The sequence below is a fragment of the Vanessa tameamea genome, chromosome 5, assembly GCF_037043105.1.
Source record: "Vanessa tameamea isolate UH-Manoa-2023 chromosome 5, ilVanTame1 primary haplotype, whole genome shotgun sequence".
NCBI lineage: Eukaryota > Metazoa > Arthropoda > Insecta > Lepidoptera > Nymphalidae > Vanessa > Vanessa tameamea.
The window spans coordinates 11,514-138,436 of NC_087313.1; the positions used below are offsets into that span (position 1 = coordinate 11,514).

General features: G+C 44.9%; 5 protein-coding genes across 12 annotated transcripts; 2 read left to right on the top strand and 3 right to left on the bottom strand.

The window, feature by feature from the left end:
- Positions 1–30,601: 30,601 nt before the first annotated feature.
- On the bottom strand, positions 30,602–32,416 carry LOC135194805 (uncharacterized). The gene has a single exon (XM_064220775.1). It carries the CDS (start codon positions 32,414–32,416, stop codon positions 30,602–30,604), a length of 1,815 nt encoding a protein of 604 aa, XP_064076845.1.
- Positions 32,417–44,906: 12,490 nt separating this feature from the next.
- Positions 44,907–53,431, bottom strand: LOC113392582 (uncharacterized protein). Of its 3 annotated transcripts, none has more exons than XM_064220980.1 (15): positions 53,084–53,431; positions 52,323–52,660; positions 51,885–52,244; positions 49,453–50,648; positions 49,251–49,368; positions 48,799–49,092; positions 48,399–48,554; positions 48,114–48,285; positions 47,791–47,931; positions 47,520–47,712; positions 47,118–47,382; positions 46,771–46,948; positions 46,409–46,545; positions 46,199–46,328; positions 44,907–45,364 (listed from the first exon to the last, which is right to left on the bottom strand). In XM_064220980.1, exons 2-15 carry the CDS (start codon positions 52,558–52,560, stop codon positions 45,160–45,162), a joined length of 3,783 nt encoding a protein of 1,260 aa, XP_064077050.1. In that variant the 5' UTR covers positions 52,561–52,660; positions 53,084–53,431; the 3' UTR covers positions 44,907–45,159. The 3 variants fall into 3 exon arrangements, with proteins under 3 accessions (XP_064077050.1, XP_064077049.1, XP_064077051.1); XM_064220979.1 differs by having other exon boundaries at positions 53,074–53,431; XM_064220981.1 differs by lacking the exons at positions 44,907–45,364; positions 46,199–46,328; positions 46,409–46,545 and having other exon boundaries at positions 46,848–46,965; positions 53,074–53,431.
- Positions 53,432–55,715: 2,284 nt separating this feature from the next.
- On the bottom strand, positions 55,716–58,265 carry LOC113392402 (thialysine N-epsilon-acetyltransferase-like). Its single transcript, XM_026628820.2, has 4 exons — positions 58,037–58,265; positions 57,388–57,439; positions 56,290–56,495; positions 55,716–56,094 (listed from the first exon to the last, which is right to left on the bottom strand). Exons 1-4 carry the CDS (start codon positions 58,154–58,156, stop codon positions 55,876–55,878), a joined length of 597 nt encoding a protein of 198 aa, XP_026484605.1. The 5' UTR covers positions 58,157–58,265; the 3' UTR covers positions 55,716–55,875.
- A 3,610-nt stretch (positions 58,266–61,875) lies between these two features.
- On the top strand, positions 61,876–99,029 carry LOC113392813 (transcription factor BCFI-like). Of its 5 annotated transcripts, none has more exons than XM_026629415.2 (9): positions 61,876–62,110; positions 77,527–77,899; positions 90,166–90,278; positions 90,449–90,666; positions 91,997–92,060; positions 95,488–95,699; positions 96,658–96,822; positions 96,940–97,093; positions 97,176–99,029. In XM_026629415.2, exons 1-9 carry the CDS (start codon positions 62,080–62,082, stop codon positions 97,436–97,438), a joined length of 1,593 nt encoding a protein of 530 aa, XP_026485200.1. In that variant the 5' UTR covers positions 61,876–62,079; the 3' UTR covers positions 97,439–99,029. The 5 variants fall into 5 exon arrangements, with proteins under 5 accessions (XP_026485200.1, XP_026485201.1, XP_026485197.1 ...); XM_026629416.2 differs by lacking the exon at positions 61,876–62,110 and adding an exon at positions 62,854–63,121; XM_026629412.2 differs by lacking the exon at positions 61,876–62,110 and adding an exon at positions 76,779–77,097.
- An 11,859-nt stretch (positions 99,030–110,888) lies between these two features.
- LOC113392812 (transcription factor GATA-6-like) lies at positions 110,889–117,721 on the top strand. 2 transcript variants are annotated; one of them, XM_026629410.2, is made up of 9 exons: positions 110,889–111,012; positions 113,146–113,971; positions 114,043–114,393; positions 114,503–114,698; positions 114,801–114,979; positions 115,073–115,204; positions 115,768–115,882; positions 116,102–116,213; positions 116,664–117,721. In XM_026629410.2, exons 2-9 carry the CDS (start codon positions 113,153–113,155, stop codon positions 116,722–116,724), a joined length of 1,965 nt encoding a protein of 654 aa, XP_026485195.1. In that variant the 5' UTR covers positions 110,889–111,012; positions 113,146–113,152; the 3' UTR covers positions 116,725–117,721. The 2 variants fall into 2 exon arrangements, with proteins under 2 accessions (XP_026485195.1, XP_026485196.1); XM_026629411.2 differs by lacking the exon at positions 116,102–116,213 and having other exon boundaries at positions 110,890–111,012.
- Positions 117,722–126,923: the final 9,202 nt, after the last annotated feature.

Genomic DNA, 126,923 nt, shown 5'->3' on the forward strand with positions numbered 1-126,923 from the left:
GGCTCCGCCCAAGCTGGGCACTCTGCGCGCGTGTGCTCTGCCGTGTCCACGGCTCCGTCGTCGCAATGTAAACATACCACCGACGGCTCTCTCCCGACCACTTCGCACAGGTATTTGGCGAAGCAGCCGTGACCGGATATGAGCTGCGTCAGGTGGTACGTCAGTGGGCCGTGCTTACGCTCGACCCACTCTCTCAAAACCGGGCGGATCGCCGCGACGAGTTCCCCACCGGCGTCCGGAACTCGTAGCCGGTCCTCCCACTTCTCCATGAGGCGGCGTCTACCCTCCTCCCTCCACTGCTGGACTACTCGCGGGACGAGTCGAGTCCCTCCCGCCCTTGCAGCCTTGGCCCGCCAGTAGACACTCGAGTTGATCTCGGCCTCGAGGTCCCATGGCGGGCTTCCGGACAGCAAGCCGGCCGCGGTGTATGACACCGTCCGGTACGCCCGAGCCGCCCTGAGCGCCATCGCCCGCTGTGGACGTCGCAGCGAGGCGACGTTGCGAGCGCTCAGAGCGTCCGCCCATATCGGCGCACCGTAGAGTGCCATCGAACGCACCACGCCGGAGTACAACCGCCTGCAGGAACTACCCGGTCCCCCGACGTTGGGCAATATGCGGCCCAACGCTCCGGCTGCAGCCACCAGTCTTGGGGCCAAGCGCCGGAAGTGCTCCTCGAACTTCCACCTGCCATCGAGGACGAGTCCCAGGTACTTCATCGTCGACCCGATGGTGATGGAAGTTCCGCCGACAGTGATCGTCAGCCCTTGAGGTGGCGCGTTCCGAGGTCCGTGGAAGATCAGGGCCTCGGACTTGTGCAAGGCCACCTCAAGGCCCAGAGCACGAATGCGGTGGACCGCATGCGCCACTCCCGCCGTGGCGAGATACGCCGCCTCACGATGGGTGCTGCCGCGGGCCGACACGAGGGTGTCGTCAGCGTAGCAGGTCACGCTGACCCCCCGCAACGTGGCCCCGCGAAGCACCCAATCGTAGCCGATGTTCCACAGTAACGGCCCCAAAACCGAGCCCTGTGGAACACCGCACGTCATGTCCCTCCTGCTAAATCCCTCCGTCGTCGGGAACGCAACCGCCCTGCCGGAGAAGTAGTCGGCGATGGTTCGCTGCAGATATCCTGGAACGTTGTGGTACTTCAGGCTCTCGAGTACCACTTCCCAGGGCAGAGTGTTGAAGGCGTTGGAAATATCCAACGACACTGCCAGCAACACCCCACCCCGAGAGACCTCCTCCTCTGCTAGCTCCCTCAGCCTGGCGACTGCGTCGAGAGTAGAGCGGCCCCGGCGAAAGCCGAACTGCGACTCGCTCAGGCCCGGCTCCATGCTGTCGACTAGACGGGCTGCGATGATACGCTCAAAGAGCTTGCCCGCTTCGTCGAGCAGCACGATGGGTCGGTAGGCCGACGGCTGATCGGGGGCTCGTCCCTCCTTGCGGATGAGTACGAGCCTTCCCGTTTTCCACCGATTCGGAAACCTACCCTGAGCCAGGCAGGCGGAAAACAGCCGGCACGTGCCATCGCCCAACTCCTCCAGCGCGATCGCCAGCGCGCGTCCCGGTATCCCGTCAGGCCCGGGGGCTGTCCTTTTCGAACGGAGCTTCAGGACAGCCGCACCCAACTCCGCCTCGGTAACCGGGGACGCATGACCCGCCACCTCCCCGACGTATTCGGGCTCCATCGCCGGTGGGACGAACGCTTCTCTCTCCGGGAAAAGCTCCTCCGCGATTCGTCCCAGAAGCTGCGGCTGGATGGTCGTGGTGAGCGGGGGTGTCCAGGGTCGGAGCTTCTGTCTCACGACCCGATACGGTCTCCCCCACGGATCTGCCTCGAGTGAGGCGAGCCACTCCACCCACGCCGCTTCCTTCGCCTGTGCGATCGCCGTCCGGAGTGATACGCAAGCCTCCCTGTAGGAGGTGTAAAGAGCCTCCTCCAGGTTGTGGTCGCGTATCCGTCTCCTCCTCGACCTGGCGTATCGGCGGCGGGCCGCAACGCACGCTCTCCGCAGCGTCCGCAGTTCCGGGCGCCACCAGTATACACGACGACGTGGAGTCTGAGACTGCACCCTCGGCATCGCCACATCGCAAATGCGGAACAGGGCGGCACCGAGTCGGTCAGCCTCTCGGTCGACCTGGACGACCGGGTCGGAACCGGCGCACCAGGCCTCCACGATGGCCGCCTCTTTCGCCAACTGGCTGTCGAGGCGGCCCAGACTCCACCGCGGACCTTCTGACCGCTCAACAGCGGGCTGGATGACGGGAACCGCGGAGACATCGAATCGGATATATCTATGATCCGAAAGAGTCTCCACCCCCGTCTCCACCCTCCAATCCCGAACACGGCGGGCTAGGGCGATGGACGCGAACGTTAAGTCCACGATCGACTCGCCCCGCTGCCGCACGCACGTGCTCTCCGATCCGCTGTTGATCGTCGCGAGCCCCAGTGACACGGCCCACTCCTCTAGCACCTCTCCTCGGGCATCGGTCGCAGGGGAACCCCAAGCCGTGGATTTGGCATTGAAGTCCCCCGCGACTATCACCGGTCTCGGTGAAACCTGCCCGACCAGAGCCCCGACCTCAACCAGAAGTTGCTCGAACTCGGCGAGACTCCGGTTGGGAGAGGCGTAGACTCCCACGAACGCGCTGTTCTGTACGATGGCGGCCACGCACCCTCTGCCTTTGGCGACCCAATCGATCGCAGGGGCGCCGGCGATAGCGGGAGCGACGATGGAAATCACTCCCTCGTGGTCGGATACCCAGTCGTCCCGTAAATGAACGACGTAGGGCTCCGCCACCACTGCCACTCCGATTTGCCACTCCGCCATGCTCTGGACTAGGAGGTCCTGGGCTCTGGCGGAGTGGTTCAAGTTGGCCTGGAGACAACGCAGGGCCATTAGTGTGCGGTCTCCATAGGCTCCTCAGTCCTTAGGGACACGGTGACGGGCCCTTTCGTCACCGCACCTCCCGTTCTTTTGACAGGGCGAGCTTTGCTGCCCTGGCACGCCTTACTGCCCAAGGCGTGCGTCGCCGGCTTACCGGCCGCTGAGCACAGGATGCAGTTCGCATCAGCGGCGGTGCATTCGCGGGCCTTGTGGTCGGGTTTGCCGCAGCGGAAGCACAAACGGCTGCGGTCCACGCCCCTATCACAAACGGCCCCCATGTGGCCTCCCTCTAGGCATCTGTAACAACGGAGCGGCCTCGGCTCGAGCAAAAGCACCCGCGCCGAGATCCACCCCACTCTGACTCTGCCGGTTACGAGGATTTTCTTGGCCGCCGCAACTGGACAGCTGAGCCACAGCGACCTGCAGCCGTTGGCGCTCCGGACAACCACGCCCGGCCTAATAGCGCCCTCGGAGCATCCTCCTTCTGTGGCCACCGCTGCCACCACCTCCTCCGCCGTCACAGAGTCGTCCAGATCCACGACCCTGACCTCGACGCATTTCGTCGGTCGATGGATCTGGACCTCGTCCGGACTCAGGACGTCGCGGAGCTTCGCCGCAAGGGCATCCGCCGACTTCTCCGCGTCGACGGTACCCGGCGGGATTTCGAGCATCCGCGCTCCAGTGGCCGCTGTCCTGAAGCGCACCGCAGTCAAGCCGACCTCGCTCAGCTTGATGCGGCTCTTCGCTTGTTGCAGGACAGTTTCGTACTTCAAGCCTTTCTCCTCGGCACCGGGCTTCAGGGTGATGGTGATCACCGCGGTGCGAGGAGAGCGGAGTTTCCTTTCAGGACGCCTTTCCTTCTTCTCTTTTCTGGCCGCCTTTGCCAATCCCGTTGCCGCCTTAGGCTTCTTGGGCGGCTTGTTCGGCTGTTGGCGAACAACAGCCGCCCAAGATGTTCCGGAGTTACCCGGCCTCGACGCTGGCGGAGGAGCGGTCTTCTTGGCCGCAGCCGCTGCCGCCTCCTGGGCAGCCATGCTGGGCCGTTTTCCCTTCTTTTGGCGTCGGGCCGTGGCAGAGCTCGCGACCGTGTCCGCGGCTTTGGCAGTGGGCGGCTCGACCGGTGCCGTCACCCGTGCTGTCGTAGTCGCAGCTTTTGCCGCCTTGCGGTCTGCAGCCAGCGGAGGCCGCAGCCGAGGCTCCGGAAGGAGGCGACGCTCGATGCCCTCCATCCGGGCGTTCAGCATGTTGCTGAACTGCTCCCGGCTGCACCGCAGCGCCTCCTCCATTATGCGCTTAAGGCCTTCCTCGTTCGTGTCCTGTGGCTTCCTGCGCATCTCGGTCACCTCCCTGCGTAGCTCGGCCAACTGCCCCGAAAGCTGCGCGTTGGCAGCTTCCAGGCGGGCCACCTCCTCGGACATGGTCAGAGCCCTGAGTTCCGCCACCGCACCTTTGATGGTGTCGGCGGCAGTCTTCAGAGCCTTGACGAACGTACCCTTCAGGTTGCCCGATTTGTCGGCAACCTGGAGCACCACGTCGAGCGCCTGCTGGACGGTCGCGTCCAAAGCGGCGGACGTCTTCGGTGCATCTTCGGTATGTACTTCTGCCTGTCGGTTCCTAGAGCGGGCCGCTCTCTCTTCCAACGCCAATTTGGCCGCTTCATTGTAAGCGGCCAACGCGTCCTCCGTTTGGAAGCGATCCGTTTTCGACTTCGATTTCGCTTCTCGGAGCTCCGCCTGCGACTTCCCTATGCCCACGTATCTTCCGTGGGTGGGCGGTCGGCCACGCCCCCTCTTAGTGGCGGGTTTCAGCCACGTCGCTGAGGATTCTGAGTTTTCACTCAGCTGCCCGCTCGCGTCACTCTCGGAGCCAGAGCAGCTTTCCCCAGCGTGGGTCCGCTTCTCACCCTTCCTCTTCTTCTGTGTCGCCTCCTTAGGTGGTATGTCTCCCGACTCCACCGTTATCATGCTGCAGGCCGACGAGTCCGACTCGGAGAGTCGCACAGGCCGGGCAGCCAGTCCTTCGTTCAAGCCAGGGTCATCGGTTTCAGCGCGCGCCATCGGGGCGCCCACCTCCACCGCCATATCGTCAGTTTCCAATCGTTTAGCACTTCGTTGTCCGTTGTGAGTTTTTGATTTTTGAACTTCCATATAAAATCCCACGAGTATGGGGGAAGTGAAGGTCCGTCCAGGTGGTGCCCCCTGCACCTGGATAAGCCTAGCGTAACTCGTCAAGGGTGTCGGCCGGTACCCTGACGAGGATCGCAGTCACGACTGAACCTCCCATCAGCCATGCATCCCCTCGCGCTGCGTCGCCACTTGGGATTCGGGGTAATTTTTATAGAGGTTTTCTTCCTCGCAGTCCGGCCGGTTAAGGCAAGACCCGCGGTCCTGCACGAAGCCGCGAGACATGTCCACGACACCTCACTGTGCAGGATTACGCGCTACTCCTTCGGTCTCCGAAGGCCAAAAGACCTCGAAGACTCAGCACAAACAATGCTATGTACACGATATTTACAAATTTTAAAATAAAATTACCCTACACCACAACAAACTTACTCCCTAATATATACAAATTAAAAAGTATTTACACCAAAACACGTAACGAAAAGTATCAAAATCAAAACAAAACGAAACAAGACGTTACAACACTAACCCCCCCTTTGCCACGAAGCCGCTCGCACAGTCCACTCTGCCAAACAGAGAAGCACCAGGAGCGGTCCGTGGCATCCCTCCGCGTCAGTCTTAGCCGTTGCCGACGAAAAAGTCGTCGACACCGTTGCCCAGGGTACGCCACGAGGAGGTGACTGACATGTACCCCAACCTAACCTAACCTTTTTTTTTTTTTTTTTGTTTTACTAGGAGGAAATGCATTTACGCATTCCGCCCGGCCGAAGGGGGACCGGGACGGATATGTGGGACTCCCGGGGCAGAAGGCCCCGTCCTACCCACTAAAACCTCCTAGAATTTCCGCCTCACCGCAGGCGACAGGGCTACGGGAACGCGCGTGGCTCACCACCGCGGCCCTGCCAGCGGCCGTCGCTGTAAAGGGGCGACTCGCCGCGAAAGGCGCGCCAGGTGTTACGGCGCACCTTCCGTCTCCGCCTCCGTCAGAACCGCGACGGACTCCCCCCGAGTCCGCCGCTGGAGGCCGGGCGGCAGCGGATGTAAAGTTCCGCCGCCGTCCACTCTGTGTCACGTCCGGGTTAATGCATCCGGCCCAGATGGTCACGGCGCCGCCGACCAGGTCTCCGTCGGCGCAGCGGAAGCGAATCGGGATCGTCCTCCCGCCGTCGCTCCGCCTCCTCCTTCGCGGACATTACGGCTTCGCTGAAGACCCGTAATGCCGCCCACGCCTCTTCGCTCGTGACCACCTTTCGAATAAGGGCCGGAAGCGAGATGTCAGGTCCAATAGCAGTGGACAGGGCTGCGCGAGGCTCCGCCCAAGCTGGGCACTCTGCGCGCGTGTGCTCGGCCGTGTCCACGGCTCCGTCGTCGCAGTGAAGACATACCACCGACGGCTCTCTCCCGACCACTTCGCACAGGTATTTTGCGAAGCAGCCGTGACCGGATATGAGCTGCGTCAGGTGGTACGTCAGTGGGCCGTGCTTACGCTCGACCCACTCTCTCAAAACCGGGCGGATCGCCGCCACGAGTTCCCCACCGGCGTCCGGAACTCGTAGCCGATCCTCCCACTTCTCCATGAGGCGGCGTCTTCCCTCCTCCCTCCACTGCTGGACTACTCGCGGGACGAGTCGAGTCCCTCCCGCCCTTGCAGCCTTGGCCCGCCAGTAGACACTCGAGTTGATCTCGGCCTCGAGGTCCCATGGCGGGCTTCCGGACAGCAAGGCGGCCGCGGTGTATGACACCGTCCGGTACGCCCGAGCCGCCCTGAGCGCCATCGCCCGCTGCGGACGTCGCAGCGAGGCGACGTTGCGAGCGCTCAGAGCGTCCGCCCATATCGGCGCACCGTAGAGTGCCATCGAACGCACCACGCCGGAGTACAACCGCCTGCAGGAACTACCCGGTCCCCCGACGTTGGGCAATATGCGGCCCAACGCTCCGGCTGCAGCCACCAGTCTTGGGGCCAAGCGCCGGAAGTGCTCCTCGAACTTCCACCTGCCATCGAGGACGAGTCCCAGGTACTTCATCGTCGACCCGATGGTGATGGAAGTTCCGCCGACAGTGATCGTCAGCCCTTGAGGTGGCGCGTTCCGAGGTCCGTGGAAGATCAGGGCCTCGGACTTGTGCAAGGCCACCTCAAGGCCCAGAGCACGAATGCGGTGGACCGCATGCGCCACTCCCGCCGTGGCGAGATACGCCGCCTCACGATGGGTGCTGCCGCGGGCCGACACGAGGGTGTCGTCAGCGTAGCAGGTCACGCTGACCCCCCGCAACGTGGCCCCGCGAAGCACCCAATCGTAGCCGATGTTCCACAGTAACGGCCCCAAAACCGAGCCCTGTGGAACACCGCACGTCATGTCCCTCCTGCTAAATCCCTCCGTCGTCGGGAACGCAACCGCCCTGCCGGAGAAGTAGTCGGCGATGGTTCGCTGCAGATATCTTGGAACGTTGTGGTACTTCAGGCTCTCAAGTACCACTTCCCAGGGCAGAGTGTTGAAGGCGTTGGAAATATCCAACGACACTGCCAGCAACACCCCACCCCGAGAGACCTCCTCCTCTGCTAGCCCCCTCAGCCTGGCGACTGCGTCGAGAGTAGAGCGGCCCCGGCGAAAGCCGAACTGCGACTCGCTCAGGCCCGGCTCCATGCTGTCGACTAGACGGGCTGCGATGATACGCTCAAAGAGCTTGCCCGCTTCGTCGAGCAGCACGATGGGTCGGTAGGCCGACGGCTGATCGGGGGCTCGTCCCTCCTTGCGGATGAGTACGAGCCTTCCCGTTTTCCACCGATTCGGAAACCTACCCTGAGCCAGGCAGGCGGAAAACAGCCGGCACGTGCCATCGCCCAACTCCTCCAGCGCGATCGCCAGCGCGCGTCCCGGTATCCCGTCAGGCCCGGGGGCTGTCCTTTTCGAACGGAGCTTCAGGACAGCCGCACCCAACTCCGCCTCGGTAACCGGGGACGCATGACCCGCCACCTCCCCGACGTATTCGGGCTCCATCGCCGGTGGGACGAACGCTTCTCTCTCCGGGAAAAGCTCCTCCGCGATTCGTCCCAGAAGCTGCGGCTGGATGGTCGTGGTGAGCGGGGGTGTCCAGGGTCGGAGCTTCTGTCTCACGACCCGATACGGTCTCCCCCACGGATCTGCCTCGAGTGAGGCGAGCCACTCCACCCACGCCGCTTCCTTCGCCTGTGCGATCGCCGTTCGGAGTGATACGCAAGCCTCCCTGTAGGAGGTGTAAAGAGCCTCCTCCAGGTTGTGGTCGCGTATCCGTCTCCTCCTCGACCTGGCGTATCGGCGGCGGGCCGCAACGCACGCTCTCCGCAGCGTCCGCAGTTCCGGGCGCCACCAGTATACGCGACGACGTGGAGTCTGAGACTGCACCCTCGGCATCGCCACATCGCAAATGCGGAACAGGGCGGCACCGAGTCGGTCAGCCTCTCGGTCGACCTGGACGACCGGGTCGGAACCGGCGCACCAGGCCTCCACGATGGCCGCCTCTTTCGCCAACTGGCTGTCGAGGCGGCCCAGACTCCACCGCGGACCTTCTGACCGCTCAACAGCGGGCTGGATGACGGGAACCGCGGAGACATCGAATCGGATATATCTATGATCCGACAGAGTCTCCACCCCCGTCTCCACCCTCCAATCCCGAACACGGCGGGCTAGGGCGATGGACGCGAACGTTAAGTCCACGATCGACTCGCCCCGCTGCCGCACGCACGTGCTCTCCGATCCGCTGTTGATCGTCGCGAGCCCCAGTGACACGGCCCACTCCTCTAGCACCTCTCCTCGGGCATCGGTCGCAGGGGAACCCCAAGCCGTGGATTTGGCATTGAAGTCCCCCGCGACTATCACCGGTCTCGGTGAAACCTGCCCGACCAGAGCCCCGACCTCAACCAGAAGTTGTTCGAACTCGGCGAGACTCCGGTTGGGAGAGGCGTAGACTCCCACGAACGCACTGCCATGGACGATGGCGGCCACGCACCCTCTGCCTTTGGCGACCCAATCGATCGCAGGGGCGCCGGCGATAGCGGGAGCGACGATGGAGATCACTCCCTCGTGGTCGGATACCCAGTCGTCCCGTAAATGAACGACGTAGGGCTCCGCCACCACTGCCACTCCGATTTGCCACTCCGCCATGCTCTGGACTAGGAGGTCCTGGGCTCTGGCGGAGTGGTTCAAGTTGGCCTGGAGACAACGCAGGGCCATTAGTGTGCGGTCTCCATAGGCTCCTCAGTCCTTAGGGACACGGTGACGGGCCCTTTCGTCACCGCACCTCCCGTTCTTTTGACAGGGCGAGCTTTGCTGCCCTGGCACGCCTTACTGCCCAAGGCGTGCGTCGCTGGCTTACCGGCCGCTGAGCACAGGATGCAGTTCGCATCAGCGGCGGTGCATTCGCGGGCCTTGTGGTCGGGTTTGCCGCAGCGGAAGCACAAACGGCTGCGGTCCACGCCCCTATCACAAACGGCCCCCATGTGGCCTCCCTCCAAACATTTATAACAGCGGAGCGGCCTCGGCTCGAGCAAAAGCACCCGCGCCGAGATCCACCCCACTCTGACTCTGCCGGTTACGAGGATTTTCTTGGCCGCCGCGACTGGACAGCTGAGCCACAGCGACCTGCAGCCGTTGGCGCTCCGGACAACCACGCCCGGCCTAATAGCGCCCTCGGAGCATCCTCCTTCTGTGGCCACCGCTGCCACCACCTCCTCCGGCGTCACTGAGTCGTCCAGATCCACGACCCTGACCTCGACGCATTTCGTCGGTCGATGGATCTGGACCTCGTCCGGACTCAGGACGTCGCGGAGCTTCGCCGCAAGGGCATCCGCCGACTTCTCCGCGTCGACGGTGCCCGGCGGGATTTCGAGCATCCGCGCTCCAGTGGCCGCCGTCCTGAACCGCACCGCAGTCAAGCCGACCTCGCTCAGCTTGATGCGGCTCTTCGCTTGTTGCAGGACGGTTTCGTACTTCAAGCCTTTCTCCTCGGCACCGGGCTTCAGGGTGATGGTGATCACCGCGGTGCGAGGAGAGCGGAGTTTCCTTCCTGGACGCTTCTCCTTCTTCCCTTTTTTGGTCGCCGTTGTCAATCCCGCTGCCGCCTTAGGCTTCTTGGGCGGTTTGCTCGGCTGTTGGCGAACAACAGCCGCCCAAGATGTTCCGGAGGTACCCGGCCGCGACGCTGGCGGAGGTGCGGGTTTCTTAGCCGCAGCCGCTGCCGCCTCCTGGGCAGCCATACTGGGGCGTTTCGTCTTTTTGGTTTTTGGTTGGGCCACTTTGGTGCTCCCAACTTTTTCGACGGTTTTGACGGCGGGCGACTCGGATTGAATCGTCACCCTATCAGTTGCGACAGTCCGCGCCGCCTTGCGGTCTGCGGCCAGCGGAGGCCGCAGCCGAGGCTCCGGAAGGAGGCGACGCTCGATGCCCTCCATCCGGGCGTTCAGCATGTTGCTGAACTGCTCCCGGCTGCACCGCAGCGCCTCCTCCATTATGCGCTTAAGGCCTTCCTCGTTCGTGTCCTGTGGCTTCCTGCGCATCTCGGTCACCTCCCTGCGGAGTTCGGCCAACTGGCCCGAAAGCTGTGCGTTGGCAGCTTCCAGGCGGGCCACCTCCTCAGACATGGTCAGAGCCCTGAGTTCCGCCACCGCACCTTTGATGGTGTCGGCGGCAGTCTTCAGAGCCTTGACGAACGTACCCTTCAGGTTGCCCGATTTGTCGGCAACCTGGAGCACCACGTCGAGCGCCTGCTGGACGGTCGCGTCCAAAGCGGCGGACGTCTTCGGTGCATCTTCGGCATGTGTTTCTGCCTGTCGGTTTCTAGAGCGGGCCGCTCTCTCTTCCAACGCCAGTTTGGCCGCTTCGTTGTAAGCGGCCAACGCATCCTCCGTTTGGAAGCGATCCGTTTTTGTCTTTGATTTCGCTTCGCGGAGCTCCGCCTGCGACTTCCCTATGCCCACGTATCTTCCGTGGGTGGGCGGTCGGCCACGCCCCCTCTTAGTGGCGGGTTTCAGCCACCTCGCTGAGGATTCTGAGTTTTCACTCAGCTGCCCGCTCGCGTCACTCTCGGAGCCAGAGCAGCTTTCCCCAGCGTGGGTCCGCTTCTCACCCTTCCTCTTCTTCTGTGTCGCCTCCTTAGGTGGTATGTCTCCCGACTCCACCGTTATCATGCTGCAGGCCGACGAGTCCGACTCGGAGAGTCGCACAGGCCGGGCAGCCAGTCCATCGTTCACGCCAAGGTCATCGGTTTCAGCGCGCGCCATCGGGGCGCCCACCTCCACCGCCATATCGTCAGTTTCCAATCGTTTAGCACTTCGTTGTCCGTTGTGAGTTTTTGTTTTTTGAGCTTCCATATAAAATCCCACGAGCATGGGGGAAGTGAAGGTCCGTCCAGGTGGTGCCCCCTGCACCTGGATAAGCCTAGCGTAACTCGTCGAGGGTGTCGGCCGGTACCCTGACGAGGATCGCAGTCACGACTGAACCTCCCATCAGCCATGCATCCCCTCGCGCTGCGTCGCCACTTGGGATTCGGGGTAATTTTTATAGAGGTTTTCTTCCTCGCAGTCCGGCCGGTTAAGGCAAGACCCGCGGTCCTGCACGAAGCCGCGAGACATGTCCACGACACCTCACTGTGCAGGATTACGCGCTACTCCTTCGGTCTCCGAAGGCCAAAAGACCTCGAAGACTCAGCACAAACAATGCTATGTACACGATATTTACAAATTTTAAAATAAAATTACCCTACACCACAACAAACTTACTCCCTAATATATACAAATTAAAATGTATTTACACCAAAACACGTAACGAAAAGTATCAAAACCAAAATAAAACGAAACAAGACGTTACAACATTAACCCCCCCTTTGCCACGAAGCCGCTCGCACAGTCCACTCTGCCAAACAGAGAAGCACCAGGAGCGGTCCGTGGTATCCCTCCGCGTCAGTCTTAGCCGTTGCCGACGAAATAGTCGTCGACACCGTTGCCCAGGGTACGCCACGAGGAGGCGACTGACATGTACCCCAACCTAACCTAACCTAACCTAACCTAACCTAACCTTTTTTACTTACCGTCCATACCGCGTGAAATTAACATCAAGCTCCGCGATAAAAATTCATTTTAATTGGTTTTTTGAGTGTTGTGCATTTAAAAGTGAGTGTACAGTGTTACTAAGTGCCTGATAAACCCGGGAAAGTGTTGGCAAGAAAAAATTCCCATAGGAATTCAAGGGAGGAGTCATCAAAGTTCCAGAAGGAATATCCCTCGAAGGACAAGCGTCTGGTTTGATCTAAGTACACCATCCAAAAGCTGCCATCCTGCTCGATAAAATACTTTTTAGAGCAGGAAAATCAGACGCCAAATCAGGGAGTTACAACCAAATCAATTCCACTATATTTTCATACTAATAGTGGACAGCCGACCGGTGTGACGTCAAAGCAGACTCGCGTCGAAGCTGAGACCGACGTCACTCGGAATTCGCAGCCCGCCAGCGGACACTTCGAGACATAGCTGAAGCCTTCGGAGACTGCCCCGAGACTTCGCCCAACGAGAACAAGCTCCTCATCAGACCGGTGAGACATAACCGAGGGATCTCCTAACTTAAAGGTCACAGAACACCCGAGATTGGGCTATTCCTGATCGGGAGAAAAAGACCTTGCCACTTAACCCCTACCCCCAAGCCCAACCCCTACCCCCACCCTTAGCAATTATCCCTACCCCCTGAAAACTTTTTGGGAATTCCCGACCCGTGGGAAGCAGTAGACTCTGCTTAAGCTCATTACCCACCCCCTAGGGTATAGAGGATCCCCCCCCCAAACCACTCTCCCAGTTACCCCCCCTCACTGTATCTCCGTAACGATTGGAGTCAGAAGACCGTGCGAGCATTTAATCAAAAGGGCAACACAAGAAGTACATTTTGGCCCCAGCAGTATCCCGATTTACTGAAGCAGGAACACCGGGATAAACAGGAACAAACACCCACACTCACATATAACATCTTCGTGAGTCTGGAATCACTGCAGTCACTATCCTCAGCTGCAACCAGACCGCAAACACCCCCTCGGTTATCCCGCCCCACCCCCCCGGGAGCCAGCTCGTCCATCTTAAGGAACATAGAACGGTGATACGACTTAATTGAACCGTCTTCAAAATTTCTGTAAATTGGCCCCGGTAAAACCGGCGAGAAAAAAAAAAAAAAAAAAAAAAAAAAAAAAAAAAAAAAAAAAAAAAAAAAAAAAAAAAAAAAAAATCAACACCAGGAAAACCAGGGAAGATCAAGCCACTCAGACGACCACGACAGCAGCTAAACACCACGCACCGTCACCTTCGCGCCGCTGCAAAAACGGTACAGTCCATCAATTATTATATATATCTTAATCTCAGTTTAATTAACCATAGCTGGACACATATTAATAGCCAGGGTTATCTTACCTCTAATATTATTTTATTTTTATGTAACCCAATTGCTAATAAGTAAATAAATAAATAAACATAACAAAAAAAAAAAAAAAAACAAAAAAACTTCACAACAAACAAACACAACAAACAAATAAAAAAAAAAAAAAAAACAAAATGGAAAATAAAAATGACATTACCCCAATGACCTCGGCCCCGGTTGGAAAACCAACATCACAAGAGACCGAGGATCGATGCGTATCTACCGGCGAAGTCAAACTAACATCAAGTACATCGCCAACCACGCACCTAACTGCAGAGGAGGGATTAAGACAATGCTCTTCACAGAAAACAGATAAAGAAACATCCGAAGACAAAACCATGAAAAAACACACGCGGACAGGACCTGGACTCAGCAAAGTCTCAGTCCTCATTAAGAAGAGGAAAGCGGCCACAAAATCGAGCCCTCCCAAGGGCCCGCTGGAACTGGGGCGAACTTGGGCCCAGGCGATGTCTGCACAAAAGAAAACAAAGACAGGAGGCCTAAGGAGGCTGGCATTGACCAGAACGGCCCAAACAACGGCCAGACAAATCAACATGGATGACGCAAGGCGACTGGCCGAAGTCTCCGTGTTGGACAAAACGCTGGAGGAGACCCAATGTAAACTATCAGAACAAACCGTGGATCTGGACACGCGAAAATCTACATCACCACCCACCCGCACCTTCCCAAAAGTAGATCACTACTCGATAGTGATCTCAAATACCCCAACAACAAGGGAAACATCCCCGGGATCCGGGAGGGAAGAGGAATCCGACGCTAACTGGACAGATGTGGAGAGCCAGACATCGGAGAGGCGACTGAGCATACTCCCACCAATGGGGTCGCACACGGGAGTATGCAAAGACCTTGCGACAGAGAAAGCCCGGGAACTTCTCCAGACGGGGAAAGACGCCTTGGAGAGCTCGACAAACCTTAAAAAGGAGCTGAGGGCAACGGCTGTAGAATCCCTCAGTAATCTCTACGAACTGGTGCTCTCATTAGCCGACTCTAGGAACAGACACCGTTTAAACCTAGAGTTGGAAAGAACAAGAGCAGCCAGAGAGATGGTTCGGATAGAGAGGGCACACTCCAAAACACTGGAGGAGCTTAAAATCGGTCATGACGAACGGATGAGAGAGATTATCGACTCACTTGGGGGATCTCACAGCTCGATTATGGAGGTGCAGAGCTGGCTTAACTATGAACTGGACGGCGTAGTTAAAAAATCAGTGAAAACCGTCCAGATGGAAGTAGAACAAATCAAGGAAAAGACCAAAAAGACCGCCAGCAAACCCAGGCGTCCCCCCACGAGAAGGACTCGGGCTAACAGAAAATCCGCAGCCACTGACCTAGAGACGGCTATAAAAGATCTCACTCGCACAGTCGCATCACTGGCGACTGACATCCACTACATCAAACAAGACCTGTCAGGGATGGGAGCCAGAAACAAACTATCAGAATATAGTCAAATCCCCGACGAAGAACCAAAGAGACGGGAAGAGCCTAGCTACGAAGATATCAAGAAAGAGCTCAAGGCGATGAGGGCGGAAACGGAAAGAATGCTGTCAGACGTCCTCAGAGCTAAACCCGTCTCAAAGGAAGAAATCGGGGAGGAAATCAAAGGAGCAACGGCAGCCATCATCAACAAAACAAACAGGATACTTGAAGAGGTGGTAGAGGTAAAAGAAACGACCTTCACAAATATGGCCACAAACTCGGCCAACACAACAGGACTCGGAACGGAATTAGCCATGGCAGATACGGCTGCTCAGATTCAAGGTTTTCTGAATCCGATAAGAGCTGACGTGGCGGAAATGGCCTCTGCGTCCAAAGAGTTAAACAGAACAATGGAATGGTACAACTCCTCTTTGAAAAGGGGGAACAAACATAACAATACAGTACCAACCTTGGAGCCTGGCAGATCCTACGCCTCGGTGGTAAAGGCAACACCACAAAATCAACCCAACCACACAATAATAATCTCCAGCACTGACCCCAATAACACAGGGAACAAGGTGCTGGAAGATGTCACAAAGGCACTAGATTTTAAAAACACCGGCCTAAAAGTGGATAGGGTCAGGAAGGCTAGGAACAGCAAGGTTTTGCTGAGCTGCCATGATAAGGAGGACATCATCAAAATAAAACATCAAATAAACAAGAATAAGAACCTAAAAGCCCACGAGCCAAAGCCCCAAAATCCCCTAATAAAAATAAGAAACGTCATGTCCTACCTAAAGGATGATGAAATAATAGAACACATCAGGGCGCAGAACAAGAAACTGTTCCAAGATCTGCCTGGTGAAGAAGCACTGCTAAAAATTCGCTACAGGAAAAGGACAAGGAATGCCTTACAGTGCCATATCATCCTTGAGGTAAGCCCGCCGCTCCACAAGAGAATGCTGGACATGGGTTCTGTGCACATTGCCATCCAGAAAAGAGACGTGGAAGACCAGTCCCCACTCGTGCAGTGTGCCAAATGTCTAGGTTTCGGACACACAAAGACCATGTGCAAGGAGTCAAGCCAGTACTGCAACTACTGCGGTGGAGCACACTCATGGCAGGAGTGCCGAACCAGACAGGAAGACAGGCCACCGACATGCAAAAACTGCAAAGAAATAAAAACACAAGACATATTTCCACATGTGGCATTCAGCGAAGATTGCCCTCAAAAACAAATGTGGGATAGATTGGCGCGTTCCAAGATAAGCTATTGCTAAGGTCAGCCACGACGACATGAGGGCCCCAACAAAAGTCGACAGAAGAAGTGGAACGAGACTGGAGATTATACAATGTAATCTCCAGCGCTCGAAACAAGCAACGGCTGAGCTTCTGAAGCTTAATGAGGTAAGGGGTATAGCCATGGCACTGGTACAGGAACCATATACGGGTTCCTGCGGTAGTGTCAAACAATACCCCGGCACAAGAGTCATCCAGTGCACTCAAAACATCCACAGCCGTAACCCAGTGAAAGCTGCTATAATCGTTTTCGACGACCGGTTGAGAGTTATCCAAGACCCTCAGCTGGTTTCCGAAACCGAGGCAGCAGCGATACTGGAGATCGGAAGCTTCAGACTCGGAGCAATCTCGGTCTACTTCGACGGGAATGTCGACATCGGGCCCTACATAGAAAGAACAAAAGCAATAGCGAACACCCTGAACGCGCCAAATACCCTTGTAGCGGGAGATATCAACGCTTGGAGCTACTGGTGGGGTAGCGCCTCAGAGGACCAGAGAGGGACGGAATACTGCGCCTTCCTTAACGAGATGGACTACCACATCCTCAATACCGGACGAACTCCGACCTTCGAGGTTTGGAGAGACAATAGGCACTGCACCAGCATTGTGGACGTAACCGCCTGTAGTTCGTCTCTGCTGGGGAAGATAAAGGACTGGAAGGTGGATGCAACGCTGATCACATCAGACCATAACGCCATAACATACACACTGGTTCTAGGCGGGGGGCTGCAACCGGCACCCATTCCAACGACCAGGGTGTACAACACCAAGAAGGCGGACTGGTCAGCGTTCAGAGAGACATTCCTTTCTTCACTCACAGAGACGAACGTTACGTCAGAGAGGATAGATGCCATTGAGTCCGGAGAGGAAATGGAGATCCTGATCGAAGCCTACACAACATCCATTCGGACAGCATGCGAAATCGCTATACCGAAGTTAGGCAGAAGGCGCAAGGGCACCGTCCTTCCCTGGTGGTCCGAAGAGATTGATCTCCTCAGAAAGAACGTCTTGACCAAAAAGAGGAGAATCAAAAACGCTGCACCCCACCGGAGGGAATCAGTACTGCAAGAATACCTTGAGGCCAAGGACAACTACATACAAAAATCCTTGGAGGCACAAACTCAGAGTTGGAAGGAGTTCTGTACCAGGCAGGACAGAGAGAGTGTGTGGGATGGAATTTACCGTGTACTCAGAAAAACAGCAGGTAGAAGAGAAGACCTTCTGCTAAGAGGTAACGACGGCAGGACACTAAGCCCCAAAGAGTCAGCCGACCTCTTAGCCAATACATTCTACCCTGAAGACACGATGGAAAACGACACCCTGCACCACACTCAACTGCGCCGTCTGGTAGAGAACCTACCTGAAGAGCAAATGGGAGAAGATGACCCACCGTTCACTGGAGCCGAAGTGGAAGCTGTTTTAGCAGAGCAGAATCCAAAGAAAGCTCCGGGACCGGACGGATTCACATCGGACATCTGTGCCACGGCTATCCGCTGCGCGCGGGAAGTATTCCTAAAGATAGCCAACAAATGCTTGGCTATCTCTTACTTCCCGAAACAGTGGAAAGTAGCCCATGTAGTCATTCTGAACAAACCTGGCAAAGACGATTACACCAGCCCAAAGTCCTACCGCCCTATAGGCCTACTCTCAGTGCTAGGGAAAACGGTAGAGAAACTTTTTGTGAGAAGACTACAGTGGCACCTACTCCCAACTCTCAACTCGAGGCAGTACGGTTTCCTGCCACAGCGCGGTACAGAGGACGCCCTCTATGACCTAATGAAACACATCGAGGAGGAGAGGGACAGAGGTAACTCTGTCATCCTAATATCATTGGACATAGAGGGGGCCTTCGATAACGCGTGGTGGCCAGCTCTAAAGCAGCAGCTCAGGCTCAGACGCTGTCCTAAGAACCTATGCCTGATGGTTAATTCTTACCTCCAACACCGAAAAATAATAGTCAATTACGCAGGAGAGAAGTGCGAAAGGGATACCACGAAGGGATGTGTACAAGGCTCCATAGGGGGCCCCACATTCTGGAACATCATTCTGGATCCCCTTCTGCAGAGACTATCGGTAGAGGAGGTATACTGTCAGGCATTCGCGGACGACTGCGTTCTGGTGTTCTCCGGAAAGTCCATAGAAGAGATGGAAGATCGCATCAACAGAGTGCTGGAGGTAACAGTAAACTGGGGGGAAGACAATAAACTTAAATTCGCAGCAGCCAAAACACACGCCATGCTGCTAACTAAAAAATTAAAATATACCCCCCCGCACCTCACCATGTCTGGTACCCCATTGGCCCTCGTTGATGAGATCAAACTTCTCGGATTAACCATCGACAGGAGACTAAATTTCAATAAACACGTACGCAACATCTGTACTAAGGCAGCCAGCATCTATAAACAGCTGGCTTGCGCAGCAAAAGTCTCCTGGGGACTGAACGGAGAAATCACCAGAACAATCTACATCGCAGCCGTAGAACCTATCATCACCTACGGAGCGTCCGCGTGGGCAAAAGCGTCTGAGTTGCAAACCAACAGGAGGGCATTAGACTCACTCCAGAGGGGCTTCGCACAAAGGATCAGTAAAGCATACAGAACAACATCACTGAATGCGGCGCTGGTCCTAGCCGGTATCCTACCATTAGATCTGAGGATAAGGGAGGTGTCGTCTCTCTACGAGGCGAAGAGGGGTTTCTCCACCGTCTACCTACCACCAAATCGCAGACTCGAGGAGATAGTTAAAGCTGGGGAACTACCACACCCAGCAACTCGCCTCCAACTAGAGTATAGTCTCCTCGAGGACACGTCGGAAGCTACTCAGGCAGCCCTTAACATCTCGGGCCCACAAATATACACCGACGGTAGTAAAATGCAAGGCAAGGTAGGAGCCGCGCTCACGTGGTGGGAAGACGGCAAGGAGAAACTCAATGAGGTCTTCAGCCTTGACCCCTCGTGCACAGTTTTCCAGTCAGAGCTATATGCACTCCATAGAGCGGTGACCAGAGCAATGCACAATACTAATACGAATGTCAACATCCTCAGCGATTCAAGATCATCGCTAGAACTGTTGTGCAGCGCTAGGCTCAGTCACCCGCTCATTAAATCCATCAAAGAGTGCATAGCGGAAATGCTGTCGAGAGGGAGGGGAGTGCGCCTCTTCTGGCTTAGAGCCCATATAGGGACGTGCGGGAACGAAAGGGCAGACGAACTGGCAAAGGAAGGTGCTTCAAAAACCACCACAACTCCAGACTACGCGGAGGTACCGTTGTCATACGTGAGGAACAAGATCCGAGAGGAATCTATCGCCAGATGGCAAGATAGATACGACACAGCCTCTCAGGGTGCGGTTACAAGAACGTTTCTTCCTGACGTCAGGAAGGCCTACAGCCTAGTACGGGGAACGAAACTTAACCAGCACCACATACAAATCCTCACGGGACACGGAGGTTTCGGAGAGTACTTGCACCGGTTTAGGCTGAACGACAGCCCCCGATGCGAATGCGATCCGAACATCAGTGAAACAGTGTGGCACCTTTTGCTAGAATGCCCCAGATTCCAAACCCTTAGACACGACCTGGAGAGTGTCTGTGCCCTAAAACTCAGACTTGAAAACTTATCCAACATCCTCGAAAACAAGAACACCAAAGGATACTTCCTAAGCTACATTGAAAAGATAGCAGAAATAGCCACAAGGAGGAACAAAAAACCAACAACCATTCCACACCGCAACACCGAACCTATCCAGCTACCAACACAAACCGTCACCAACTACAACTTACAAATCACCAAAACAAAACCTTATCTATACAACATATTACAAGACGCAGTACCTGGCAATGCTGGGATTCGCATTCGAGGGGTCGCCCTTTTTATGGACGACAACTCAGAAAGAGTGGGGATGGCTTTCTGCAATGTCAGGGCAAAGACGAATGTCTATGTCTCCCCGGGGCTCGGCCTCCTGCTCAACGGCAGCACCAATAAAACATCGATGCGTCGGAAGATCTACGACGCACTACCCACTGTGGCAGTGGAGGGTCAGCTGTGTAGAATAGTGCGGAGGAAAAACAAAACCATCGAAAACCAAAAAAAAAAAAAAAACAAAAAAAAAAAAAAAAAACAATAAAAAAAAAAAAAAAAACCAAAAAAAAAAAAAAAACAATAAAATAAAAATACATATACATATAAGCAACTACGTACATAATAGAATATAATGGAATAATAGGATAATAATAGAAAATAGATAATAGAATAAAATAAAAATAGAATAATAAATAGAAACAATGTACAACCTAGTTTTAAGATTAGAGCTATAATCAACTGTACATAGTTAGTTCATTGCCTGGAAGCCTCACCCACCTGCATTTACATGCACATTTTATGTATTGAGATTAAGATATATATTCAAAAACGTATATTCAAAAACGTATAAAGGACTGTACCGTTCCGTATCAGTAAAGTGTTTTTTTCGCGGAACTAAGGTGTAAATTAGTAATAAGTATACTGTCAACAAAATGTATTAAACAACCAAAGGTACGGGCCACGCGCCTGTAGATGAAAAATTTATTTTAAAAAAAAAAAAAAAAAAAAAAAAAAAAAAAAAAAAAAAAAAAAAAAAAAAAAAAAAAAAAAAAAAAACCTAACCTTTTTTTTTTTTTTTTTGTTTTACTAGGAGGAAATGCATTTACGCATTCCGCCCGGCCGAAGGGGGACCGGGACGGATATGTGGGACTCCCGGGGCAGAAGGCCCCGTCCTACCCACTAAAACCTCCTAGAATTTCCGCCTCACCGCAGGCGACAGGGCTACGGGAACGCGCGTGGCTCACCACCGCGGCCCTGCCAGCGGCCGTCGCTGTAAAGGGGCGACTCGCCGCGAAAGGCGCGCCAGGTGTTACGGCGCACCTTCCGTCTCCGCCTCCGTCAGAACCGCGACGGACTCCCCCCGAGTCCGCCGCTGGAGGCCAGGCGGCAGCGGATGTAAAGTTCCGCCGCCGTCCACTCTGTGTCACGTCCGGGTTAATGCATCCGGCCCAGATGGTCACGGCGCCGCCGACCAGGTCTCCGTCGGCGCAGCGGAAGCGAATCGGGATCGTCCTCCCGCCGTCGCTCCGCCTCCTCCTTCGCGGACATTACGGCTTCGCTGAAGACCCGTAATGCCGCCCACGCCTCTTCGCTCGTGACCACCTTTCGAATGAGGGCCGGAAGCGAGATGTCAAATCCGATTATCGTGGACAGGGCTGCGCGAGGCTCCGCCCAAGCTGGGCACTCTGCGCGCGTGTGCTCGGCCGTGTCCACGGCTCCGTCGTCGCAATGTAAACATACCACCGACGGCTCTCTCCCGACCACTTCGCACAGGTATTTTGCGAAGCAGCCGTGCCCGGATATGAGCTGCGTCAGGTGGTACGTCAGTGGGCCGTGCTTACGCTCGACCCACTCTCTCAAAACCGGGCGGATCGCCGCCACGAGTTCCCCACCGGCATCCGGAACTCGTAGCCGATCCTCCCACTTCTCCATGAGGCGGCGTCTCCCCTCCTCCCTCCACTGCTGGACTACTCGCGGGACGAGTCGAGTCCCTCCCGCCCTTGCAGCCTTGGCCCGCCAGTAGACACTCGAGTTGATCTCGGCCTCGAGGTCCCATGGCGGGCTTCCGGACAGCAAGCCGGCCGCGGTGTATGACACCGTCCGGTACGCCCGAGCCGCCCTGAGCGCCATCGCCCGCTGCGGACGTCGCAGCGAGGCGACGTTGCGAGCGCTCAGAGCGTCCGCCCATATCGGCGCACCGTAGAGTGCCATCGAACGCACCACGCCGGAGTACAACCGCCTGCAGGAACTACCCGGTCCCCCGACGTTGGGCAGTATGCGGCCCAACGCTCCGGCTGCAGCCACCAGTCTTGGGGCCAAGCGCCGGAAGTGCTCCTCGAACTTCCACCTGCCATCGAGGACGAGTCCCAGGTACTTCATCGTCGACCCGATGGTGATGGAAGTTCCGCCGACAGTGATCGTCAGCCCTTGAGGTGGCGCGTTCCGAGGTCCGTGGAAGATCAGGGCCTCGGACTTGTGCAAGGCCACCTCAAGGCCCAGAGCACGAATGCGGTGGACCGCATGCGCCACTCCCGCCGTGGCGAGATACGCCGCCTCACGATGGGTGCTGCCGCGGGCCGACACGAGGGTGTCGTCAGCGTAGCAGGTCACGCTGACCCCCCGCAACGTGGCCCCGCGAAGCACCCAATCGTAGCCGATGTTCCACAGTAACGGCCCCAAAACCGAGCCCTGTGGAACACCGCACGTCATGTCCCTCCTGCTAAATCCCTCCATCGTCGGGAACGCAACCGCCCTGCCGGAGAAGTAGTCGGCGACGGTTCGCTGCAGATATCCTGGGACGTTGTGGTACTTCAGGCTCTCGAGTACCACTTCCCAGGGCAGAGTGTTGAAGGCGTTGGAAATATCCAACGACACTGCCAGCAACACCCCACCCCGAGAGACCTCCTCCTCTGCTAGCTCCCTCAGCCTGGCGACTGCGTCGAGAGTAGAGCGGCCCCGGCGAAAGCCGAACTGCGACTCGCTCAGGCCCGGCTCCATGCTGTCGACTAGACGGGCTGCGATGATACGCTCAAAGAGCTTGCCCGCTTCGTCGAGCAGCACGATGGGTCGGTAGGCCGACGGCTGATCGGGGGCTCGTCCCTCCTTGCGGATGAGTACGAGCCTTCCCGTTTTCCACCGATTCGGAAACCTACCCTGAGCCAGGCAGGCGGAAAACAGCCGGCACGTGCCATCGCCCAACTCCTCCAGCGCTATCGCCAGCGCGCGTCCCGGTATCCCGTCAGGCCCGGGGGCTGTCCTTTTCGAACGGAGCTTCAGGACAGCCGCACCCAACTCCGCCTCGGTAACCGGGGACGCATGACCCGCCACCTCCCCGACGTATTCGGGCTCCATCGCCGGTGGGACGAACGCTTCTCTCTCCGGGAAAAGCTCCTCCGCGATTCGTCCCAGAAGCTGCGGCTGGATGGTCGTGGTGAGCGGGGGTGTCCAGGGTCGGAGCTTCTGTCTCACGACCCGATACGGTCTCCCCCACGGATCTGCCTCGAGTGAGGCGAGCCACTCCACCCACGCCGCTTCCTTCGCCTGTGCGATCGCCGTTCGGAGTGATACGCAAGCCTCCCTGTAGGAGGTGTAAAGAGCCTCCTCCAGGTTGTGGTCGCGTATCCGTCTCCTCCTCGACCTGGCGTATCGGCGGCGGGCCGCAACGCACGCTCTCCGCAGCGTCCGCAGTTCCGGGCGCCACCAGTATACACGACGACGTGGAGTCTGAGACTGCACCCTCGGCATCGCCACATCGCAAATGCGGAACAGGGCGGCACCGAGTCGGTCAGCCTCTCGGTCGACCTGGACGACCGGGTCGGAACCGGCGCACCAGGCCTCCACGATGGCCGCCTCTTTCGCCAACTGGCTGTCGAGGCGGCCCAGACTCCACCGCGGACCTTCTGACCGCTCAACAGCGGGCTGGATGACGGGAACCGCGGAGACATCGAATCGGATATATCTATGATCCGACAGAGTCTCCACCCCCGTCTCCACCCTCCAATCCCGAACACGGCGGGCTAGGGCGATGGACGCGAACGTTAAGTCCACGATCGACTCGCCCCGCTGCCGCACGCACGTGCTCTCCGATCCGCTGTTGATCGTCGCGAGCCCCAGTGACACGGCCCACTCCTCTAGCACCTCTCCTCGGGCATCGGTCGCAGGGGAACCCCAAGCCGTGGATTTGGCATTGAAGTCCCCCGCGACTATCACCGGTCTCGGTGAAACCTGCCCGACCAGAGCCCCGACCTCAACCAGCAGTTGTTCGAACTCGGCGAGGCTCCGGTTGGGAGAGGCGTAGACTCCCACGAACGCGCTGCCATGTACGATGGCGGCCACGCACCCTCTGCCTTTGGCGACCCAATCGATCGCAGGGGCGCCGGCGATAGCGGGAGCGACGATGGAAATCACTCCCTCGTGGTCGGATACCCAGTCGTCCCGTAAATGAACGACGTAGGGCTCCGCTACCACTGCCACTCCGATTTGCCACTCCGCCATGCTCTGGACTAGGAGGTCCTGGGCTCTGGCGGAGTGGTTCAAGTTGGCCTGGAGACAACGCAGGGCCATTAGTGTGCGGTCTCCATAGGCTCCTCAGTCCTTAGGGACACGGTGACGGGCCCTTTCGTCACCGCACCTCCCGTTCTTTTGACAGGGCGAGCTTTGCTGCCCTGGCACGCCTTACTGCCCAAGGCGTGCGTCGCCGGTTTACCGGCCGCTGAGCACAGGATGCAGTTCGCATCAGCGGCGGTGCATTCGCGGGCCTTGTGGTCGGGTTTGCCGCAGCGGAAGCACAAACGGCTGCGGTCCACGCCCCTATCACAAACGGCCCCCATATGGCCTCCCTCTAGGCATCTGTAACAACGGAGCGGCCTCGGCTCGAGCAAAAGCACCCGCGCCGAGATCCACCCCACTCTTATTCTGCCAGACACCAGAATTTTCTTGGCCGCCGCGACTGGACAGCTGAGCCACAGCGACCTGCAGCCGTTGGCGCTCCGGACAATCACGCCCGGCCTAATAGCGCCCTCGGAGCATCCTCCTTCTGTGGCCACCGCTGCCACCACCTCCTCCGCCGTCACAGAGTCGTCCAGATCCACGACCCTGATCTCGACGCATTTCGTCGGTCGATGGATCTGGACCTCGTCCGGACTCAGGACGTCGCGGAGCTTCGCCGCAAGGGCATCCGCCGACTTCTCCGCGTCGACGGTGCCCGGCGGGATTTCTAGCATCCGCGCTCCAGTGGCCGCTGTCCTGAACCGCACCGCAGTCAAGCCGACCTCGCTCAGCTTGATGCGGCTCTTCGCCTGTTGCAGGACAGTTTCATACTTCAGGCCCTTCTCCTCGGCACCGGGCTTCAGGGTGATGGTGATCACCGCGGTGCGAGGAGAGCGGAGTTTCCTTTCTGGACGCTTTTCCTTCTTCCCTTTTCTGGTCGCCGTTGCCGCCTTAGGCTTCTTGGGCGGCTTGCTCGGCTGTTGGCGAACAACAGCCGCCCAAGATGTTCCGGAGCTACCCGGCCGCGACACTGGCGGAGGTGCGGGTTTTTTAGCCGCAGCCGCTGCCGCCTCCTGGGCAGCCATACTGGGGCGTTTTGTCTTCTTTTTTGGCACTTTTCCAGTTTTCTCAACGACTTTGGCAGTGGGAGGATCGACCGGTGCCGTCGCCCGTGCTGTCGCAGTCGCAGCTTCTGCCGCCTTGCGGTCTGCGGCCAGCGGAGGCCGCAGCCGAGGCTCCGGGAGGAGGCGACGCTCGATGCCCTCCATCCGGGCGTTCAGCATGTTGCTGAACTGCTCCCGGCTGCACCGCAGCGCCTCCTCCATAATCCTCTTCAGGTTTTCTTCGCTCTGTTCTGGTTTCGCTCGCATCTGGGCCACCTCCCTCCGGAGCTCGGCCAACTGCCCCGAAAGCTGCGCGTTGGCAGCTTCCAGGCGGGCCACCTCCTCAGACATGGTCAGAGCCCTGAGTTCCGCCACCGCACCTTTGATGGTGTCGGCGGCAGTCTTCAGAGCCTTGACGAACGTACCCTTCAGGTTGCCCGATTTGTCGGCAACCTGGAGCACCACGTCGAGCGCCTGCTGGACGGTCGCGTCCAAAGCGGCGGACGTCTTCGGTGCATCCTCGGCATGTGTTTCTGCCTGTCGGTTTCTAGAGCGGGCCGCTCTCTCTTCCAGCGCCAGTTTGGCCGCTTCGTTGTAAGCGGCCAACGCATCCTCCGTTTGGAAGCGATCCGTTTTCGTCTTCGATTTCGCTTCGCGGAGCTCCGCCTGCGACTTCCCTATGCCCACGTATCTTCCGTGGGTAGGCGGTCGGCCACGCCCCCTCTTAGTGGCGGGTTTCAGCCACCTCGCTGAGGATTCTGAGTTTTCACTCAGCTGCCCGCTCGCGTCACTCTCGGAGCCAGAGCAGCTTTCCCCAGCGTGGGTCCGCTTCTCACCCTTCCTCTTCTTCTGTGTCGCCTCCTTAGGTGGTATGTCTCCCGACTCCACCGTTATCATGCTGCAGGCCGACGAGTCCGACTCGGAGAGTCGCACAGGCCGGGCAGCCAGTCCTTCGTTCAAGCCAGGGTCATCGGTTTCAGCGCGCGCCATCGGGGCGCCCACCTCCACCGCCATATCGTCAGTTTCCAATCGTTTAGCACTTCGTTGTCCGTTGTGAGTTTTTGATTTTTGAACTTCCATATAAAATCCCACGAGTATGGGGGAAGTGAAGGTCCGTCCAGGTGGTGCCCCCTGCACCTGGATAAGCCTAGCGTAACTCGTCAAGGGTGTCGGCCGGTACCCTGACGAGGATCGCAGTCACGACTGAACCTCCCATCAGCCATGCATCCCCTCGCGCTGCGTCGCCACTTGGGATTCGGGGTAATTTTTATAGAGGTTTTCTTCCTCGCAGTCCGGCCGGTTAAGGCAAGACCCGCGGTCCTGCACGAAGCCGCGAGACATGTCCACGACACCTCACTGTGCAGGATTACGCGCTACTCCTTCGGTCTCCGAAGGCCAAAAGACCTCGAAGACTCAGCACAAACAATGCTATGTACACGATATTTACAAATTTTAAAATAAAATTACCCTACACCACAACAAACTTACTCCCTAATATATACAAATTAAAATGTATTTACACCAAAACACGTAACGAAAAGTATCAAAATCAAAATAAAACGAAACAAGACGTTACAACACTAACCCCCCCTTTGCCACGAAGCCGCTCGCACAGTCCACTCTGCCAAACAGAGAAGCACCAGGAGCAGTCCGTGGCATCCCTCCGCGTCAGTCTTAGCCGTTGCCGACGAAAAAGTCGTCGACACCGTTGCCCAGGGTACGCCACGAGGAGGCGACTGACATGCACCCCAACCTAACCTAACCTAACCTAACCTAACCTAACCTAACCTAACCTAACCTAACCTAACCTAACCTAACCTAACCTTTTTTTTTTTTTTTTTTTTTTTCGCTGGAAAAACGCGTTACGCGCTTCCCCCACGTGATGGAAGGTGGGGGGGTGTGTGGGACTCCCCGGAGCCCTGGACGCCGAGTGCGCCCAGGTACGCCGGGTTTACCCACTAAAAAACCAGCGGTACCCTCTCCGTCTTTCGGCGGGCGCCACGGGATCGCTTGCGCATGCTACCGTGACGCCCTGACGGTCGGCCCGCCTATGCGGGCCTCCAACACCTAGAGGGGGTTCTCGGGGTACTGAGACCCCCCCTAGTCCCTGCGACGCCTATTGAGGCGGGGGGAGAAGGTGCGCGTAGCGCTTCTTCCTCCTCCCCGGTCGTCTTCGGCGGAGCGGGTCTGCAGCGGCATCCTCTTCCCGCTCCCGCTCCGCGGCTTCCTTCTGCGACATCACGTTTTCGCAGAAGGAGCGCATCTCCGACCAACACGTCTCGCTACCGAGCATTTCGTTGACGATGCTCGGCAGCGAGAGGTCTCCGCCCATAGTCGCCGCAAGGGTGTGCCTCTGGGGCCCCCACGCGGCACACTCACTCAGGGTGTGGAGCGCCGTGTCGACTGGCGCACCACACTCGTGGCAGGAGGGTGACACCTCCCGCCGCGCTATCCCGTGCAGGTACTTACCGAAGCATCCGTGCCCGGTAAGTACCTGCGTCATCCTGAAGGTGAGTGTGCCCTTCTTCCTCTCGACCCAGCGACTCAAGTGGGGGCGGATCGCCTCCACTGTCGCCAGGCCCGCCGTGGGTGACCCCAGGTCCTCCTGCCATCGGGCGATCAGGGCTCGCTGGGCTAGAGCCCTGATCCGCCCGACCTCCGCCGACCCCGGACGGTCGCCGCGGTTCCTCGCCTCGACCCGGAACCGGTACACTTCCGCGAGCACCTCCGCCTGGAGCTCCCAGGGCGGATCGCCCGCGAGAAGTGTCGCCGCAGCCCACGACACCGTACGGTACCCTCTGACGCCTCTCACCGCTATGACCCTCTGCGGCTTTCGCAGCAGGGCCCGGTTGTCAGCGGTGAGGGCGTCGACCCAGATCGGGGCACCGTACAGCGCCATCGACCTCACTACGCCGGAGTAGAGACGCCGGCATAGCGATCCCGGCCCCCCCACATTCGGAAGGAGGCGGCCGAGAGCGGCGGCGGCGTTGATGAGCCTCGGGCCGAGATGTACAAAATGCTGCCCGAAGCTCCATCGACCGTCCAGGATGAGGCCCAGATACTTCATCTGGGCCTGCACCTTGATCACCGTCCCCTGGACGGTGATACTCGCCCCTCGTGGGGGTCCTTTCCGTGGACCGTGGAAGAGGAGGGCCTCCGTTTTGGATATGGAGACCCTCAAGCCCAGCATTCCCATACGGTCCACGGTGAGAGCCGTTCCGACCTCGGCGAGGCGAGCCGCCTCCCGAAAGTCCCGCCCAGTCGCCGTGACGAGGGTGTCGTCAGCGTAGCACAACACCCCCATCCCGGGAAGGACGGGAGCTCGCAGGAGCCAGTCGAAACCGACGTTCCACAGAATTGGGCCGAGAACCGACCCCTGTGGAACGCCGCAGCCTACCCGACGCCGGACCAGCCTCCCATCGACCCCCGCCCAGAGGATCTCCCTGTCCTGGAGGTACGCCTCCAGCAGCCTCCTGAGATAGGTCGGCACCCCATGGTATCGGAGTGCCTCCCGTATCGTCTCGAAAGGGAGACTGTTGAAGGCGTTCGCCACGTCGAGCGACACCGCCAGGACGACTTTCCCCCGGGCCACCGCTTCCGTCGTCCGAGTCTTCAGGGCGTCCAGGGCGTCGACCGTCGACCGGCCCGCCCTGAACCCGTACTGAGCCTCCGAGAGACCCGGACCGACCTCCTCGAGGTGCTGAACGAGACGGGCTGCGAGGACCTTCTCGAAGAGTTTGCCCGTCTCGTTCAGCAGCACTATTGGCCTGTATGCCGAAGGGGAATCCATCGGCCGACCTTCCTTCGGCAACAGGACCAATTTCCCCTCTTTCCAAGGCTTCGGAAACTGCCCGCTGCACAGACACTCGTCGAACAGCTCCCGAAGCCTTGCACCCAGGAATTCCAGGGCGTCGCACAGAACACGCCCTGGAACCCCGTCCGGACCCGGCGCCGTGTTCTTGGCCCTCAAGCGGCCGAGGGCCATCTCCATCTCCCGCTCCGTGATCAGTGGTGGAGCCACTGCGTCTTCGATCACGGAGCGGGGGGCCATCTGCGGAGGGACATGCTCGCCTGGATGGGGAAAGAGTTCCCCGACCAGGCGCAGGAGGAGTTCCGGCGGCAGCGTCTCAGTGACGGGGGCGCCTTGGGTGCGGAACTTCCCGCGTACGCCGCGGTACGGGCGCCCCCACGGGTCTCGATTGAGACCCGCCAGAAGCTCCTCCCTGGCCTTCTCCTTGGCCTTGCTTATCGCCAGCTGCAGATCTTTTTTCAGCTGGCGATAAGCGTCCAACATCTGTCCCTCCAGGTCCGTGTCGAGGCCGTTGCGCCTTCGACATCGGACGTAGGCCCTCCGCGCCCGACAGCACGTCGCCCGAAGGTCGGCGATTTCGGGTGACCACCAATAGACGTGCCGGCGCGGAACCCTGCGCCGGGTCCGAGGCATGGCCGCATCGCAGACCTCCTTGAGCGAACTGCGCATGCGGCCCGCCAGCTCCTCTGCGCTGGCGCCCTCCGTCCTCCCCGCGGAACCCCACCGCTGCACGATGGCGGCCTCCTTGACCAGCTCTCGATCGACCTGGCCGAGAGACCACCTCGGCAGCGTAGTCGGCACCCTCTGGGGTTCCGCCGGCCTGCGAGAGGTGGAGATCTCGAATCGGATGTACCGGTGATCCGATAGGGTCTCCACCTCTTCCTCCACTCTCCAATCGACCACTCTGCGTGCTACGACAGGGGTGGCGAACGAAACGTCCACCACGGAGCCCCCCTGATGTCGCACGCAGGTGTGAACCTGCCCCCTGTTGAGAAGGGACAGGTCGGAGAGCAGGGCCCACACCTGGACGGCCCTCCCTCGCGGATTCGTGGCGGGGTTGCCCCAGGCACGCGACTTCGCGTTTAAGTCGCCGAGAACCATTATCGGTTTCGGCGACTGCCTGGCCACCGCAGCTCTGACTAAGCCGAGATAAGTCTCGAACTCAGCCAGGCTGCGGTTAGGGGAGAAGTACGTACCGACGACGACGTACTCCCCCCACCCCACCACTACGTAGCCCGAGCCCCTCTCGATGAGTGAGAGGGGAGGGCCCGTTCCGCTCCTCGTGAGGACCGCCACGGTGTCGTCCGAGTCCCCCAGCCAGTGAGGTAGGGGAGGGACGAAATAGGGCTCGCAGGCCACCGCCAGGTCTACCTGCCACTCCGCCATGGACTGCAGCAGTAGGTCCTGCGCTCCGGCGGAGTGGTTGACGTTCGTTTGGAGGAAGCTTATTTGTTCTGGCATCCTTGAGTCGAACTAGCTCCCTCCGTAGCCTGGCGGCTTTCCTCGCGCGGGGCGGTCTTGGCTCCTAGAGCCGCCTTACCCTTCGTGATGGGGGGGTTGCAATCCCTCGCCCCCATCAGATGCCCGGAGGGTTTCCCGGCCTCCGCGCAGACCGCGCAGCGCATCTTGGCCGTGCATACCGCTGACTTGTGGCCGTCCGAGCCACAGCGGTAGCACAGGCCACCCCTCTCCGCCTTCGACGGGCAGAGCGCCCTCGTGTGGCCAAGGCCCATACATTTGTAGCAGCGCATAGGGCGCTGCTCCACGACGGCCACCTTGGCCGAGCTCCACCCGACGAGGAGGCGACCGGCAGCGGCCAGCTTTTTCGCTGCCGTGAGGGGGCAGGTGACCCGGACCATCCCCATATAGCCGGGTCCGCGCTGCATCACGCCGCACTTCACCGACTCTATGGAGCAGTCGCCTGCGCGCGCGATCGCCGCGGCCAGTTTCTCCGAGGTGACGGAGTCGTCGAGCCCCGTCACCTTCAGGTCGGCCTTCTTAACTGGCCGCACTACGTCCGCGACCCCGTCGAGCGCTGTGCGGAGCTTCTCTGCCAACCTCTCGGCCTGCTCCGCTTGGGCTCTCGGCAATTCGAGAACCCTGGCCCCGGTCGCCGTGCGTCGCACCTTCAGCCCGCCGCTGATCCCTAGGTCCTGGAGCTTGACATTTTGTTCCGCTCTCTCCAGGACCTGCGCGTAGGTGACGCCCTTCCCTACTGCTTCCGGCTGCAACGTGAGAACGATTGCAGCCGATCGAGGGGTAGCCAGTTTCGTCTTGGCTGGCTGGGGCGTTTTCGGCGGTGCTTTAGCAGCAGAAGGGGCGGTCTTGCTCCCCTTCTTACCCTTTCTCACCACCGTGGACCAGGACGTCTCCTGGTTCGGTGGCGTTTGGGACGTCGCCGGTGCCGGTGCGCTCGGTGGGCAAGCGGTGGGCGCGGTCTGAGCGGTTCGTGGAGCCACCTTCCTAGGCCTGGCTGAGGCTCCTCCGTCCTGGCGGGCCGTTGAGGTAGATGGCGGTCGTTCCTGCGACGGCTGCGGTTTATCCGCCGCAGAGGGAGGTCGCTGCATCCTCGCAGGGAGGCGCTCCTCCAGGCCCGCCAGTTGGTCCTTCATCGCCGCGCCGATCGACGTGACGATGAAGTCCTTCAGCTCTTTCATCGAGGGAGCACTTTGCGGGGTGTTGGACGTCTCGTTTGCCGCTACCAACGTGGTACGCATCTCCGCGTACTCACGTCGGTGGGCTTTGATTTCCGCCTTGAGGTTTTCGACCTCTCTGTGCAGGCGGTTGTTGTCCGCCCTGAGCCTCCTGCTCTCGTCAGCCTCCGTCCGAGAGGCGAGGGCCTCGACCACACCCTCTAGAGAGGCCGCTGCGTCTTTCAGCCTCTTGATAAATCCTCCTTTTAAGTTGGAGGATTTTAATGCGACCTCTCTGATCTCGGTCGCACACCTTCCAGCCTCCGCGCGGAGCTCCTCGGCATTGAGGTTGGCCGGATCTTTTATCGGTGGGGTCGGCTCTTCGACCACCGGCGCCGCAGCCGGCACCTTTCTGAAGGCTCGACTGCGCAGGGTCCGCTCGAAGGCGAGCTCCCTCTCTTCCTCCTCTTTATTTTTAAGGTCAGCCCTTGCACGGCTGAGCCCGTTCTTCTTGCTGTTGCCGCGGCGGTCGGCAGCGGGTCTCGCCGTATCCGAGCCCGAGTCGGATTCGGCGTCGTTTTCAAGCCGGACCGAGGCGTCCGACGCAGTCTCCATGTCGGAGTCCATGGTTTTGTTAGCCTTAAGCAGCCAAAAGAGCGGCTTCCCTCAGGAAGTACGTGGCTGAGGGTGGCTCTAAGGCATCATTTGTGATCCTCAGAGCCCGGGCTATCAGGTCGGCCGATAAAAATTTTTTGTTTAAAAAATGACTCTCTCTGTTCTATATATATACAACAGGGAGGGTGGGTGATCGCAAATTTTATGTTTTTATTAAATATCTCCGGAACGGAGAGGCCGATCCGGGAGTTTGAGGTGTCGACGGATGCAGGACAGAGGGCCCCACAATCGCGCCGAACAACGGAAAAAGATTGAACAAGAGGTAAGCAGAGAAATTAATGAAAAACGTAAAAATAGACAAAAAGCAGGCAAAACCGGGAGAAATTCGAGGTTTTGTAATATTAAAAAGATGGTAGTAGTGAGAACAAATGAAGTGATTTTTTTCAGAATTTTACGGGCGAAACAACTGACAAAAATTTGAAAAAAGTACTTCGAATATTTCGAGTTTCAGATCGCTTAGGTAGGTTTTAAAGAGCGATCCGATTCTTATAACGAATAATCGATGCAAAATAGGAATAAAAATAAAAATAAAAATTAATTACTCCGGAACGGGTAAGCCGATCCGATAGTGAGATACCTCGATGAAAGCAGGACGAAAGGCCCCACAATCGCGCCAAAGAACTTAAAAAGGTAGGACAAAAAATGAGCAAATTAAAAATGAAAATAGAAAAAACAACGAAATAAAGGGCGAAAAAATTTTATGTTTTTATTAAATATCTCCGGAACGGAGAGGCCGATCCGGGAGTTTGAGGTGTCGACGGATGCAGGACAGAGGGCCCCACAATCGCGCCGAACAACGGAAAAAGATTGAACAAGAGGTAAGCAGAGAAATTAATGAAAAACGTAAAAATAGACAAAAAGCAGGCAAAACCGGGAGAAATTCGAGGTTTTGTAATATTAAAAAGATGGTAGTAGTGAGAACAAATGAAGTGATTTTTTTCAGAATTTTACGGGCGAAACAACTGACAAAAATTTGAAAAAAGTACTTCGAATATTTCGAGTTTCAGATCGCTTAGGTAGGTTTTAAAGAGCGATCCGATTCTTATAACGAATAATCGATGCAAAATAGGAATAAAAATAAAAATAAAAATTAATTACTCCGGAACGGGTAAGCCGATCCGATAGTGAGATACCTCGATGAAAGCAGGACGAAAGGCCCCACAATCGCGCCAAAGAACTTAAAAAGGTAGGACAAAAAATGAGCAAATTAAAAATGAAAATAGAAAAAACAACGAAATAAAGGGCGAAAAAATTTTATGTTTTTATTAAATATCTCCGGAACGGAGAGGCCGATCCGGGAGTTTGAGGTGTCGACGGATGCAGGACAGAGGGCCCCACAATCGCGCCGAACAACGGAAAAAGATTGAACAAGAGGTAAGCAGAGAAATTAATGAAAAACGTAAAAATAGACAAAAAGCAGGCAAAACCGGGAGAAATTCGAGGTTTTGTAATATTAAAAAGATGGTAGTAGTGAGAACAAATGAAGTGATTTTTTTCAGAATTTTACGGGCGAAACAACTGACAAAAATTTGAAAAAAGTACTTCGAATATTTCGAGTTTCAGATCGCTTAGGTAGGTTTTAAAGAGCGATCCGATTCTTATAACGAATAATCGATGCAAAATAGGAATAAAAATAAAAATAAAAATTAATTACTCCGGAACGGGTAAGCCGATCCGATAGTGAGATACCTCGATGAAAGCAGGACGAAAGGCCCCACAATCGCGCCAAAGAACTTAAAAAGGTAGGACAAAAAATGAGCAAATTAAAAATGAAAATAGAAAAAACAACGAAATAAAGGGCGAAAAAATTTTATGTTTTTATTAAATATCTCCGGAACGGAGAGGCCGATCCGGGAGTTTGAGGTGTCGACGGATGCAGGACAGAGGGCCCCACAATCGCGCCGAACAACGGAAAAAGATTGAACAAGAGGTAAGCAGAGAAATTAATGAAAAACGTAAAAATAGACAAAAAGCAGGCAAAACCGGGAGAAATTCGAGGTTTTGTAATATTAAAAAGATGGTAGTAGTGAGAACAAATGAAGTGATTTTTTTCAGAATTTTACGGGCGAAACAACTGACAAAAATTTGAAAAAAGTACTTCGAATATTTCGAGTTTCAGATCGCTTAGGTAGGTTTTAAAGAGCGATCCGATTCTTATAACGAATAATCGATGCAAAATAGGAATAAAAATAAAAATAAAAATTAATTACTCCGGAACGGGTAAGCCGATCCGATAGTGAGATACCTCGATGAAAGCAGGACGAAAGGCCCCACAATCGCGCCAAAGAACTTAAAAAGGTAGGACAAAAAATGAGCAAATTAAAAATGAAAATAGAAAAAACAACGAAATAAAGGGCGAAAAAATTTTATGTTTTTATTAAATATCTCCGGAACGGAGAGGCCGATCCGGGAGTTTGAGGTGTCGACGGATGCAGGACAGAGGGCCCCACAATCGCGCCGAACAACGGAAAAAGATTGAACAAGAGGTAAGCAGAGAAATTAATGAAAAACGTAAAAATAGACAAAAAGCAGGCAAAACCGGGAGAAATTCGAGGTTTTGTAATAACCTAACCTAACCTAACCTAACCTAACCTTTTTTTTTTTTTTTTTTTTTTTCGGTTGGAAAATCCTCGATGGAGTCCCTCCGCCCCGGGGGAGGGGCGAAGGGGACTGTCAGACTCCTACTGACTAAAAAAAAAACCAACCCGTGTCCTCCAGGTACCCGTGCGTCGGAAGGGCGGGAATCGCCGAAGCATTCGTCGCTACCCCCCCGACGGGTATTGGCTCGCCAGGTGGTCGGGCGAGCCCCGTCACCCACTGCGGCTGTCACCCCGGCCGCAGGACTCCATCACGAGGCGCGCGTGCGGAACACGACGCCGCCGCCTCGAGGCCTGCTGCTGATCGGACGACGAGACGCCCCGAGTCTGTCGTCCGCAGGCCACGCCCTAGGGTGGTCGAAGGTCGGCCACCCTACGACGCCCAGTTCGTCTGCTGCGAGAGGGGAGAGAGGAGGCAGCCTCTCTCTCCCTTTCCGCCGCCTCCTTTGCGAGCATCACGCCCTCGCAGAAGGTGGCGACGGCACTCCACCCTGCCTCGCTCCGAACCATCGTTGAGACGACAGCCGGAAGCGAGAGGTTTCCCGCAGCACCTACGGCCGCGACGAGATCGCGGCGCTGCTCAGCCCAAGCTGGGCACTCCGCCAACGTGTGCAACGCCGTATCGTCGCGACAATCGCCACAATGGTGGCACTGGGACGTCGGCTCCCGGCCTATGCGACACAGGTACTTCCCGAAGCACCCGTGTCCGGTAAGCACCTGCGTCAGCCGGAAGCTGAGGGCGCCGTGGCTCCTGTTGAGCCACTCCTTCATAACGGGCCTCACCGCCGCTACGGCGGCGGCTTGCCCCGCCGTGGGTAGCGCCAGACGCGTCTGCCACTCCGCTACTAGGACCTGGCGAAGCTCTGCCCTGCGTGCCTCGATCTGTCGAGGCACCAGGCGCTCGCCTCGCTCGGCCGCCTCCGCGCGCCGCCAATAGAGCGACGCGAGGAGCTTTGCCTCGAGGTCCCAGGGCGGGGATCCGGCCAGGAGACTCGCTGCCTCGAAGGAGATCGTACGGTATCCCCTTATCATCCTGACGGCCATCGCGCGCTGCGGTCAACCTAACCTAACCTAACCTAACCTAACCTTTTTTTTTTTTTTTTTTTTTTTTTTTTCGGTTGGAAAATCCTCGATGGAGTCCCTCCGCCCCGGGGGAGGGGCGAAGGGGACTGTCAGACTCCTACTGACTAAAAACCAACCCGTGTCCTCCAGGTACCCGTGCGTCGGAAGGGCGGGAATCGCCGAAGCATTCGTCGCTACCCCCCCGACGGGTATTGGCTCGCCAGGTGGTCGGGCGAGCCCCGTCACCCACTGCGGCTGTCACCCCGGCCGCAGGACTCCATCATGAGGCGCGCGTGCGGAACACGACGCCGCCGCCTCGAGGCCTGCTGCTGATCGGACGACGAGACGCCCCGAGTCTGTCGTCCGCAGGCCACGCCCTAGGGTGGTCGAAGGTCGGCCACCCTACGACGCCCAGTTCGTCTGCTGCGAGAGGGGAGAGAGGAGGCAGCCTCTCTCTCCCTTTCCGCCGCCTCCTTTGCGAGCATCACGCCCTCGCAGAAGGTGGCGACGGCACTCCACCCTGCCTCGCTCCGAACCATCGTTGAGACGACAGCCGGAAGCGAGAGGTTTCCCGCAGCACCTACGGCCGCGACGAGATCGCGGCGCTGCTCAGCCCAAGCTGGGCACTCCGCCAACGTGTGCAACGCCGTATCGTCGCGACAATCGCCACAATGGTGGCACTGGGACGTCGGCTCCCGGCCTATGCGACACAGGTACTTCCCGAAGCACCCGTGTCCGGTAAGCACCTGCGTCAGCCGGAAGCTGAGGGCGCCGTGGCTCCTGTTGAGCCACTCCTTCATAACGGGCCTCACCGCCGCTACGGCGGCGGCTTGCCCCGCCGTGGGTAGCGCCAGACGCGTCTGCCACTCCGCTACTAGGACCTGGCGAAGCTCTGCCCTGCGTGCCTCGATCTGTCGAGGCACCAGGCGCTCGCCTCGCTCGGCCGCCTCCGCGCGCCGCCAATAGAGCGACGCGAGGAGCTTTGCCTCGAGGTCCCAGGGCGGGGATCCGGCCAGGAGACTCGCTGCCTCGAAGGAGATCGTACGGTATCCCCTTATCATCCTGACGGCCATCGCGCGCTGCGGTCTTCTCAGCACGGCGATGTTTCGGGCCGTCAGGGCATCCGTCCACACTGGCGCGGCGTATAGCGCCATCGACCGTACGACCCCCATATAGAGCCTCCTGCACGAGGAGTTGGGTCCCCCGAGGTTGGGCAGCAAGCGCGAGAGCGCTGAAGCGGCGCCCAACAAACGGGGGGCGAGCCGTGTAAAGTGCGGCCCGAAGTTCCACCGACTGTCGAGGACGAGTCCTAGATATTTCATCGTCGACTCTACAGCGATGGATACCCCTCCCACGATGATGCTGGAACCGGGAGGCGGCTTCGTCCTCGGCCCGTGAAAACACAGGGCCTCCGACTTGTGCAATGCCACCTCCAAGCCCAGCCGCCGGATCCTACCCACGACGTGCGCGACACCAGCAGTCGCGCGTATGGCCGCCTGCCGGTACGTTTTCCCTCTCGCTGTGACGAGCGTGTCGTCGGCGTAACAAATGACGCCGACGCCGTGGAGAAACGCACCGCGCAGAGCCCAGTCGTACCCCACGTTCCACAGGAGTGGTCCCAGAACGGAACCCTGCGGAACGCCGCACGACGTCTCTCTCCGACCCCATCCTTCTCGACCCGGGTACACGACCGCTCGCCCCGACAGGTAAGCCGCGACCATGCGTTGGAGGTAGCGCGGCACTCCATGGTACCGGAGTGCCTCCCTGATGGTATTCCAGGGCAAGGTGTTGAAAGCGTTGGCGATGTCGAGCGACACCGCCAAGACCACCTCACCCCGGGCGACTGCCTCCTCCGCGAGGGCCTTCACGCGCATGATCGCGTCCACCGTCGAGCGCCCCTGGCGGAAACCGAATTGGTTATTCGCCAAATCCGGTCCCACCCTGGTCATGTGCTGAACGAGGCGACTGGCGATGATGCGCTCGAAGATCTTGCACACCTCGTCCAGCAACACGATCGGTCGGTATGCAGACGGTGAGTCCGCGGGCCGCCCCTCCTTCCTGATCAAGACCAGTTTCCCCGTCTTCCATCGGCTTGGAAACTGGCCTCGCTCCAGACAGGCGCTCAGGAGCCCAGATAGACGTGGCCCGAGGTGCCTCATGGCGAGGACCCATGCACGGCCCGGGATGCCGTCGGGGCCTGGGGCGGTGTTTTTGATGCGAGCCGCCGCGACTCTCATCTCCGCCAGGGTCACCTCGGGCACGTCGTCGTTGTCGTCGTCGTCTTCCGCGTCGGGCACGTTCCGAGGCGGAACCATAGCCGGTGGTGTGTGCTCCGGTCTTGTTGGAAATAATACACTCACTACTTCCTCCAGCAGCTGTGGCTGGAGACTCCGGGACAGTGGGGGAGCCCACTGGCGCAACTTGCCCCTCACCATCAGGTAGGGGCGTCCCCATGGATCTAGGTCCAGAGTCTCCAGTAACTCGCCGTTGGCCTGGGCCTTGGCCTGGACGATGGCCAGCTGGAGTGCGCTCTTCGCCTCCCTGTAGCGAGTGTATAGTTCCGCCTCTTCTCTCTCCTGTTCGACCGCCGCTGTAAAGGGGCGGCGGCGACTTCTTCGTCGTCGGCGGCACCTTGCGTACCGGCGTCGCACCTGTACACAATTGATGCGCAGCTGCGCGATCGACTGCGCCCACCAGTATACTTGGCGCCTGGATGGTATCGGCCGGACTCGGGGCATGCCAGCGTCGCAGATGTGCGACATGCTCTCCTGGAACCACTCCGCCTCCTCGTCGATGTCTGTAGGTCTGCCTGGAGCATCCAGCCAGGCCTTGACGATTGAGGCCTCCAGGAGAGCCTCCCTGTCGAGCCGTTTCAGCGCCCAGCGCGGACCGTCTCCGGCGCCTGCCGGGGCCGCTTGAACCGGCCCGATCGAGGTTCGGGCGGAGACGCTTAGTTGGATGTATAGGTGGTCGGATAGCGTCTCGACGTCCTCCAGGACGCGCCAGTCGTGGACGGTGCGCGCGAGAGCGGGGCTAGCGAACGTGAGGTCCACTATTGACCCACCCCGCTGCCGCACGCACGTCTGCACCGAACCTCGATTCAGGAGAAGCAGGCCCTGCTCGACCGCCCACTCCTCCACTAACTCACCCCGCGCGTCCGTAGACGGGGAACCCCAAGCCGCAGACTTGGCGTTGAAGTCCCCCAGGACGATCACGGGACGAGGACAGCTGCGACGGACGACCGTGCTCAGCTCCAGGGTGATACTCTCTAGATCTGCGAGAGAAAGGCTGGGGGCGAAATATACCCCCACGACCATGATATCACCCCAGATTGCCGCGACGTAGCCCCGCCCTCGGGTGACGGCCTCGAAGGGAAGGGTGTCGGCGGTAGACCTCCGGATGAGCGCTACCGAGCGGTTGTTGTCGCACACCCAGTCATCCCTGGGTGGCACGAAGAACGGCTCGGCGACGGCGGCCACATCGATCGACCACTGCGCCATGCTCTGGAGCAAGAGATCCTGAGCCCTGGCACAGTGGTTTATGTTGGCTTGGAGAAAGCGACGTAGGGCCATTATAAGGTGTCCATGGCCGTCGCCTCCTCCCCAGTCCTCGGCTGATCTTGTGCCGCAGCCGGTGGGTGAACCGGCTGCGAGGAGCTGGTTGCCTTCTTCCTTTCTTTTCTGGCCTTAGCCGGCGGATGAGCCGGCTGTGTCCTGGTAGTGGACCTCGTAGTGGACCTCGCGCAGGCCTTCGACCCGATCAACCTAACCTAACCTAACCTAACCTAACCTAACCTAACCTAACCTAACCTAACCTACCTACCTACCTACCTACCTACCTACCTACCTACCTACCTACCTACCTACCTACCTACCTACCTACCTACCTACCTACCTACCTACCTACCTACCTACCTACCTATGAATATTTTATATAATTATAATACAAGTATTTGTATACACACACTTTTTATTAGCTTATTAGTATTAAGTTAATTTATTGAGACAAGTATCTTAACAATTATATATATTAATGTTGCAGGTACAATTTTATAATGCATATTTATTATAATAATTAGTTATCTCTTACCTTAAAGGTAGGGCTCCGTAGCTCATAGCTCAGATTGGTCTCTCAACTGCGCACTGCTGCAAAGGGTGTTACTGTTTTATTGTTCGACTTCTTAGAGATTGTACATATGCTGTATGGTTCGTCTGGCAGATAATAATATATTTAGGTATACAGTTGAGTTACGTAAGGTATAAACAATAACTAGATATTAACTTACCGTTGTAACAAAGCACAACTTTCGGATTAAACTCACTAATTTGTATATTATTTTATTTTTATTTATTTTTTTCGTTTGTTTTTGTGTGTATTTTATTAAAGTAAACAATAAATAACTTCAAAGAATCCACAATGGAAGGATACGTGACCGCGTCGATCCACTGCCGGCGCGCGCGCGACTGATAGTTTGATAAACCGACATAACGGACACCTTGCGGTCCTTCCCCCGCGTCCCACCGACCGATTATTAGGTAATGAAAATAAAAAATGCCACTAGCTAATAGCTAATAGATTCTTAAGCTAAGTTTTTAATAATACCACTTCTATCTATGTATAATGCATAATAATTATTTCTTTAAAATTAAAAAAATATATTTTGTTATTATATTGTTATTGTATGTTTAAGTAGTTATATTGAATATTATTTTATATTGTCACAGCCCGTCACAACCACATAGGGTACCATTGAAAATCAGTGTTAGGTTCTGGGAACCCAACTTGGATGCTGAATGGTACAACTTTAGGACACGTTAACTATCATTGTTTTGTTTTGTTGTTGTTGTTTTTTTTGTGGATTAAGTTAGTAGTTATGATTAGTTAATTATGATTTTTTATTTTTGTTGTTTTTTCTTTTTTTTTTATACTTTTTATATTTGTGTCGTGTCCTAATAAACATTTCTCTCTTCTTTCTTTTTTTCTTTATAATCGACAATTGTTCTTTTTTTTTTAATGTGGCAATCTATCTGCATAGTTTCTGCTGCACTGCTAACAATGCTGCGATGGCCTGGATGAGCTCGACTGCAGATTCTTCGTCGGAGCAGGTTCTTTCGTTCTCTAATATTCCAACTTCTTGCGAGCCTAAATTGGACCCTCCTAGTTTAAAGGCCTCGCAGAGTTAGTTGCTTATTTTTTATGTACCGGGACAGGTGGGCCTTCTAATTAGGTACCTGATTTATTTATTGCCTTAGCTACTTTCAAAGTATCCGCTAAGTTTTCTCCAAAAGGATAATAATCTTTTTTATGATCTTTTAATTCCTTTCTTAAAACTGAAAGAACAAGTCTCGAAACTCGATGAGATGCTATGATTTATTTGCGAAGTTAACATTTAATTTTTGAAAGCGCGATTCTTATAATTAAATCGACGGCTAATTTAAAGTTAACTAGCTGACCCGTCGAACTTTTTTCCGCCTTCGAAGCAGTAAATATGCAGATTTTGGATTTTATTAAGTTCAATTTTTTATTAGGCAAATAAATATAAATAAAAAAATCATAAGGTGCTTAAGTTGCACTCTTCAGTGAAGCATCTTGTGATAGACGACATTTTTGGTTTATTATCAGGCGCAAGAACAACTAACGCAGATGGTCTTTCGACCCGTGAACAATTAAACATGCCTCTTTATGACAACACTATGGGAAAACCATGGATTTCTAGATTTAGACCACAACCTTTGAAAGATTGTCTATATAATTCGGTAATGGTCATGGCGAATGCAAGACTGAACGGAAATTGAAGTCGTTTAAACTCAAAGTAGAATTGTTATCCTACAGCATCAAAATTTACAAGGTCTGTTAGGTCTAGAAGGTCTATCTAGAAGTTGAGTTATTTATGAACTGTAATAATATATTTTATGTATTAATGAACCTTGGGTAAAATAATTACCCGTTCATATTTGACTTCAGCAATCACCAGGTGGCAAGTATGTTCAGTTGAGAAATAGTGATACGTATTGGCTCTTTAATATTAATCAGTAAACATTTAAATATTACAGAACCTAAGGATGTGTTGAGGATCTCTGTTGCTCAGGCTATTGCAATATTGCTATTGCGAGAGCCTGTGCAAGGCTTGAGTGTTTCATTGTTATATGTGTATATGGGCGCTCGGCAGTGCTGCCATCTAGTTTCAATGTATGTAACAAATCGAATAAAACTTATAATCTGTAAAGCGACATCTATCAAATAATTTGGGACTTAATAATACAGGAAATATTATTATCTACTCTTAGCAATAAAGTAAGTAAAATGTAGAATAATAAATTGTAATTCACATTTTAGAATCAATCTTAGATAATACTAAGTTATATTTCTTATTTTGGAATGTAGAATGTATCAAGCAAGTCATTAACATTTATTTTGTACCTATGGCGTTTTAAGCCTATGATTTCCGGACAGATTTATTATTATAAGTAAGGAATTAAATAAATTAAGCTTTAGTAGAAGTTTTGGTTATGGCAATTATTAACTAATACTGTTTAAATAATTTAGAAATATAAATATGATCTATTTTTGTCATAAAATTTGTTTTAATAATTTTGAAATATAAATATGATTTATTTTGTCAAGAAATGTGTGAATTTGATTTGTCCGGTATATTTTTAATATAGATAGTGATAAATAATTAAGCTAATTAAAATATATTTCGATTTTTAATTAAGATCAAAAATAAATTTATATTATTTTTTTATTATTATAAGCCATTAATAGTTATTATGTTTGTAACAAAACAAATAGGGTCTTGTTGTTGATATAAAAAAGGATGTCATAGTTTAGTTAGTAGAAAAGTAAGTTCAGGCAAGTATGTCCGAGGAATGAATGCCATTCCTCGGACAATTATAGAACTATTCACTATTCAGACCATTAAATTTATTAATGCAAAAAGTGTTTTTCTGTATTTCTACATGAATCCCGGGGAGAATTCTGGCGAATCGCCGACATGTATATACGTAGTTTCGTTCTTGTACCTAATGGGTTATATGTGAAATTAAATGTAAACTTTAGAAGAAATATTATGGCAAAGCTCTCATGATTACCTTTCAATATTATTAACAATATTATGTTTTAGAACAGTCTTTTTTAAATTAATCTTACCATATTTACTTCAATGACAGGAAATTCGAGAAGTTTCCTTGCATTTAAGGATTGGATGTCTGTTGGAATTCACAACAATAAGTAAAGATTGTATGATCTTTACAATCAATGATCATGCAATTAAACTTTTTCATTTATAAAATAACTTAGTGTTTACTCCATAACATTTAAGCGAATGTGTTCCATGGCAAATTATTTGCATAGGTGAAGAAAAATTTAAAAAGTAACTAATAAAATTAAAATTATATGGAAAATTATTGATTGTGAAACTGATATTGATATTAGTATTATGGCATATTACTTTGGGGTAACGCTGCAGATATTGAATCCGTTTTTTATTTTACAAAAGAGAGCAGTCCGGTCTATTTATTATCTTGGAGCTTGGAAAGTAGAAATACTCACTGTAACGTCACAATATATTTACAACAATATTATGTATATTCACGGTAACATTGATCACTTTGATAGAATCACTGATATTAATTGTATGTGCACGAGACGTAAAAATAATATGCTTATAACGCCAAGTTTCCGACGCCGCAAAGTCGATAAATCCTTCTTTGGGAAAGTATCCATTTCTATACTAAAATTCCGCAGACATTTTTAACTTTGATGATTCATAAATTCAAATCATTTGTAAAAAAAAAAATACATTGGTAAAGAAGGCATATTATTCAATACTAGATTATATAATTGATAAAAAAGCGTGCATACTTGTTGACTTAGAGGCTAGATGTATTACATACATATAAGTATAATTGTATTTAACTAACATGACTTTGTATATCTAAATGTTGAAATAAGAGTAACTACCGAGCTTGCCGGTTCTTCTCTGTAGAATCTGCATTCCAAACCGGTGGTAGCTTCATTTATACTCATGTAGTTTGTTAAATGACGATTCAAAAATGTTTGTAAAAGCCTACTCGAATAAAGTATATTTTGATTTTGATATAGTATCTGAACAATTTATTTCAGATGGTTGATATAAATAGTAAGAGATTTTAATTCCCGGGGCTTCAGCAAATGTGAGTGTGCCTCAGGGATCATCAACATAAGATTGTATATTGGCCGATGATTCCTCATAAACTTTTAAAACAAAAAGACATCAACTCTTACATGACGAGGAAAACAATACTCTTTTTGATATACTTATATTGTTTTAGTCAATGATCTACTTCCAAATATCAAAATAAATGTATTAAATTTACTTCATCAAATACACAATTTGTCAAAAGTAATATGTTTTTAAAAAAGCAAGCATTAGACATTGTTGACACAACAGAATTTCTCTGTTTAAGTAAAGGTATTACTACCTTCTACTGCAATACAGCAATGATATACCATACCATACGCATTCGCGGTCCAAAATAATTTGTATTTTAACTGTTGTTTATTCGGCTCGACTAGTATTCTATAGTTATTTTCATAGTACAATGTCTTACAGCATTTAAATTTAGGATAATGCAGCCGATATAAATGATGATGCTGGTGATAGACTTGAACCTTTAACTTATGATTGTGGTACCACGAGGCTCACATTTGGGATGGAATCTGTTATATCACTGTATCGTGCTCTAGTTCTCTTAAAAAGATATATTTGTAATTAATAGAAAGGTTGGAAATAAAATACTTGGCAAAGATAAAAGATTTATTCTTACTGAAAATATTAAAAAATAATTAATTTATCCGAGATAAATGGATATTTTATTCGAAGGCTCTTAATAAAAATATTTTTCGAAATAAATTAAGTCTATATTTCCTACGTGATCACAACATTCATAATACCTAAAAAGGAAAGTTGAAAAACATCGAGTGTTTAGGGCTCGACTACGAAAATTATTGTCGGGGAGAGGGCTGTGGAAGATCCGAGCTACCTCGTAGCCGCGGCTACCGGTCGGACACGTCGAGCGTGGACGTGTCGCGGCGAGTGCGATAGCGAGCCAGCGGCGGACGCGTCGGCGGCGCGCGCAGAGCCAGCGGCTCCACCGGCGCGACGGTCGCTGCCGGCGTCTCAGCTGCGGCCGCCGCCAACGCGTCGCCTCGCTCCAACGACCACTGTCTCCGTAAAGTACGTGCTCCTGACGATGCCCATCTATTAAATAATATTATGGTTCTTGAGATATTTAGCCAATATTTTCAGTAATTTAAAATACTCGTGTTATTTTTAATTTACTTTTCAATCGCATAAAATGAAAATCGACCCTTTTTACCTTGGCTAAATCTCAAATAATGCTTTTCAAATAATAGATATGTCTTTTATATAAAAGTGAAGGCCTCCTCTCCCTTTGTGGAGAAGGTTTTCATCTTATTCCACCACGCTGATTGATAGGATACAAATGGGACAGAATTTCATTGAAACTAGATACACACACATTAGTTACAAAAAAAAAATTAAAAATTATAAAGCTGTAAATTTTAATAATGTGAGACCTGATATTTAATAAGACTTTATTTTTTTTACTAAAATAAAATAGTCACCAAAATTATTTACGGTAATTTTGTATCAATCTTTACATGATTTAGAAAATTTAGGTATTATATAGGCCGGTTTTTAACCTGAAGTAGCAAACATTAATCGACGTACGCTAACTGGCCGGGTCTTACCTATCAAGTTTGAAATCAATAACTTCAACTAAAACGATAACTCATTATGCGACGTAATTATTTTACAACAAACAATAAAGTATTCTTACGTATGCATAAGAAGAATTCAGTGAACTAAACCTTCTCTTGGCAATCTTATCTATACTTATAAAATAAGTCGTTCCGTTTGATTTATTGTACAAAGTTGGTTTTATATAAGTAAAGAGTATTTACAATTTAAAATGCCGTTTCTTCTCGGTAGAATTGACTTTTCTAAAGCAGTTTAACGATTCACTTTAAAACGATGTCTTTTTTAATAAATATTCTTCATTTTTAATCTTACCGATCTGAGAGCCTCGGAGTATCGAGCAGACTGGCGACCGTAGACACAGACGAGCGTAGATAGCGACAGCGCGGGAGAGAGGGCGGTGGAGGACTACTCTCCGCAGAAACGGCGCCAGAGCGTTGCCAGGCTGCAAGGGTTGTGAGCAGTGTGTATAGATAACTATTGATTGACTTTAATTTATTAAAACCTTTTATTGAATATGCTAACAAAACTTATCAACAGTTGGGGAAGGGTCCGACCGCTGTCGTTCTACGAATTGACCCACAGAAGGTTTTTTATCGATGGATTGATCGCTCGTTTCGATATCATTTTCAACTTCCGCCTCGAACAAGACCTCTTCTGACCTTAAAACAGCATTATTTTTTTCATAATTAAAAAACAGAAATATACTATATAAAAATATTAACTCATTATCGAGCTATTTATAAACTCTTTATATAAAAGACAAAGATATGTAGATCTCTTAATACTAAGCATGCACAGTTTTGTCACTATGAGAATGTCCCAAAACAAATATTATGGAAAAATAATATAATACGAGAAAAAATGGAAGAGTTCATATAACTTACTCGAGCGGCGGCGGCGTCGGTAAGGACTTATCGAAACCTTCTTTCCCGAGCAGCCAGTAGGTGTGCATGGCACCTTTGCCCTTGATTTGCGTCAGCCCGCGCGAACGCAAGCGGTACCCACCCGCCGCCACCAGTCTCTCCGCGGTCGTCGTCGACACTTGAATGCGCCACGCTGCTCCTGTGTCCATTATATTCCTGGTCACAATTAATGGGGCAATTCCAGTAGAGAAAATTAATGATAAAATAAAATGCAAAGCGTAATGAAAATGACAACGCGAAACAGATTCGATCACAAATAGTTCACGAAATAAAGAATAAATCAAACAAGATATGCATGAAAAACAAACCTGTGGACTCCATACGGGAGGCGGTGTTGACAGTATCGCCGAATAGACAATAGCGTGGCATAGTGAGACCGACCACGCCAGCGCAGCACGCACCCGTATGCAAACCGATACGCAGATGCAACGGTGTGACGGGCAGGTGACGGATGCGAAAGCGTCCTGCTAGATGCAACAAGTGTAGAGCCATTGTAGCCACATTCTCCGCGTGGTCAATGCAGCGAATAGGTAGGCCGCCAACTACCATGTAAGCGTCGCCGATAGTCTCCACCTATAAACAGTTATAAGGTAAAGAAAGTCTTAGGGAAATTAATATGACATGGAACTACATACGTTTAGTTGTCAATTACAACCAACAAATATAAAAAAGTTTTACTGCTGAATGCTTTATATTACAAATTGCTATACCTTATAGACCCGGTACTGTTCAATTGCTGCGTCAAAAGTCGTGTAGAGGTCATTCAGCAGGTCCACTACTTGCACGGGCGTGGAACGTGCGGCGAGCGATGTGAATCCCACGATGTCGCTGAAGTATATCGACACCTCCTCGAACTCTTCGGGCTCGACACGCAGCCCCAGCATCAGACGTTCTGCTACTGATCTGTGACCATTTTTAAGTCTGCTATAGATTTTAGAGAATGATCTTCAGTCGGAATGTCACAAAAAGACAAGGCATTACCTCGGCAACATTCTGTTAAGCAGTTGCTCGGTCTTCTTTTTTTCCATATCGAGTTGCTCAGTCCGATCTTTAATCAGTTCTTCTAAATTATTGCTATACTTTTCTAACATTTCAAACATAGAATCGACTATGTTTACTTTCCTGTAAATAAATTAACGCATTTGACTCATTTTTATATATTTTGTTTGTGTTCATGTAACAATATGACTTTTTATTCTTTTTACTAATTTTCAGGACAAGCTAAATTATAAAAATTAAAACATTCAAAATTGCGTCAAAATTGTGAATACTCGCACATCGTTGAGGTTATTTAAATATTTTACCGTCCTCGATGCATATGTCGAAAGACTTCGTACAGCCGAATGAAATCAGGGCGTAAGTCGGGCTGCTCACTCCAGCATTGTCGCATTACGCTCACGGCTTCGGGCGGGGCAGCACTCATCGAGACCGACGGGCGGATCAGCGGCGGTGCGTGTATTAGCTTGTCCACTATCTCTGAAAGAGTTTACATCACGTTTATTATTTTACGCATCAGAGCACTTTTAAATAAATAATTAATAGTACGTTTACTATGTTTAACATTTTATTATTGTTCTAACACTTCTTACCTTCAGGTGTAAGTGATAACATACAATAAGGTTCGCCACGGACCAAGACTTCCTGCATAATTATAGCAAATGAAAACACATCACCCGCCTGCGTACCGCCTGGTACCGTTGCTGAACTGGTTTCTCGAAGAATCTCTGGAGCTGTCCATAACAAATCTAAGCAAGACAGTTCAGTTTTAGATCATTTAATCTAATAATATCATCATTATTTAATATTACATAATGGTATTAGGAATCTAACATAAACTAAAAGCTAGTGGAGAATTACAATTTTAATTTGTAGCTACAATTAAGTAACTCATAACAAAACAAGATTATACTTGCAAACGTCGAGTGCAACATAAACAAGTAAAAAAATTTGTATCAATTTATAAACAATTACTAACATTTATATACTAACCCCGAGCAGATCGAGGAGGGTAAGGGAGTGACTGAGCAGAGGTGAAGGAAGGCAGGCCATAGTCAGTAACGCGCAGAACCCAGCGAGAATCAACGACGCAATTTCGCGATGAGAGACGTGCGTGTAGGCGCAAAGGTGAAGTATGCAGGTAGCGCATGCCGCGTACTAAGTCAGTGAGCAGAGAGAGCCGAAAGGTCCAGTCCAGTCGGATATCGTCAGCTACTAGTACATCCTCCAATGAGCCTCGTCCGCATGCTTCGAATACTAATGCGGGTCGGATTTCCGTCAAGCAACCTAAATGTACAATTTTATTTAAGCACATTCTATTGAAGCAATGCAATGCAATTTTGGATACATTTGATTGTTAATAATAATTACAAATTTATTAATTTACAATAATGATCGACCATTGCTAAACAAATTTATTGCGAATAAAAAAAAATGTTACGCACCAATAAAAGGATTCAAGTTCTCATGACGTAGACTTTGCATCACAAGTAATATATCAATTGTTTTACGACGTAATTCGAGCGTCGAAGCGGGTAAGTATTTCATGTGGACAGGATCACCCTAACAATATAAAATAATCAGTATAGTTCCCTACAAAATACCTAAAACTAAAACATTTCATCAATCACATGAATAAAATCATACCTTGTACCTGGTACGGTTATCAGGCGCCAGTCGCGTGACACTGCAAGTGGAAGACGGTGCAGATTGAGCAAGAGGTTCTGGCCTTTTTAGTAAATCAGGACGTTCTGGTTCCGAACCACTAAATTCATGAAATTGTTGAAGCCAGGATAGCATAGTCTCCATGCCTTCACCTACCCGACGACGTTCATCAGCTGGGAATTGGAAATCAGCAGATGCAAGAATAGGGACTGCACGAGGTCTCCTTGGCATATGTCGAATGGATGAGCGCCTCACGTAAAATGCGCCCAATGCCAGTGCGCCAAATAGTATACAAGCGACACACAGCATTACAACAGTTAGCTGTGTTATTTCCATTCTATTCATTATTTTCAACTCCTCGACTTCTTGTTTACGTGTTCTGCTCCAAATTTTTAATTCTAGATCGCCAGGTAAGTCCACGACAACTTTGGTAGTCCATTCGTTGGATGAGACTACTGATCTTTCCGACAAAGTCGTCAACGTCGCAACACGCCGCCATATTATACTTCGGTTTAAAAGTTCACTTTTATATAAGAAAAACTCGTTAGTAGAATATTGCAACTTCACGCGTTCTGCTTCTAAATGTGATAAAGTAGCTTCAAGAACTTCACGATACAGATCTTGGCCTGTTGATCTGACCTCCGTAAAATCATCGGTGAGTACTAATAGGCGATCATTTATCGCCAGATTTAAGCTTTTTAGAAATGTATCAATATAATCAGAATGTACGTCTTCTGTATCCCGTTTTTGGCGAGAACCCAAATTTTCCATTTTTAAAGGCAAACTATTATTAAACTTACTTCTGCTTATCGTCGTAAAATTAAGTGAATTTAACTTCTCCTCGTGTATTGTGCTATGTGGAACGTTCCGTTTCAATGTTTTTATTACTTTTGCGGGCAATGAATAGAGTTCATTTGAATTATAAGTTATCGGCCGTGGTGAGATCGTTTTTTGAGAAGGTTCAAAATAATCCGATAAATATTCTGTGAATATCGTTTTCGCAGTTGGTGGTGATAGTTTTTTTAAAATTGTTTGATCTTTTTTGTGAATTATTTTGTCCGTTGAATCAGACACCTTAAATGTTCTAGAATCGTCCACGCGTAAAATCAGTATTTCGGTGTCGTTAAATTTTTCTACCATCTTCAAGTCATTGATTGATAAATCGCAAAGGATTATCACTAAAACATAAAAACAGCCACGTAATAAATTCAAATCTTATATATTTTATAAAATATCCAATATCTGGAAAAAAAATTACACTTTTATTAAATCTGATTTAGTAAATACCAACGCTACTGCTTTATGAAAAAATACAAATTGTCAATGTCCTAAGAACATACAGTAAATAAATAACAGAGAAAGGGTCTAGAGTTTGAAATAATACAGCATGTTTTAATAAAATAAAATATGCGCTATTAATTTTTTAATTCACTCACACAATCATTAGAAATTTATCAAATCTTTATGTTGATTGAAGAAGTCATCGACTATAACTAATTTTCTTTTTAATCTTCACTTTTTAAATCTATAACCCACAGAGTAGAAATTCGGAAATATTTCCTTGAACACTTAAACATTTTCTGAGGATAAGTTTTATGTAAACAACTGCCACGAGATGAATCAAGCAGCCCACTTTTACAGATTTAACACAATATATATTTCAAGCTGGCGAAAATTTCAGTTCAAATTTACAGGTATTTTTTCACTTCAGACCCTTTTAGGTTATATATATTCATAAAACGTACTTCTTAATTACGAGCGGGTAACAACTAACTATTTTAAATAATACTAATATTATGAAGCGAAAGACACTCTGTCTATCTGTCTGTTAGGCTTTCACAGCTAAGCCACGGTACTGATTTTTGCTACTTTTTTTAATTAACCCCACGAGATAGTTAAGTATGGGAAGAAATTTTGTGTGAAAATTCATGAATTTTGAAGTTGACATAATATAATACATAGGCACTACATTATTTCAGATCTTTTAAAATTAGAAAGTACATTCGAGTATAAGACCGCTAAGGAGCGCGGCGCGTGCGACAGGTGAGCGGCGAGATCGGTTGCTGAGATATACATATGTGTATGAATTATGTGAAATTATTATTAAATTTATTGAGGAATTTAAACCAAATTTTTTGACCTAATTTAAACTTTTGAACATAAAATACATGAACTCAAAAACACCTTTAAAGCTAAAATTGATCTAAAGCTATGCAACTTACTTATTTTAATTAGGTTGATACGCAAACTATTGAAACATTACCAGTCAAATCAGTACGACGAAAAAACCTTTTGTTCACAGGTATTTTCGTCGAGATTGTATTTTTACATGAAACGCAAAACTATGCGCTTGCGCTGTAAACAAATTTAAATATCCTCTAAAGACATTACACCTGTATCATACAGTCGCTCACCATGCGGACGGAGAGCGGAGTCTTCGGCTTTTGTATGTACATGTTTCACGAGGACACCGGCCGCAATGAGAGCTGTCTCAACTTCCTGTTGTGCCACAGCACACTCGTTCACAACACTCGTTGGTAACATCAAAGCCCGTCGCCAGTGCAGGTCCACAGCTAGCTGAACTACAACGGCGCCTCGGGCATGTGTCTCGCTACACTTAGAAGGCTGTGGGCGGTGTAGAGCTCGTGCTGCTAAAGACACGCTATTACACACTGCCGTCCCAGGCCTTCCCGATATGACTACTCCACCACCCGCTCCGAGCGTCGTCAATGCACGACGGGTGACTTTAGTTTCCCAGTTTATGCCACAAGTTTCTAAAACGATAAACTTGGACTCAGACTTTGGACTAACATTTAAAGAAAAAAGTAACCCGTAAAATCTCAATAAATTACCTTCGTAATTCAGAAGATGGTATGGATGAGAAATATTAGAATAGCGTGTGATTGTAGCAGCATAGCGTTCAAGACTTTTTTGAGAAAAGAGAGATGGATCGTCCATCTGGCAGGCAGACTGCGCCACAAGCAGCAGAGACGCGGGAGTGGATTCCGGGACATGGAAGGGAACCGCGCTGATAACGGCGACGGCGGCCACCGTAACCAGCAACAGGGACAGCGGCGGGCGGACGCGCATGGCGCGGCGTCACGTGACCGCCGCCATGCGCCCGCCACGCTCGCGCTCCGCTGCACAGATTACTCGCTCGCCTGACCGCGTCGGATCAAACAAGTGTCTCCTGTTCCGTGAATAAGCTGATCAATAACTGACCGGTGCCCCTTGTTTATTCACACATACTTGTTTTAAATTAAAGAGAATTATTGTGAATCATTTCTATAAGTTAAACACTTTAAGTAATATTCGAATTATTATTGTTCTATCCTACTTTTATTTACGAACTTGCGTACAAATTATCTGTAGTAAAAATATAATAATTAAAATAGTTTATTGGCAAAGACAAAGTTATAACTTCAATAATAATTAATAGTTTTTGAAACTCCTCTTTCTTGCTTATAATAAATATAATTATATAGTTTTATTTTAAATAAATCAGAATTACTGCAACGTTAATTGAAACGTAACTAATTGAATGAATAACCGTTTAAGCTCATATTAAGAGATATGATTCATCTTCCTAACTTGTACTCTTACATATATTTACCAGTCGATAAGTTCGACTGCGAAAGTAGGTCGCGCAACACGTTGTATGAAAGCTCAGACATATATTCTTTAAATAAAAACGTAGGCGAATTTCACACAACAATTATTATTATTACGCAAGGCTTGGCATGGTATAAGCGTTACGAGCGATTCCGCATCACTGAGAGCTTGTCTCGTCAATGTTGTGTGGCAAAGTTCGCGGCGTGAGGCCGCGGCGGCCGTCAGAGGCGCGCGAACCTATACGCTGGGCACCAGGTCGCGCCGCCTGATCGCAGGCTACTGGGACCGGCAGCGTCCGCGATAGTGCGGGTCGCCCGACCCTCATCGCGTCTGCGCATTTGACATTTCTGAGGGAACGTTTAAGTTGAGATTCTCTGCTCGTGCCGTCTTGTAATATAGTGTGCATATTAATGGTACATACAATTCCATCGTTAGCTGTTGTATAGTTTATTTGAAACAGTTATTAATCGATACCGACTATTCCTGTAATTACATAATATGAAAGGCGCACTTAGGGAGAAGACAGAATATAAAAAGTAACGACATTTTCCTTATATTATACTGAGATAGACCTGTCATCGACCGTAGGACAATGCCTCAATTTCTGTCCTGGTCCAATGCGTCGCCGGGAACGAAGGCTCTGCTGGTACACATTACCCGCTAGCTGCAAGTCAGTCTCGGTTCCTAGGCAGTCGCTGTTGTATTGCTCCTGTCAGAGATGTTATGTTATGATTCTTTACCATTTACTTTATTTCATTTGAACTAAAATACTTAATATTGAAATGATTCCTTTGATTGGTTTCACCCATTCACCATATATTTCACCGCCAAACTACAATATACAGGATATATAATTGTGTGACGCGGTGTGTATGTCTCAGCCGATATCATATAACTGTAAACCACGAGTTCCTGACCAGTGGATGCGCAATACTCCCATTTGACTTAAATACCGATGTTACTGACCTAGAATTTTTACGATGGGAAATAGTTTTACACAGATAACAACAGCAGAATTACAAAATGCATGGATAATTCGTTGTGTTTATGGTTAGAAGAGGAGTGTCGAGTGCTAGACAGGTCACTTTACACCTCTTTACCCACCTGCTGACGTCACGTACGACGACGTAAAAGAACTGAGATAAATGATTTAGAGATACTTGGTGGTAGGGCTTTATGCCAGCCTCTATGTATAGGCACCACCCATATAATATAAATAAAGAATATATATTATATTTTTTAGCTCATACTTCATATGTATGTATGTATACATATTTAGTTTAAAAATCTAAACATAAAATAATATAATCGTAACTTTTAAAAATCTGTACATGGAAGATATTTGAGAATGAAGAGTACTGGGGGTAGAGGTATTTAGTAGATGACAAAAAATGATATTTAGATTTTTTGTATGTTTATTTGTTCGTTTGTTACCGCTAATCTCTGAAACGGTTTTACGGATTTACTTTATTGTAACATAGTAAACTCGGGGTAACATGTAGACTTTGTTTTATTAAAATTGGTTCGCAAATAAATAAGATATGCCAATTAAAAAAAAAAAACATCTGAATATTTATTGTAAAATATTGTCAAGTTGATTTGGTTGAAACTTTCGTTAACTATAGTCTGTGAAACGGTTATAATTGTCAGATTCGGAGATTTTGTAATTTCCAATTACGTCCAATGTAAGTTGAGCTTTCATCAATGTAGTCGGTCATATGAAATAGAGTTTAACTTATACCGGCCTTTTCGGTTGGCATGCGCACGTATTACAATCATATTTAAACGCTCGCCGTTACAGTACTATTTTTTAAAAACAATGTATCTCAGTAATATATTTGATAAGGTAGGTATAATATGACCTTATCGTAAAAGATCATTATAGGTACATATGTACCTACATTTATATACCTTGCATGCGTACTATACATATTATAGAATAGGTTAAACTTTTGTGTCTTACTTTGTTCGTTAATTTGGTTGTTGTGTGTTATATTTAAAAATATTTTATATATAAGTATTTTTGTCGTTTATTTGGATAGATAAGTATTTTTATATTAATAGATATTTTTATATTACTTATAAAAAAAATCTATGCATACAATAACTAAACTATGTTCTACCGCTAAATAGCGATACTCAATAGGGTTGTGTTCCGTTTTAAAGGATGAGCGAACCCCAGTAAGTACAGGCACAAGGGACATAGCACTTTAGTTAATTCACAAGGTTGGTGGCGCATTATTTTTGTAAGGATTTAGTAATATTTATCTTGAGGTACCAATGTCTCTCGGCAGTGGTGGCCACTCACCCTCTCACCCTCAAGTCTCCCATGCGATATTCCAGTCAGCCTACCTATATGAAATGAAAAAGGCCTACAATAGACGTAAAGGTGATATTCCGTGGGACAACATCACGCTGCGGACCTACATACAGCGCTCTTCATAAATAATACAGAGATACTTTTAGAGTTCTAGTGAACGCCGTATATGGGAAAGCAGGATACGAAAAATGATTTCTGAGAGGTTAGACTCTGCTGCACCGACTGCATGTAAGGTTTTCATTATTTTTGATATGATTTTTCGTTTTATTTTATTATCTGCACTCATAGGGTTGGTATACACAATACATAGGTGTCGGTTTTTTATTTTCCTTTATTATTTATGTAACATCAAAATAGTTCATATATTAATAATGATTAAATACTGGCGTTAAAACCACGTCACTCGTAGCAGATATTAAAATAAAAAAAAAGTATAAACTATAAACTTGAGACACATAATTAACAAAATAGTTTTAGCTATTAAGTGCAGGTTCAACCGCTTCGTCTTTGACGGCAGACAGCAAGTGTCCTCCAGCGACGGCCTCGATGCGCGGCCGGTCGAGGCGCAGCGCCGCGCGGCCCTCCGTGACTCGCAAGTCGCGTGCTCCGAGTCGCGAGTAGAATGCCAGCGCGTCGGCATTGTTCTCCAGCACGTGCCAGTCCACGCGGTGCACGCCCTCCGCTACCGCTATCTGTAAACAATACACCTTCAATGCGCACAACGCCGTTTTCTTTATCGCTACATCATCTCATCAAAATAAGAAACTCCAACTACTTTTATTCTATAGCATAAGCAACGCAATGTTAACCTACTCATTCATACTTCTAATTCTTGTTGTATTCTTTATAACTCTAATGCCCGATGGGACATAACACGACAGCCCTACCCTACAGAGCTCTTGCAGCAGCCGGCGAGCGACGCCGCCGCGGCGTGCTGTCGGCCGCACGTACAGGTCCTCGATGTAGAAGGCGCGACGTGTCCAGCTCGAGTATGCACGGTTGCACATCGCGTGCCCTACCATCCGCCCGTCCTTCTCGGCTACCAGTCCAAAAAACCACGATGGTGAGCTTTCGAAACCGTCTTCTATTAAATCTGTATAGTATAAAATTTGTTGTAAATATGCACGATGAAAAGAGTTGGTAGATTTAATTTTGGAGCTATTTTTTTTTATAAATTTCGTACGCATTTTCGTTTAAATTACTAAAGTAAGAGCCGTACCAATTAATCACTATAGATCTTCATCATTATCATTACATAGTTTAAAACAAGGTCGCTTATCGCTGTCTGTCCCTATGTATGCTTAGATTTTTAAAATTACACAACGGATTTTGATACGGTTTCTTTTAATAGATAGATTGATCCAAGAGGAAGGTTTATATGTATAATACATGCACATATAGTAGAGAAACACTGATAGCTTTAGAGGTTTCCAAAGTGATGTCGTAAATAAAAACATGTTTTGCGCTTACATTGCAAATGCTGGCTCAATCTTACGACATAGATCAAAATAATGTATTACAGTATTGTGCATCTTAAAAAGGTCTTCAAAAACGCGATGGTATGTGTCTATCTCTTAGGGTTAATCCACAATAACCATTTTTTATCCTTAATTTTTTACGAGAAACAATGGCTTATATTCGAAGCGATTTAAAGCAATACAGCATTAATCCTTATCCAATTAAGTACCTTAAATACACTGTGCATTTAATATAGATCAATATGGCCCTTACAGCATGTAATTTAAATGAATATTTTCGAAGATATTACAGATTAAAAACGCAGGGACATAGCGGTTTGTATTGTCTTACGACCTGATAATTTGAAATGTTTTGAGTTTAATTTATTATTTGAAGTTATTTGCATAGGTATTGAATTTATTGATGATATGCTTTAAGAGATAAAAAAATAAAGAAGGTTATTATTTAATATAAAACGAGTTTTGTACTCGTGATTAGGTATATTGACCGGCATCGGCTCGACTCACCCTGCTCGCTGAGCTTCGGCCCATCCGGTACTCCCTCAAACGTCGCTAATTCCTGAAAATAGTCAACGATAGCAAAATTGCCAAACGGCATTTCTAAAATAAAGGACTGCTAGCTCTCTATATGCTGTAAATATAACAACAATAAATATTGTTAAATTTATTAATGCATTTATTTAGGACGAAATATTTTAGTTACGTTGAGTGAGAAAGTGCCGAAAAGTATATTAACATTATGCCGTTAAAGTATAGTCTAATGATTAAATAGTTATTAACGAATTAGCGACGTCACAACTAATTTAATACAACATTGGATTAAGGATAGTATATGTTAATTATATAGCAATTAGTAGAGGTTATTAATTATCATAATCGATTATTAGATTTTTGCCCCAGAAATATTATAGTAATATATTGTATTAGACATTTTTATTCGTAGAGTTATTATTTATCCATGACACTTATCATAAAAAATATATTGATAATTATTAAGCAAAATTTATTTTTGTAAAATTCGTACTACTTAAGTTCTGACTGTAAAATCAAAACATTCACGTCACATCAAATCCACAAGTTGTGGAGCGTCACGTTGACACTTGGCACTTGAAGAGCTGACGGCTGACAGCCGCACTCACACCGCCGTCTGCCTCACATGTATCATCTCGTGCACGGCCGCCGCGTCCTCGCGCCGCATCATTCGCACTTGTATCTGTTCTGCATCTGCACGCCCAGTCGCCTCTGGCGCCACAACCTCCGCAGTCAATGCTGACATCAGTACTATATATTTTACAATAATATAACACAAAATGTACTGCCGAGATGAAATATCAAGACCGTGTACAGAACATAACTAGGCCGAGAGGGCCGAGTTGGCCGGTTTTGTTTATAACTTCATACTGCCGGCCGGTCGAAAGTTATGGCCTACTACTAATAGATGTCACTGTTTATACTTATTTTAGTATTGAAAGATAACATTTTGTACATATTTAAGTATACAAGACACAAACGTTTCTTTTCATTTGAAGTTCGATTCATTTCAAGTGGATGTTTATATGTACAATTAAGTTATAGTTGATAGTTAAAACTATAGTTAAAAACAAACGTCACCGAGTACAGGGATGCGCCATCTGTGGCCGCGCCATGGCAATAGGAAGTGAAGCCGACGCACTGCTCTTCAGACTCGCGAACGTCGTCCGATATTAGATGGCGCTCATACTAGATGGCGCTACGAGCTTAAATAGTGATTTGCTTATAGGGAATTGTAATAAAGTCACGTTCTGTTTATGGAGTAACTTGTCCTCATTGTTTTATTGTATTAAAATATTTTTCACTGGTTTACATTTATTACCTTCGAATGAGGAAATCTCAAGCTTTGCGAGCGGGCCCTCTTATTGTAGACGGCGTGTATCTCACACGCCCTTAGTTTCAACGAAGCGGTACCTAATTAATACAAATTGTCAAGTTAACACTGATTTGTACCTTTTGTGTGTGTGTGTGTGTGTGTGTGTGTGTATGTGTGTGTGTGTGTGTGTGTGTGTGTGTATGTGTGTGTGTGTGTGTGTGTGTGTGTGTGTGTGTGTGTGTGTGTGTGTGTGTGTGTGTGTGTGTGTGTGTTACAAAAATATTAGTATAGATTATAATTTAAAACATAAATTATGATCAAACATAAATAGAATTACATATCACCACAATTAGTCGACTAGAAGAAAGTCCGTTTATAATGTATTTGGGTCCCACCACATTCATTAGGTCATCAGTCCAGCTGGCTGGAGGGCGCCCTATACTGCATTTGCCGATCCGCAGTCCCCTCTCTAAGACTCGTCTGCTCTATCGGCAATCGGTCCTTCGACATACGAGACCAGCCTACCACCAGTTCAGTCTGCTAATCATGCGATATCGGACCAGTTCTTCTGCGGATAACCTCATTTCTGGTTTGATCCTCCATAGCATGCTGAGCGACTTTGAGTTCGCGGAAAAGCGGTTTGTGTCCACGATCCCGATTATATTCCGACTCAACTCTAACGTAACTCTAACGCAACCGCAACTGGATCGAAGCGTTTTTAGAATAGCAAAGCGACAACGATCGTGTGTCTTATGGCAAATTAATTAGTTAGTAGAATCGGGACTCCGTTTTAGCTTCGTTACTGGCTGCAACTCGGTAATGTTGAGATTTTGTTTGGTCGTATGTATGTATGTATGATCATTACAAATATTTGGTTGCGTCGATACTGTCAAAAATATGAATCGGTATTAAAATAATCACAACCAACCTTCACAATGGCGCAAGTAATGGGTCCGATAAGGTCTCTTACAAAGACTAGGTACTGCAACGAGCATGATTTACTTGGTGGTAGATCTTTGAGCAAGACCGTCTGAAACATATTTACACAGATGACAACTGGAGAGCTACAAAATTAATGGATAATTACGTCATTTAATGGTTAAAAAGACAGTATCGAGTGTTGAACAGGTCACTTTACATCCCATTACCTTCGTGCGCACTTAACAATACGCCCCGACACAGATTTGCGGGAAGTACTGGTAAAAAAACTCTTGAAGGTATTAATATTAGGAAATAGATGTTCTGCTATCAAATTATGCAATCATTTAATTTAAATTTATCAAACGACTCGGAAGAAATATATTGATTGCAAAAACACCTAATACTTACCTACAACTGACATTTATCTCTGTGTGCTATTCATTCTTGACGAGCAATAAAGCATAAGTACTTGTATTCGTACTTGTATTTGTACTGTCCATTGATTCGTAGTCGATACTTTATTCACATTCGGTCAGTGATTTTGATCTCATAAAAGACCACAAACGGATCACGACTAAATTAATCCTAAGTTTGAAATTTCGAAACAGAATTAAGCTTTTTAACTCCTTAGCTGTTTTATAAATAATGCAAGTCAGGATTCTTACATTGTGTTCTGTCCCGTAAGCAGTTCAATTTGTTTTCTTAGTACACATGCGGATCGATGGTATAGGAAGATGGGTCAGAAGAAACTGATTTAGAGATACTTCGTTGATGGTAGGGCTAGGTAGGTACCACCCACCCATCATATATTCTGCGGCCAAACAGCACTACTCATGATTGTTTTATTCCGTTTTGAAGGGTGAAGAGTGAGCAATGTAACAGGCACGAGGGACATAACATCTAAGCCCCAAGGTTGGTGGCGCATTAGTGATATAAGGAGTAATTAATTTTTATTTTAAAGTAGGTACCAATGTATATGGGTAATGGTGACCACTTACCACCATGTGGCTGGTTCGCCAAGCTACGTGTGGGATAAAAAAATACCTATCCTATATTCCTTCCTAAAATGCTGGCTGACCACCATCCCTGAACCTGGTCTTGTTTACCTTGATCCCAGGAGGGATGGATGGGGCCTTACCTGCATCATGGCGCCATCTAACGATGTTAATTGTAATGTAATGTATTTACAAAGATTATATTTGATTATTATAAATAAAATAATTTTAAGTAGGCCATAATATAAATTTGGCAATTATTATAAAAATGTTTGTTAATATTTAAAATCAGATTAATTTATTTAATAATATATATTTAACATGGCCATCTGTAATTAACGAACTCATCTTTTGGTGAATTCTGTTACTAAATCATTTAGAAATAATTAGTCTAATTCATAAAAATAATAACTTTATCTTAAGATCGTTTTACACGGGATCATTACTAATAAGAACGATCGGTTCGTTGGGTAGTAAGTAGTAGCAAAAGACATAAAGCTATTGGGTAATATCGTTGTTATATACTTACGAGTACGCACCGCGGTTATGTTATAGTGACACTCACTCGAAACATTCATGGAGACTTCTGCAATCATTCGCATTTTTTTTTAACTTTGGATAGTTTCAAACCGCATTTACATTTATTATTCCATTCGAAGCAGATCACTCCAGTCGTCTAGTATAATATTAACTTAATTTATTAATAATTATGTATAAAATCATAAAATAGACAATATTAATACTTAAGTCGGGTAACTAGGTTATCTATGCCAATATTATTAAGAGTTAAAAAATCACTATTAGTAAGCTTTATCATTCTTGAGTTATATGGATATAAATTATATTTTTTACCGTATACCATATTGGCAGAACTATTTCCATTTTTATCCAACGATTGGGATAGAAATAGCCCTTAAAACAGAATACATCAACGATTCCAAAATACGTGCAACGAAAAAAACGTTAGCTGCGAAATGGGCGGTCGGATAGCCGGCTCGCGGCCATATCAATAAAATGTTGAATAATAAATGTTAAATAAATTGCACCCGTCTGAAGCCAGAGTGGGTCGCTAGTTTTTTAATAAAGCTATAAATAAATATGCAATAAACTAAAAGATACCGGGGCAGTCAATTCCTATTAAACAAAAAAATAAATGTGATTAAATTTTTCTGAGCGGCTGAGGGTGGTGCTGAGTGATGATGTGGTGGTGCGCGGTGTGGCGAAGTCTCGGTTGCGTCAGCGCAGCGCGGCGGCGCTGCTGGGCGGCGCGCGGCCCGCGGACTCGCGCGCCGTCCTCCGCCGCGCGCGCGCGCTCTGCTCACGCGCACTGAACACGCGTACGACGCTCCCGACGCCGGCGATGCGCCACACGGCCGCGCTCGTGGACCCATTGACATCCCCTTGCCGTGCTTTACTGCTCTGCCTCTTAGCACAGCGATGGCTGCCACCAAGACTGAATACCATTTCGGTGAGTACCTCGTTCTCCTACACGACGACGCCGCAGAAGAGGCCGCGCTCGTTGGCAGCACTCTATAAAATTTCAACTCGAGTAGAATAATATAACTAAATCACCCACTAACTCGGTACGAAATAAGCTTATCCTAAGTGACAAAAACAAGTAGCACCTTATGCCTAACCATTCACCAAAACATTTACATTTACATAACAATACTAAAAGAAATCATTCTATCCGATGTCGTTACGTAGGTAAGTGGTAGGTTATTGAGAAAAAGTACATTTTTAAAACAATTTTATTGATAAATACTTATATTGGTATATACAAACATAATTATAAGTAAGTATGCGTTTCAAGTTTATCAATTATTGCAAGATCCTGAGCTGTTAGCGTATAAGTAGGTAGATCCACCCATACCACTCAGAGTCTGCACGCTGGATATTAGATTAGAACTTATAAGTAAGTGTCACGTTTAGTAGGTGAGCGTTCGTGTCGTCTTAACTTGCCCTGTGTACCTAGTACCTACCTACTTCCTTCGTGATAATGTAATAGAAGGTAGGCTTTATTGATTTCATGCCTGTTAGTTCGATATGTTTCGTCAGCTCTCGAATATGATGTGTGCCCGGTGGTATAGCGTGCATGATGCAGTGTCGCGGGCGGTGCGCAGGCGCATACGGCGGATTGTGTGCGCTGCGCCGGCAGACATGCGGGAGTCGCAACGCTTTATCATCCGACGATTAGATAAAGCGAAATCGCTCAAACTCAGCGAGTGGCAGTAGGCAGCCGCGCGCGCTGCCCGCGGGCCGCGCGCCTCCGTTACGAGTTTCCTTGTTATTGTTAGCGAGTGTTGACCGCGCCGCCGCCCGCGCCGCTGACCCGCTTTGTGTCGCTGCACCTGCATTCACATCGCGTTATCGCACTAATGCCAATTTAATTGCGTTAGTTTTCCACACGAAGCACTCGCGCCAGAAAAATGGAAGCACGACTAGTCGGGTTCAGGTCCGGATGGATCCGGCGACACGGGTGAGTGAGATGAAATGTCCAATACCACGTAAGTGCCATATGAGCGTAGTAACCAGAGCTAGGCAAGCATGACAGACGGCAGGGCTGGAGGCGGTGGCGCGGCTTCCGCCCGCCGCTGATAACGGCGACCCGTGTCAGCGCTGCGACTCGCAAGCATCGTAGGACTGCGCTTGTAATTTCACGTCACTTTAGCATCACTATGAAAAATGGGACGTATGTTTTGTATTGTCAATTTAAACGTATGCTTCTGGTATCTGCAGCTACGCATCTTATAAAGAAAGAATACTACTTGTAATTTTTCTTGCTCAATTCCGTACAAGCAGTAAACATTTTGCAATCGAAATACATCATTTAATAACACATGAACTACTCGCGGTAAACGTTTCAGACATCGTTAGCGTCTATGCATAATATCAATTTTAATTCAAAAATTAAGCCAAACGCATTTTACGTTTAATGGACACAGCGTGCACTCGTATCCGCATCATAACGTGTTGCGTTCGTCGGAACAAATGAAATATAGTCAGCTCGACACATCTCGATTTCGCGGTGACTTCGCGGTATCTGCTCGGTAACTGCTCGGTAACTGCTCGACGATATTTAACGTCTCCGGTTACGAGCACGAAACACTCGTCGGATTACCAAGTAGCTTGAACCTTCAGAACTAAACTTATGATAAAGCTTTCCGATCTTTTCCAAAATTAACGTATTTGATAATTAACAATATCCACTATACCCTTGTATGGCAGCGTAATCTTGTGATTTGATCGAACGTTATATAACAGTTATAACAAACAACCAGTCTGGCTCTCAGGTAACAACCAAGTGGTCCCTGTTAGGTGATCTACGTTTGTCCATAAAATAGCATTTAAATTAATTAAAATGCTTAAATTTACGCAGTTATTTATTTGGGGTAAATACGGATCGAAAAAGAGATTTAACGATTTTTGAAATTTTTACATAAATGTACCACCGGATTTAGTGAATAGTATATACTTATATAATTAATATTAATGACTAAAAATGATAATTCCGAACGGGATAATACCTTGTGACCGAATTTCGGCCACTGCAGACAAACATATAGAATAGCAAAGAGAAGCAAGTTCGATGACAATCTGATTAAAAGATTTTTCGTGAATCGGAAGAAAATCGGAAACTAAAAAAACTTGATAATATCATTATTATGATAAATTCAAAATTAATAAAGACATTTTAGAGGAACGAACTTAAAATTCTTTCGCATTATTAACGTTGTCTGGATCCTAAAAAGGTTAAATATTTTACTAACAAGTTAAAAAAAACTGCCGGTTATTACGACACTAACGACTTTAGGTATATAGACATTGCAGATAGCACACGTTGGGATGAAACGACCGCCGCGACGCCTATTTAAAATGATGTATTCATTATTATTTATAGGAGTAACCAAACACTTTTGATTTCAAAAATCTCGCTAAGTTAGTTTCGTCGGTTTTTGTCAGCTGTTATTCTATTTTAACTTATTATGTACTTAGTTTTGTTCATACTCATTAATATTTTAGTCAAGTTTGGTACATTTAAAACAATAAGTCGCCCATTACTTATTATCTTTTGGTCAAAATCAAAACGATCTATCGTTCTTCTGTAAGGGCCCAGACCGTCGATTCTATAATTATCCAACGGACGCCTATTTACGTAGGTTTTGTAAGTAATTCCAAATCGATTAGGTTTTCATAGACTTCGAGATTTTTTTTTTCACTAGTCGGCTTTTATATCAGCGGTGTTTTTTGTCTAAAAGATAATTATTTTATTAAAAATACTAATTTTATGCCAAACAAGAGGATTTTAACGAGTATAGAATAATAAGGACGGAATATCGAAAGAAGTCTTCGGATGCAAACCGCTCCATTCCTTCTGTTGATATAATAGTCTTATCACCAAATATTTGCAATCAGTTACTGGATCTATCGTAAGACTATAAATAATACAAAAATTGGTCGATAAGAGCATTTTACGGGATCCGTTCGTATCGTGCGCATCGGTTGATAGGCGTTTCAGTGAAACGATGTATCTTTTTTCAAAATATATTAATTTAGCGCACCTTTATGATGACGCCTAATTTAATTTTTCAATTACAGTTATATTAATTTTATTAGTCTTTAAACGTAAATTGAAACTTGTAACAACCAATATATAGTTGAATATGTCATTTTACTTGAGGAATATACTAAATATATTATAAGTGAGTTCTTGTCTGTTAGTCCGAGTACATTCCCATTCGCTTGCAAAGCGATGTAAGATCCTACTTAAATATCGCGTATTTTGAACATATACAATAAACAAAACTGTCAAGTGTGCAGCATTGCGCCAAAGTTAACTATTAAATATTATCAAGTGTGGCTGCTGCCCGTGCAATGTAAAGACTTTGACTCGACGCCCCGTTGCCGTAGATGGTCTGGTACCGCGCCAGCCCGGCGGCGGTGTACCGTGTGACTGCATGTAGATCGGTTTGTTTGGTCTGCGAGCAGTTCTCAGAGCATCAGTTTTATCCCGCTCACGTTTCCGAGTACGCAACGCAGCAGCTCGCGCTCGCCGAGGAGTAAACGTGTCCGGTTACGCTTCATTCATGGCACCACGCATTCTCGGCCCGGAGGCGCATGCTTTTATTAACTTTGCTCGCGTACTATTAGTAAATTTGTACGCGATTATTGAATATAGGTATTAGAAGTCAATCCATGACTCGTGTGTTGACTGTATTAGTTCAGTGCAAGAAATAATTAGTGAAACTATATTGTAAACTCTAAGAACATAATATTTCCATTAATATTTATTGCCGAATGTCGATCAGATCAGTAGCCACGTGGATGGCATTAGAACTTATTTTCTTCGACTATGTTCTCAGTTACTGAAGTTAGCGTTTGTCACGAACTTAGCAGGCGTATACGTGTATTTACGACGCGTATCTGAGTAGAGTCGTTTCATTTAATGTTTCATCAACTCGTACCTACGACACAAACAGTTGTTACATTACTGAATATTCTATTTACATTGTATTTTCAAATGCTGGCACAGTTCTATTAGAAGTTGGCGAAGGAAACTTGTTGAGCGAATATGTCATATAATTATAAATATGTACTTTAAGCTTATGACACGAGTAGAAAGATGTAGAGCCGTCGACCTGATTCACATTTAACTCGGCGCCGGCGCAGGCAGTGCGGCGGGGAGGTGCGCGGTGCGGGCGGCGAGGAGAGCGATAAGCGCGCCCTGTGCGCCCGCGCTGACCCGACCGCTCCCCGCGCCGCGCACCGCAAACCTCGCCTCGCCTCGCGCACCACTTCGCGCTCTACGACGACAGCACGACGCGACACGACAGCTGCAACAACTTACCGAAATGCTATCGTCGGCTTCGCGCTGCAGTACGAGTGGTTATCAATGACACTTGCATTTGAACCCACTAAAAACAAAATACAAACTAAATTCCAGCAACAAAAATGTACATTCAAAAGTTAAATTTAATATTTAAAACGTACGTATTATTACAAATAAACTGTCCGTGTATCGGACACGGAGGCAGCTAATGTTTCACAACACATTGCCTCAGAGGCGCGCGTACGTGCCGCCGACCGCTCGGGCCGCGATACGGCGCGACGCGCGTAGACGCGCATGTTCATACGACGTCGATTCGAAATTCGGATGAAAAACGTGCACAATACAATGTTCACTACAAAGACGACGCAGCGACGCGAGCGCATCGATCAGGAGGAACTAACGGAGACGTCGATAGCGCAATATACTTAATAATAACCATGTAAAGCCACATGTCAAGAGTTCAAATAGGTAGCTATTCATAAAAAATCAATCAAAAAAAAGTTTATCCAAGGCGGTCCGTTCGAGCAGTATGTGATAGTCGGCAGTCACATTACAGTTAGTGCGTTATTAAATTGAATGTAACGTTTCATACACAAAATATTCTACCGAGAAGCACCGGCAAGAAACGGCGTTAGTTATTCTTTCACTCATTTTTTTAAGTTTTTGCCCATGTGAAATAAATGGGCAAAAACTAACGAAATCAACGATTACGAAATCCACGCTTTTTATCATCTTTAGTATTATAATATTGCATTGCGTAGTCTTATAAAATAATGTGTAATTTATTTGTAACGTAATATAAGTTAAAAATGCGGAATTCTGTTATAGAAATGAATAATTTGCGGAGTCGGAAGAGTTGAGTTTAGGTGATTCTATCAAAATGATAATCAATAATAGACTAATAGGTAAGTGACTGTTGTAAGTCGTCTCGTGTGCCGCGGCGAATTGAACTTAAGAAAATATGATTACCTAGTAATCACACGACATTGTTTTTGTTATTTAATTAATACTTACCTATAGTTAACGCGGGTTCTTAGCATGCAGTTTGTACTTTTGATTTGTTATACAATTTTTACTTAAACTCAATGAATACCATAAGTACCTATTTATTTTATATTTTCGTTCACATTAAAGTTGTATATGTCAAGCTCTTAGCTTGTAAAAAATCTTAGCGAATATTCGATTCGGCAAGTTTTCATGAATAAGTATTCTTAATATCAAATTCTCGGAAAGTCTTGATTGGTAATTGGAGCGCATCTGTTCTATCGCTTAAAATTCCACCGGAATGTCTGAGGACTATCCTTTTTAGCGACATTAAAGTTCTTATATAATTTATTTGTATTGCCATTACTTTTTTCTGCTTTGCATGAAGAGGAATTTATGGCGACGACACAATCACGGAAACCCAGACCCTGATAAAAACGTCTCGACGAAAAATCACGACGCTCACTTACTCGTAGTAGTCGTAGTCGTAAGTGTTAAAAGACAGGAAAATCCTCAATAGTGACGACGCGGCGACGCTGGCTGCTGCTAAATGCAGGAGTCTAGTTCCACCACCTTGATATGTTACGTATAGAGATTAGTATTTATGAATGGTAATAATGAGCCATCTCTAATAGCGTTATCTGAGCCCAGTTCCGTCGTAGCGTCGTTAAAAAGTAGCAGCGAGATAAGATGGTGTTTACGTCGGGAGGTCAGGAGATTACACGCTTACGTAACGATGTGGCTGATCTTTTCGGGTCTTTGACGATTTTATTCGAAAATATCGAAAAAGAAAAACACGCCTAAAATCATTAAGTCAGTTAGTAGGTAATATTGAAGCCTTCGCACAAAATAATAATAATTACGTCGCGCTCATATGACGGCGATACAAATACTTACATACAAAGGCGATAACATTAAACTATTAAAATGACTAGCGAGTCGCCGCCATAACTTGAAGTATAAAACGAATAAGTAATGCCGTATCAAGGCTTGCGGTGGAGTTGAGCGCATCTTCCGTTCGAATTATATTTACTTTAAATATTTACAGGCTTACTTATTATTAGTATTTATTTAAAATGTTAACTATTGGTAATTGCGAGTAGTGTTGAAGCGAGGCGAGGGTCATGCGGCGGTGCAGGCGGGCTCGGGGGTGCGGGCAGCGGGGCGCGGGGGACGCGGAGCTCGCTGATAACAGCCGAGCGCGACCTCCGGCCCTCGCTTCAAAATATTAATATCTTATTTATTTAAACTGTCGCTCACTACCCATCCCTTGCCCCCCTCGCCATACCCCGTCGCTCGGCTCCTCGGCAACAATGAGCCTTCTTTAATTCTCACAAAAAACTCACCGTATACCTAAAGACGTATGCCGAAGACTTTCAAGATCTCGCTTGGACTGAACACGGCATTATGCCGATACCTCCTGCATATTGACCAAGTACCTAAATGCTAAATTTAAATTCATAGTTATTACTTTTCTTCTATAAGTAGGTAAGTATTCCATATCGCATCGGTGAGCACTGCACTTAGGTATCGCTCGGATTCCATCATTTCCGTGGTTATCACCAAAGCCTATATTTTCTTCATTACAAAAGTACACCAGCATGCGCCGACGATGATAGTGATTTGAGCTACCTAAGTATTACTTGTATTCAGCTTTATATTGGGTATATACATGTCTGAATGGTCCTACTCGTCGGTATATGTGAGTTAGTATAATACCTGGCGGAGGTATAGGTAGGTGGAAATAATTTTACCTATTGTGGTTGTACTGCAAACCGTGAAACTTCTCATTGCCCACCACTTATAGAACAGGCTAGACGAGGCACTGTATGTGTCTCGACATACATATATTAAAGTTTAAAAGGTAGAAAATATTTAAAAAAAAAACGTAACGCAAAAACTTCGAACAATGTAAATACATATGTGAAATTACATATGTACGAAGCTAAATAAATACATAGGTACATTGTCCGAAACTATTATATGGTATGGCTGACGTAAGTGTAATGTTAAGAAATTTACTACACCTCAGTGTCAAAATATTGAACACATTATCATTTAAACGAACGATACTTTGCGTTCTAATAAAACTAACATCATTAATAGCTGTGTGTAATGAATATTCATAATATAAATGACTAAAGATATTAAAATACCCGTTAGCTGCGTTAGGTAAAAATTAAGTAATTAGGAGTTATTAATAATAATCAATAAATAATTTAAAAGACGACGGTGCTAATTATTTTCATAAAATTGTGAAATTAAAATAAATAGCTATCAAATACCGATTTACTTTTGGTATACACGTTACTATAAAATATGCGCATCGGTAGCTGAGTACGAGTAGGTATATGAAATTTAAAATAAAGTATTTGTTGCCGGCTCAGGCGGTAGTTTAATATATATGACACTTATTTACATGTCTGTTAAAATTTTCACAACAAAAACAATGTCACGCTCAAAATTAGAGCACAGTCGGTTGCGTAGAATTGGATTCATTAGAAATATTTGTCCCAAACACACTAACAGGTGAAGACAAATAAACGTTTGTAGGTGATAATAATAGCAAACCCAGAGAGATGTCATACTTCGGCCTTTCGAGCTTTCCAGGCAATATCGAGTTGTCAAACCCAAGTGATGTAGGTAATGCTCTGTTTCGCTTACCAATATGTACGTATAAATTCAACTCGTCAACGAATCAAAAACAATCAACACTATAAAAACTAATTTCACAACCTTCTCCATTCGTTCAAACTCTCAACCAAAAACTCCAGTATTCCTCAAACTTCACTCTTGTTCCAATAAAAACAACCCAAGCTGTCAATGTCCATCTATAACATCTTCTTGACAAGCATTTAAATTTTAAAGTTCATATTGAGTTACTAATAGGCAGAGTACGCAAATTAATTTATATTTTTAAAACACTAAGACATGTTGAAAATTTTTCAGTGATTAAAAAAAATTATTATGCATTATGCCAATCTCTCATTGTATACTGCATCTCATGTTGGGGTGGTGCACCAAAAACTACTATGAAACCTTTAGAAATTGCTCAACGCGCCATCTTAAAGGTGGCAACTTTTTGGCCACATCTCTATCCAACCAACCTGTTATACTCAAAGTGTGGGGTTCTTGGCGTAAGACAATTATTCGTATTAAATTTAATTATATACCAACATAAGAAGATACCGTACACTGCTATTGACAAACGACGCAAAAATAACATTTGTTGCTTACACACTCCGAAATTTGTTTTCACTAAACGATTCGGTTATTATCTTGGTCCTTACTTGTATAATAAGCTGAATGCAGAACTGTTTATATATAAATTGCCAATAGCTCAGTGTAAATAAATGGTATTTGCGTTCCTGCTTAACAAGAAGTACGATGAAACAGAAAAATATATGACTTCTATAACCTAATTTCAATAAAATCATATCTCTAAATTATTTACCTATAAACATTTTACATAAGATACGTTTTGTAATGCCCAGGCGATATCTCTAATGTATTTTAATTATTTCAACTTTCGGAGAGAAGACTGATTATCCTTAACACAGGCTGTTTAATTAGCCTAGCTAGGATAGCCAGTACTTGAACTGTTTTTCTTTTGATGACCATATTATATTATACATTAAGGCTTTAGTCGTAGTGCAATCATGTAATAGTTTTATAGATGATTTTTGTGTGAAATAAAATATTATTATTATTAAATTAAATTATTAATAATGGATTACAATTATATTGAAGCGGGTATACACGTATAATTATATGGAATAATTATGTTGAACACTCGTGTGTAATTATGTTTGATACAGATTAATAATTGACGTACAGCGACAAAATATAATGTGAACTAAGTACTTATGTTATAATGGAGTGTGGGAACGTAAGTCAGCGTACGTTAATGTTGTATTGCTATACAGAAGTAGAACTGAAAAACTGCTGAATGGATTTTTATTAAAAATTTCGTGATCTTAACAAATGTCTCCTCTGCAATATACTATATGAAAAAAAGAAGCGGCGTACAGCTAACCTGTCCCTTTTATAAAGTCGGTTACAAATTGTCCACAACGTACCATCGATTACAACGTCTATATCGATAAAGTTTAGTTAAACTCACTCCGCACACCGCCATCGAGCTGGAACACATGTAGTTTGAGTAAAATGTTATCAACGACGAGACCGTGAGGGCGGATGTGAGAGGCCGGAAGGGGCTCCGCACCCCGGACTGCGCTGCGCTGCGCTCATAGGCGAAGGTCTGAAGAGGGGAGTCGTGAATAATCAGCCAAAAATTTGCAGAGGACCCACTTCCTTCGCTCCATTGTTTTCGTACTGGTATCTCTCCGAACTAATTAGTCATCGAAGAATTGTTAAGCGCCTGTTTTCGGTTATCGTTATTCCACTATGTCCGACTTCGCTTCAAACATTTTCTATGTATTTATTTTATCTAATCTGCGTAACGATATTAGTGTCTATATAAAATATTACATAAATACTAATACTATTAACGCTTCTCTGTGTGAGGTAGGTATTATTCGTTGGTCTTCTAAGATTTAAGATCAGTTTTGATACGCCGTCAAGTTAAAATATGCCGCAGTAAATTAGGTACTGGTTTTGTTACTTGCAAGTGACTATATTACTTCTATAATGAACCCCACGAGTAACAAAGGATGAGTCGTTGGTTCCCGCGCTAGTGGCTAAAGTAAAATGATTGCACGATGACAGTGAGCCGATGGATTGCGAGCTGAATAACAAAAGCCGCAGCGAACTTCAGCTCAAAGGTCAATAAAAGTTTTAATTAAGAAAGGTTTTTGATTGCGTTCTTATTTTGAAGAGATAGTGTGCTATTATCTCGGCCGAGAGCAAAACATAAACGAATTAATGGCGAAGCTGCGTTATCGGCAATTGCCTGTCAATTTATTACTATTACGGATTTGTTGTTTAAGTATCATCGATATTTATGTTATTTAAGTTAAGCTAATTAATTATCTTTAATATCGTAATTACGTATATTGGAAATTATTTAAACAATGTAAAATAATATAAAATCGTGTTTCGCTCGTTCCAAATAACAAAAGCTAATCACGTGCCACAGTGTTATTATTTGTATAAGTAAAAAAAAGTTTTAATGAACTTACTAATGAACTAACATAATTAGTGCGACTCTCGCTGGCAGGACTAACGGTAGGTACGTGTTGTTATAGTGTTATAAAACGATTAATACGCACATAATATATAACAACCGTTCATTTAGTGCAACTCATACGAACCAACAAAGTAAGCGTTCCTCGGAGAGTTAAAATAACGAATGTCACTTCACTTTGCATTTACGACTCTATTACTTTTCCCTGCCGGCGAACTCGTAACGTTCCGGTATTCTGAGACAGCCGTTTCTATTAGTCACGCGAAAGCACTTCGTCTACTTCAGTGTTATAATGGGATTATGGTTCAATACAACATTATTTACATTTTATAACAATATTTACATTTTTTCGAAATTTAATATGCAAAAAAAATAATTCAAACTTTATAATTATGCCGGCACCTACAGGCATACGTGACGCTTAGCACTAGTGGTCGCTGTAGCGCAAGCATGCGGGTCGAAGTTAACTTATAAAACAAAAGTACAATAAGCGGGATGTAAGTTGGCCGGTCGAGTTAGTCGCGAGTGGCTGCACACACAGGTACAGTGGTCAATAGAAAGTGGGAGCGGCGCCTTAGTTGAGAGATGCGAATTGCGCGTGCGGTACGTACCTCGGTACCTACATATACATAAATAGGGATAATTGTTATTTTTTTACTTTTTCATGAGCGAATATCAATTAAAAACATCCATATTCTTCGTTCAAGTAGGTACGCTCAAATAGCCCTTTTGAATCGTCATGTTGATGATTTTATTTTAACGAGTAAACGAAAAAACAATAGCATTGACTCGTCTGCATCAAAAATATAATAAATATAAAATATCGGTGTATAGAATACTTATTCACCATAACTAATCCGCTGTGTACCTACGGACTCCCTCCCCTACGGACTCGGTTTTCGCCAAAGCAAGGCAAAGGAAATATATGCAGATTTGAATACTTGCGTGTCTTTTTAAGGAAAACATACATTTAATTTTGTGAAATTCCTGCTACTATGTACCTATCGATCCTTGTGGGCTTGATCAGCCGGTCGTATGTGATTACACGATGACAGTTCTCAATTGGAATTCACTCCTATTAAGGCGTATTGTCGACAAATATAGACAATTGCTTTTCTATGGCGAATATGAGTCGGCACAGGTAGGTACCCCTATTGGTAATGGTGGTTCCCATCGCCTTCTGCGAACAGCTCATTAGTGAAAAGTATTCCGTACGGAACACAAAGCAACCCTTCCACTGTGACACAATTGCGTGCTCCCGAGAAACGTTAATACGCTCATGGGTCACGGATATTTAAAAAAGTCTAAGAATAGCCGACGCTAATATCTATATTTTAAATATTTTCATAAATACTTTTAAAACTTAATTTCAAAGAACTCGAACAATAACTATAATACAGAAAGAAGTAGACCGTACTATAGTCCCATAGTAGATATATAGGTACTATAATCCAATCGAAGAAAGAATAAAGATAAACAAACCTTAGATTTACGTATCTACCTATTCCATGCGATTGGCTAAAATCTTAGCTACATTGTACTGTAGCTATTCAAAGTTCTCGATTAAAATACCTTTATTCATAATACAACATAATTTCACTTAACTAATTATGTCCACTTTAATTTTACTTCCACAGTTCCGATAGCAATTTTGTTGATGTTCAAAACGACATTTTTTCGCAAATCAAATTAATATCATAGACTATTCGAGCTCTCGACCGCTGATATCGCGTCAATTTAATATCAAATGTTGTTTATTTGGCTTTTATCCTCTTGGGTATGAATAGTAGGTAACTAGTAGGTAGTTTATAAAAAAAACTTTTTATATAAACACTTGAAAATAAAGGTAAGACTATATCTCCGCGTATGACAAAATAATAAAATATTTGCAGAACAACAATATCAACCAATGTAGGTACCAACCCCTGGGCGGAATCTGGTAGTGGGAAGAATTTGACCGACTCAGAATGACACTTGTCAAAATGTATCGTAGGTAGGTACTATGTACCTAAAATACGAAGTTTGCATGGTTTAAGCGCGTCCAATATACGTTGGCGGAAACCGGGGTCTCTTAGAAATAAATAAATATTGGACCACTTCACATACATTACTCTGATCCCAATATAAGTAGCTAAAGCACTTGTGTTATGGAAAATCAAGAATTTTTAAAATAATAATAAAATCAAAAGAAAGTTTTCTTTGATCGAATTAAGTATTAATCATTCCTGGATGTAAATTACCCGACAGACTGAAGTAGCTGATTTGTAAACTGCGAATGATATGATCTTCGACTTGCGTGTGAGTTAGCGATGATATGCATGACATCATATCTCCTAGTAGGTAGGCTAGTTAGCAGAGAGTCGAGGGTGGTGCGGTATCTTATCGCGGCAAGGACGAGCGTAATCACCCTCAGAGTCTCGTCGGGTTCACCTCGACTTATGACGCACTCTCGGAATCGTTCGAATCGGAATCTCGGAACTGTCACCTTTATTATCAACATTACACAGGGGAACTAAATAAGCATAGATATAGTTTTGACCACGTTTTGAGAATCTTGTAGAAAGCTAAAATACCAATACCGGTACCAGGAGAGAGATACTATTATGTTTACATACGAGTAACATGTGCAAAACTCTTTGAACCGTTTTCGACTTGTCCTATAAATCTTTTGTGCGTCGACGGCACCCATCAGTGTCTCTCATTCTGCCATTGTTTTTAACAATTGCTATTTTTTTTTGCAGTTCGTGGTTTGTTTATAAATCATAATAATTGTTGTGGGCAGGCCTGCGTCGTTGTGCGTAATCCATGTCTCAAAACAAAGGGTCGGCAGGGCGCGGCGCGAGCTCGTTGGGGATGTTTGTTGTCGTAGGAGGCGCTGCGGGGCGCCCGTGACGCGCTCTCACAACACAAGTTTTTTCGCCACGTGATACTCGGAAACGAGAGAAACTGCTCCCGCGCAGATTTACTGCACCCTTACCACTAATATGATAAAATTTATTGGTTCCCGGGAGACGATAACTTGCACGAGTCGATGATTTGTGGAGAAACGCTACCCCGTACCCGCCACGGACATGTTTATAGACCGCACCGAAACGCTTCATGGAAACATTGGAAAACACACGGCCGATGACAGACATTATGAACACAACCCTGGGGATTTATTACCACATTTTTTAGCTTTAACAACTACTCACATACTGCGAACATATATTATATTATTGAAGGTAGAACCCTTGTGTTAATCACCTTACGAGTAGGTATACGAACTAACAAAACATAGGTCATTACGATCATTTTGAATAATATTATTAAATGCAATCAACCAACAGGTGTTCAATTTTTTAACTAAAAATAAAAGACATATATAGGTAACACCAGGAGAAAATGGCTTCTGATGCCCAGTACGGGGTAGACCCTTTAGGTGGTGTAGGTCGGAGTCGTGCGACCGTGCGATAACACGAAGTAAGGCGCGCACGTGCTGATATCGCTTATCAGCGCTAGTGAGCGATCAGCTGAGCGCGTCCGCTATCACTGCCGCTGCACCGTGCTCCACCAGAATTATCTTAACGGTGATACAACTTATTGATACTAGGTACATTTCTTCCTATTTTTCGAGAGCAGTCGAATAGGTAAGGCTTCTCAATATGAGAAGTACACTTACGAGTAACAGGGCGACCATTGTGCGATCTGCCGAAATTATCATAATTTAAAGATTATATTTATAGTTCAGCTCGAGTAGGTACCGAGAGTACCGGAACTTACCCAGATAAATGGATCTCGATAGGCTTCGGTCAGCTCAGTTGCAATAGTAACCAGTAAGTAAGGTTTCGGAGTCAATTTTAATGAGTTTCGCAAAATAACGATGTTGATTTTAACGATCTGCAACTAAATCTGTGATAGCTAGTAATTTGTAGTTTCCAATTCTGAAAGTCAGTTTCTTCAGGGGACAAAGTGCCAATTGGCCCATACGGGATAAGGACTAAGAGTATCTATACGTACAAGTAGGTACATTCATTATTAGTAAGTATTGAGAGGAAATCGGATTTTGTGTCAACAGACCATCCATATATTAAAACTGTGATAGTTTATATACGGGGTAGACATTAACTAGTGCATGCTAAAATTTGATATAGGTAAGTAGGCACTAACCTTTCCTGAGCTTTATGAAGTATATAACGATTGAATATAAGGTAAGTGCGGCTCAAGGGAGTGTATGCAGGCTTTCTGCCCTCCCTTCCAGGGTGACGACGCAAGGGGCGGGTCGAACACGCTCGCCGCGCCCGCCGACCGCCGACCACTCGCCACCGCCAGGGCGCCAGTCCACACGCGAACGTCGTCGCGACCGCACGCGTACGACAGAAATCAACGCAACAACACGCGGGTACTTAGTGAGTAGTGAGCATGTTGCACGACGCGTGGCCCTCCGCCTGGCACCGCGCCGAGACCTTCGAGCTGGACGCGTTCATCGCTGAAGTCAATAACAACTGCCTGAAAGGTTAGTCTAACAAGTGATTAACCGAATAATGTAGGTACCACACACGCTCAATAGTCGAAACTTGAAATTATTAACATTAATTTTATTTATTTCATTATTGCTAACAGGATATTGGTACCTAAATACATGTTACCGCACCATATTATAATACATTCGTATGTTGGTTACTTAGTAGCATCTTGCTGTAGCCAGCGGTAGTCGATTAACTACATCGGTTAGTTGATCACGATTCGGGTCCTCGTGAGTAGTGTGTACTGTGACTAGTACCCGCTAGTGCCGGACGGCAATCGAAGCGGCGATATTGTTGTTTTGTTTCCACACACGTGAGTGGCGGCCGCGGCCCGCTATCTATTCGCATCACAAATAAAGCGACGCGCCAGCGACGCAGGCCAATGAGCGCTCCCGAGTAACGGACCGTTGTGTGCGCAGAGGGCGAGGCGGAGTGCGGCGCGGGCGACGCGGAGAGCCCGCCCCCCCTGTCTTTCGGCTACGCCCCCGGCGGCGGTGGCCTGTCGCCGTCCCACTCGCGCAGCTACCAGGAGCTGCGGCCTGCGCACGCGCATACGACACACGCGCGCGATATGCAGACATACGCACACCTCGAGGAAGCGCTGTTCAAGCCGACAGCGGGGTTGCCGTCAACCGGGGGCTCCACGGATGGCGCATACTTGCGCGGGCGTAGCCCCGAACTAAGCCCTTCGCCAGAACGCCGTGAGGACTATCGTACACTACACTACGAGCCCTACGCGCCCGCACCACCCCCGCCGCCCTACTCGCACGATCACCATCATCACGTCGACGGGTGAGTACATACCCACTGTTTTATATTTTATGTATTTATCTTCAGTTACAGATAAAGCATTAACTTTTAATCAGGGATTTGTTTTTCAACTTACAACTGTTTATAGGCAATGTATTAAATACCTTATATATTTAAATACTCTGTATTACTTTAACCTATTTACGTATAATGTATCCACGCGTTCTTTCTCGACTTAAAGTAATATCTCTCCAGTGAGGGTCTCAATTGTATTGATCGGATTAGATAAATGATTACCGATTAAAATAATTCAGCTAAGTAGCTTAAGTAAAGCGGTCATAATCTCAGATTTCTGATAAAACTTTGTGCTTAAAGATATAATTACAAGCTATTTGTTGACCGGGATTTACAATAGAGGCACATCAAGTCCAGCCCTGAGAGCGCGCCCATTAGGTGAGGTGACGCGCACATTGTCATTAGCCTATGTATTAGCTGCTCGCCACTGTTTGCTCGTCTTTATCTTAATCGTTCCTTCGGTTAAATATTTAGGGTTGATAACTCTCAGGCTTTCAATCTCATCCCAAATGTCTCTTTTAGCCATTGTCTTCAAATTTGATTAGAAAAAAACCTTTCTAATAAATAGTAATTCCTTACAATCGGTTTCCAAATCGGCTCACTAATATCACCGTCTAGGTGGGCATTATTTTTGTAATATATCCTTTCAGCATTTGATCCTATTCGTATTTTAATGGAAAGACTAAGGTTCACATATTAATTTACCTAAGATCACATATTAATGTCCTTTGTAATGGAGTAATATTACCCACTCGTATACCTTTATTATCCTCAAGTTCGGCTAACGTGACTTTGAACACTATTCTGGGAGGACTGTTTGCTTATGTATTGCGCTGTGTGCGAGTATGATGAGGGCTGCGGTCAATTGACTATTGTTATTGAAGTTCATTTGGTAAATAACTAACTACATATATATTTATTTATTTATTGAATATCATTGTATAATTATTGTATTTAATTTTCATAATTTTGTTAACCGACAGCAACTGTGGGGATAATTTGCAACTGAAAATGCGTAGACATTAACCTACAGTATCTAATTATGTAACTTGTAATCGATCAATGATAATTATTCACTTTCAAACTCGATTAATTTCTCTTGTATCGTAAGAGGGGTGCGATATCAAATTAACAAAATCTTTAAAAAAAGACTACTTCCAAGAAGGGGCATACCTACAGACCTATATGTATGGAAACAATTAATGAGATAATGGCTGTTTTTAAGTAAAAAGTTCAGTAATACATTACATACCTTGAATCTAGGTGTCGTAAATCGTATTTCGTAAATTATTGTCCTGAACAAGCTAATCATTTTCTTTTTGTTTTGGGAAGTGCCCCGAAGACAACTCATAAAAGACTATAATTAACACCAAATATTATTTGGTGTCTCTACGTCTTTTTAAACGGGACTAGAAGGCATATCGGTTCGGAGCCCCAGCCTCGCGGCTCGTAGTCGGGTCTCGTGCTTGCGCCAACAGAGAATGTATAATTACGCAGGATTATGCAAGTACTGATAAGATTACGCAATGCTCTGTTACATCTGAATTCTGAACGCAAGGCTTATCGCTCTGTCATCTGCTATCGCGGGATTCCAGTTATCAAAAAGTGTTCGTAAATAATATAATCGTTTGTTACCGTTCATGAATTTAGTTTAATCGCTTTATTCTATGTTTGTTTTGTTATCTCTACGACAAAACGGAGCCGTTTTACGGGAAACTGAAAGCAAGTGCGTTATAGGTAACGACACGTATCCTGTAGCTTCGGTATCAGCAATACACGTCGCACCTGCGGACCCGAGTGGGTATTGCCGACCTACGTTATCGATGACAAGACACCCAAACGATTTCGGCCACGACAGACGCACAATACCAAGCAATCTCACAAACATCTGAGTAATTTCATAATAATGAGTATTCGTCTTTCGGTTCTTTAGGTCGTTGAGTTATAATGTTTGAAAAGGCACGTTCAGCTGTCGCATCTATCTCTCTATTCTCGATAGATAGTCGTATGCCCAGACGGCAGGAGATATAGCGGTTTTGTATCGGGCAACAGTAGCGATGTCGACAGTGCTTAGGCTCTAACGTGGTCTTTATCGGCAGAGCGCAGCGCGGCCGCTACGTGCCCGGCGGCCGCGCTTGCGACACGCCGCATTCCGAGCCCTCACGTGCGGCGCTGGTTCTGCAATATGCAGTAGTTTTCCGCTACCTTACATATTGTCAACTTTATTTGCACTGTATGTGCTTGAAGCATATTCTTAAGTTATTAAAAAGTCATTTAAATTCAATAATGTCAGTCTTAAATCTAACGACACAAAAGATTTATTTTCAATTGTAGCTGTAGTAGCCCTGCACGTTTGCTTTGTTTTTGCTTCAAACACAATTGTTGTCTACTAGTAGATAGGGTACCTAGTAACTAATACAGAGTCGGTCGGTAACAGGCCGCGACTGCGGTGGTGATGTGAATTGCGGTCACAGATGTGTTTTTCTTTACAACTTTTAATAAGTAATTAAAAATAACATTAGTTTGCGGTTGAGTTCGTGTTAAATCATTTTCGAACATGAGCGTCATGTTTATTTATTTTAACAAGATCTCGCCTCGGATCTCACTCTACAAAATATGCCTTAGGAACTCTAATACTCGCTAATATTTCGAATTAAATAGATTTTATTAAATTAATTTTATAAAAAGTCTCCGGATAGGTCCACGATTTTGGTACTTTTGCTTTGAGGTAGCGCCTTGGGAAAGCCCGCTTTGTTAGTTGCCCACTTAACAGTATTTCGATCGATAGACATCAATACTCCCAATCGCTGTTCAGATTGAAAGAGTTAGGGACATAACAGCTGAGATCACAAGATTCGGCGGACAGTGACGGTGTAGGTACAAATAAAAGTGCCAATGTCTACATATTAAATAAAAATAAAAGTTTGTAAATTGCCACAATGTAGGTAGGTACCTATATGTTTTTTTTTATTTATTTAAAAAAGGAAATACTTGTTTAAAATATGTATTGACTATGAGTTCCTCAGTTATAGATATATACGAGTGGTAGGTAATATTATATTTTAATACGCTGTCGACTCATTTAGTCACATGGCGACAGACCATTCCGAAATAATTTAACTTCAGTCAATATTAACTTATCATTATAATAATTATAATGAAAATGAACTGTTTGTAGAGCTCTGTACAAGTTTTGGTAGAAGAGCAGTGTCGGTCTGTTATCGCGCGCAATTAGCGGCGCTACCCACACACGCGCACGGGTGTCGCGCGGACACGCCGGCACACACACTGCGCGCGCGCAGTGCTCGTTATGTTGGACTATAGCTACGTTTAATTGCTGCTCTCGGTTCGCACTGTAATAGTGTAATAATACTCTCATTGTTTACACAAGCAACATTTATTTTTATAATTTTATTGTTATTTAAACAGAATTATCTAGAAACGTTTCCGAACGTCTCTGCACACGTACTTACCTACAATGTACGTACGATACTTTGAATTTTAACATTATAATTATTAATGAAGTTGTGTAGCAACTGAAACCACTGCTAATATAATAGTATAGCACGTTTGAAACTTATAGTTACAAATAGTTGCAAGAAAACTGCCCAATCAGTCGGTCGAGGTTCTATTTAGTGTTGCCATCAATGTGAGCTCATCTGATTCGCTTGGAAGCAATATTCATCTTCTTTTATATATAAAAGTGCAGTTTTTTAAAGAAAATACTGAACTGGATGAAATTAAAGTTGTTAAGTAATGTATACCATAGTATGAATAAAATTCGTTCTACCGGATACCCGGATATGCGAGTCGAAAGTAACGCCCTCAACCACATTGCCCCTATATTACACACACACAGCACACCAGTGTTAAAAAAACATTTGACTAATTTATACTTTTTATGATCTAATCGTAAGACAAAATAATTGTACCTATAAGTTTCTTTGGCAAGTGGTGTGTGCCGACCATTCACGTCGACGAGCTGACGGCGTACAGCGCACAGCCATGGTAGTTTTATTACACGTTGACTTTTAACTTCCCAGAATAACCAGTGAATCACTGATTCGTATTTATTTGCGACTTCGTACCAAACATAAAATATGTCACGTGACCCGACCGACCGGATATTCGAACATCACCGACATCGGTTGTCAAAAGTTTCACAACTATCGGCCGTGATGCTGATCGTTGATAATAATGTAATTATAAAATCAATCGGTTCGTTTTGATGTAACACAATCCGCTGAGAGCCGGGGGCGTCTGCGGCCCTGCAGTGACGCGACGGTGTAGCGGACGCGCGGTTTAGAGAGTTCGCATTGCCGGAACGTATCTTAGGTTTCGTTTTCAATTAAAATCTAATAGGTATTCGCATTGCGTACAATTAGCGCAGCTCGCCTCAGAGTGATATGATCTGATTTGTATGTACTCAAGTTTATTATTGTTAACAGGTATTCGTATTTAAAAGAAGCATTTCTTGTATATTAAACAAAAAATAATTCGTATTAAAATCTCTATACCATTTTCGGTATGCGTATGAATCGGTAATTTTCAAGTTATTTACATCAAATTGATATTTGTAAATCAGGTGATTACAATCAGGTACGCACACACAACACGTCATACACTGCAGTCTATTCATACTGAGGCAGTCTTCGTCATAACAAGGGTCGAGGTTGTCCGCAGACGAGCTGGACCCGCTCTTAGAACCCTCTGGCTGCTTCTCTGGCTCTCTAGAAGTTTAAGGTTCACTTACATTGAAAACGAGACCATTTTTCACAATCACGACGTTAGACAATTGTTTCACTATTCGATAAAGTTCAATTTACTGGACTATAGCATATCTTCCAACACGCTACTGTTAAAAGATCATTTTTGTACTATTGAGCAAATCCATATGCAAACTTATCAATTTGTAGGTTTATATTTATAGAACTACTTATTTATATACTTCAATTCGACGTTTTCCTAAAAAACGGAAAACAAAACAATGTTTTGAAAATATTTCATTTTAAAAGAGCAGAAAGCAGAAATATATATCTCTTAGTTTGATTTATGTATATAAGTATTTTCGAAGTAAATTGTCTTTAACAATCGATGTCAGTGTTCAGAAACTAACTGAGAGTAGGTATGTTCAAATTCTATTCCTCGACATCGCCGACTTCAAGACCAAACGCCTCTATAAATATTATAATATAATCAAGTACCTACCTACTCTGTATAATTTCATTCTTCATTTGCTAAAAATGTGTACTTATAGGTACTTATGGTAGCCTGGTAGGTGAGTGGAGAGTCGTAGTTACACTTTGATTACACACTTACAAATTAATAAATAAAAATAAATCTCGGTAATTGATTAAATGATTAATAGTGAGCTACTCTTATTAGCCGTCGTCACCTGGCCGCCGGATGTGTCGGCTCGGCTACATTCGTGACGTTCTTATATCTGCCGCTTTAACTTCTTGTTCATTTGATACACAGTAAGGAGACAGGCGCGTGTAAATAACTAATATTCTATAAGATTACACATTCTATCGGTATCGTTAGTAATATACATAACGAGCTAGTTCTCGTAAGACGTGGACGCTACTGGCGAAGAGAAAGAATTAATAAGGAGACATAATCTTCAGCATCTCGAACGTAAGCATAAATGTGAGCCTGAGCATAATACCTAATGCTTCGTGACTATTGATACGGTCGCAGAGCCATTGCGAACTATTCGTACTAGTGTGAGGCTAAGGGCGCTAGTGTGCGTGTTCTGCGAACCAGTAATGAGTCTTACTTCCTGCGCCCGCGCCGCGACAGTTAACCCACTAACGTCCATACCTAGCTAACGACGTACTGCAAATATACAAGTAACGAAGGCTTTCACAAACATACATTCGTTAAATAACCAACATCTTCTGTATTTTATAAAGTTAACTCGTAAATAATGACGACATGACATTTGTATGATTTGTAATTTCGTAGCGAGCTAAAGAATTGAAAATTATTCTTTGTATTTTCGTAAGAAGAAAAGTAATGTATCGGTACAGTGCAGCTTAGAAATTACTTTGTAATAGTAAATAAAACTGATACATTTTTTTACAAACAAATCAAATCTTTAAGTTAATTCGACAATTCTATTAGTGATCGTCATTCGAGTTTGTTTGTACAATGTTATCTGTAATGAATAACTGAACTGCTGCGTAGTTCAGTTTTACATTTAATAAATAATAATTTTAGATTATACGCACATTCCCGTAAGTAGGTACACAATTAACAACTTATTATGTATTCGAAAGTAGCACCTCGTCTCGGTCGCGGGTACGACGACATCAAACAAATAAGATTTACTAAAATTTCTCAGTGAATCTATTAATGAAACGCGTCCACAACCCAAACTTCGGTGTTAAATATATGCATTTAACGACCCTCTTTTTGTGGATGGTTAAATAGACCCCGTGTGACGATCTGAAAATTAATTTATAGCAAATGCGCTAAGTAGTTGAGCAAACGAGACCGAGGAAACAGCTTGTGCAAATAGATGAGGGGCTGCGCCCAGCCCGACTCCAAGTCGACGGAGGAGTGTAAAAACAGATGTTTGTCTGCGCTTGAGAAACAAAGATAGCGGTGCTCGACGAAAACGGCAAACATATTATATAGATGTCAAAATTGAAATAATTTATAGTTCCGACTGAGATCGAATTAATGACTCGAATCGAGCCACGGACTCGAAAACTCGCATCACTTACGGAACTTCGCGGAATGATCATTCATTAATTCTCTAAATATGCTCTTGTTAATAATACGTTCTATTTCGCGCTAAGACGCGAGCTCGCGCTGGTGGATCTTCTTACAAGGAATTCAGCGTGCCTCACCAAAGCGGCCCGTAGGTACGGTTGTGGTCGGTGTTAGGTGGATAGTAGTTATATATTATTACTACAATAACATACGCTCAGAGAGCGCGAGTCGCCCACGCATTCTCGCCGCACGTGGGAACCGAGACATGGCGCATTTTATCGCTTGGCCTTGATCTATTGTAAACAACTGAAATGAAATCGTGTTTATTCGCCAACATTTTATTGAGATCAAATCAAATCAAATCAAATCAAAAATCTTTATTCAATATAGAAGTGTTTACACTTGCTTATTGATTGTCAAAAATCTACCACCGGTTCGGAATTTAGCACCTCGGACCTGAGAAGAACCGGCGAAAGAAACTCAGCGGGATATTTTTTTTTTTTTTTTCATTTTTTCATATTTCAGAGAGATGGGAAGGCTTTCATACAACAATTAAACGCAACAGAGTTGATTCCATCCGCCTAGATATGTATTACAAACATATCCGGGAGATTGAATTTATTGTAAGTACTTGTCCGAGCGAGTGTAACACCTTTTTCATTGTTTATTATGACCCGGGATATCGTCCCCTCGTATGTAGAACTATACAAATTGTTATTAAAACGGTAACATTATATAAGTCGTTTCACAAAAAATACTCGCATTCCTCTAAGTCGCATTATTATTCAAGAGACACACGCCAGTCAAGGAATACTACCATATTTAGTGGATTGCTGAATTGCTAGAGTATATATATCATAAAACAAAACTTGAAATCATTAGAGCAGTTTCAAAACAGACAGATAGAGGAGACCAACCGTAACTGTAACTTTGAAGTAAGATATTTCTATGAATCTCTCTTACAAAGTTAGGTGTATCGAGTAACTCGTATAAAGGATATAAGTCAGTCATCTACTTCATAAAATATTAAAATGATACAAGTGGTGGTTTAATGATGTAATGTTAGAAAAATTAAAATCGTTATTTAGGCCTTTGTTAATGAGTTAAAGACGGTGCATCACCGAAATTTGTATTTTTACTCTTTATTTAGGATAAAATTATGAATGCTCGTAATTTTAAAGGTTTGAAGTATGGAAATCTGTTTTTAGGCTTCCTGTTAATGTTCATCAGTCAGCATAATGACATTGGGCGTGAAAGTTAGTATAGAAGTAGGTACATCATTGTATAAGTTAAAAATATGGAAATCGGTGTTTATGCCGTAGTGTGAAATACAATTTAAATTCGTTCCGACACGCGATGGCCTGTTGTGCGCCGTCCGGCCGACCAACACCCGTCATTTTCCTCATTTTAATTAGAACAATAAGTGAACTGCAACATTGAACAGGAAAAGAAATAATATTATTATGTAAATGTTAGTTAATTACGATGTCGAATAAACAAAATTAGGAATGATCAATACAAACAGCAAATAAACAACACAGTCCTTACAATTAACATGAAAGCAAACTTAAAGCGTAATTGGAAAATTATCCTTAATTATTGTCTCTCAGTAGAGAAGGAGCACTCCTCGCTCGACAAACACGATGTTTACTGACTAATAGTCGCCGCCCAGTCCTAGCGTACAGTTTTAGTTGCTATAAGAGAACGCTGCAGATAGACCCGGCCGATATCAGCCATTACAGGCAAAACGATCTATCCACTTTTGTTTGACGAGGTGTCGTTACATCTAAAAGTGTTCCAAAAGTCATTATCTTGATGATGTCACCAGAAACCAATATGCAAGTTTTAAACCAGTTATTTAAGGCAATTCTTGGTTTTGCATTAACGAAGTATGCCTTCTCTTGTTTGGCGAGGTTGATAAGATGCCTGAAACTCCTAGTAGAAGTTGATTTCTTTGTTACAAGTGGATAATATATATATATATATATATATATATATATATATATATATATATATATATATATATTATCTACTCGGAACGTGCTCGTACTAGGTTCTCCTACGAACATCGTCAGGCAGGTGACGGAGAGGCGCTAGCGCCGTGTTTACTTTCGTCCAGTTTTTGTTCTGTCTCTAACGCGCTATTTTACACGTTTTAAGGGCCCTTTGGATCGTTTCTAAATTTGTACTATTTGTTTAGTTTTTGTCCGTGTCGAGTGACGTCTTAAGTGTCTCGAAATGAGTTATTTGTATAGGCTCTTAGCGCTCCGGCGCGGGACGATGTCGATGATGCGCAAATACGGGCCGACTTGTTGGCCGAGCCGGAGTATAGTTTCTTTGTTTGTATCGCTTACACGGCTAGTTTAGCGCATCGGACCGAGTGACGTCACGGACTTCCGGCTTAGGTCGATGTAGGTATCGATAATGACTACTAAACTTCGCGCTAGTGTGTGGTCTGTTTGGTGAACGCTAATGACTTTGGTGAATGACTGTAGTCCCTCTGGGATACGCCTGGACACCGATGTTGCTCTTGCCAAATTCGTGGAAGTAAGGGGTTAATTATGTGTGGACACATGTAGGAAGTGCGCGTGCTGTGGGCGCTGGAAGGATGACTGCTCGTGCTCATAGATGCATAGCGGGGAGTACGTGCGGCGCATGCGCACGTGCGCAACATTCCATTAGGCCGAATGTAGCTGGTCTCCATATGTCACACTCGAGGCGTCCTGCGGGCGACGCGCGGCGCACTTAACTCTTAGTGTCTAACATGAAACATGAAACAAGCCGCACACCGCGCACCGCCGCCGAATGCGGGCGTCTCTGTTGTTTTATTTCTAATCAGAAACTCTTATTAGTGGTATATACCACTAATGCTACCAATCTTTACGTTACGTTAATCTTACGTATAATAATACATACTATACCTACCGAATTCTAAAAGTTCTGATGTCATGGATCACGTTTAAATGGTATCCGAGTTAGGTCGTAGAATGTGCTGCGTCGAGTTGTAAATAAATGAATCGAGGCGGTGAGCGAGGCGGCACAGAATGAGGCTTGTTGTACTCGCATGTTATTATATCCGGGTTCACGTTGCAGCCATAAGCGGTCCCAGTGTCGCCCGCTCCTTGGCCGTATCGGTCTATCATCGGTACAAATGCGTTTTGTTTACGTGCGATTGCTTATTATGTTATATCTCGGCGAGGAACGACTCTATGGAATATCGAACACGTTTCGAGACACTGGCGATTAGCGCCAAGTAATGTTTCTGCGCTCACCGGCTTGCTTGTTAGCTATTTTATGTTGCTTCGGATCGCATGTGCGTGTGTGGGTATTGTGATGTAACGGAATTGCAAACGGTAATAACGAGCGTGGAAGTTAGTGCATGTAAATGAATGTAAGCGGGCCGAGGGCGTCGCGACGTTGCGGCGGGGAGGCGGGGAGGTGACGGCGGGGCAAGGGGGAGCGGGACAAGGAGGGCTCAACGATAACGCATCTACTTCCGACACGTTCCGAACCATTCAAACCGCGCTCTACTTGCATCTCTGCGTTCTGAATATCCTAAATTAAAAGCATATGTATAATATATATGCAGGGCTCTCGTTAACTCTCACGTCAGCATAGCGATGACGAGCTGTCGGTAACGATCACGCTGTTCTGTTTCAAACACATTACATCATTAAAAGGGAAAACGAATCAATGAACTTTGAGAACCCCTAATCTTATAGTGTCATAAAACTAAAAGTTCAATTTTCAGATGCGATCTGAGGCCGGCTGTTCTATTCTATTTATTCCGGCTGCGACTCACGAAACAGTCGCTCGTGATTTATAGCTAACTATTGTTGTGACACATCGGCCTCGTGTTGTCGTCTGCCGTCACGACCTCGTCCATACACGGCCACGGTCGAACATATAAGACCAATTTTGAACTTTGATACGAAACGTACCTACGAGTCTACTACTACAACTGACGTACTGCTACAATCACTTAACCACGTTAATAACGGAGGTAATCATTAGAACTGCATTTTAAGCTAACATTAACCAACGCTGATTTTAATGTAACCGATGATAGTATTTTAAAGAATCTGCTTCGGTTCATTTCTCAATATCAATGAATGAATAAAGATACAGCTCCACAGTATTCGCGATTGGTAAAGTTAGACAACTAAATAACACGCATAGTAGGTATTAGTAGGTATTTTTGCAACTTGTTACGTTATAAGTTGGTTAATTCGGTTGTAGTTTAGTACGTACGGCCTGTGAATGTCCCAACGTGTGTCTTCTGGTCTAAGACGTAACCACGGGCCAGGTGACTCGGTTCTAGCTTGTATTAGAAATTAATAATTGTCAAAGTATCTTGGTATATGATAATTATATGATTATAAATAACAAATTAATAGCACCACACATATTGTCTTTATGTAAAACGTACATTTTTTTTATTCAGAATTACAAATTTCTTTAATAATTCTTGCGAAAGAGTAAAACACCTGTATAAGTTCTTGTCGTTTCTTGTAGTTCCAGTAGGATCTACTCAGAACCAGCTTTGCTGTATTTTAAACGTATTTGTAAGTCATGATTCCTAATTAGGTACTTGCATAAAGTTTATTATTTAAATATGTATTCTGCGGTAAGCGAAGAGAAATAGCTCTCTGCTTTAGGGTTATAGAATTAGGTAGGTTCATGTGTATTCCCCGAGATTATTATGAAAAGGTATATTTTTTATTAAAAGTTATACTTCTTTTGGCGCGTTATGAAAAAATAACGACAGTGATTTTCAACATGTTATATGAAGTTACTCGCTGCACCGCCAAATAAATGTCGAGCCGGTCGAAAGAGACAACTTCACACATTAACTGATTTTTATAACAAACTAGCTGAACCTGCGGCTTTACCCCCTTGTTACGGATAATCCGTTCTTAGCGTCCGTCTACACCCTATAAGGACCCTATCAGCCAAATTTCAACAATTAAAGTTTGTAGGTATTAGGTACGGTTTCTGAGATTTCGTGATTAAGCAGTGAGTGCCATTTCGCTTATATATATTCCTACCTATACCGATAGATACCATTGTGCGAGTGGGCGTCATAGTAGTAACGAAGAATTTATCGTAAAAATAATTTATTATTTATAAGTAGATAATTATTATTTTATTGTAATTAATCAGTTGCATGCTATTCAAATTATATTTAATTACGACGGAAAAGTAAAACTTCACACGCTATTTTACACAAGTACCCGCATCTTCGTTTTTTTAAATACAAAAATAAAAACAAAATCAAAGCATACTTATTCAAGTAAATAGGTTTACAAGTAGCAAACACGTTCGAATCGTCATGTACTATATTACAGAACCGTATTAAGCGGAAAGCTACCGCTGGTTCGGGATGTAGGTGTAGGCGTACTGGCAAACTTATTTACACAACGGGCTTCCTGGTTTTCATTCACCACCAAGTGAATATTAGTTCAACAATATAAAACCGTCGACAAGTTTTAAAATGTGTCTGTTAATCGCAGCGGAGGCGGTGGAGGCGCGGCGTACACGCGCTGTGCGTATCCGACCGCCGGCTCGCCTTACTTCAGCAACGGCGCAGATCTCACGCAGCCGCAGATATGGACCTCGGCTGCAGGTACCAATCTTCCCGACGACGGTCTAGTCGTTATTGTGCAATTGAACTATATAGTCTTTTAGAAGCCCCGCTTATTATACAAGGGCTTAAGGCACAGTCTGCCTACATATAGCTGTGTATTCAATATTACAGCCCGCATTATATTACATAGAAATGTTTATGTAAAACAGGAGGATCACCGAACTACGGTACCGCTAGTGGCGCTGGTTCAGTGCTCGGTGAGGAATATGGTGATACGGGCGAGGCGGGCGAGAGCGGAGGCGCGGGAAGCGGGGGCGCACTGCCCGCCTTTAGCGCTCGTTTCGGAGGCGCCTTCGCCAGCGCCACTTCCAGGCCGTCCACTGTATACGGCACCACCGCGCTGGCTACGAACGCTTATGCACAACCGGTAAGTGTTGAGATCACTATTATTAACGTAGGTAACGTTCACCCCGCGTTAATATCTGCTTTCGATAATACATATTTGTCACGTCTAAAACCGCCAATATTTCTGCATAAATGATCGCCCATAGCGCATAGGTCTGCACTGCATTGCGAACACTAGAACGAAGGATAAACTTACACGTAATGTCATGTTTCAGACTCCGCAGCCAATAGAGCCACGTTATTAACGTAATGAGTATCGAAAGGCATTCGTTCCCATGTACCATAAGTGGCAGGAATAGACGCAAATTCTGCGAATATACATTGCTTAGTTAAAACAAATAACTCTGTTTTCTGGTAAGCCTCACGCGATATGTGGAGACGCTCGCAATACTTATAGAAAATAATACATCACGCATTATACGAATTGATGTCGAAATTTCTACTAATTACATAAATGTTTCAAAAAAATACTGCAATTTTTTTTATGGTAACATCGTTAAATGTTTCAAGTTCCATTGAACCGTACGAGTGGTACCTACGAGTCGGAAGCAGGTTCCGCGACGGCAATAAGTCACTGATAACGCCGCCGTGCTCAGCGACGCCTGACGAGCGCTTTCCAAACCTCCCCGTATCTATGTATCTACATTCAGCGGTTCACAGTCGACGTACATTCAATTATAACTACCGTTCACGACGGTGGGCCGAATAACCGAATGGGCCACATTCGCCATCGCAATACAGATCACGGTCAGGCTGCGAACTGCAGTGTTTAACAAAATAAGTAGTAAATATGTATAATGTTGTAAATCCCTCCATTACTTGTATATCGCAAATAGTATTATTATTTTGTTTCAACGACACAAACAAAGATAAATAAAGAATACTATTTTTCCGAATAACATTGCGTCAGAAGATAAATTACAAAATAATTACAATTGGCGAATGCAACGAGCCCCGTATCGGCTAAAACGACAATCATCCGAATCAGCGATATTCCCGTTCAATTTCACCGACTCACTGACAATTATTTTTTATATTTAGCGCGTGGTTGTTGCTGCTTGCAAATAGATTTGTTTTTTTAGGTTACCTACATAAGTTATAAAATCAAAATTCTGTTGTACCGACTGTTGATCTATACTTGCTTGCTTTTTATAACCGGTGCGATGATTCGAACAGTGTAAGCTATGTTTCAATAAGTATAGATAATTATGGACTTATACGTACGTACGTTCGACTAGGTAGGCCTACTAGTCGCTAGTCGTAAGGTACGAAGAATTGGATACAATAGATATGAAAATAAGACATTATCGACAAATCTAAATAGTAAGAGCGGCACATTCTTTGATTTTCAGGAAGTATGGAGTCTAGACGGCAGCCGACGGCCGCAGCTCTCCGCCGCCGCCAGCCTCTCAGCCAGTAAGTACAGCGAACATTACAAGATACCGAATGAACGTTTTTATTGACTCACTGACGTGAAATAAATGTTAATTAGAGCGACGATGGTATAGCACTAACGTAGAACACAAATGAATGCTTATTACGTTACTTACGTCGAGACACCAGATTTAGATGTATAAGAGAGCAAATACTTTGAGCATACCATGACCCGTGCGGCAGTAATTACAGTAAATACGTAAGAATGTGTCTGTTTGCGTGGCCTGCGCGCGCACGCGCCGACGCAAACACGCCGTGGTCGCCTGAAGTCCGCATGATTCACAAGACGATTGTTTACATGTCCTTTGTTCATTTGACAGTTCTCGCTTAAACAAAGTATTCGAGTTTGCCGATTGTGCAGAAATATAAGTTCAAATGATTATTTTATGAGTCAACAGCAACGCACCTTTATATCGACGTTTACAGATGCAGTTTCTATTTTTAAGGAAAGGACTCCACGGACGATATTCAAACGTACATACGTGTGAAAACGAGTAAAAATATGTTGAATAAAATTTTACGGCTCTTAAAATCTGTGACGTTTAGTAAAGGATGCACATCGATAACGCGATCCACTCACGTACACGCACACATGTACACGTGCGATGTTGTATGACGGTATGCGGTCTGCGGACGTGTGCGTGTATTTTTTTTCGTTAGGGTCACGCGATAGCCCGCCGCTGTCAAAACTTATTATTGATACCCGCCTCGTACAAAAAATAACAGCTTTATGATAAGTCATCTCCGTAACACGGAGGCGATAAGCGCGAGCGCATTGTCTAAAATGATGTGAGGTCATTATCTGAGGGTGAGTTTTTTCGCCGCATCCACTTGAACCTTCGTCCGTCCTCGAAAGCGGCGAAACGGCGCGTTTTATTTCAGTTTTGTAGCCCATTAAATAATTAATAGCTTTTCTTTGAAAGGTTACTCCAGCAGTTAAGTGCTTTAATAAACAGTTGAGTTTTTGCGACTACATTTTAGAACTAATAAATTAAAACAAAACTCGTTTTTACACATTTCTCTTTTGAAACGTATCACCTAAGCGTTACAGAAATAAATGTTCGTCGCTTAACGTTACGATTTGCCGGTAAGCCGGTCATTGCCGATACTGTGAAGCATTGTTAACGATTTGAGTGCTTTAGAATGTAAACAGATAGATATTCCAATAGTGTAGATGCGGTTCAATATAAAGTCTCGGCGTCTCGGCCGCGCTGTTTGCGTAGGTCCCGACAAAAAACGATGTCCTCTTTCAAAATAAACTCGTTCCCTTTTAAGCGCATTAAAATCGCATTCCATATACGGCGTCGGATAAGGCACGTGCCTCGCGCAAACATCGCGACGTCCGGCGACCCCCCGCCCCTCCACTCGCCACCCCGTCTCCGCGCGCCCACAATATGATACAAAAAACAATGTTGTCAAACACTAGGCTTGTGCCTGTCCAGTTGCCGTGGCTTATATGTTATAAAAAATGATTCCTAATAGTTTGACAATTGTTTAGCATCCATAGAAGTTTTAAAACTTATTAATTAATCTTACGTGGTCTCAGTAGGCAAGAGTTAGATCTCAAGTTAATTTACTATATATGTAAATATATAATATGTTTGTACTAATTGATTATAGCGTCGACGGAATATACAGAGAGAGGTGGTCGATTAAAAATAGTGTCATCTTTTGTGTTTCTGCTATTTAAGGAAAAAGCGGAGTAGTAAGTTAGCTGTCTACTATTCAATGCCATGTCGCTCATTGCGTCAGTTCGCGCTGCGTCAGCGCAGAGGCCCGTGCTTATCTCAGCAGAGAAAGCTGAAACGTTACTAGCCGTTAGGACACAATTAACACCATTAGGACGAGCTTACCTGCTGACGTCACTGAACTTTTAAATTACACGCTCTCATTAGAGTACCGGCAGTGACAATAAGCCAAGTTCCGTAAAAAGACAATCCTAACTATGAGGTATACTTAATTGCATTTATGAAAATAGAGAATTACATTTTAAGTATAATTTTTACGAGTCCTCAATGTGACTGAGTGACTAACACGTTGATCGGCTCGAACACTCGTTGGGTAGATCCAAATAGCAAAATGATATTGATATGGTTACCCCGATTAGAAGAATAATTTATTAGCACAGAAAAATAGTAATTAGACAAGCTTTTCAAGTCCCAGTGTCGGCCAGGAATACACGTTAGCCGTCAGATGTGACACATGGCCCTCTCGCTGCGATGCGATCTGATCTCTGATTTCGAGTAACCCGACACTTCATGATGTTACTGCGCTCAATGGACATCGTTACGAATTATAACAATTACATTTTAATACTGTTTAGTTGAGACTAATACGTGACGTTATTTCGTTCAATATGTATAAAAGTGTCGGGACAAATTCCGTATATTAGACAAGTATTCAAATGCCAAAGTTCAACCCTTAAAAATGTTCATAAGAACTATAATATACTTATATGTTTGTAAACAATAGGTGTAGTAAATCTGACCGATATCACAATTGAGAGTTAACATCTTTTTTACACAAAACCTCAAGACACAGGACTCCGCAAGCATAAACTTGTGTGACTGCACTTTATAGAAAAATACTTAGCATTCCTCTAACAATGACTGGTTTCTCTGTGTTTCTAAAAGCATTAAGCGGCTAGCAGCGAGCTAGCGAGCGCATAGACGGGAGTAATATCGTGGAAACCTGAGACTATGGCGCATTCTCGTATGTAGTGCGTTTCCGAGTAGTGCGAACGGCGTGTGCGAGTGACCCAGCAGCACAATGGCATGAATTAAGTCACGAGCGGGTCGCGAAGCACGCGCGGCCTTGCGCCTGCGCTGCAAAGGTATAGCCCGCCGAGTCAGCGCTTCGTGTTTGACTCACCGGCCATTGCCAAGGTTGCGAGGTTCGACGCTCTGCCCGGAAATTGCTGATCGCGACAACAATTACCATTGTCGGGCTCTATCGATATTAGCCCATCAGCATGATCACTTCGATCACAATATTTAGATTCAAAATGTGCTTTCGATGCAGGAATATTAAGCTGTATTTCTCTGTTCCCTCGTCATTAACTTAATTCAACAAAGAAGCTTTATACTCAGGCAGGTACTTTTAATTGTTTAAAGTTCACAAACGGTAGAAGCACTTGTGAAATAATAAGACGAATTATCTAAGAAGTCGTTAATTTTACAGTCGAGTTAACACACGCAGCAGACGTAATTTAATTAAGTACAATTAATTAGTATACGTACGATAAGTTATTTATGTTTTATATGCACGACAAATGATATGCTCAAAATATTTCGGAATTGTACTGTGTGCGAAATTATGCCGTAACTGTAAGTGGGACGCTCGGAGGCGCTGCCGGGTGCGCGAGCAGGGCGAGGCAGGTGTGAGCTAATAGTGTGTTGCGCATGCGCAGTCGATATGGCGGAGTTTTTCACGGAGGGTCGCGAGTGCGTGAACTGCGGGGCCATCCACACGCCGCTGTGGCGGCGCGACGGCACCGGCCACTACCTGTGCAACGCGTGCGGCCTCTACAACAAGATGAACGGCATGAACCGGCCGCTCAAGCAGCCGCGGCGGCTGGTACGTCAGCGGCACGCGGCACACGCGCTGGCGCCCGCTCCCGACGTACGCAGCCACGCCCTCCGCTCGACTAACCCCCTGCCCCTCTCGCCTCTCGCCCTCGCCCCGGTCTCGCCCGCGAGGAATCCGCGCCCGAGCGTCCCCCGATCCAGGCGTCGCGAGCCGCGAGCGTGTCAGTGACAATGACGCTTGACTGTTGGTTGCAGTGGCCGCGGAGGGGGCCCCGCCGGGCGCGGATTTCTACAAAGGCTTCCTGTTTAACGGCGTCGGGACGCACGCCTTGCCCGCTTCCGGCCAACTCTGTACGCCCGCGCTCGCCGTCTCCACTCCCCCCGACTACAAACAGAAGAAAGGGGTACGTTCGCCCCAACCCTGTCCTCACTGAAGCCCTCCTGCGAATATCTTCGCTTTCGACCCGTTTCATGATCGAATTACTTCTTTGTGATTAATATTCACTACCTACGAAAAGGATCCCCGTTTTAAAGCTACCCTTCTCAAAGAAACCTGTTCCTCCAAGTCCTGTAACATCCATAATACACACCTACATTTTTCACTTTCATTTCGCTTCTAACAAAAAATAACAATACTGTCGCCTACTAACACACATCGCTTGTATGCTCTCTCATTATCCTTAACTGGACTTAACGAACCTACGTGTGATCGATCTGGGTTCTTTTTAAAATAAAAGTCGTGCATTTAAAATTTGCCGCAAAGCTCCCAGATCGGATGTGTCGTTTCGTTAAACTCTCTCTGCAGATGTTACTTAGTTTCAATCCAATTTATGTGGAATGTTAAATTTAATAAATAATAAAATAGTTGATTAAGCTAAATACACACGAAGAGCATGACATATTCCTTTGAATTTGATCTTTGAGTAATTTAAACATTAAATATCTATTGCAATACAATTGTCCATTTCATTGTGATTCGACTTTACTTTACGCCTACAAATTGGATTGAAACATGGCGTGAACGCGGTTGTAAGTTATGTTTTGGTGCGCAGATGGGCACGAAGCGGCCGGGCATGTCTTGCAGCAACTGTCACACGACCACCACCTCGCTGTGGCGTCGCAACGCGCACGGCGAGACCGTCTGCAACGCCTGCGGCCTGTACTACAAGCTCCACAACATCAACCGTCCGCTCGCTATGAAGAAAGATTCCATACAGGTACATAGTCACTCTCGATCACCAACGATTTGCCTTTTTAAGCTCGACGATAACAATCGGAACTCCGACAAGTGAACTATTGTAATGCAGTAATTAATGAAATATTTTCAATTTCAGACGAGAAAGCGGAAACCAAAGAACAGTATGAAGGCCGAGAGAAGTTTGAGTAAGAGTTTAGTGAACGCGGCGCACGCGGCGCACGCGGCGCACTCCGCGCACAACTCGCACAACTCGCACTCGGTCGGAGCCGCCGTCAAAATGGAGAATCTGCGTGAGTACCATCCGCCGTCGGGGCGCTGACGAGTAGTCGCAGGCCGAGACGCGGGCAGCAGTCTAACGCCACCTGTCCGCAGTGGAGGGCGGCGCGACCGGCGGCGCGGGCTCGGGCGCGCGCTCCCCGCTGACGCTCGGCTTCTACGTGCAGCAGCACGCCGCCGCCGTGAAGCTGGAGGAGCCGCCGCCCGCGCACGCGCACCAGCACGCGCACCAGGCGCACCACCCGCACCAGGCGCACCACGCGCACCACGCGCAGTCCTTCTACGACGAGACGGAGTACCGGCGCGCGGAGCCGCAGGAGCGCCTCGAACGCCCGACCGTCGTGTCGTTGGGCAGCTGAGCGCCGTCCGCGTCTCCCGCAATAATCTCAGCCCCGCGACCGGCCGTCGCGAGCGGAATAATAATAAGAATCTCAGTCGTTTAAGCTTAGTTAATCGTAGAGTAGCGGACGAGAGTCGAGGAGTCTTCGCTAGTTGACCAAATAGAGCGGATAGAGCGCCGGAGAGCGGGCTCGGGCCTCGCCGAGATCCGTGCTCCATCCGAGTTTGAGTAGTTTTACTATAGAATTTTATATATTTTATGTTAGAGAGGAGTCTATGAGTACGAGCATTTATAGAAAATTATTTAAATATTTACAATGACTTTTTAACATAGCCAGTACTAATTTAGTCTATCATTCGAAATTATTGTCACGAATATCGATGACGATCTAGCTCGAAAGTTAAGATAGGAACAAATCGCCAGACGCTCCGCTCGTGACCTTCGGAACGCCATCATTACTCGACCTGAACGGTTGCTTATTAGAATCTCTCTTGAAAATATTTAATATATACTAACGAGTACGCAGTTTAGAAGTCCACGAGTCGCGCCTGCGACGAGCTCTCCGACGTCGCCTGGCGGCTGACGGCGCGTTCTGTTACCAAATAATTATTATACCTATGTATAAATACTATAAGACTGTGCTTAGGCATTCCTAAAGTGTTGCATTCCTAAATAGATATATCGCTTAGTTACTTTATGTAATTTTATACAATAGTTCTTAAAATACGCCACTGAGGCTGTTCGTAGGAAACAAAGTCTACATTATATTCGATATTATTGTGTGTTAATTTTATTATATTTTTATGAACTCCATGACTTCAAAATGCATTCCACGAATTTATAAATGTATAAGATTTTATATTAAGTTGTGCGTTATTGAGGCTCTGTCACGAAATAAAAATACAAGCAACAAATGCGTTCGAAGCATCTCAACATCTCATCGTCACCTCAGATATATCCGTGTCGACTACAACCACTTGTCCTTCCGAGTCTGATAGTACCCACTCGGCAGTGTTGTACGCACTTGGTTCATTAGAATCATTCGCCGGTTCGGGAGTGAGTGTGAGATTTTGTTTTATTATCACAGAACCGACGAATTATGATGGCAAGAAAACCACGACGGTAGGCGACGTTCTTACTGTACTTGTATTCGCAACAATTGGCATAATAACTTAAACAAGACATAATGTAAGTAACGTAAGAAACTCGCTTCGTTGTCGGACCGCGTGCTCGTTACGCCGCGAAGCCGAAGTTCCAACTTCTGTACATAACAAATATATCTGTATGAATTAATATAATTACCTGCTGTTTAGTCACTAAATTATAATAAACATTTTTATTAAGATCTTTAATAAAGTTTACAAAATAAAACGATTAGTGAGTGATCAATTTAGTAATACGGTTGCTCACCGGAGGCGACCGGAACGGTTCCGGGCGCCTCGCAAGTTATATAGCGATACATACACAGATACATAAGGCGTGTTTATTATGATTTATGTATGATAGAGTCCCGCGGCAGCGATGCGCTGCTCGCGGTCTGCAATTACATTTTATGTAAATATAATATAAGCAATGAAAGTACACTTTGAATAAATCGAATTATTAATTAACATATTGTTTAATTTAACCTTTATATCGATTACATTACTTAAGGGCTCGGTGCTGAACTGGAACCATCTAAGTACATACAATTATTAAAGAAGACTTTTACGAGAATGCAAGAATAGAAATCTAACAAGAATTATAAAACGTAAAAAGACCGTTGGCTCGGTGTACAGATTCTACCGAAAAAGAATTGTCGAGAAACTTAGTTGATAGTTTCTTATAAAATGTTTTTAATTTGAATCTAAAAAGTGGGTACTCATTTGTGTTTTTCTATTAATAATTATAGTTTTTTGACACATTTTTGACATACTTTAACGAATAAAAAGGTTGAATACAGGTAGCCAATTGTTGACTTTACAAGCAGACTTTTCTTCCATTTAAAAATCAAGTATTCAATTAATATACATACATACACATATACATACGTAGTAAATATTCACGAACTTCGCACTTCTAATTCAATTCTAAGAGCTATATTTTCTAGAGAAAAAGTTTTTCTGTAAACCTTTATCTACAAATAGGACTGAACTACGGATAGAAATGACGTAAATAACGATCGCGAGTTCAAAGTTTCAATAAATCTCTAGTCGTTAGCTATTTTTAAATCAGGCTACAGATTCAAAGAACCATAGAACTGTACCTACTATAAACACTTAGCAAGCTCTTTGAAAAATCAATAATTAATCAATAAAATATTATATAACTTTAATAAACACTAGTGACTAGTCATCACAAACACTTTAAAAACAAACACGCTAGTGTTGAGCTCATTCAAAATATTTTTGAAGCCTAGGAGGAGTCGCAGGATGCATTAGGGACATTTTGTGACTTATCTAAATCTTTCGATTGTGTGCACCATGAAGAACTGACCAGAAAGTTACGTCACTGCGGCTTAAAAGAAGCCACTCTCAATCTTCTGATTTCGTACCTAAACAATTGAGTTGAGAGGGTTGATGTAAATGGTAAAGATCTGGATCTATTCTTGTTCCTTTTATCTTCCTCATTTACATAAATGGCTTGCCATGTCTCGTAGGAAATAAACATGAGATTGATGATACCTCGTTAATTTTTAAAATAAGTAATAAGATGCTACATCACGAGATGAACAATTCTCTCTCGGATGTAGTAAATTGCTTTAGTGCTAATAATATATTTCTAAATAATAAAATAATAACAAAATGTATTAAATTCACTACACCAAACGTAAGATTTGTCAAAAGTAATGTATTTTTAAATGGGGAAGCATTCGACATTATTGACACGACAGAATTTTATGGTTTAACTTCCGTTAGTTAACTACACAGTAAGAGTCCTGCGACATTCGCGGTCAAAATATTCTTTAATGTTAACGAAGAGTATTTCTTAGGACATTTTACTTTTTGGTAATGCAGCCGGTATCGGTAAATACCCGCTATGGGTCCTAAGCAACTCTAAGAAGTTAATTCAAGGAAATAAAAGTATTAAATGTCGCCTCTCAATGATTAATTATGTAATGAATGTTCATAAAAATATAATTGAATGTTCTAGAAATTGTGATGATTATGCTATTAATAGGATACAAATACAAAAGCATTAATAAATAAAGAGGGTTCTCCTGTCATCAGACTACACTGGGTTAGTTATTTTTTTAGTTGGTTTCACATTTTATACGCTTTTAAAACAATTTTCCAGAAAACGTTTGCTTAATCACATGCTTCTGAAAAAAACGAAGATCAAACGTTGTTCTTAAAGATATAATAACGTCTAGTGTTTGGGTGAGGTGACTAAAGAAAAAATATCTTAGTTTTCCGCAATTAATTTTAGGTGAGATATTTATATATGAGTGATAATCACACTACATCGAAAATATACGTGTTTTAAAAATATAAATAAACATATAATAAAAATAAAATCTTCTCCTTAATTTCAAGAACCGTTCAAGAATATGTATAATTATATTAAATACTATTGGTAACCAGCATCAGTCTTTGGTCAGTCCCACATGTATTTGTGACTACGCCTACCTAAGGAAAAATTACACCATTTCAAGGCGAAGATGAGCTGAAACAAAAATGTCCTCTGGATTTCTTCAGCAGATTTATTTGCCTCTCAAGTGCTCTGTCATCTTTCAATCTTTTCGGTTCCTTGTGTTCCAGGTACTCGTTGTTGACCATAAATTGTGTCATTTCGTTCGTAATTTAAATTGAAAAATGCATTTGTATATTTTAATTTGAAATTTTGAATAATATTTGTATTTTGAGTAACTGTTAATATATTCATATTTCCTCATATCATATTAAGTAATATTATATGAGGAAATATTAATATATTAAATCAATTCCGCCGCTCTGCCTCCGGATAATTTCAAGCATTGTATTGATTAATATAAACAACTTGTTTAAAAAAAAATCTTGTAGTACTTGACTTTTCCAAATTTTAAATATAATAGACCAGTTTGTTGTCACCAAAAATTTTTTCCGTCGGCATTTGACATTGTCGCGACGTTAAAAAAAATGTCACTTGAAACATTTATTTAAAGCTATTCTTTAAAAATGATATAATTGTGAGAGAGCACTTTAAATCAGGTACATATTAAGTTATGTCTTTTAATTGGATTACATTTCACAAAAATATGAACACAGTTAATAAACGTTTTAGCGGGAAATGTGTACTAGGCATTAGAAAAATACCTGTGAGTAATCTAGCACGGCTGGTGAACGTGATTCAACGGCGATGGGTGGTGAGGGGAGAGGGGAGAGGGGGTTCGCTGAAACAATATGGCGGCTTATCGCGGCCATCACGTCACGTGCCGCGTGCACCACACCCGCCCGCGCTTTATTAGCTTTTCACGGAAAATATTCGACGAAATAACAACTGATAAGATCGTGTTGAGGTCGATCGGCGCCCATCAATAATCGTTGGACGTATCGAGCGCCTATCAGATCGCCGGCGGGATTACGACCGTCGCCACGGCGCCGCCGTACCTGTACTGCACTCCGCCGCACTGTACCGCACTGTACTGCACTGTGACGCACCGTGCTGCACCGTGATGCATTATGCTGCATTGCGGACCACACACCACTTCCGAGACTACACACCGCGGCTCGATCGGCTGTTCTAAGAGTCTACGTCTACGCGAAGTATCACTAGTAATGAGCCGGCGGCGAAGATACGAGCTCTCGTAATCAAATCTCTGGGCCTTCTATCTGATAATTACTCAGTATCGGGGATGGTATCGCGATATCTCAGCTACCGTAGATACGGCTGAATATCACGAACACTTTCAGCTCGACGCTTCGACGATAGGGGAGAGGGATAGCGGGGGCGGGAGCCGGGGGAAGTGTACTCGACGGCGATGCCTACAAATATTTGCGTAGAGCCCGTCGCTGTTTGCTCGCCTTATCACGTCACTCGCGAACACACCCAGCGTGCTTGTTCCCTCACGACGTCGACCCCGACTCCGCCGTACGCACTCGCGCGTCCTCCACTAGCGTCGCCGAGGTGAACATTCCGTTGTACAGATTGTTCGCCTCGGAACGCTCTCACACGGAATCCTTCTAAAGAAGAAATGACTCAGGACATATCGGCCTCAGATAGTCACAGTAAACATAAGCACCGATAGCGGGTGGCAGCGCGCTGCTCATCAGCTGTTCGGCTAGATACTGTATCTGTTAGATACGATTATCAAAACTCTAAGATAGGCAATCTCACATTAACGCCTAGTTAAGATAAACTAGATAACGTTTTGCATATCTAAGGAGTACACGATAGGAGAACACCACGCGGCGCGGGGTCGTTGCACTCTGCCTTCCAGTAGACCAACTAACCAACCATTACCACCGCGAGGAACATTACTTATTCGTGGAACATTACTAGGAAAACTTTTAATCACATATCTCAAATTCTGTCATGAAGTTTGCCGTACCCTCGCCTAATAGATATGATGAACATTTGGCAATACTAGTCCAGTTTCATACGTTTGATAGCAATAGGCACATTTATAAACGCCAAAGTACTCGTATACTTATTATCATTACACACCTATTATTATAAATCCTTTGTTTAGGGACCGAACATTCAAATATCTAAATAAGGCGAAACTTAAACAGCTAGCAATACACTAATAATAATAATGTTATTATTAACACTTGAGTATAAAGTGGACGGCATAGCCAAATATCGTGCAATAAAGATATTAAGAAAAATATCACGAGAAATATCCCGAGTTCCTGAGAAAGTTCAAGTCAAGTTACCGGTGCGGTGTTCACCGAGTGGCGGCACCCGAAGACCTAATTAAAGTAAATTACCGATGTAGAACAGCCGGTGAATACGTTTTTTTATATAAAATAAGTTGATAGAAGATTATAACTTTGAAAATAAATATAATAGTGTGGACGCCGATAACACTAAGCGAGTGTAATTAATACGATGTTGTCGCCAGATACTTACGTACTCGTGCAGGCGAGTCTAAACATACGAGCCTACAGATACACATCTAGCGATGTTGCGATGATAACGGCTTGTTTATATGCTTACTTATTGAACATGACTCAACAGTACTTCTTTTAAATTCATAGATCTATGAAATCTCAGGATTACAATTCGAGCTCAGAGCTCGAGGTAGCTCGGCAGGTGAGTAGAATGGCTATCATTACCATCATTACCATGAGGCATTGCCTACCTCTTGCTCTTATACTCACGAGGTTTATTCATAGACAATTTACTATACTGAAATCATTTACAACGTACTATTCCTCTTTTTATGTACATATGTCCGGAGGGATAACTCAGAAGTTACGTGAGTTTCCGAGAGCATTCAAATTTTATGACAAAATTTCACGATCTGGTAACTAATAACACACAATATCGAATTACTGCAATCGTGAGACGATGTGCATCCATTCTATCATCTAGCAAGCAATAAAAGAAAATTATAATTAAAAGTGAATATCAATAACCGTCTTTCGTTAAACTATATATTGTCAGGTATGACGTTCGCGGTGCGGTGGAGTGTAGGGAGGGGGGTGCTCGAGATCCGCGTGATAACGACACGCACGCACACACTCACGTGCTATCATTGGGTCGTTCTATTAAGTCCTAAGCCTGTAGGCAACACGCCGATCTATACTTACCGCGCTAGCTACATTGCTGACTACGTGTGCCTTTACATTACAGTAACAATAATCTAGTTTCCCAGTGCTGAGCTAACGGCTCCTCTGCTGTTAAGGAGGGGTTTGGAGCACATATGTGACACCCGTAGGTGGCACGACGTGAAATACATGTCGATTACGTAAATAGTCCACGACGTGTAACACGCAGTGCTTGCTCAGATTTGAGCCAGACCGCGCAGTTCCCCCGGCGTGTTCTAATCACCGATTCTTCTCGTTTATACATATTCTATACAATATAACCGATAAGTCGAAAAGTCAGGGGCGATTTAGGTGATTTAAACTTTATTCATAGATGTGTGTGTGTAGGTCGCAGCAGGTCGTTACCGTAGATTTTCCTTTGATGCAAATTAACAATTTTAGAGAATATCATTTCCCAATGGCGTGGCCAGCAGTTGTAATTATCTCGATTAAGTTAAACTTGCCTACAATGCTTTGTGCAGAGTCACGTATATGCTATTGAATCAGTTCAGTATTTTTTCTTAGTAATAAATTGCAATGCTGCTTACACTAACGCTCGCTCACTGCCGCTCTCCGCCCGTAACTTCGTGTACTACACGACACACACTATTCATACTTATCTAAATCAATAACAGATTAATATTAAAGATTTTTTTAAACAAAGTAATTGTTTAGTATTTATACTTCGGACTGGTCAAAACAGTAAGATATTCAATAAACCTGTGTTTATAGAAAATATTAAATATTATCTTTAAGTTTAAATTTTGTATAGACACACAGTTAGCAACTTTTTGATCCGGTTTCTAATTTTTTATTTAAATAATTTTAATAATTATTGTTTAACTAGGTCATGTGTAAAAACTAAGTACATAAAAACTTCCCTTTAGAGCAACCTAGTTTTCTCCCCTCAGTGGTCGACTTTTATCTTCTTATTTACATTGGATTTAGGCCGAACTCAGGTGAGGATGTTCTGTAAGGCGTCCACGCTATAATCCTACAGAGTACATTGAGTATACTTGTGTAAATGTACTAATATACACGCGTAACTCTATGTGAACATAAAATATTTACATAATTATATTATGTTTATTAAAATAATGGAAAAAAGTTTCACATTATTTGCAAAATTATTAAGGGACCCCTGCCCCCACTATTCCCCGCACCACTTGAATAGGAATGGAGGCCTTATCCCAGCAACAGCATTTGGTTGGTCTAGGGTCTCCAGATCAATCCAAACCTGCACGAGGCATCACTAAAACTGTGAGTATAAATATATATATTATTATTATAAATTTATATATATATTTGTATGAACATAGGTTACATTCAGTAAAGATACGAGTACATTGTAAAAAATCTACGTGTAATATATTTGTCTGAATTAATTCGTCAGAACCGTTTCAAAATGCCACCTGAAATTTAGGCGTTGTTTATTCCTTTTACGCCAGGCGCGTTCATGATTTCATACCAGTGGTGTCGTCGCTGGTAATGTTCGTCTTCTATTTCCATGATTTGGTAAGAGTAAGTTGTTATTTTCGGTCTGAGGTTTTGTATTTTCTGAACTGACACCATTCATGCTTCACACCATCATGATTTTTAGTCGACTTTTAAATCTTGGATGTGTTGAATCACGAAATTCTGGTTGGCTGGCTGAGTAGCAGAGTTTACAATTTTATAATTTAAAAAAATAATTACTAGTTTGCTTGTATGAACGTATACTGTGTAAAGTGCTGAGTTCTTAAGACACAATTTTCCTTTAATCAACTTAAGATTGTATTCAAGGGTCGATGGTTTCATCCTATTCTGCGGAAATTCGACAGTGTTACATTTAATCCTTATTACTATTTGACAATAGAATTTCTATTAAATATCGCAAAATGATTTTCAGTAACCTCAAAACGATCTTTCGAAATCTCTAAACAGATCAACTATCAAGTGGTTCCATATATTGACGGCTGTCAGTCTGTCAAGCGGACAGCCGATAAGCTGCGCGAGCGCCGCCCGCCTGCCATCTCGTCTAACACGCTTCTTGTGTATGACCTATTATTTATCGCAAGAAAATTGAAAATATTTTGATCTTTTTCTGTGATTCCACCGAATATAGGGCACATGGCCACCATCCTGAGAGGGCCCCGAAGAACCAACAATTTCCTTCACACGTTTGTGCTCACGTTGACTGCTATGTATATTTTCGAAAGTGATATATTTGAAAGAAATAACTAACATATTTATCAAAAAAGGCTATTGACGATAGTCGATATAAAAAGTAGAAAGATGTTCTCTTCATGATAGAATATATACTATAAAATAGCCATAAGATCAACCAATCAGATTCCTACGAATTTACGAAAATTACCGCACCGTTTGTTTGAAACTATATTTAAGGCCTGGCCATAAGCAAATTATTCGTACATGATAGTAAATATCTACCAAAAGGGCCCCAAATTAATGGGTGTCCAAGGGCCCAGCTTAGCTTGAGACGGCTCTGTCCATAACATCACTGATTTAAATTCTATATTATATATTTGATACTTAAGTTTGTATCGTTAAGGCTAAAGTTAGTTTTAGTGTCGTGTTTTTTAGTTAAATGCAAATAGAAAGTTAATTATGTCTAATCGAATAAAACAGGAATAGAAACTAAAAAAATATAGTAATTTGTATCTAATATTGGGTCCTGAATCACATTCACGAACTGGGCGTTAATAAATAATTCGCAAAAATAAAAATATTTACTAGTAAGCGATTTATTTTCGATCGATCTTACAAAAACAAGGATGACAGGAGATAAGCGGTGATCTGTGAATCATGGAGGCGCACATGTCGCGATCGCGGCCGCTGTCGAGTTCTGCACCCATCGACTCGAGTGTCTGATAACGCTTGGAGCAGCGCATGTGAGCTACGCGTATGTAGCGTCGCCCGGAGACGCGGCCGTCGGTGGAAAATTTGTTCAACTTTCAGTCTACGTTACATTACGCACTTTACATCGCAGGTTGATACTGACGGCTGAAGTTGTCACGCTTGACGGCTGTATTGCGTATCGGTTTCAAGTTCGTAAAAGTTGCTGACTTTTGACAGAAACAACGTTCACAAATAGATTAGATTGTAGGTAATGCGGTCGGTGGTAAGGAACCACATTTTTGCTTGCTTACGGGACAAGAGTGTTTGTCGGCCGATGTTATAACTTACTATTACATGAAACAAACCTAAAATCGAATAAACTTATCCTCTAGGATATAAATGTACAATAACAATGTAGCGAAACAGGTTTCATGACTTTCACGCAGTAGAATTGTGACCCTTCAAAAACCCATTTTACGATATGGAATGACTATTTAATGTCGGTATCACTAAAAGTAAGAACGTTTATATTACTGTTAAACAACACGTACCAACTTACACACGTTCAACTTAAAGCCACTTCGAGACAAGTGGAGAAATAGAGCGAGCACCGTGTCGCGCCTTAGGAGTCGCTCTGCCATCGCGACGACTCGCGTGATGACGACTGCGATCGTAAACGTAACGTAACTCTTTATTCGGCTAGAAGTTATTTAAAACAATTTTCCAATATTCATTGCCAATCTGTTACACGTTTTTGTCCTTGATCTTGATAAACTTAATTTTAATTTTAAGGTTTTAGTAATTGGTTATTGGCGACAGCGTTCTTCGTGACCTGCACTGCCTCGCACGTGCGTGGTACTCACAGGGCGTGGAACCATTAAAAGAGTGTAGGTACGTATCAAAGTACAACATTTTTAAGAATATGTACTAATCAGTATCGTTATTTTATTTTAAAATATTTTGAACGCTTGTTGCCTACCACTTAATTAGCTTCGAATGGTTCGAATGGTTCAGGATCTATATTCTCCACTCTACTCAGAGTTGTACGATCGAATAATGCAAATAGCATGTTTTGTGCTATTTTATATACGAACTTGCCTAATATTCACTTAAAACGTTATGAAATTACAGTTGATTAGTGCTCTATTTATTGAGGCCTTTTGCTTTAATTTATATAAGCTGTATTATTAAACTTGTTAGAATTACGAGGTATAACTTTCGATATGTGTGTCGGTTTCTACGACTTTGTAATGTGACTACCACCGCCCATGGACATCTGCAACACCAGGGGGCTTGCAGGTGCGTTGCCGGCCTTTCAGGAAGGAGTACGCTCTTTTCTTGAAGATTCCTAAGTCGTATCGGTTCAGAAAAACGGCCGGCGAAAGCTGGTTCCACAGAGTGGTTGTGCGAGGCAGAAAATGTCTTAAATTCACGCTGTTGTGGATTTTCGGACATCTAGGTGGTGTGGGTGATATTTTGAATTTTGACGAGATGTCCGAAGGTGAAATTCAGCAGCCGGGATTAATCCGAACAATTCCTCGGAACATTCCCCGTGATAAATTCTGTAGAAGATGCAGAGAGATCCAACATCTCTACGCAAAGCCAAAGGATCAAGCAGATCGGAAAGGGCTTGATCGTCGATAATTCGAGCCGCTCTACGTTGGATACGGTCAAACGGAAGGAGTTGGTACTGGGGAGAACCCGCCCAGAGGCGAGAGCAGTATTCCATGTGAGACCGAATTTGCGCCTTGTATAGTCTTAGACGATGGGCCGACGTGAAATACTGTCTTGCCTTGCTGAGCACACCGAGCTTTTTTGATGCCAATTTGGCTTTGCCTTCCAATTGATCGCGGAAATGAACGAGACTCGAAACATCGACGCCAAGTATTCCGATACTAACTGTGGCGGCTAACGGAATGTTCTCGAATCGTGGAGATACGACAAATGGTGTTTTGTAGCAGTTAACGCGCAAACTCGCGTCTTTTTGGGGTTGAAATGGACTAGGTTTAGCCGACCCCAGTTCGAGACTTTGTTTAACGAAGACTCGATTTCAGACTCAAGTTTGTTCCGGTTTTCTTCGACGTTTTCCCGAGAAATATTAGCACGGCCGTTGTATGAGGTGTAGCACGGCCGGTGTATGAGGTGTATTATACAATAAATCGTTTCAGTCAATTGATTAATGAGATATGTTTGTTGTTTGAATAGACCACTGTACTCGCAGGTACTTATTCAGAGTACGAGTCGCTGTAAGGTCGAGTAGAAGCGGGCGGCGGGCGCGGCTGCTCGACGCTCCTACAGAACTAGCGACATCCACGTCGACTATCGGCGGTAATTAGAGCGATGATCGATGTCTCAAGTAAGCCCCGATAAGATAACACCTCAGCGCATTACCGGCTTATCGAGCATTTTATTGTCACATATCCATTGTAAAAATTATTGTTTTAAACCAAATTATTATAGCGACATAAATTCAAACATAAAAAGGATTATAAATGATGCTCCAAGCGTAATTGTCCCAAGGCTCTGTGACGTTAACTCAACGAGAGTTCAGCTATAAAATGTATACTTTTCTCTGACATGAAAACTTGTTACTTTGACTTGCTTGACGGTTCTATCCCGCGAGATTACAAGTAACATTTAGGTACTATAATTATGATTGGGTGCACAGGAACCAGAGTAATTATACGCACATTACATTTTGGTTAAAGTTGTACCTGTTGTCAGTGGATTGTTAATATTTCTTATTCTCTCAATATCTATGGTGACTTTATCAGATGTTTACTATTTGAAAATAAAATAAAATGGTAGGTATCTATGACCCTAGATCGACCTTTGTACGTTATCATTTAAATTATTATAGTTGTGTAACAAAGTATTCTGATTCTGATCCTTTTGGTCTGATGGAGCTCACGCTTCACGCGTAATGTTCAAACATAATACACACATACATACCCTTCCTCAGAGGTAATCAAAGCCGTAACCACCATACACATGGCGTTTGATTAATACTACTGCGAAATCACACTGTTAGCTCTTCAGAGACTCTTACTAGGAAAAATGGTTGTGTCGCTGCGTGAAGTAGTACTTCATAGCCTTGTTAACCAGACCTTATAGCTCTACCTTCTCGACCGACATACGAGCCGACCTACAAGTTGGCGCGGAGATATCAGCTATTCCGCAAGATATGAAACGCCAGGTGCTGATAGATTTCGTCTCTTATTTTATAAATAATACAATTTCCTTTTTGATTCGCCTTTCCACTTTGGATGGTCTATTCCTTCAACTGGTTTTTTCGTTAATATAATAAAGGCGGCCGCGATGCAACTGAATGTCTTCTTTTTGCGAAGGTTAAATGCAGATTGTAACTTGATTTTTAACTATGAAATTATAAAAGGTAATGCTTCGAAAAATCGCTATAGACTTAGCAAAGCGGAGTATTTTCGGTGTTTGTAGCTGTGAGGTAAACATTAGTCAACTGATAACGCTAGCTCCAAATATTGTTACTATTTGTTTAATAAAAATGTACTCGTATTTCAAATATAAGATAAAAACTTTTCAAGTTTTTATTTTAGAAATAAAATGTTCAATGTAATAAAATACGCATCACAAATTATTTGAATTTGATAAATACCTAATCGAAGTGAAATCTTTTACTAACTACATACTCGACGCCAAAAATGATTGAGAACAATAAAACCATTACACTGGTGTATAAGGAGAGGTCATTTACTTAAGCGCGTACATTTTCCACGGACGTCCCCACGGATCCCTGAAAAGCAAGAGCCGCACAAAGCGAGGGCAGAAAATGGTGAAAACCGATCCGACCAATCGTGCGCCGCTCTCGCACTCACACAGGCGCGCTGGCCCTCCTCGCGTCCAAGCCCCTCCCGCCCCTTGTCCCTCGCCCTCGCTGCGTCGCCGCAGATAACACTCGATTTGACGATTCCGTGAGTGATAGTGAGGCCGGAGCGATGCTCCTCACGCCTACGAAAAAAGTTTTTCACTAATAAATCGGACTTGCGAAATTTTAAATACACTTAAGGTAAGTCATGTCAATCTTTCATTAAGTATACCGCATCGAATGCTGTCATTGCACGGTTTGCGCACGGTTTGCGAGATCGTCAATGGTTCGGAGACTCCAGTCGACGCAAATACGACTTCAATAAGTTGTCACGACAAATAAATTGACAGTCATATCATGATTCACTGAAAGCCTCCGTTCGCTCTAATAATGTTACCCGTACAAACGCACATACCTGAGTAAAATAATTGTCTAACTATATCTTAGCTACAGCGACGTAGGCATACCGAGGGACCTTTTAGGAGTAAATATACATGAATTAAACTTAGGTACTGCATTATGAGTAATTTTTTAATAATTTGTAATCGCGGCATTAGGAAATAATATTTAAGAAATTGAACAAATATAATAAATAATTTCATTTTGACATAGGTAATATTTCGATGACGTAAAATACATTAAATATCAAAGTATTAAATTATATTATAATATTCTCATAGTCATAAAGTACACCAATGAATATACTTATTAATATTTTTCGATGTAATCAAATTAAGATATATGTTAGATTATATTGTAACAAGATTGTAATGCAAAACAATGTAGGTACGCAAAGAGCTAAAATGTTTCAATTACCACCAGCAATATTGTTGATCCCTTTCGCAAGACTGGAACCTGTTCTCTGGAAATAAAACATAGAAATATAGAAGGAGTAATAAAACCAAAAATAATTATTGTAACATCAGCCGCACGACATTTCAGGCATTCCAACGTAGCAAGTCCACTCGTTTCCCAGTGTCACTCATAAACAATATATTCGTATATTTTTAATTTAACATTGCATGTTTTCGTAGTATCTTCAATCTCTTTATACTTTATTTTATAAATATCTTAATAATCAGTTGATATATATGATGTTCAGAAAGTAATGCGTGTATAATTAGAGGAAGAGAGACAACAATACGTTTCGCGGGGTTATTAAAGTTGTCACAATTTATTTTTATTGTTATTAGTCTATTTAAAACAATCTGTTTACTTACAATACTGACTACTAGTGATGGTACTAAAAGTATGCTTCATAATTAATACGTGAGCGAACAACGGCCGTCTGTACCCGTCCAGTTTATTCGTCATATGAAATTCAAAACGCGTTTCATAAACAAAGTATTTTCGAATTTTGTATCGTATTAACAAACATAATACAGTATAACCCTTAAATACAATGTGAACACTTATTGAATACTACCTGCAATAAATAACTGCTCATTGAAGGTTCAGGCAAGGTTCAAGCGGTTAACGCTTGATTTACGGCAACTTATTTATAATATTACAATTTTTATAAACAGAACTCTCATGAGCTAGGTGGTTCAATGACTTCGCCGCAGACGACACGCTGAACGCTCTGAGCTACAATAAATATTTTATTAATATGGCCGTTATCAAAAGATGTAGGGCCCGGTGTGGTTATCGCAGGATCAGCGCGTTGAGCAAACACGCTTGCCATAAAGTTCCATGAGCTCTGCGGTGCCGGAAACTTTACCTCGTGGCGACCGAAATCATACTCTACCGCGTCAGAGTAAAGCTGAAATTTCTATTTCGTGGACATAGACCTTTTAAAGGAAACAAAAGTTGTCGTATTGCAACCAGCAAAGGTATAAATTTCTACGGAGGATCCAATGTTTGCTCATGACGAGCACACAACGCTCGACCGTTCATGTATGTGTACATTGTAGCGTTTGGCTCCACAAGCAGAATTAAACATGATTTAAAGTCATTAATAGTTTCACGATATACTTAACTTAAAATTATTTAGCGATCGTATAATAAGTACAAAAGACGTATGTTCATTGGGATTTCCAAAACAAGCACTCTGTAAACAGTCAAACATCGGTCGGACGTACCGCGACGGACAGGCGAACCGGCGCCGGCGCCGCGTCGCTTGTTCCCTATTTGTATTTCCGAGCCGACGTTGCTCTTCCGGTTCAAAGCCTTTACTTTTATTTGCTTCATTTCTACGTAAGGAAATGTTGACTTTTAACCAAATATATAATACAGCCTATTCCGAGTAATTCCATTCTAAATTAATTTAAGGCAAAAATGCACTCTCAGTGCACAGGAAGAGCATTAAGCATATTGTATTTTGTCATTTTGCAGAGTCAATATGGAGAATGTTAGTGCAATGATTCAAAGAAATGAGGAACAAAGAGATGGAGATAATAACGAAGCGTTACAACTCGTGAAGAACGAAGAGCGACAGGACATGGCGGGCGGCGAGTCCAATGTAGGCGGAAACGGGGAGGGCGCATCGCATCCTGCGTCAGGCGCGGTGGCAGGAACAGAGTCTAACGCTGAACCACACTCTGTGATTACGTCGCGGCGCGCTCTCAGGACTATAACGACAGCTGGACACATCACCGACGGCACGGAACTAAACGACGACGGTGTTAAAGGTGAGCCTCCTGAACCACAACAGCTAGAACACGAACAAATGCAGTACGCTCCCAAGCTAGAAGATACGGACGGTCGGAACGCTGCGTCTCATTATGACGAGGAGAGATTGAGACTGGCCGAAGCAGAAACTGCTAGATACTTAGCATTTAAACAGGAACCGTATCGTTCCTTACAGTCTCCTACGCCAGCACCTCAGGACAAGCGACTACAGCCACAACCGCAATACGCGCGAGGTCCGCCGCCACGGCCCGCTTACGGTCGCGGGCTCGCTTTACGCTACGGCACACCTCACCATGTTATTGTGGCACAGGACGGTGACACTGAAGAACACTCGCATGAATCATTTCTACAAAAAGAGAAAGCTGAGCAACTACAGCAGGCCTATGCAGCCTCTGAAGCTGCGAATGCACAGGACGGCCGGCAATACGCGGCTGTTCTCAGTGATCAAGTGGCCGTCTCCTCCGCCTTGGAAATGATCCAAACTACATCGTTAAGTAACCAACAGGCGGTCGGAGTCGCTTACCAGCAGGTGGTTATTGTTTTTTAATATACAAAGTAAATTGATTTTAAATTTATTAAAAATATACTTATTTTCAAAAGGTTAAGTATGAATCGCGTGGTGAGGGCGAGCCTCGGCCGACGACGTACGCGAGCCTACAGCCTGTAACTTCAGTGCACAGTGCGAGCGGGTACACATATGCGGGTCAGAGCCCGCAGTACGCGGCAGCAGGCTACAGCACGTACAACAGTAGCAAAGAACTCCTGACACTGTACGGAGCGGGACCAGCGGCGCCGCGGGGAGACGACTCTCCGCCCGGGCTACTGTACCGCAGTGACCCTACACTTTCCTCTTCCTCCCTTAACTCTCGAGGCGCTCACGTCGTGTATGGCTCCGTGGTGCCACAATCACAGGCCGTATATGAAGCACCGCCTAGCCCTAACTCGCAGCAAGTAAGTTTTATCGAACTGTATCGTATGTTCTTCATTAATCTTACATATGACGTGAAACTTAAGTGTCGTAAGACTTAGAAACAAGTGAAATTGTGTATGTCTATCATAGGTGAACGTATTGTACACGCACGGTAACACAGTGCAGTACAAAGTGGGCGGAGAGCACTACCTCGGACAGGGCGGCGGCGTGGAGTACGTGCCGGTGTCGGGCTACGAGGGCGGATTGCTCGTCGAGAGCTACGCGGCGCCTGCGCAGGCGTGGCCCGGCCACAATCTGCTACCCATAGACGACAGTTTTGATCCCAGTACGTGTTATTTTAAATTGATTCGACTTTATAATTTATCTCGTTTGTAATACCAAGATGGAAAGCATGAAGAGATAATTAAAAACTACGTTCGCTACGTAGGTATGGCAGGGATGGGCGAGGTAAAAGAGTGCGTGAACTGCGCGGCGGCGACGACTCCGCTGTGGCGGCGCGACGGCACCGGTCACTATCTCTGCAACGCGTGCGGCCTCTACACGCGCATAAACGGCGTCAATCGACCACCTCTCAAGGGCCAAAAGGCGAAACCTCAGCAAGCTCTCGTAAGATTCTCATCATGATTGATGTCGTGTAATCGATTCGAAATGAAGATCAAATAATATATGTATCGATTAATACTGGTTATTGCCCAACAGCCGACGAACGGCAATCGCCGAGTGGGAGTGACGTGCGCGAACTGTCGCACGTCCAACACGACGCTCTGGCGACGCAATAACAACGGGGAGCCGGTCTGCAACGCCTGCGGCCTCTACTACAAACTACACAACGTAAGTTACCAAACGTATTGTGTGTTACTTGGCGGTCGATGTTTGTAACTCATTATCTATCGGTTGATGAATGAACGCAGATGATAATGTAGGGGGTATGTAGTATTTACAATTGGTATAAAATCGTATAGATAGTTCCATATCGCGTAAGTAGGAGCGCGATTGTGCATCGATTACGGCGGGTTGGTTGATTAGATGGCACCGGAGCAGCGCAGGTATCTAATCGCAGCTCTGCAGCTCGTTTATCAGGGAACTCCTCGGCAAATATTGGGCCTGTATAAAAAAATCAAAACACAGGGTCTCATCTAATCTCTCGAGATAAAACGGTCGGGGCTACCGACTGATAGAGAATTATCATCGCGTCCACGAATATTCATAATGAGATAAATAATCTTTTATCAATTATCTCCTTACGAGTAGATACGCTTGTTTAAAGGATGATAGGCCCGCATGCCGGCAGATTACGAGGAGTTTCCCCGTCTGTCGGGGGCGCGACCGGCTCTCGGACGGTCGTCTGCGCTCGATCACTACGACGATTCATTATGTGAAGTGTATGTGTACAGGTTAACCGTCCACTGAGCATGAAGAAGGATGGAATCCAGACGCGTAAGCGCAAGCCGAAGAGCATGGGCGGAGGAGGCGGCAGTGCAGGAGTGGCGCGAGGCGGCGCTCTCTCCGGTAAGTCGCGACGCCGCTTATTTGAAGCTTTTGTGCCGCAATATAGGGAGACCGTTCGCAATATTCATAGCATCACACAGCCCGACGAGTGAGACTATTTTACTTCGGTTTCGTTACGCTCACTCGGGAGTGACACGAGTGACCGAACGTAAAGGGAACTGTGTGGCGCTACGTATCTGATAGTGCGCGGCCGCCTAACCGGTGTGTGGTTGTGCGCAGTGGAGGCACACTCGCACAAGGTGCTGCCTCCGCTGTACGCGGCGGTGGAGGGCGCGGGTGCGGGCGCGCCGCTGCTGCTGCTGCCCGCCGCGAGACACCACGCCGACCTCGCGTGAGTACGCCCTCCTACCTACCACCTTCGGTCCTAGCCACCGCTTGCACTCTTCAGATACTGTCCTTCTATTTTCTTAACCACTCTTGCAACAGTAAGTTTCGTTACACGTGAAATCGTAACTCAATCGGGGGCATGTTAGAATAATAAACTTTTAAACGTGTATAATCAATTCAGCTGGCGCTCGCATCCTGCGCTCCAGGACGAATGCTCAATTTTATCGATTCCTAATTCGAACGAAAACCTAAACGTTCTTCAATTTTCTATTTCGTAATTTGAAAATCTATTTGCACGCTCGCTCTGCCTTAGTATATAATATCGCACGTCGTCTATTTGCGCGTGTCTTACGTTATCTCAACCTTTACGACAGGCTCACATTCAGAATAGCTGTCTAAGAACATTTGTATGCAGCGGCTCGTTTCAGTGCGTTATAACTCGGTTCTGTTTCAGGGTACCAGCGCTAGAGCTCTCCGGAGTGGCGACCTCCACGCAGCACTACCGTCCACCCTAACGAAACCACTACTGACGCCGTAGGAGCTACCTCGCTGCGTGTCGTGCTGTCGTGCTGTCGTGTTTGACGTTTCGAACATTACAATGTGAGGTTGGACTATGATTATTTGTTCCTTGTCACCAAAGCGCTACCAAAATAGCATTTATGATTATGATATCTCGAGCGGATTATCTTCCGATCGCTGCCGATAGCCTGCTATCGCTGTACAGTGTTGTAATATACCAGTTTAAAATGCGCAAACATGGCGTTTGTGAAGAGATTTTATTCGTATTTAAGTATAGCATAAAGTACCTAATGTTATGTAAACTTTTGTAAGGCCAAAGACAGCATGTTGACCCGACGATTACCCAGTTCTTAAATATTCACTGAGATCATAAGCAGTGATAATAAGGAAGATTTGCACAGTCTATTTTATCATAAAATGAGTATCACACCACGTGGGTAAATTGGTCGAAATGTAATTTTGTTCATTAATTTTACATTAGATGCGAGCCAGTTAAGTAAGAACAGTTTGAGTCGACGTCGTAGCTAAATAAAAACACAATCAAATGTTAGTTTATCTACTCATCGGTGTGAAATAATCAATCAATTTAATAAATCTGTGCTTTTGGCTACGCAATTGTGTTATTGATGTTTTATTTGATAATGTTTTAATGTAAATAAAATGTACTGCTGTCGGGAGACGAGGCTCCTTGTGAACAATCGGATAAATATGTGTAAAGCTATTTACTTTATGAGATATTGTATTCTGATCACGGCTATCAAATATGACGAATTTATTAATATATTTATATTAGATGTAATGTGTACGTGTGGCCGCGTGTGTGTGTTTATGTGTGCATGTGTGTATGTGTCTGTGTTTAACGAGTGAACTCTGTACAAATTTTTTATTTATACTCGACAACAAACAACGAATAGATTTGCGTGTAATATATAATATATACCTCCGTGATTGTTTTAACTTGGGACCGAATTTTAATAAATTTCTTGCCAAATGTGTGTTTTTTTTTAATTAATTTTTCTGAAACATCAAGTAATTCGGTAGTAAGTAGATAAAGTTTAAATAAAACTAAAATCTCGATTCGTCTTTAACTTATTACCACGAACCACCATTGACCACTAACATCGTCAACGCGACACCAACCTTGGGAAGTAAGGTTTCTTAAGCCTGTAGTTACTGAGCCAGTGAGCCAATGTAACCAATCCAAACCGGAATACAACAAATCCACGTACTGTTATAGGGCGGAATATTATTTTCTTAAAATATTTGGACCTATATTCTTGGGTGTCTCTGCTTTTTCGTCGTGTTATATTATGAGAGGGAGAGAATAAAGAGTATCTCCCCGCAGATGGAGTTGGGTAACTTCTCTTTAGAATGCCGCCGCGGCCATAATCACTCAGAAGGACGTTGACACCACTATAATATTGATATCCAGATATATGAACGTGGGGAATGGTGCCTCTGGGCAAAAAATGAACTAGCCCTCCTGTCACCAGTGGTGGCTATAGGGCGTGGCGTTATAATTATTGTTCATTATTAAGTAAATTGATTTTAATAAATAATATAAGTATATTTTTCAAGAAAGTCGCTTGTGAGGAGCTCTTTGCCCCACAGCTTTGTCTTTTTGAAGAGAAGGCTTGGAGATAATTCGGTCACTCTGGTTCAATGCGGTTGGTGGTGAGAACATATGGCAGACACATTCAGGTTTCCTTACCAATTACGATCTTTTCCTTCACAGCTGAGCACGAGATGAATTATTATAAAAATAAATTAAATTCATGGAAATTCAGTGGTGCCGGGTATGAACCCGCAATCATCGGCTATCAAGCGCGATCTAACCACTGGGTCATCTCAGCTGTCTTAGACAGAGCATCAGGGAATATAATAAAAAGGATGTATTTGCGGTTAAAATTCAAGTACTTACGAAAATATGCACTGAGTAGTTGTAACGTTTTCTTCATATGTTTATATAACTATTAATTCTAAATTTAGTGTTAGTTTATATTTTGTCGAACTACATATACCTATTATTAGTTATTACAGAAAGCAATGTTTTGATTATAAAAAAATAATATAGCGTCATCTACTGTATGAGGACAACACTATAGTTTTCTTTACGTGCTCATAGATGGCGCTTTTAAACCCATTATATTATTTTACAACGAATTTCTTTTAAACATAGTTTGTCATAAAATATAAAATAAAATACCAAAACAGAATAAGATATAAATGAATGAATAAATTATTTATTTAATGACTAAGATGTTAAAAAATATAAAATGGTTTTAGAACCTTTTGTTACTTTCATTTTAAAACACCTCTACGAATGCCATCGTAATGTAGCACTGCATCCAATAGAGGGCGTTACGAGTCATAAAGTTAGCATTTGTAATATTTCCTTTTATTTCGTTATCGAAGCTTAAGTGGTCCAAGCTGGTTCTCGTATTAGCGACTCGTGCAATTCTTAAGTAGATATCTGTTAACAAGTCTCTCTTCATTTTAGCGGAGTAATTACTTCAAATTGACGACATACAATACAATTTGTTTGAAAAAATAAATACCTTCGTATACACGACAGCGATACAAAGGAGACGTGTAAAGCCGAGGAAAGCTATACTTAACAATAATTATGATAAATTAATACACATATTTAGTAAATTATCAAACAAAATCCTTATTTAGTTTTTGTAAGCAAATATTTATTGAAGGCAAAATATGATTAATTAAAATAACTAGTTTTCCTGAATGTACGTACGCGAATTTAAATAACTTGCTAAATTAATAATAGTTTTTATTAATTACTGATCGTAAAATATCAGGTGTTAACTATCTTCATCCCGGATGTACCGATTTTAATGATAATTTTTTGTTTATTACAAAGTAGTCTGAGATAAAACTCATTAAGATCTAATGAGGTATAATATTTCTCGGAAACAATTTATTCGATCTTGAGTAACCTAATGTAACTTCATGCGTTTTCAATAAAAATATTTTTCGAACTGTATTAAGCTGCTTCTTTCTTTTCTAAAAATAGATGCAGAGTTCACATTTATTCACCAAATAAACTACAATTACAAAAAAACAATCGACTTAAAAGGGTTCGCCCTAATTTAGGATTATACCGAAAATCGAAATTTAAGCACTTACTATACATATTTTATGAAGGTATGGTATATACTTATATGTCACTAAGTATATTTCATAAAACTATATATATTTTTTTAGAAACATATATTCTATTCGATATTTTGTATGGAATTTATTTACATCGAGTTTATGACGTCCTTGGCGAATAATATATGATAATTTAAAACATAAAATACGAGATCGTTATCTAATTTCATCTCTCGGTCGCTTTTAAGATCAAACAAGCAACGGAATATTTAAAAGTGGAAGAATATTAATGGTGATTTAACTTTTGCTTCTACCGCGTACAAAGTGCGAGTATTTGTTGATGGCACGGCATTCTGAGAGCGTTACCCGTTCCGTACCCACCACACGCTCTAACTATGAAAAACCAACAGCTGCTGTAGAAACGCGTCTCTCAAACGTATTTGTACCGTTTATAGAAAAGGGTGAATTCACAATCAGTTGAAATGCGATTCAACAGAGAAATAAAATAATTTATTTGAATTTCAGTTTACGATTCGCCTCGTGCGCAACATTCTAGGAAAACATACTAAAGACAATACGAGCGTCGGGTGATGTTCGCCCGCGTCTGCATGCACCAATCCACATTAGATTAGCGTGGTGGAGTGTAGCTACAAGACTTATTTAAAAATTAGGTTTAGAAATTTAACATAATTACGGTCTTACGGATTCCTTTTAATGTCTTCAAAGATTGCCACTCGTTAACAAATATATTACATAGATGTTTTTATTATCTGTGGCGTAGATGGGTTCCTGTTATAACCACTATTGATGATAAAATATTAGTAAACTGTCCCAAATATATTTTGTATGACAGATATATAGTTTTTCGTTTTCCATGTAACTTCATGTGTTGTATGTATGGTTCAAAACTTCGAACACAAATTTGAAACTCTCAATGGTTGGCAACCATTTTAATTTTGGAGCCGGTGATACAACTGCCGAAATACTATTCGCTATAAAATATTTACACCATGATTTTAATGTTTGAAGCATATAATAAATATAAAACTCATAAATATTTCTAAACTACAACATTAATGGAAAGCAGACAATTAATGAACTTCTAGAAATAATAGCTAACGGCTTTTCTTGTGTTGATTTATCGGACGCAATTTGTCGTTGACCTAATGCGAATTCTGAAGTTACGAGTGACTGTTTGGGACTGGTTCTTGTTCTACTATAGACTAATAACCATAACACGTCATCCCATCTCATTAGATTTAATTTTGTCAAATGACATTTCTAAGAGTAAAGTTGGAGTAGGTTATAACTTTGACAATAGGAAATACCAATTTCGTCGTTAAGGTCTTGTCTCGTGGTGGCTTTTAACATTAATTATATTACTTTATAACTGCGTTGAACTTGTATCTTCTTTATTTTTATACATTTATACATTTTACAAAACAAATACAGAGACACAAAAGTAGTCTTTTTTAAATCATTGTCTATTTGTCGGAGCGGGCGGCGCTCACGCGGACACGCCCGGACAGGTCTTACTAAGATTATACGCATTCAGCTAAAAATCTACTTGTTAATTATTATTATGATATCAGCAAATCAGTAACTTTTTAACTTTATATGAAAAAGCTTTCAAATAATAATATAAGTATTTATCTCATAACTTTTTGAATTTATTATATTACCTGAATACTATTATTTTTAAGATTTAATTTTGCCAAAACTCTACAAAGATTCATTAGATTTGAAATATGTGAAATACAGAAAATGTTTTCTTTATAGAAAAAAATCTGTATTTCACATATGAATCTCCGACCGCCACCAACTGGCTGTCTGTTGAACTCGTGGCCACTAGACCGGATCGAGAGCGGACGGCGAGAGACCAAACGCACCAGCGCCCTTATTTGCTTTCCGAGGCTTTCCTAACATCCCAAATATTTGTCTTGTCTGCTACTGAGTGTTGTTAATATAAACCCCCGAACTTCAAATGGTTAAATCGAAACCAGGACCCTGCGCTCAGCAGCCCTATAAGCTACCTACGAGGATATTGGAAAAGGCACCGAAATTCAAATAAAACCTTTTAATACACTAATATTCTTTTAATAATCTTTTAAATTAGTTATTTTTGTTGACAAGTTTTTATAAAGTCGTCGTCGCCACCGGAGACCTTATAATGAGTTAATATGCGTGTCCGTCTGTCGCCGCTGACAGCTCTTTATCTTCTACGACGGATTTTAATATAACATAAGGGAGCGTTAAATATCCTTCCTTACTTAATTCACTTATGAGAACTTCCATCAAATAAAAAATAACTTAGGAGACAAATTAGACTCTTAGTTTTTTTACAAATTAATTAATACCAACTTATTATTTTAATATTTTAAATTTGGTCCATTAATACGTGCTAACTGCGAGTAACTGAAAGAGAGTGAGGCTGTCGGTGCCTGAGTGCTGCTAACAATAAACATTTGCGTAAATACAAAACGTAAATTATTACCTTCATTTTGTATTCGGTATTTAAATCATTAACCGATTGTAATCTGTGGTCTCTTTACTCAGACATACCTATTCATATAATATTTTGTCTGGGCACACGTTTTTACTGGTTTTCCTCTACGTGTCCAGAAAATCCGTCGGTATTAGTAGCGCGCTATATCTAAGTAATAGAAAGTAGTCGCCTAGCGCGGACTCCGTGGAGTAAGGTATTGTACTTGTGAAAACAAAACAAACTCGTTTAATTCCTTTTGCAGAAACTCACTTATCTGTAAGGCCCAGACATTCATTGTATAAGAAACACAAATACCTAGATCGATTCGTTCCCAGAATAACTGTCCCATTTTACAGACACTATCGGATGACTAGATACGTATAGATGTAAAATAGAGATGTAGCAACAATTACGGCGCGAGCGAGTGTCAAAGAAATGCAAAAATAAAACTTTGATTATTATTTTAAATATTCACATTACAGGAAATAAAATATTTAAAAAAAATGTCTTATTTTAACGTAAACAGCAATTTCATTAAATGTAACTAAACGATTAGCAAACATTTCAAGAGTAGGTACACAATCTCTTTGAATTAAAGCTATGTTTTCTAAATAAAACCTCTTTGACCATTAACCGACTAACTCGTTGTAAATGTTGAAATTGATCATTAGTTTCGCGTCAATAAGTATCATGAATATAAAAAATGTAAAGACCGTTATTTGTATTACGTGAAATACCGAACCCAATAACGATTTTATTGAACTATAAAACTTCGTCGTTTTATTGAAGTGTAGCGCTGTATCAGCGCCTCAGCGCCCGCGAGCGCCGAGCGCGGTCGGCCGCGGTCGGGCGCAGTCGCTCGTCCCAGCAGATTATGTCAATACATTCATTGTTCCGAGCATTCCTTCGACCTACTGTCGTCATCGTGGCCATCAGTGTCGTCCGGAGATAAGCAGATGTTAGCAAGCGTCGCCGTGTCACCGACGGCCCGAGGCCCGCCGCGCCGGCCTACAGACGGACGAGCGGACGGCGGTTCATTAGCGCACAGGCGCGGCCCGAGCTCGCTTGATATATTATACGTACGCACGTATCGACTAAATTGTCCCGTCGATAAGTGGGCGTGAGGTGATCCGCAGGATGCAGACGTATCAGGAGGGCGCAAGCGAGCTAATATATACTCTAATTAATGGCAACACAACTTCATTTCGAACCAAGGTTACTGCGTTTGTGACTTTTTAATACGCGTCACAACATGAACCATAAAAGATAAAATAACGTAAGACATATTTTTTTTAAATTGAATTTGAACTTTCGCACAATGCAAATAGAGTTCTTTTCAGAGTTTCGTATTGTGTCGGTTGTGTCGTTCGGAGCGGCGTCGCGCGCACGCGAAGGGCTAATGTGTAACCGTTGTCGCGGGCGAGCGCCACTAATGCGGCCGGCGCCGGCGCCCGCCTAAAACAAAAATCTACAACATTCCTGCGTTTAGGCCGCGAGCCTTTATTCCTTTTTTATCGGCTCATGAAATAATAGAATAGGCACAAAGCGGCCGGCCGCCGCTTATCGAGCGCTATTCAATTTATTAAGCATACCATTACCGCAGGCATTAGACCGAGTATTGGGAGTTACGTAAGGAGCAAAGACACAGCCAGGCGCACTACACACAGCACCGGACACGTCGAGTTCGGCCTTCGGGGCCGGAGCACTTGTGCCGACTTGTGTCCCAGCGGAGATATACAAGAAAGCGTATTTTATATTCTGCGGTTTCGTTTTATTACGGTTTATCTTAATACTGTATGCAGAACCGCTTTATAATGGGCATTAGCAACGGACACAGAAATAAGTTTATTAAAATGCCTTTAAAATTATACCTCTTGTAAAAGAAATTAGTGCGAGTATAATATACTTGCTTTATAACAAGAAACATTAAAACTCTAATGTCGAGTTCTGCTCGGGAGCGGGTCTATGTTCTCGGTGGTGTTGTTTATGTTCTTAATTAAGAAACATCGGTGCGAATATGTGCTCTCTTATCGAGAGGTCGTGGATTCGAATTCGGCCAATTACCTCTGAGTTTTCAAATGCTTAATTTGTATTTGAAATTTATGTGCCATACACTAAAAACAAAATAGTTTTTTTGCAAGCGCTCTGTGAGCCGCGTTGTGGTCCCAACTCGAAGCCTTCTTTTTAGTAAAAGATAAATACTTCTTTGCTTACATTATTTCACTATTGTGCCAATTTCGGGTCCATTACGTTATATTATCAGTAGCGGCAACAGGCAGGCGCACTATTTTATGGCAATTGGTCAATATCAACCATGTTGTGAGGAATACCAATACCCCAACAACTTAGGTCTCATGTCCCCTGTGCCTGTAATTACACTGGCTCTCTCACCCTCGAACGAATTCGATTCACCAATTTGACCGGAACATAATAATATTGAGCATTGTTGTTTGGTAGTAGAATATGAGTGGGTGGTCTCTTTTTAGGGCACAGCACTTGGGACTGCTGATAATAACTTTCACCCAAAAATCCTGGCACAGGTTGTGTAACCACTTCTCAATCCATTGTATGTTTCAATGTCACGCCAACTACGGAGTTTAAAATGTACGAGTCTCTTGACCCGGTAATTACACAGGCTAACTCACCCTTCCAAGCAAATTCAAAGCATTGCTGTTTGGCGGCAGATTTAATATTGATAGTGAGAATAAAAGCTGGAACCGCAAGCAAAAATGAAATGCATCAGTAATATGATCTGTTATAAAATTCATAGAAGACACTCTACTGACATACTTAATAATATTCTGTCCGTCGCGAATATTCACCTAGAAAGTACACAGCTCTTAAAGTAAGTCGAAATTACGAAGTACATTTTTTTCTCCGACTAATCGGGACTAGTAAAATTATTATTGAGCGTAATCCCTCACAGTACTTCGTATGCAGTATACGAGTGTAGGTATAATACAAATATAAACATTAAGTTTTCTTAAATGTTCTAATTAAACTTAATGAACCTCACGACGCGAAACTTTGCTACGTCTCAGTGTTAATCTGATGTAACATCTCGCAAATCACACTCGGCTCGATAATGTACTTTCGGACGAGACTTTTATTGTTTCCCACGCGGCGGCGGACGGCAGCGGACGGCGGCGGCGGCGGCGGCGGCGGCGGCGGCGGGCGGCGGACCGAACTCTACAAGTGCGATTTCATTTATAAACAAATTTAATGTTACGCATAAATCTTCGGGTAAGGGGATTTATTGCTGCTTACGAAGATATCAATCAAGTTAATTGATTGATGAAGTTTTTACAAACATTTGAGTTAGTGTAACGAAATTTAAAAACAGCGCCACTACTGTCCGCGACTAATGTCTGACATTAAGATTGTACTAATACGTCTTACATGAATGAAATATACAATGTCACTTGCCTTAAGCAAATTGTAATATAATTTTATAATAATTTGATTGCAAAGCGCTTAGAATTCAAGTCGCGTTAAAACATTAGTCATAAAGCCAAGTGGACATCTAATGTAAAGTCGTACTGAGAGAGAGCTTTGATATTTTCATTTCAAAGATCACCCTCAAATTTCGACTTCCCTCGATCACTTCGTTTGATATGTCATTATTTCAAACACATCGAGACAAATTTTAAAACGATCTTATAAACCAAACTGAAATTCGTTAGTTCGTGTACCTGAAGGGTCCGACAAAGCGACAGCTGATGTTTGGCTGGTGAGTCCTTCCTGAAGTGTCGCTTTCGACCCATTTATTATCTCCAGGGAAACTGTGAAAATTTAAATTATATGAAGTCGTTGAATCCCTGACTCTCCAAATGAGTTATTCCTAATTATGTTATAAAACAAACGTTTGTGTTCCTATCGTATGAAGTAAGCAGACTGCATGAACCCGATACTTTTTGAAAACTTCACCTGCATAATAAAAAAGGGGTCATTGACTGAATCGAATTTTAAAGTGATTGAGCGACAGATCCTTGTTTTAAATTGTATTCATATACTCGTATGATTAAACAACCGAATACAGTTCGATAATAAAAGCTCTGAAATTTAACACAAATGAACGGGAAAAAAATGATTGGACATAAATACAATTTTTTTTAATATCTAAATATATTTATAAATCAATTATTTACATTAAGGCCTTAATTATATTCAAATCAAAATTTAAAATAATTACTGTACAAAGCATATGTTATTGTTACTGCGCACAACAGATGCCTGCTTCACGTAAACCTAGTAATTCAATTTATATGAATTTAACACAAATAAGTAGTTCATACTTTAAGGAAGCTCAAATAGATTATTATGCCGATGTATTCGGATATTATATTTTTTTATGATATACGTTGGCGGGCGGGACGAAGGGACAACCTGATGGTAAGCCCATAGAAATTAGCGCTATAAGAAATATTAAGCATTCTTTACATAACCATTGCACCAGCAACCTTGGGAACTATGTTTCTAAGTCCCTCGTACATATAGTTACTCTGGCTCAATCACTCTTCAAACCGGAATGCAACAATACTGAGTATTGCTGTTTGGCGGAAGAACGTCTGATGCTGCAGGCTGATGACAGCACAAGGA

What these genes read in the sequence shown, in the direction of transcription:
- LOC113392812 (XM_026629410.2), top strand. Translation starts at nt 113,153, where the DNA reads ATGGAGAATGTTAGTGCAATGATTCAAAGAAATGAGGAACAAAGAGAT. An exon ending in AGACGACAGTTTTGATCCCA is followed by an intron (nt 114,699 to 114,800) that starts GTACGTGTTATT and finishes TTCGCTACGTAG; the next exon opens with GTATGGCAGGGATGGGCGAG. An exon ending in CGAAACCTCAGCAAGCTCTC is followed by an intron (nt 114,980 to 115,072) that starts GTAAGATTCTCA and finishes ATTGCCCAACAG; the next exon opens with CCGACGAACGGCAATCGCCG.
- LOC113392402 (XM_026628820.2), bottom strand. Translation starts at nt 58,156, where the DNA reads ATGTCAGCATTGACTGCGGAGGTTGTGGCGCCAGAGGCGACTGGGCGT. An exon ending in CCGTGCACGAGATGATACAT is followed by an intron (nt 57,440 to 58,036) that starts GTGAGGCAGACG and finishes GACTATTTTCAG; the next exon opens with GAATTAGCGACGTTTGAGGG. An exon ending in GCCGAAGCTCAGCGAGCAGG is followed by an intron (nt 56,496 to 57,387) that starts GTGAGTCGAGCC and finishes TATACTATACAG; the next exon opens with ATTTAATAGAAGACGGTTTC.
- LOC113392582 (XM_064220980.1), bottom strand. Translation starts at nt 52,560, where the DNA reads ATGCGCGTCCGCCCGCCGCTGTCCCTGTTGCTGGTTACGGTGGCCGCC. An exon ending in GTTATCACTTACACCTGAAG is followed by an intron (nt 48,286 to 48,398) that starts GTAAGAAGTGTT and finishes AAACTCTTTCAG; the next exon opens with AGATAGTGGACAAGCTAATA. An exon ending in CGACATATGCATCGAGGACG is followed by an intron (nt 47,932 to 48,113) that starts GTAAAATATTTA and finishes ATTTATTTACAG; the next exon opens with GAAAGTAAACATAGTCGATT.
- LOC113392813 (XM_026629412.2), top strand. Translation starts at nt 77,004, where the DNA reads ATGTTGCACGACGCGTGGCCCTCCGCCTGGCACCGCGCCGAGACCTTC. An exon ending in CGCTGGCGCCCGCTCCCGAC is followed by an intron (nt 95,700 to 96,657) that starts GTACGCAGCCAC and finishes TTTGGTGCGCAG; the next exon opens with ATGGGCACGAAGCGGCCGGG. An exon ending in TGAAGAAAGATTCCATACAG is followed by an intron (nt 96,823 to 96,939) that starts GTACATAGTCAC and finishes TTTCAATTTCAG; the next exon opens with ACGAGAAAGCGGAAACCAAA.
- LOC135194805 (XM_064220775.1), bottom strand. Translation starts at nt 32,416, where the DNA reads ATGGACTCCGACATGGAGACTGCGTCGGACGCCTCGGTCCGGCTTGAA.